The 117,382-nt window shown below is 42.0% G+C and overlaps 1 protein-coding gene, 2 long non-coding RNA genes and 1 other non-coding gene across 18 annotated transcripts; 3 read left to right on the top strand and 1 right to left on the bottom strand.

The window, feature by feature from the left end:
- The first annotated feature begins 3,418 nt into the window (after nt 1–3,418).
- On the top strand, nt 3,419–12,302 carry LOC117312626 (uncharacterized). Its single transcript, XR_004527040.2, has 3 exons — nt 3,419–3,593; nt 4,368–4,467; nt 12,054–12,302. It is a non-coding gene; the product is annotated as an uncharacterized lncRNA (long non-coding RNA).
- A 1,922-nt stretch (nt 12,303–14,224) lies between these two features.
- LOC101327843 (monocarboxylate transporter 1-like) lies at nt 14,225–53,179 on the bottom strand. Of its 2 annotated transcripts, XM_033861735.2 has the most exons (6): nt 53,045–53,160; nt 42,747–42,922; nt 26,071–26,331; nt 24,903–25,046; nt 20,959–21,825; nt 14,225–17,422 (listed from the first exon to the last, which is right to left on the bottom strand). In XM_033861735.2, the coding sequence occupies exons 3-6, from the start codon at nt 26,285–26,287 to the stop codon at nt 17,169–17,171; spliced, it is 1,482 nt and encodes a 493-aa protein (XP_033717626.1). In that variant the 5' UTR covers nt 26,288–26,331; nt 42,747–42,922; nt 53,045–53,160; the 3' UTR covers nt 14,225–17,168. The 2 variants fall into 2 exon arrangements, with proteins under 2 accessions (XP_033717626.1, XP_033717620.1); XM_033861729.2 differs by lacking the exon at nt 42,747–42,922 and having other exon boundaries at nt 53,045–53,179.
- LOC117309668 (U6 spliceosomal RNA) lies at nt 44,188–44,294 on the top strand. The gene has a single exon (XR_004523976.1). It is a non-coding gene; the product is annotated as a U6 spliceosomal RNA (small nuclear RNA).
- Nucleotides 53,180–53,240: 61 nt separating the features above from the next.
- On the top strand, nt 53,241–111,019 carry LOC117313342 (uncharacterized). 14 transcript variants are annotated; one of them, XR_012333738.1, is made up of 9 exons: nt 53,241–53,453; nt 58,751–58,909; nt 62,113–62,295; nt 63,220–63,299; nt 78,196–87,810; nt 104,510–104,573; nt 104,792–104,888; nt 107,993–108,116; nt 108,851–111,019. It is a non-coding gene; the product is annotated as an uncharacterized lncRNA (long non-coding RNA). The 14 variants fall into 14 exon arrangements; XR_012333724.1 differs by lacking the exon at nt 78,196–87,810 and adding an exon at nt 65,227–70,521 and having other exon boundaries at nt 53,264–53,453; XR_012333736.1 differs by lacking the exon at nt 78,196–87,810 and adding an exon at nt 102,609–102,749 and having other exon boundaries at nt 53,287–53,453.
- Nucleotides 111,020–117,382: the final 6,363 nt, after the last annotated feature.

Below are 117,382 nucleotides of genomic sequence, written 5' to 3'. Positions count from 1 at the left end.
ATGTGGGGGACTGTGAGTGCATGAGGTGCGTGTGTGGGGTGTCTCCCAACCAACAAGCAATTCTCCGAAGCCACGTGGGTGTCCTACATACAATTGAACTCGATTCTGATGCTATCTACAAAGAGACAGCATCAGATTCCACAGCTTAAGGGCTCCTACAAGACTTCCCCCCACGTCACCCCACTCTCCTGCCCTTCAGACCAGTTGCTAGTCCAAGTTGTTAACTGGACTTCTGACAACAAGCTATAGATTGGAGGTTCCAAAGACATCCTCCTTGTTTTGGATTAATTTGCTAGGTAGGCTCACAGAACTCAGAGAAACATTTTACTCACTAGATTACCAGTTTATTATGAAAGGATATGACTCAGGGACAGCCAGATAGAAGAGATGCGTAGGGCAAGGAAGGTATGGCAGAGGGCACGAAGCTTCCACGCGCTCTCCAAGTGCCACTCTCCTCAGCTCTCTATGTGTTCACCAACCCAGGAGCTCCCTAAACCCTCTCCTTTGTTTTGTTATTTGTTTTGGTTTTTGTTTTTGGCTGCACTGCACAGCATATGGGGATCCTAGTTCCCCGACCAGGGGTCGAACCCACATCCCCTGCATTGGAAGCCAGTATTTTTAACCACTGGACTGCCAGGGAAGTCCCTCCTTTTGGGTTTTTATAGAGCTTCATTGCACATTCATGACTGATCAAATCGTTGGCTGTTGGTAATTGATTCAACCTCCAATCCTTCTTCCCTCCCTGGAGGTCGGTGGGTGGGACTGAAAGTTCCAACCCTTATTCACATGGCAGGCTCCTCTGGAAACCAGCAGCCAACCTTAGGTGCTGTCCAAAAGTCATCTCATTAACATAACAAAAGACACCTTTGTCTGCCCTCCTTAATTAGGAAATTCCAAGGGTTTTAGGAGGTCTGTGCCAGAAACGGGATGGGTATGAAGACCAAATATATATTTCTTATCATAAATCACAATATCACGGGGCCTGAAAGCTCCTCTGGCTGAGTTGGGCTGGGGTCTATGGGCATGTGGGTTCTCCCACTGCCAGTCTCAGTGCCTGGGAGCCTCTCTTCTCTCCCAAGGCCCTGGGTCCACCTCCCCACAGCACATACCTGAGGGAGAACATGTGGATCAATAGGATTTTGTGTAACTTGCAAGTGAGAGTGTAAATTGGTGCAACCATCTTGGAAAATAATTTGACGTTGTCTTGTTTGCATATCCTAGGACCCAGCATCCTATGCTTAGGTGTAAATGTGGAGAAACTTGCACACATGTACCAGAAGACATGGACCCAAGAGACAGCATCATTTTTCAAATAGGAGTGGAAACAACCCAAATGTCCATCCACAGGAGAATGGATAAATAAAGAATGCTGAGGTAACCCAGAAATAAGAATGCCAGGAAGCAGCTACACCTCCAGAGGAGGGGAACAAAAGGGAAAAGAAGAGCTTTATAGAAGCTTGAATCTTTTTTTTTTTTTTTTTTTTTGCGGTACGCGGGCCTCTCACTGTTGTGGCCTCTCCCGTTGTGGAGCACAGGCTCCGGACACGCAGGCTCAGCGGCCATGGCTCACAGGTCCAGCCGCTCCGCGGCATGTGGGATCTTCCCAAACCGGAGAACGAACCCGTGTCCCCTGCATCGGCAGGCGGACTCTCAACCACTGCGCCACCAGGGAAGCCCAGAAGCTTGAATCTTGGAGAAGGGAGCACCACTTACTACTTATAGCCAATCATTTCTATAAAGATCAAAAAAGCAAATGAAACAAACATATTATTTAGACATTTGTGCCTATGTGGCAAAACTTTGTGAAAAGCAAAGGAATGATAGACACAAAATTCAAAATGGGGTTAGCCTCTCACACAGGGAGGCAGAGGGTAGATGACAGGAGACGTGACGTTCTGGTTCTTGTGTGAGTGGTGGGTTCATGGGTGTTGATCATATTTTGTTGTTTTTTAAAATTTTGTTTTTAACATTAAAAAATTTTTTGGGGAAGGGGATTTCCCTGGCGGTCCACTGGTTAGGACTCGGTGCTTTCACTGCCACGGCCCTGGGTTCAATCCCTGGTCGGGGAACTCAGATCCCGAAAATTGCATGGCCAAAGAAAAGAGAGAAAAAAAAATGTTTTGTGATAGCTAGCCTGTAAGAAGGACCCCAGCGATCCCCACTTCCTGGAATTCATATTCCCTCCCACTTTGTTCTGGTGCCACATGGCTTTCAGGATCTTAGCTCCAGGCCCCAGCAGTGAAAGAGGCAAGTCCTAACCACTGGACTGCCAGGGAACTCCTGGTAGGTCACTTCTGAGGTTGGGTTTTAATATTTTGGTTTCTCTTGCTCTCCTTCCCTGGGAACATTTGCTCTGGGGGAAGCCGGCTGACATGTCGCCAGCAGCTTTATGGGGAGGCCCAAAGGCAAGCAACTAAGGGCGTTCGAGGAAGACAGTGTGAGTGAACTTGGAAGTGGAGCCACCCCAGCTTTCAGATGACCACAGTCTCAGCCAGTGTCTTGACAGCACCTGCATGAGAGACCCTGAGTCAGCGCCACCAAGCTAAGCTGCTCCTGGATTTCTGACCATCGGAAACTGTGTAAGGTAATAAATGTTTGCTATTTTAAGCTGCTACATTTTAGGGTAATTGGTTACATAGGGTTAGATAACTAATACATACTCTTTGATATGTATAGAACATTGAATTTTAAAATATAAGTGAGAAAGCATTCAGAGGTAAAAGAAGGACGGAATGTAGCTTGGAGGCGAGCCAGTTGGAGTAGTGGGCGTGGGCGGTGGCACAGCCATGACGTCCGTGGGACAGCGGGGCCCGGGGCTCCGGCAGGAGGGCAGCACGGGTGCAGGAGGAGGAGGAGGAGGGCAGCCTGGGATCCTGGCGGCGGGGCTGCAGGGCCGCTCTCGACCACACGAGGACGCCCCACACCGCCACATCCATCCTGGGGGCGGCAGGAAAGGAGGGAAGTGGGGGTGGGGGAGAGGCCTTTTGGGGAGGTTGGGGTGGGGGGAAAGCATCCTGTGATGCAACGCTGAGACCCTCACATGGGATTTGGAAGGTGGAAGGGAACCAGAGGCCGCCTTCCTACTGCTTTGGCTGCTCCCTTCTGGCAAACGGGGTCATACAGATGTGCATCTTCTACTGCAGTGATGTCCAGTGTGTGGTCCCCATCCCTGGCAGCTGCAGTGGAGGCCCTGCCTGCTCCTTGGATCCCCAGGATACACTTGTATCCTGAATTCAGGAGTGCCAGGGCAACCTCCAGATGCTCACCTTCCTCTCCTGCCCACAGCGAGGGAGCAGATCCTCTGGAGACTCAGCCTTACCTCCTCCCTTCCCCCGTCCAGCCATCCAACCATCCCATTAGCACCTAACCCCCCCGTATCAAGTCACTCTCTGCTCAAAATACCTTGAGTGGTTCCTGTTTCCTGTGCTAAACTCTGGCTGATACGACTGTTGTTATCCTTATTTTACAGATGGGGAAACCGAGGCACAGAGAAGCAAAGTGATCTTCCCAGAGCCACACAGCCAGTGGGTGGTAGGGCCAGGCTCCAAACCCAGGTCTTTCTGAGCCCCGAGCCCACTGCACCATCTTGCCTGGTGAATATGTGTTGGTGTTGCTGGCTGCGGGAGGAGGCCCGGTGAGCTTTTAGGCGGTGGGCTGGGCTGACGCCCATGGCAGGTCCTGAGCAGGTCCCCAAGGTGTCTGTTCCTTCCTGAGAAGCACAAGCGGCTCAGGTTCTGGGGACTGACCCCGAGGCTGGGGCTGTGGGATGTGTGGGGCAGGGAGGCTGCTGAGAGCCACGCCGTCTGGGCACCGCGTCAGTCAGTTCCCAGGGTTGGAGCCCATCAGCAGTGTCTGGAGAAACACTTAAGTGACCAGTGCAAAATCAGATTAGGGGGATGGTGAGGTGGAGGCGTCACCAGGCCCGGAGGCCGTCTTGGGCGGCACCACCTCGGTGAACTTGTAGTGGTTTGATCTTGTCAGTCCCCCAGGGTTGAATGGAGCCTGAGAGCCTGACAGACACATGATCATTCACTCGCCTGCGGCCACACGCCAGGTTGCCTAGTGGGGGGTTCTTGCAGGAGGGTATCTGTCATCTGGACTGGAATGTCCTTCCTGCGTGCTGGGCATTTTTACTCCCTTTGGCTGATAGACCTCTGGGTGGGGAAGGTGAGGCACGTGCTACGGGTGGGGAGAAAAGTAAACCCAAAGGAGTTGGTTGATGCTTCAAGTGTTTAAAAGAACATAGGTCTTTGGCTACATCTGAGAGCACTGAGCAGGGCAGCTTGTGTGCCAGTTCCCACCCGGGGGGAATCCATCTCTTGAGTCTTCATTCACTCATTCATTTATTCATTATTTTATACTTTCAGCACATACTTGAATGCTACCACATACCACATCTTTGACTGCATACCAGAGATGGAATCTTCAGATACTCAAAGTCCCTGCCTCATGGAGCTTACATTCCAGGTGGAACACATTTTACTGTGCTTTCTTGTGCTCTCTTTTGACACATTTCTTTAGGCAGATAATACATTTTCTTCTCAATAATTTTAGATGTACTACCCCAGCCTCTGGTTGCCTCTTCTATAATCAGGCCTAGAGAACTGGGCTCAAGGAATAGGGACATTCACTTCCTACTCAATACTAACCCACGTTCACCCAAAAGGGAGAGAGGGAGGGAGAAGGTTGGGGGATGGAGTGGGCATAGAGCACAGATGTCTCTTCATTCATTTCTCCAAGGCAGCCCATAGGCCTACAGGGATGTCCTCTGCCTTCTGCCCTCATCAGACCTGGGCTTGGGAAACACTCTGCCCTTGATTCACTTTTAAGTCCTTGGAGTTCAGCTGCTGGATTTTTGGGGTTCTCATCACATTGTGTTATAAGTACTGATATCCTTTTATTGCCCCCAACAGACAGAAAGCTTCTTTTTTTTTTTTTTTTTTAAGTAGGCAGGAGTCTTCTTCCTTTTTTTAAAAAATTATTTATTTATTTAGGCCGTATTGGGTCTTCATTGCTGCTCGGGGGCTTTTTCCAGTTGCGGCGAGCGGGGACTACTCTTTGTTGCGGTGCGCGGACTTCTCATTGCAGTGGCTTCTCTTGTTGCAGAGCACGGGCTCTAGGCGTATGGGCTTCAGTAGTGTGGCACGCAGGTGCGGGCTCAGTAGCTGTAGCTCGTGGGCTGTAGAGCTCAGGCTCAGTAGTTGTAGCACACAGGCTTAGTTGCTCCACGGCATGTGGGATCTTCCAAGACCAGAGGTCAAACCCATGTCCCCTGCATTGGCAGGCAAATTCTTAACCACTGTGCCACCAGGGAAGTCCAGACAGAAAGCTTCTTATTCAACGTTCTATCTTCCTAGCCCAGCCCAGGGCCTGATGCAGAGTCTGTTAACACATGTTGCTCAATTAAGATAATTTGTACAATTTCAAAGCCTCGTTGGTTCTACTGCTGGTCTCTACACACCTATCTCTGGTTTTTCCTTTCTAAGAGAGATGCCATCCTTCCCCTATCTACCCACGCCCATCCAACTATTCAGGGCCCAGCTGACATGGAAGCTTCCTCAGCCCTCCAATCAAAAGGGATGTCTCTTTGCTCACTGTCTCAAGAAGTTCACACTCTGATGTGTGTGATGATGGTGGTTCAGAAAAGCAAGTCACAGTGATAAGTGTTATTTATGATAGAGGTAATGATCATAGTGAATATTGAGTGTTTACACTAGGTCAGGAAGGATTTTACTGCCATTGCCTTGTTTAATCCTCATAGCAACCTTCTAATGGAGTTCTGCTGTTATTCCCATTTTACAGATGTAGAAACTGAGGCTTAGAGAAGTTAAATGCTGTGCCTGGGGAGTCAGAGCTGGGGAGGGTCTGAGCTGGAATTTAACATCAAGGTTTATTCTCTTAATAACTATTGCCCTCTAGCCATGAAGAGCCCAAAAAAGGACACTGAGAAAATTTGGGGAGTGTATCAGTCAGGATTGTGCAGAGAACAGAATCACTAAGAATGATATGAAATAAGCAATTTATGATAAGAATTACACCCTACGTAATTGTGGGAACCGGTGAAGGATTCCGTGGAAGCCTGTGGTCCCTGCATCTGGCCTGGGCCTGGAATTGCTGTATACCTGCAGGGACAGGATTTGGGAAGAAAAACTGGAGATGAGGTTGGGGAGAACAAGGTCAACAAGCCCCATAAGAACAAACTAGAACCCTTGTCTCTCCCTCACTGCCTCCAGCCTTGACAAGCCAGGTGACCTGCAGTGGAAGCTGCTGGTGCCATTTGGCCTGGAGCTGCACAGGTAGGTGGCCCAGGACTTGGAGGGAGCTGGAGCAGCTGTGAGCTTGGCTACTGTCCGGGCAGTGCCAACAGGCTGAACCAGCAGTTAAGTGTCAAGGTTGCAACAGTACCTCATTTTGGCAGTGTTACACAAAATCATCTAAAACTTAGAAATAGGGCAAAGGATGATTATGTGTCCTTTCAAAGTCCTCCTTGGATGGATCCTTGCCTAATGCACCTACCTACAGATTATTTAATTCTCTAGGTTCTAGAATCCAGGAGAATAAACCTTTTTTAAAAAAACTTTTTTTTAAGGAAGTATAGTTGATTTACAACACTGTGTTAATTTCTGCTGTACAGCAAAGTGATTCAGTTATACATACATCTTTCTCATACTCTTTTCCATTATGGTTTATCACAGGATAATGAATATAGTTCCCTGTGCTGTACAGTAGGACCTTGTTGTTTGTCCATTCTGTATATAGTAGTTTGCATCTCCTAATCCCAAACTCCTAATCCATCCCTTCCCCACGCCCCTTCCCCTTTGGCAACCACAAGTCTGTTCTCTATGTCTGTTGAGTCTGTTTCTGTTTTGTAGATAAGTTCATTTGTGTCATATTTTAGATTCCACATATAAGTGATATCATATGGTATTTGTCTTTCTCTTTTTGACTTACTTCACTTAGTATGACAATGTCTAGGTCCAGCCATGTTGCTGCAAATAGCATTATTTCACTCTTTTTTATGGCTGAGTAGTATCGGGAGAGGAAACCTTTGCTATCTATTTACTATTGTTTAGGGCCCAGGCTCTGGGATGCTCTGTGTTCACTCATAGTTTTTGCCTTGCAGAGATGCAAATGATCCCTCGTCCAGTAAAAATATATAACCCTGGTAGGAGCTCAGCTGAGACAGGAGCAACAGAGCTGTCAGGTGTCTGAGTAGCCAGTTAAAGCAACCAGCCCTAAATGGAAGAGGTAAACCTGTAACCACTTGCTGTGATGGTGTAAACAAGAAGCTAAAACAGGAAGCAGTGGCTCTCCCTGTTCCATTTTCCTGAGGCCCAGGTGGACCAGCACAGATGTGGGGTCATCTCACTATTGAGGGAGCGCCCAACAAAAGGCTCCAGCAGTTTGATGGACTCTGGGGCTGGGGAAGGGTGAGCTGGGGAAAGACCTGGGCACTGAGCACTGGTTTTCCCCTCCCCCTTCCCCTGCCTGCAAGGAGGCCTGGGCAGAATTGCCTGAAGAGGACCTCAGAGGCCTCAGATAAAGAGACCTGGGAATGAAGGCAGTGGCTGAGGAATGTAAATGTGTGAAAGAGCGAAGGTTAGTTAGTTTTATTGTATCTCTAAGTTTGCAATCATTCCGGCATTCCTTTTTTCATCGACTATATTGTTTCTTGAATTTTCCTTTGAACTGGATTTACTATTCTGCTAGTTCCTTCGTTAAGGAGTTAAACCAATCTTTGCCACATGCTCCTTATATACGTGTATGACGGGCATGTTTTAACCTCGTCATGCTTATACTTTGACAGTAGCAGTGTTGAGGGTGGATTGGAAGTGAGGAGTGAGACCTCAGCCTGTGGGGGTCCTTTGGAGGCTATTTCAGGAATTCTGATGAGTGTGTGAGGGCCTGACCCAAGGCTGTAGCAGGGAAAACAGGTGAGGAAGGGGTGGACAGGGGAGACGCTGAAGTACAACAACTTTTGGGTGTTGGTAAGTGATGAGAAGTAAGCAGGAGGGATTCCTTCCATGTGGGAGGAGGCTAAGAGCACTCCAGAGCTTCCAGCTCAGAAAACTAGCCCAGCAGGTGCAAGTCTTCCTTGGCTTGCGCTTATCCTCAGCATCTGAGAAAGTGGATAATGCTTAGAATTTAGCTGGTTCTAGGACTGAGGCAGTGGTTGTCACTAAACGACTCTACAGCCTCAGGGGATTAATAGGTACAAACCACTATGTAAAAAATAGATGAGCTACAAGGATTTATTGTACAGCATGGGGAATATTTTTAAATAACTATAAATGTAGTATAACCTTTTAAAATTGTGAATCACTATGTTGTACACCTGAAACTAATATATTGTAAATTAACAGTACATCAATTAAAAAAAAAATCATTGACGCTTGGTTCCACCCTAATCTGACTTATCTGGTCTTGGGTGTGTCCAAGTGATCGGAATTTTTATCTCTTTCTGTTTCTTTCTTTCTTTTTTTTTTTTTTTTGCGGTACGCTGGCCTCTCACTGTTGTGGCCTCTCCCGTCGCGGAGCACAGGCTCAGTGGCACGTGGGATCTTCCTGGACCGGGGCACAAATCCGTGTCCCCTGCATCGGAAGGCGGACTCTCAACCACTGCGCCACCTGGGAAGCCCTCTTTTTCTTTTTTTTAATTGAAGTACAGTTGATTTACAATATTGTGTGAGTCTCAAGTATACAATAAAATGATTTGGGTATATTCTTGTTTTGATTCTTTTCCATTATATGTTATAAGATATTGAATATAGTTCCCTGTGCTATACAGTAAATCCTTGGTTTTTATCCACTTTATATATGGTAGTCTCTGTCTGTTAATCTTATACTCGTAATTTATCCCTCCCCCCTTCCCCTTTGGTAACCATAAATATGTTTTCTATGTCTGTGAGTCTATTTCTGTTTTGTAAATAAGTTCATTTGTATCATTATTTTAGATTCCACATATAAGTGATATCATGTATTATTTGTTTTTCTCTCTGTGACTTCACTTAGTATGATAATCTCTAGCTCCATCCACGTTGCTGAAAATGGCATTATTTCATTCTTTTTTTACAGCTGAGTAATCTTCCTTTTTATTATATATATATATATATATATATATATGCCACATTTTCTTTATCCATTCATCTGTTGATGGACACCTAGGTTGCTTCCACGTCTTGGCTATTGTAAATAGTGCTGCTAAGAACATTACGGTGCATGGATCTTTTTGAATTAGAGTTTTCATCTTTTCCAGATATATACCCAGGAGTGGGATTGCTGGATCATGTGGCAGCTCTATTTTTAGTTTTTTAAAGAACCTCCATACTATTTTCCATAGTGGCTGCACCAATTTACACTCCCACCAACAGTGTAGGAGTGTTCCCTTTTCTCCATACCTTCTCCAACACATTATTTGTAGACTTTTTGATGATGGCCATTCCAAGAGCTGTGAGGTGATACCTCATAGTAGTTTTTATTTGCATTTCCCTGATGATTAGAAATGTTGAGTATTTTTTCATGTGCCTATTGGCCATCTGTATATTTTCTTTGGAGAAAGGTGTGTTCAGGGGCTTCCCTGGTGGCACAGTGGTTAAGAATCTACCTGCCAATGCAGGAGACGTGGGTTCGAGCCCTGGTCCGGGAAGATCCCACATGCCGCGGAGCGACTAAGCCTGTGCACCACAACTACTCAGCCTGCGCTCTAGAGCCTGCAAGCCACAATTACTGACGCCTCTGTGCCTAGAGCCCGTGCTCCGCAACAAGAAAAGCCACTGCTATGAGAAGCCAGCGCACCGCAACGAAGAGTAGCCCCTGCTCACCGCAACTAAAGAAAGCCCGCACGCAGCAACAAAGATCCAAGGCAGCCGAAAAAGAAAAAGAAATGTCTATTCAGGTCTTCTGCCCATTTTTAAATTTTTAATTAATTTATTATTTATTTTTGGCTGCCTTGTGTTTTCGTTGCTGCGCGCAGGCTTTCTCTGGTTGCAACGAGCAGGGGCTACTCTATGTTGTGGTGCTTGGGCTTCTCATTGCAGTGGCTTCTCTTGTTGCAAAATCCAGGCTCTAGGAGCATGGCCTTTAGTAGTTGTGGCATGTGGCTCAGTAGTTGTGGCTCACAGGCTCTAGAGAGCAGGCTCAGTAGTTGTGGTGCACGGGCTTAGATGCTCTGCAGCAGGTGGGATCTTCCCGGACCAGGGCTTGAACCTGTGTCCCCTGAATTGGCAGGCGGATTCTTAACCACTGCGCCACCAGGGAAGTCCTTCTGCCCATGTTTTGATTGGGTTGTTTGTTTTTTGGTTATTGAGTTGTATGAGCTGTTTGTATGTTTTGAAAATTAAGCCCTTGTTGGTTGCATTGTTTGCAAATATTTTCTCCCAGTCCATAGAGTGTCTTTTTGTTTTGTTTATGGGCGATCAGGATTTTTAAAAACTACTTTAGGTAAAAACTGTTTTGATAGACTGAAAAGTATTGGAATTTATTGACTTTATCCAGGTGTTTCGCAAAGTGACATAGTAACATCAAATATAGTCATCAGGTGGCAAGAAGCAGCATAGTGTCTAACCCTGCTCTTTCCTTAAATCTAATTACAGATTATGTACTCTGTTTATGTCTTTCTCACCCTCTAGACTATAAGCTCTCCGAGGGAACATCCCCATGTTAGTCACTATTGTATATTCCTAAGGCTCTATACAGTGTTGGGCATGTGGTTGGCCTTCAGATATTACATATAAGATGAATAAAGAAATACTTATAAAATTTTAAAAAATGTCTCTACAGCCTCAGATTTGAAAAGTATTCAGAATTATAGTCAGGAAAGCAGTCAGGTGCTTTTCTTCCTTTTTTTTTTTTTTTTTAAGTGGGGTGGGAGGGTACAGAGAATGAAGCACAGCAGGAAGAGAAAAACACCCCAGGGTGAACATCTCTTGATTACACATTTATAGATTGTCAGCCTACCGAGGGACTTAGTCTCAGCCCACTTCCCCTTCCGGCTTCTTCATGGCTGCTGGCCACCTGCAACCCAGCGGGCAAGAGCTCAGCAATGCAAGCTCTTTTAATTCTTTTTTTTTTTTTTTTTTTTTGGCGGTACGCGGGCCTCTCACCGCTGTGGCCCCTCCCGCTGCGGAGCACAGGCTCCGGACGCGCAGGCTCAGCGGCCACGGCTCATCGGCCCAGCCGCTCCGCGGCATGTGGCATCTTCCTGGACCGGGGCACGAACCCGTGTCCGCTGCATCGGCAGGTGGACTCTCAACCACTGCGCCACCAGGGAAGCCCTCTTTTAATTCTTGAAACGGTAAAGCATGGTAGGAAAGGAAATCCACAAGTGAAGAAATCACATTATGAACTCCAGTGCCAAAGAAAAGGACTGTAAATCAGATTGCGAATTCATTGGGGACCAGGAATCATCTTGCTCTTTTTGGTGCAGGACCTGAGTGATTGCTTTGGCCATTATTTACCCTCCAGGATTACGCAGGACTCGCCTCTTCCATTCTAGTGTTTGTTTCCAGAGTTTCCATCCAGCCCCACCTTCAGCTCTAGCCGCTGAGCTGCCATGCTCTTCTGACAGTAGATGACCTGCTAAGATGGAGGGGTTGTGTTGTGAATTTTTTGTTTTTTTCACTTTTCATTGAAATTTTAAATTTACAGAAAAGTTGGTACAGAGAGTTTCTATATGCTCTTCACCTAGCTTCCTCTGATGTTTTTTTAATTTATTTTTTTAAAAAATGTTTTATTTTATATTGGAGTATAGTTGATTCACAATGTTGTATTAGTTTCAGGTACACAGCAAAGTGATTTAGTTATACATTAGTTATACATATTTAGTTATACATATTTAGTTATACGTATACATATACAAAGTGATTTAGTTATACATACTAATGTTGTATTAGTTTCAGGTACACAGCAAAGTGATTTAGTTATACATATTTTGCTTCCTCTGATGTTAATTTCTTGCATAATCATGGAACATTGGTCATAACTAAGAAGTTAACACTGGACAATCCTATTAACTACAGACCAGTTTTTCCATTAGTGTCTTTTTGTGGTTCCAGGACCCAATCCAGGATATCACATGCATTGTTTTTAACTATAGCTGCCTCCCTGGGGTTTTGTGTGGATTGGATGATAAACTGCACGTAGAAGGGCTACGTAAACCATGAACTATGTAAGTGTTATCAGCAGTTCTTTTTCATTGTTGTTCTGGTTAATGATGAAACATACTGACGCTTCCCTCACTGCACTGCTCGGTGTGAGTAGATTCCAATTTCATTATTAAAATGACTAAAACCATATGCTGGGCACTTTAATCCTCACAACAATTATATTATGCTTCTGTTATGAGGCTCAGAGTTGATATACCTTTAGGCTTTCTAGGCCCTCCCAAGGTAGAGTTAGGTACCCTTTCATGTGCTGTCTCATCACAGCACTTACTGTGCAGTCTTCCCCACTAAACTAGAAGCTGTGGGTTCCAGGAACTGGATTTTGTTCACTGTTATTCCCTCTATCCAGCAAATAGTCAGGCACATAGATGATACTCAAAAAAAAACTGCTTAGATGAATGAATAAATTAAGGCTGATTTTTTTTTTTGCAGTTTTGAGTGTTTTATTTATGCCAAATTGGATAAAATATGTGTATTTCTCAGACAGAAAAGACATGTCGAGGTAGAAATGTACCTTTCAACTATTCAGGGGTACACAAGTACACTGGGGAGATTGTAAAAGTGCAGATTGTGAGTCAGTAGGTCCGGTAAGCCTGAGTTCTATTTTTATTTTTGGGGGGGGGTTTGAGTAATTTTTATTTAAAATTTTTATTTCCTTGTATCTTTTTTTTTTTACTTCTTTATTAGAGTATAATTGCTTTACAATGGTTAGTTTCTGCTTTATAACAAAGTGAATCAGTTATACATATACATATGTTCCCATATCTCTTCCCTCTTGCATCTCCCTCCCTCCCACCCTCCCTATCCCACCCCTCCAGGCGGTCACAAAGCACCAAGCTGATCTCCCTGTGCTATGCGGCTGCTTCCCACTAGCTATCTACCTTACGTTTGGTAGTGTATATATGTCCATGCCTTTCTCTTTGTCACAGCTTACCCTTCCCCCTCCCCATATCCTCAAGTCCATTCTCTAGTAGGTCTGTGTCTTTATTCCTGTCTTACCCCTAGGTTCTTCATGACATTTTTTTCCCTTAAATTCCATATATATGTGTTAGCATACGGTATTTGTCTTTCTCTTTCTGACTTACTTCACTCTGTATGACAGACTCTAGGTCTATCCACCTCATTACAAATAGCTCAATTTCATTTCTTTTTATGGCTGAGTAATATTCCATTGTATACATGTGCCACATCTTCTTTATCCATTCATCCAATGATGGACACTTAGGTTGTTTCCATCTCCGGGCTATTGTAGATAGAGCTGCAATGAACATTTTGGTACATGACTCTTTTTGAATTATGGTTTTCTTAGTGTATATGCCCAGTAGTGGGATTGCTGGGTCATATGGTAGTTCTATTTGTAGTTTTTTAAGGAATCTCCATACTGTTCTCCATAGTGGCTGTACCAATTCACATTCCCACCAGCAGTGCAAGAGTGTTCCCTTTTCTCCACACCCTCTCCAGCATTTACTGTTTCTAGATTATTATTATTATTATTATTTTTTGCTGTAGGTGGGCCTCTCACTGTTGTGGCCTCTCCCGTTGCAGAGTACAGGCTCCGGACGCGCAGGCTCAGCGGCCATGGCTCACGGGCCCAGCCACTCCGCGGCATGTGGGATCTTCCCAGACCGGGGCACAAACCCGTGTCCCCTGCATCGGCAGGTGGACTCTCAACCACTGCACCACCAGGGAAGCCCTGTTTCTAGATTTTTTTGATGATGGCCATTCTGACTGGTGTGAGATGATATCTCATTGTAGTTTTGATTTGCATTTCTCTAACGATTAATGATGTTGAGCATTCTTTCATGAGGGCTGATCTTTTAACCATTGCTCTATTCTGAAAACTGCTGTTTTCCTTACAACTTACTGTTAACTGTCTGCCTTCCCCTACCAGAAAGTGAGATCTGTGGAACACAGAATGAATCTTCAATGCCTAGAACCCTGCTTAGAACTGACACTTAGGGTAAATGTCAATAATATCTGTTGAGTGGATGTATGGAAAGGTAGACTTCCTCCTTTGGTCCACATCACCCTGTCTTTTTGTGACATCATTGTACCCTTTTCTGTAAAAAAAAAAAAAAAAAATTATTTATTTAGGCTGTGCCGGGTCTTAGTTGCGGCATGCGGGATCTTCATTGTGGTGTGCGGACTCAGTTGTGGCATGCATGCGGGATCTAGTTCCCCAACCAGGGATCGAACCCGGGTCCCCTGCATTGGGAGCACAGAGTCTTACCCACTGGACCACCAGGGAAGTCCCTCACTGTACTTTTTTCTGATGCTGCTCTCAGTAGGATAATGTTCAAAAGCATGACGCTGTGACGTGGGTAAGTGCAGAATGCTCTGGCTTCCTGAGTTAGACATGCATTTGCAGCTGAATGATGACTGGAAGGGGAACCACAGGAATGCTGTCCCTGAGAGCACTGTCTCCAGGAGGGAAGCAATGATGGTTGACACAGGCGGCCTGTGGACTCTACCCTCCACAGCTTTATCCAGGACAAGCAAAATCATGCCTTGAGGCTATTCATGCTCTGTGTTCTCAACTTCCATGTCACACTCGCCTCCCTTTCACCAGAATGCAACTCTTAAAGATAAACAAATAGATAATGGTTTATAATGATCATTAGCTTTATTTTCTTAGGAGATAAGTGCCTCTTGTCAGAACTCTTCTATTTCAAATCTATTCATTTTTCCTCTGTTATTAGTGAAAATATAACAATCACATTCACATTAAGGAAAATGAATATAGGGAAAAAGTCACCATTCCAACACAAGTATGGTTGGAATTTTGTGTTTATCTCTTTCCTCTTTTTTTTCCCTGAGAGTATATTATATATACTTATCTAGTTTGTGTTCTGCTTTTTTCACGTAACATTGTATCATGCTTATAACAGAAGGATCTTTCCATGCTATTAGACTTCATAACCATCTATTTAAATACACTGCCACACATTTAAGGGTGTTCAAATAGATTGTTCATTTCACTGTCAGATATGCCAGGAAAAGTCACCTAAAGAGTTTGAAGGACAAAACCTCAGGGCACCTAAATATTTTTAAGACTGTTAAATGTCGGGATTAAAAAATAAACCTTCTCAGGAATTCCCTGGCAGTCCAGTGGTTAGGACTCCACACTTCTACTGCAGGGGACACGGGTTCAATCCCTGGTCAGGGAACTAAGATCCCACATGCCACGCAGCACAGCCCAAAAAAAAAAAAACAAAAAAAAAACCTTCTCTAAAAATACACGGAGGACAGCACATGGAAAAATGGTCAACATCTTTAATGTTCAGGGAAATGTCACACACTACATACCAACTAGAACGGGAAAGTTAAAAAGATCGGCAATGCCAAGTGCTGACAAGGATGTAGAACAGCTAGAATTTTCATACATCGCTAGTGGGATTACCAAATGGTATAGCTACTGAGAAGAGAGTTTGATAGTTTCTTACAAAGTTAAAAATGTACTTGCCATATGACCCAGCAACTCCAATCCTAGGCATTTACCCAAGAGAAATGAAAGCAGGAGTCTGCACAGATCTCTTTACTTAGAACAAAGCTCAAATGTCCAACTGGGGGATGGATATACAAATTATGGTACATCTCTACAAAGAAATACTGCTCAGCAATAAAAAGCAATGAACTACTGAAAAATACAACCACATGGATGAACCATAAAACATTATGCTCTTGTGAAAGAAGCCAGACACAAAAGGCTACTCCCAACTGCTGTTACTCCCAACACTTCTGACACCAAATGTGTGGGTTATTTCCATACCAACAACCATTGCGCCAACTCTCCAGACACCGACTGGGTGTCCTACAGTTCAATTCTATTCTGACATAAAGTACCCGGAGTTAGTGTCAGATTCCACAGATTTAAAGGCTTAGTCTCACAAGACTGCCCTCACTTCAGATTCCAGTCTCAAGTCCCAGGTTGCCACCTGTACTTGTGACCAATCAGCTATAAATTGGGAGTTCCCATGACTCCTTCATCAAGTTTGATAATTTACTAGAATGGATCACAGAACTCAGGAAACACTTTGCTTACGTTCACTGATTTATTATAAAGGATACAATTCAGAACAGCCAGATGGAAGAGAGGCATAGGGTAAAATAGGGTGGGGAGGGGAGGTAGGGAGCTTCCATGCCCTCTCTGGGCACACTACTCTCCCAGTACCTCAAAGTATTCACCAGCCAGGAAGCTCTCTGTAGTTTAGGGGTTTTTATTACATAGGCATGATTGATTATATCATTGGACATTAATAATTGAACCCAACTTCCAGCCCCTCTCCCCTTCTCAGAGGTCAGAGGATGGGGCTGAAAGTTCCAACCCTCCAATCATGCTTTGGCCTTTTTGGAGACTAGCCCCTATCCTGAAGTTAAGAAAGGGGTCTCCAGCCACCAGTCACCTAATTAGCATGCAAAAGAGACTCTTATCACTCCAGAGATTCCAAGGCTTCTAGGAGCTGTATACCAGGAACTGAGGATAAAGACCATATATATACACTATTGTGCCATAGTTACATACTATGTGGTTCCATTTATTCCATTCTGGAAAAGACAAAACTATAGGGGACAGAAATCAGAGCAGTGGCTGCCAGGGGCTATAGTTAAGGGGAGGGGATTAACTGCAAAGGAGCAGAAGGGAATTATTTTGGCTGTTTGAAATATTCTATATTAGTGTGGTAGTTATTTGACAAAATACTTGTGTCAAAATTCATTAAACTTTACTCTTATAAAAGGGATTTGTAAGTATTTAAGGTATACCTTGATAAATATGACTTCAAATAAAAGCTTCTTCCTTCTGTCACCTTTTGCAAATCCCCTGCCCCTAAAGGACGTGACATATTTATTATGACTGTTGTAAAGGAAGGAAATAAAAGTTCTATCAATGAACACCTGGTATGACTTCCACACAAATGTCCACTATCCACTGTTAGCACCAAGAGTAGAACATGATTGAGTAGAATTTTTCAAGTATCTTTGCCCCAAAGCTTCTGTTTATCTCTGACTTCAGCCTGAAAGTGTCTCCTCTTTGGGTCCTGCTTCTGTGCCTTTCAGTTCTGGAGATTCTGCAGCTTTAATAACTTCTTTTGGTTCCATCTCTTTACTTTCCTTATTCTGCTTCGCCTCTGCCTTCTGTTCTTTTGCCTCAAGTTGATAATGGATGCCCATGCCAATGCAGAGATAGATGCCTGAGACAATAAGGATTATGCCGCATGCCCAGTATGTATATTTGTAGTCTCCGTATATGTCACTGAGACGACCTAAGGATGTCCAAAAAAAAAAAAAAAGTTATGTGGGTAAACAGTTATACCCTTTCCCAAATAAAGCTTAAGGATCCACTCAAAGAGCTCGTAAATGACAAATTAGTCTAAATAGAAACTGCTCAAAATTATTTGACCTTTTGTTTATGATGTCAACTGATTTTGGATGACCCTGTGTATTCTATTATCTTTAGCAACTTGAAAATAATTAAATCTTGGCAAATTTGAATTGGGAAAGTCCTAGAGACCACCTAGAGTCAATCCTCTCAATATTCAATGGAAAAATTTGTTGCTCAAAAGAGGTTTAGTAGTCTTGCCCAAGGCCATAGAGCTAATTCCAGTCTCCCAGGCCAACGCACTTTCTCTGACATCAGCATTTCCCAAAGGGCGTTCCTGTGAACACTCGTCCTCTGCTAACATTAACTAACGGCAACACCCTTCCACCATTCTAAGTGCTTAATCCTCACAACAGGAAGATTCTATCATCATCCCCACTGTATAACAGAAAAACTGAAGTACAGAAAACTTAAGTAACTCATCCAAGGTCACAAAGCTTGTAAATGAAACAGGTTGGCTTTCAACCCAGCAAGTCTGACTCTGAGGCCTGCACCATAACTTCTGTGCTACAGGATACTCCCTAGTGTTTGCAAAGTCAAGTAAATTTGGAAATGACACATAGTCTTTTCTATTAAAGGCTTTATGAGGTAAAGAAACTTATTTACTTATTTATGAGGTAAAGAAACTTATTTACTTTGGTGTTTCCAATCTTTTTTTGGCCATGAAATCCTTGTAATAGTAAAATTTATTAGTATCTCAAACTAGTATTAAGAAATAAACTTTGGAGGGACTTCCCTGGTGGTCCAGTGGTTAAGAATCCACCTTCCAATGCAGGAGATGTGGGTTCGATCCCTGGTGAGAGAACTAAGATCCCACATGCCACAGGGCAACTAAGTCTGCGCGCCACAACTACTGAGCCTGCACGCTCTAGAGCCCGCGAGCCACCACTAGAGGGCCCGCGTGCTGCAACCACTGAGCCCACGTGCGCTGGAGCCCATGCCCCACAACCAGGGCGCCCAAGCGCCACAGTGAAGATCCCACATGCTGCAACTAAGACCCAATGCAGCCAAATAAATAAATAAAAGAAATAAACTTTGGAAAATACTACCCATATAAAGGACATAATAAGCAATTCAAATATGACTCCATATGGTTTTCCAATGCAGGGCATCACTCGCTCAGCAATACTTATTGATTCTCTAAACATACACATGGCCCTGGGTCTGCTAGGCCCTGAGTTAAGGGTGAGCAAAGGAGGTAACATCCACAGCTCAGTGGAGAAGAGAAATGTTAATCCAATAACTATACAGACTGTGACAAGTGCTACAAGGAAGGTTTGAAGGCAGAAAATAAGGGTTTTAAGACTAGCAAGTAGGGTCAGGAAGGCTTTTCTTTTTTTTTAATTAAAAAAAAAAATTTTATTTTTGGCTGCGTTGGGTCTTTGTTGCTGTGCGCGGGCTTTCCCTAGCTGCGGCGAGCGGGGGCTACTCTTGGCTGTAGTGCTTGGGCTTCTCATTGCAGTGGCTTCTCTTGTTGCGGAGCACGAGCTCTAGGCGTGTGGGCTTCATTAGTTGTGGCACGCGGGCTCAGTAGTTGTGGCTCGTGGGCTCTGGAGCACAGGATCAGTAGTTGTGGAGCACGAGCTTCGTTGCTCCGTGGCACGTGGGATCTTCCCGGACGAGGGCCCGAACCTGTGCCCCCTGCATTGGAAGGCAGATTCTTAACCACTGAGCCACCAGGGAAGCCCAGGAAGGCTTTTCTTAAAGTGTAAACTTAGCCAAGACTTACAGGAGGATAGGAGTTATCAAGGAGAAGGGAGATGGGAAAAGGCTCAGGGCAGAGAACAGCCAGTGCGAAGGCAGGTGATAGGAGGAAGCACAGGGTGTGAGAGGAGAAGCAGAGAGCAAACTGAGTGGTGGGAAATGAGGCTGGAGACACAGGTGGGCCAGGCCACGCAGGACCTAGTAGGCCACAGCAGGGAATTTGATCTTCACCCTGAGAACGTGGGAAGCAACTGGAGTGTTCTAAGAGATGAAGAACAGCTAGAGTGGATATGGGTAAAGTTAGAAGCCTACTGATAAAAGATAGGAGATTTGGATAAGAGTGGTAGTTGTGATGGAGAGAAAACGGGCAGATTAGAAGGAGATTTAGGAAGCAAAAAACGGACAGGATTTGGAATCTCCTTGGGTATATATAGGGAGGAGAGAGGGTGGACAGGTCAGTAGTGGATCTTCTGTTATGTATCCTTCCTTACTTTATAGTACATAATCTCAAAAGCATGGGTCACATCCAGAAGTCCAAATTATTGTTGTATTTTGTATTAATAATTTTAAAATGTAAACCATTTAGCATTCTTTTTTTTTAACATCTTTATTGGAGTATAATTGCTTTACAGTGTTGTGTTAGTTTCTGCTGTATAAAAAAGCGAATCAGCTATATGCATACGTATATCCCCATATCCCCTCCCTCTTGCATCTCCCTCCCACCGTCCCTATCCCACGCCTCTAGGTGGTCGCAAAGCACCGAGCTGATCTCCCTGTGCTATGCGGCTGCTTCCCACTAGCTATCTATTTTACATTTGATAGTGTATATATGTCAGTGCTACTCTCTCACTTTGTCCCAGCTTACCCTTCCCCCTCCCTGTGTCCTCAAGTCCATTCTCTACGTCTGTGTCTTTATTCCTGTTCTGCCCCTAGGTTCTTCAGAACCTTTTTTTTTTTTTTAGATTCCATATATATGCATTAGCATACAGTATTTGTTTTTCTCTTTCTGACTTACTTCATTCTGTATGACAGACTCTAGGTCCATCCACCTCACGACAAATAACTCAATTTCATTTCTTTTTATGGCTGAGTAATATTCCATTGTATATATGTGCCGCATCTTCTTTATCCATTCACCATTTAGCATTCTTAAGAGAATAATACACCGGGTTTTATTGTCACTTACTAGCTGTGTGATCTTGGACAAGTTATTTCACTTTTAGAAGCCTCTATTTCTTTATTTATAAAGCGGGAACAATAATTGTCCTACATCACAGACTTGTAATATATGACAGAATATAGAAAACGACTAGGATAGTCCCTGGTATACTGTTAGCCCTCACCTGGTACCTACTGTTATTATTTTAAATATTACTGCTGAGATAAACTCCACAATTAAAAAGAAATCACCAACAGTATTTTAAAGGTGGTTATACATACATTTTTCTACAATAAACATGTTAGTTTTTTTATCGGGAAAAATTATTATACATACTTAAGTGTGTAATAGTTTTTTATTCCTCTTTCAGCTTGATGATTCACTTTAATTCAGTTCTATTATTTGAGCAATTACGCTGTACCAAGCATTGTGCCAGCACTGAGGGTACAGAAGCGAAGAAAGACTGTCAAGCAGCTCACTGATTTCTGCCTTCTATCACCTTCCTAATCTTCTGTTTTATGTTAATAGAACCATAGAAATAGGGAGACATACTATACCTAAAATTGGTGGCCCCAGGAGAATAGGACAGCATTCCACAATGGTCACCAATCCCACAGCACTGGAGAACCTCTGGGATCCAACCAGGTCCATCAGCGTTTCAAACAATACGGCGCCAAACCACCCAAAAGCAAATCCAAGGAATCCCGCATAAAGACAGAACCCTATATAGCTAGAGGATAAGGGTACTAGCATATGACACACTCCATTTGCAATAATAGAAGCAGCAAAAAAATACTGAACTCGAGGTCTTATCCACTCTGTGTTGGCTACAAATCCCATAGAAGGTCTGGCTACCATGTCAACAAAAGCCAGAATGGAAAGAAGGAAGGCAGACTTCTCACTAGAGTGATGTTGACTCTTGGCATAATTACTAAGAAAGACTAAAGGTGTAGCCAGCGCAAAAGACATTATCACATTCCCAGAGAGGTACAGCATAAAGCCTCTGTGTTTGAATAGGGATAAGTCCAGAAGTTTGTTAACTGTTTGGAAAACGGATTGTTTCTCCTTTGGGGGGTTTCTGCCATTAACTTCTGTATTTGCATCACCTGCCCCCATATTTGCATCACATTTTCCAGCTTCCTGAAGGGATTCTTTAGACTTCTCTTTCCCTGCAGTTGTTGGCTTGGGCCCTATTGGTCTCATCAGGGCTCCAGCCACACAGCAGTTTAGTAGGATGCCTCCAAGAATTAGGAAGCTTCCTCTCCAGCCAAAGACAGCAAAAAGAGCCTGGTTGAGGGGGGCCAGGGCGGAGAGGAACACAGGGCTGCCTGCCATGGCCAGTCCATTTGCTAATGGTCGCCTCTTGTAGAAATACTTGCCAATCATGGTCAGAGATGGATTCAAGTTGAAGGCAAGCCCAAGACCTGGCGAGAGGGGAAGAAAGAATCACATACTCCAATAAATGTCAGAAACATATTTGGAATTAATTAACTAGGCAAAGAAATGAAGTGGAAAGAGGTCAAAATCATGAGAGGCTGTTATAACTAGTAGGTCATTAAGTGGACTGTTATCAAATAAATACAGACATAAAGTCTCTTTATGCAGCAAATACTAGATTTATAAAATTAAAAAATGTATATATATTTATATATATGTATGTATGTATATATTTTTTGGCTGCACCATGTGGTATGCAGGATCTTAGTTCCCCGACCAGGGATCGAACCCAGGCCCCTTGCAGTGGAAGTACAGAGTCTTAACCCTGGACCACCAGAGAGTCCCTAAAAAATGTATATTTTTAAAAATAATTCTTTATCCTTTAGCAACAAAAAGAACAGTAAATGTAAGATCCTTTGTCTTATTTCATAATTTTAGCTTTCCAGAGGAATAGCTTTCCAGAGGAATTGAAAGCAAAAAGGAGAGAAGATAAATTTTATAAATTCAGAAAGCAAGATAGGAGAAGGGGCAGAAGGAAGGGAAGCAAGAGAGAGGGAGGGGGAGGGAGAGAGAGAGAAAATGTTTTTGGATAGTAAAACACAACATTGTCAAGATGCTAACACTACCTTAGTAAATCCATTAATTTAATGAAATTTCTATGAAAATTTCAATGTGTTTTATTTTTCAAATGAGGTAAAATGACTCTAAAATACACCCGAAGAACAAATGCATTAGAACTATTGGAAAAGGATAAATAATTGGTGGGCCTACCCTAACAGATATATAAATATATTGTACAGCTACGGTAATTAGAATAGTGTGGCACTTATTCAAAATTAGAAAAACTGATTACTAAAAGTGGGCAGAAAGTCCAGAAACAGAACCAAAAGATACATTTAAATTAATAGGGAAATAATGGATTTTTCAGCTAATGGGGCTGGGACAGTAACTATCCCAATAACCTGTTAAATGGTCTCCCAGTCTTGCTTCCCTACTAGGTAAACCAGGTTAGGATGCTTGCACATTTCGATCTCTCTAATGACTGCCCGTCCATAACTTTTCACTCTGGATTAAGAGGTCCCATGATTTGGCCCTAACCTACCTCCCTGCCCTCATCTCAGTCTATTCTTACTTGTGCTAAGTGTAACTGTTCTTCTAGATTTTCTCAAAGCCTTCTCCTAGCTTTCATTCAGATCTCAACTTAAAATCACCACCTCTGAGAAGCCTTCCCTTTAGGGACCATTCAATTCTCCTCTATCAAAATTCTGTTTTAAGTCTTTGCAAAGCAGTTATTACTACCCGATATTTTTCTTATTTATTCATTTATTTGTTGGTCTGCTTATTGTCTGCTTCCCTCCACTAAACAGCAGGAATCTTGCCTGTCATGTTGGCTCTCCCCACAGAGCTTGGACCAGTGCTGGCATATAGTTAGGGACTCAATAAGTATTTGTTGAGTGAATTAATAAATGAAATAATGAACAGGCTGAATAATCACATGGGAACAAATAAAGTTCTATTCCTTCCTTATGTTATTCAAATAATCCAGATGAGTTAAAATAGCTAAATGTTTAAAAATTTAATTAATGTAGTAAAAGTATAGATCCAAAAAGATAATACCCATTACTGGCATTATTTCAGGTCCTGCAGGTGGGACTGTAAATTATTATAACCTTTCCAAAAGAGTATTTGGCCAATGATATCAAAACGCTTTTTTCCCAGTAATTGCTCTTCTAAAAATTTATCCAAAGGAAATTATCATTTTCACAAAGATGCATACAAAAGCACTATCATGCAAATACTGTTTATTAAGAGTGAAAATATAAACAATCTAAATGTCCTTCAATTAGAGAATGGTGAAATAAATTATGGTATATCCATCTATCCCATGAAAAAATAATTGCTGCTAAAGTGTATTTACTGAGATGGAGAAACTATGTATAATACATGATGTATCATTAAGTGAAAAAATTGGTTACAAACATTATACATACATAATCTCATCTCTTTAAAAAATTTTTTTAACTGTATTGGAGTATAGTTGATTTACAGTGCTGTGTTAGTTTCAGGTATAGAGCAAAGTGATTCAGTCATACATACACATACATTCATTCTCCTTTAGATTCTTTTCTCTTATAGGTTATCACAGAATATTGAGCATAGAGTTCCCTGTGCTATAAGTAGGTGCTCGTTGGTTATCTATCTTATATATAGTAGTATGTGTATGTTCATCCCAAGCTCCTGATTTATACCACCTCCACTTTTCCCCTTTGGTAACCATAAGTTTGTTTTCAATATCTATAAGTCTGTTTCTGTTTAGTAAATAAGTTCATTTGTATCATTTAAAAAAATTAGATTCCACATATGAGTGATATCATATGATATTTGTCTTTCTCTGTTTGACTTCACTAATGTCATCCCTCTTTGTTCTAAAAATTCTATGTGTGCATATAAAAATGAGTTGATATGGCGTCAAAATATTAATGGTAGTTTTCTCTGAACTGTAGAGCTATGGGTGTCAATTGTATTTATATTCAGCAATTTTATTTTCTTAAGTTAGCTATTAGAAAGGGGGGTTTCCTCATGAATGCCCTTTAACCCTTGAAAATGTATCTGTCTTTTCTATCAGAAACTGCTTTGTATCTGACATTCTCTCTTTCTCTAATTTGAGCCAATTCCTTCTTGGGTAGAATGGGAAATGAGTGGGAATAGCTAATGACCTCCCTTTCAACAACTTTTTACCTATCACCACTATCTTCTTTCTTAAGACAAAAAAAGAAAGAAAAGGAAAGAAAGAAAGAAAGAGAGGGAGGAAGGGAAGAAAGAAAGGAAGAAAGGAAAGAATCTTTTTCAATTTATTCATTCAATAAAAATAATCACCCATTAAGCGCCAGAACTTTCTTTAAAGACTTGCTTTTTTAAAATTAACATATCAACAGCTCTAAAAAATAGTGACCTAGTAATTTTTCTAACAAAGAACTTTCATTTTTCAAAAGAATTGGCAAATTAATGCTATAAATAGTCCACACAAAAATTAATGCTTGAAAATACATCAGTAGCAACTCACCTGCAATGACTCCGACACACAAGTAAAGTTCCTGCACAGTGGTACAGAAGGAAGCTGTGATCAAGCCACAGCCTGACAAGCAGCCGCCAACAATCATAACTGGACGACTGCCATATTTATTCACCAGGATACTGCTGATAGGACCTAGGAGAGAACAAACAGCTTAGTCATATAGAGGAGAAGCCCAGCCCTCACATCCACACATGCATATGACATTACCAACATGACAGGATGCCACCCCAGAAAATAAACAGATGAAACAGAAGACAGTGGTAAGGAATATTACTTTCTATCTTTATTTCAGAGTCACAGGTCTGTGTAATGGAATACATATAGTATTGATTGTACATTTTCTATATATCTAGGACATATTAGATGGGTTTTAACTAAAGTATGCAAGACAATAATCTAATTATTTTAAGGCAGAATAGGCTGCAAATACCCTGATTATAAGTATTTTTATAGGATTCTTCATGTATCTAGGATATTATCCACATATATGTAGCAAGTTTGCTTGTTTTAAATTTTTAGATGGTCATCTAGAGCAAACACATGAACGATGAGATTTATGAGCAAGTCTGATCAAACTTCTGACTTAAGGGCATGTTTACAAACTAGCTAAAATGTATTATTTCTCACAGAAAACAACAACACAACCAAAACAGAACTACAAAACAAGAATGCCTACCATCACCACTTTTCTTCAACATTATACTGGAGGTCCGAGCCAGCAGTAAGACAGGGGGGAAAAGGTGTAAGGAAATGAAGAAACCGAACTATAAGTATTTGCAGATTTGTCTATCAAAAATTTTTGAAAAAAAATCTACCAATAAACTATTGGAAACAACAAAAGTTTAGCAAGTTTACAGGGTATATGATTAAAATACAAACATCAATAACCTTTCTATACCCAGCAGTCAACACAAAACACATTTTTAAAGGAAGTTATCCTTTATAATGACACCATTTTATAACTGACCTACCAGAGCACACAGCTTCTATGTAGCTTTTATCGTTAAAGACAATGAAAAACACGACTCTAATCATGTAACTCCAAGAACTAACATTTCAAATATCTCACTGATAAGGGCATCAAGAACAAAAAGCACTTACTACAGAGCTTTTGTCTACCCATTGAAAGTTAAAAGAGCAGGTCATGAGTACTTACCTCCACCATACATGACAGCAAACGTGATGGAAGATAACCATGACACTTCGCTGGTGCTGGCTTTAAATATTTCTTCAATTTCTTTGTAAAATACAGTAATAGATTTGCCAAAAGCACAAGAGAAGCCAATGGAAATGAAAGCTCCAACAACCACTGCCCACCCCCAGCCTCCATCTGGGGGCGTGTATCCAACTGGACCTCCGTTTGATGGTGGCATTGTAAGTAAAGATGAATTCTAAAATGCAGTTCAAATCCAAATATCTAAAGGGTATGAAATTAAAATAGTACATAACAAGTAGGTCAATAACAAAGCACTCCCATAAAATCCCTTACATTTATTACATAAATAAATAAAGGCATATAGCAATTTTCTAAATAAAAGGTCATTTCAAGCATTAGATTCTCATTTAACGGGCTGGAAAGTTAGCTCAGTAAAGTTGGGTTTTCATCTAGCTGCTTAGATTTAAGGTATTCTTTTACTAATATGTGACTAGAAAGATTCCTAAACGATGGCTGACCAATACTGTTTAAACCTGCAAAATGAACCCTGAGGGACTTCCCTGGTGGCGCAGTGGTTAAGACTCCATGCTCCCAATGCAGGAGGCCTAGGTTCAATCCCTGGTCAGGGAGCTAGATCCCACATGCATGCTACAACTAAGGAGCCCGCCTGCCGCAACTGACAGGGCGCAACCAAATAAATAAATAAATAAAATATTAAAAAAAAAATGAACCCTGATATCAGAGACTAGTAGTTTTAAACCAAAGATTTCCCCTTTTCTTCTTAAGCCCCAGCATTAGTGAAAAACATAGTTAGAAAAAGAAATACAATGTGATTATGAATTACTAGCAGGTGGGAGAAGTTGAGAGCTAAAAGGTTTACCAGTCTACTTTAGAGAAATTAAGTTCTCCTTTGATTTACTTAAACCAGCTTCTATTTTATGTCAAAATAAACCTTCCAACAATATGTTATCATACTTATTCTGGCCACCCTAACATTACCTGGAATGATGTAGTACAGTATTAATACTGTACAGGTCAACAATGACAATTTCATATTTTACTATTCCTTACTCTTTAATACAAATTCTATCTTCCTATCCATAGAAATCAACTTTTAAATAGCTCACCTTCTAACTAATCTAAACACTTCAAATATAATTTAGAAAGTGATCCTGTAGTGATTTAAAAAGAACAACTCTTAGGAAGAATTCTGCTTAAGAAGCTAAAAGAGTAGATTTTTTAAATAAAACTTTTATAGAAGTAAAGTTTCTAAAAGCTTTATAAAATTATAAAATTCCCAGGGTTTGCACAACTTTTTTTTTTAATTATTTATTTTTATTTATTTATTTATTTATTTACTTTTATGCACAACTTTTGTTAGACTTATTCCAAGGTAGCTTTTATTACTCTTGTAGATGGTAATTTTAAAAAAATCATTTTCTGTTATTTGCTGGTTTATAAAGACACAATTGATATGCTTAAATAATAGCTTTACTGAGATATAATTCACATATCATAAAATTCACCCTTTTAAAGTTTGTATTTCAGTGGTTTTCAGTATATTCACAAAACTGTACAACTATCATCACTAATATCAGAATATTTTCATCACCCCAGAAAGAAACCCTGTACCCATTGGCAATTAGTTTTATTCCTGAATATTATTTTTGATGATATGGTAATTTGAACTGTTTTCTTAATTTTATTTTTGGATTTTTCATTGCTCGTGTCTAGAAATACAATTGATTTTTGTATGTTAATTTTGCAGCCTGCAAATTTGCTGAACTCATTTATCAGTTCTAATAGACTTATGTATATATATGTATATATGAGTGTAGATTCCTTAGGATCTTCTATTTACAAAATCATGTCATCTGTGATAGTTTTACATCTTCCTTTCATTGCCTAATTTCCTTGGATAAAACCTCCAGTGCATGTGGTGAAAGTGGACATCCTTGTCTTATTTCTGACCTTACAGGGAAGTTTTCAGTATTTTACCATTAAGTATGATGTTACCTGTGGGTTTTTATAGATGCCCTTTATTAAGTTTGAGAAGCTTCCTTCTATTCCTAGTTGTTGAGTATTTTTATCGCGAAGGATATTGGATTGTAGCAAATTGTTATGTGTCTATGAAGATGATCTCGTGGTTTGGGGCCTTTATTCTATTAATATGGTATGGTTTGACTGATTTTTATATGTTGAACCATTTATGAATTCCTTCACTCCTGAGGTAAGTCCCAATTTGTCATGATATATAACCCATTTTATGTTGTTGGACTCTGTTTGCTCATATTCTGTTGAGGATTTTTACGTCCATATTTACCAGGGATAATGGTTTGCAGTTTTCTTCTCTTGTGATGTCTGTCTGGTTTTGGGTAATACTGGCTTCAAAGAACAAGCTGGGAAGTGTTCCCTCCTCTTGCTTTTTGGAAGAGCTTGTAAAAGAGTGGTGTTAGTTCTTTAAATATTTCATAGAATTCACCAGTGAAGCCATCTGGGCTTCAGGTTTTCTTTGTGGGTAGTTTTTTGATGATTATGTCAATCTTTTTACTTGCTATAGGTATATTCAGCTTGTCTATATCTTCTTGAGTCATTTGATAGTTTGTGCCTTTCTAGAAATGTGTTCATTTCATTTAGGTTATCTAATTTGTTGGTCTGCAATTGTTCAGAGTATTCCTTTGTAATCCCTTTTTATTTTTACAAGGTTAGTAGTGATACAGAAGAGTTTAACCAACAGTACTATTAGAGGGAACAGGCCCCACAAAATTGACTTCACTTCTAACACCAATTGCAAATTTAGGCACTGGGGGTCAGGGGGTGCGGAGTGGGGTGGTTTCTAAAACAGTTTTGGCAATTCAACAGGACTCACAGAATTCACTGAAAGCTATTATAGTCACGATTTATTACAGGGAAAGGACACAGGTTGAAATCAGCCACAGGAAGAGATGCACAGGGCAGAGTTTAGGAGAGGTTCAAGTGTGGAGCTTTTGATCATACTCTTTCCATGGAGTCATGGATAGCATTACCTTCTCCCACTTACAATGTGTGAAAATATAGAGTACCACCAACCGGGGAAACTCACCTAAGCTTTTGGTGTCTAGAATTTAGTAGGGCTTGATCACATACTGCTCACGTGAGTGCTGGCCTTTAGTCTCCAGCCCTTACTAGAGCCCTTACCAGGGGCTAATACTTTATCTTTCAGAGATTGGAAATAAGACAATATAGCTAAAGGGCCCAGCAAACAAAGACACTCCTATCAGGCAGGACTCTTCAGAGACCTAGAGATCATATTCCAGTAGCCAAGGACAAAGGCCAAACCTCTCTATTGGTAAGGTTAATTCTTCACTATACATAATGTATCCTCTTCCAGTTCTGATTTTAGTAATTTGAGTTCTCTCTTTTCTTGGTTAGTCTAAAGTTTGTCAATTTTACTGATTTTTTCAAAGAACCAAACTTTTGGTTTTATTGATTTTCTTTATTTTTTTGTACTTTCTAGTTCATTTATTTCTGTTCTAATCTTCATTATTTCCTTCCCTGTATTAACTTTGCATTTAATTTACCCTTTTTTTCTTGTTTCTTATGGTAAAAGTTTCAGTTATTTATTTTTTTTAGAGACTTCTTCCCAACAGGATGGAAATTAAATTAAATTAAATTTTATTTTAACTTATTTACTTTTGGTTGTGCTGGGTCTTCGTTGCTGCGCGTGGGCCTTCTCTAGTTGCATCGAGCAGGGGCTACTCTTCATTGTGGTGCATGGGCTTCTCATTGTGGTGGCTCCTCTTGTTGCAGAGCATGGGCTGTAGGCATGCGGGCTTCAGTAGTTGTGGCATGTGTGCTCAGTAGTTGTGGCACGCAGGCTCTAGAGAGCAGGCTCAGTAGTTGTAGCACACAGGCTTAGCTGCTCCGCAGCATGTGGGATCTTCCCGGACCAGGGATCAAACTTGTGTCCCCTGCATTGGCAGGTGGATTCTTAACCACTGTGCTGCCAAAGAAGTCCCAAAAGTTTCAGTTATTGATTTGAGATTTTTTTCTTTTTAAATATAGATGTATACAGCTATAAATTTCCTGCTAGTCACTGTTTCAGCTGTATTACAGAAATTTTGGTATTTTGTAATTTGTTTTCATTCATCTCAATGTGTTTTCTAATTTCCTTTATAATTTATTCTTTGAACCATTGGTTATTTAGGAATGTGTTGTTAATTTCCACATATTTGCTCATTTGCCAAATTTTCTTTTGTTGTTCATTTCTGATTTTATTTCATTATGATCAGAGAACATACTCAGTCCTTTCAAATGTACTGAGACTTGTTTTATGGCCTAATAGATGGTCTATCCTGGAAAATGTTCCATGTGTACTTGAGAAGAATGTGTATTCTGTTGTTGATGGGTAAAATGTTCTACAGATGTTTGTTAGATTTATTTGGTTTATACTTGGTACATACTTGGTTGTTCAAGTCTTCTATTTCCTGGTTGATTTTCTGCCTAATTATTTTATTGAAGTTCTGTCGAAATCTTCAAGTATTGTTATTGAATTGTCTATTTCTCTATTTCCATCAGTTTTGGCTTCATCTATTTTGGGGCTCTGTGGTTAGGTGTATATATGTTTATAATAGTTATGTCTTCATAATGGATTGAACTTTTATCATTATAAAATGTCTTTGTGTCTAAAAACAATTTTGTCTTAAAGTCTATTTTGCCTAGGTTTCTTTGGTTACTGTCTGCATGGCATATTATTTTTTCATCTGTATACTCTAAAACAATTTGTGTCTTTGAATCTATAATGTGCCTCTTGTAGACAGCATAGGGTTGGATCCAATTTGCCAATCACTGCTTTTTGATTGAAGTGCTTAATCTATTTAGATTTAATTTAATTACTGATAAGGTAGGACTTAGGTCTGCTGTTTTACTATTTGTTTTCTCTGTCTTATGTCTTTTTTGTTTTTCTTTTCCTCCATCACTGCCTTCTTTTATGTTAAATAGATATTTTTGGTGTGCCCCTTTAATTACCTCGCTGTTTCTTTTACTATGTTTTTTGTTATTTTCTTAGTGGTTGTCCTGTGGATTACGATTAACATCTTAACTTAAAACAGTCTAGTATAGTTTAATACCAATTTAATTGCAATAGTAAAACTTTGCTCCTGTACAGTTTCCTCCTTCACACTATTGTCTTACAAATTACATCTTTATACACTATAAGCCCATTAAAAATTGTATAATTATTGCTTTTAAATCGGGTAGAAGGGGAAAAAAATGTTTACAAAGAAAAAAATACATTCATACTGTCTTATTGTATATTTACCTATGTAGTTACCTTTACTGGTGTTCTTTATTTTTTTCCATGTGGATTCAAGTTACTGTGTAGTGTCCTTTCAATTCAGCCCGAAGGACACTCTTTGGTATTTCTTGTAGGGAATGCCTGCTGGCAACAAATTCTCTCAGTTTTTATCTGGGAATGTCTTAATTTCCCTTTCATTTTGAAGGATAATTTTGCTGGATATAGAATTCTGGGTTGACAGTCTTTCTTTCAACACTTTGGGTATTTTGTCCCATTGCTTTCTGGCTTCTATGGTCTCTAAAGAAAAATCAGCTGTTACTCTTATTGAGTATACTTCGTTTGTGATGAGTTGCTTCTCTCTTGTTGCTTTCAAGATTCTCTCTTTGTCTTTGTCTCTGAAGTTCTATTTATTTTTCATTCATTTTTCTTTTTTCCCTTAGATTTGATAACCTCAATTGACCTATATTCAGGTTTACTGATTCTTCTGCCAGCTCAAGTCTGCTTTTGAGCCCCTCTTACAAATTTTTCATTCAGTTATTGTACTTTTCAGCTCCAGAATTTCTATTTGGCTCTTCTTTTTTGTAATAACTATCTCTTATAAATATTCTCTATTTGGTGAGGCATTGTTCTCATAATTTCTTTTAGTTCTTTAGACATAGTTTTCTTTAATTCTTTGAAAAAATTTATAATACCTAAATTAAAGCCTCTGTCTAGTAAGTCCAATGTCTAGGCTTCCTTGGGGATAGTTTCATTAAATGACTTTTCTGTGTATAGACCATACTTTCCAGTTTCTTTGTGCATCACATATTTTTTTGTTTTTGTTTTTTTTGTTGTTGTTGAAAACTGGACATTTAAAATAATATGATGTGGCTGCACCCCAATGTTCATTGCAGCACTATTTACAATAGCCAGGACATGGAAGCAACCTAAATGTCCATCAACAGAAGAATGGATAAAGATGTGGTACATATATGCAATGGAATATTACTCAGCCATAAGAAGGAACGAAATTGGGTCATTTGTAGAGACGTGGATGGACCTAGAGACTGTCATACAGAGTAAGTCAGAAGAGAAAAACAAATATCATATATTAACACGTATATGTGGAATATAGAAAAATGGTATAGATGATCTTATTTGCAAAACAGAAATAGAGACACAGAAGCAGAGAACAAATGTATGGACACCAAGGGAGGAAGCAGGGGTGGGATGAATTGGGAGATTGGGATTGACATATGTACCCTATTGAAACTATGTATAAAATAGGTAACTCATGAGAACCTACTGTATAGCTCAGGGAACTCTACTCAGTGCTCCGTGGTGACCTAAAAGGGAAGGAAATCCAAAAAGGAGCGGATATATGTATACGTATAGCTGATTCACTTTGCTGTACAGTAGAAACTAACACAACATTGTAAAGCAACTATACTCCAATAAAAATTAATTTAAAAATATAAAATAATACCATGTGGCAACTGTGGAAATCAGATTCCCTCCCCAGGGCTAGTTGTTATTGCTATTGGTTGTTCATGTTGATACTACTCCTATTGCCTTTTGTTTGTTTAATGAATTTCCTAAATAAATTCTGTGAAGTTTGTATTTTTTGTCATATGTGGCTATTGAAATCTTGCTTGGTTAGCTTAGTGATCAGCCAATGATTAGACAAAAATTTCCTTAAAATGCCTTGAATCAGTATATCTCCCAGGCTTCACCAAAGGGTATTATGTGTATGTTTAGGCATGCTTTCAATTCTCCAGCAGGCAGCTTACACTTCTGCCTTAGCTTTCAATTCCTGCTTGTATAGAGCTTCAAGTTCAGTCAGAGGAGAGAGATTCAGGCCTTCTCAGGTATTTCCTGAGCATGGGCAGAGTGTGCACATGTGCATGACCTTCTAGCATCCTGGGAATATGTCAGAGCTTTTCAAAGCCCTCTATGGACATCTCACTTCCCAGTTTTTGCTTTGAAGTGTTTGGTCAGCTTTTTGTTTGCCCCAATTGTTTTTCCAACTCAGGCAGCTGAGATTTGAAATAATTGCCCCTGATTGTTTTCAACAAATGTCCTGGGGAGAAAGCTGTTTGCACTGAGCAAGCTCTGAATCAGGTCAAAGAAAGACAAGCCCTGTGAGTGGGGGTTTCGAGGAAACTGTCAGACATGTTGAATAATGATAATTCTCTAAGAATGAGGTTTTTTGAAGATTCCAAACAATTCTGCCCCCACCAGTGGTTACTACACTGCTGATTTTCATGGCTACTATTATTGTAAGGTTTTTTGTTTCAATTCTACTAGATTTGGGGAGATGAGAACTGGAATAGATCATGTTAAAACACCACAAATCAGACTTCCCTGGTGACACAGTGGTTAAGAATCCACCTGCCAATGCAGCGGACATGGGTTCGAGCCCTGGTCCAGGAAGATCCCACATGCTATGGGGCAACTAAGACCGTGCACCACAACTACTGAGCCTGCGCTCTATAGAGTCCTTGAGCCACAACTACTGAGCCCACATGCCTAGAGCCCATGCTCTGCAACAAAAAGTAGCCCCCGCTCACCGCAACTAGAGAAAGCCCGTGTGCAGCAACAAAGACCCAATGCAGCCAAAAATAAAATATAAATTAATTAATTAAAAAAAAAACCACCACAAATCTTCCTGTTCTGAGATTCAGCTGTTTCTTGAATATATTCTCTTTGGATTATTGCAAGCCTCTGGTTAATTTTGAGTTTTGAAAAGTTGATTTTTTTTTTTTTTGCCAATGTTCTTATTGCTCTTATGAAAGAGCAGAATTTCAGAGGACCTTACCCCACCATCCCAGAAGTACCACTACAATTGATTTTTGTATACAGTAGTCCCCCTTTTTCTGCAGTTTTGCTTTCTGCAGTTTCAGTTACCCATGGTCAACTGTGGTCTGAAAATATTAAGTGGAAAATTCCAGAAATAAACAATTGATAAGTTTTAAATTGCATGCTGTGCTGAGAAGCATGATAAATCTCACACCATCCCACTCCTGCCTGCCTGGGACGTGCATCATTCCTGTGCCAGCGTATCCACGTTGTATATGCTACCAGCTCATTAGTCACTTAGTAGTTGTCTCAGTTTTCAGATAGATTTTCATGGTATCGCAGTGCTTGTGCTGAAATAACCCTCATCTTACTTAATAAGTAAAATAATGTATATAGTGTTTCATCATCAAGAAAAGTATTTACTCCAGAGTTTGGCAGATACATTATCAGATTTAGAAAGTTTTATTCCTAGTTCATTAAGAATTTATTTTAAATTCATTGACCATTGAATTCAGGTTTTGTTTTTTGTTTTTTTTTTCATAATACCTTCACAAGGCATTTCTTCTTTCATCTGTACAAGTAGTGAGTAACATTTATAGATCTTTTAAATATTAAACCACCCTTGAATTCCTACGAATTCAAGGATGAATTCATCCTTGAAGAATATGCCCAACTTTGTCACAATATACATCTTTTTAATACATTTCTAAGTTAAATTTGTTAATATTTTGTTTGGATTTTTTGAAATGTGTCCATAAAGTATTTGGAAATATAATTTTCCCTTCTCATATTGTCCTTCTCTGATTTCAATATCAGTTTTTTAAAATTAATTAATTAATTTATTTAATTTTTTTGGCTGTGTTGGGTCTTCGTTGCTGCATGCAGGCTTTCTCTAGATGCGGTGAGCGAGGGCTGCTCTTCGCTGTGGTGCACGGGTTTCTCACGCGGTGGCTTCTCTTGTTGCGGAGCATGTGCTCTAGGCGCACGGGCTTCAATAGCTGTGGCACACAGGCTCAGTAGTTGTGGCTCGAGAGCTCTAGAGTGCAGGCTCAGTAGTTGTGGCACATGGACTTAGCTGCTACGCGGCATGTGGGATCTTCCCACACCAGGGCTTGAACCCATGTCCCCTGCATTGGCAGGCAGATTCTTAACCACTGCGCCACCAGGGAAGTCCCTCAATATCAGTTTTACATTAGAGTCATAAAGTGAGTTAGGAGATGTTCTCTTTTTTCCTCCTCTCAAGGAGAGATTATATAAGACTAGAATGATCTAGTCTTTGTAAGTTTGGTAGAATTTACTGGTAATACTATTTGGGCACTTTATTTTCTTTTTGGAAGATTTCATATCACCTCCTTCAATTTTCTTAACAATTATAGGTTTATCCATTCCTTCTATTGCATTTTGAGTCTGTCTTTTTAGGGTATTTTTCTATAGCTTTTTCCATTTTGTCAAAGTTTTCAAATTACTGGCATAGAATTTTTATATTTTAATCTCTTTATGAGTATAGGTATATCCTCTTTATCATTGATATTTGTGCCTTCTTTTTCCCCCTTTAATCTCAGGAATTTATCTATCTTATAAGTTTTCTTCAAAGAACATTTTCACAAGAACCTCTCTGTCCTGAACAGATTTTTCCTCCAATTGCAGGGCTTGGCCCTATACTTGTGCTAGTATTTTTAGTTATATCACCCCCTAGATGTTTCTTAATTGTTGAATATATTGTTCAGTGTTTAATATATTGGACCCTTAAAGCTGTCCATTTATCTTTATTTCAAAAATCTGAACATATGGCCAGCATATACTTGATTGATGGTAAAATTTAAATGTTAATAGCATACCCATAAAAAAGAACATTCTCAGTTTTATCTATATTTTATTATACTTTCCCCTTATTTCATTGATTTCTGTTACTATTTTTTATCATCATTTTATTCCTACATATTTGGAATTTATTCTATTCCTTTTCAAACATAAGATGGCTACTTAGCTGATTAATTTTTAGCCCTAATTTTTTTCTAATATGAGCATTTAAGACTACAAATTTCCCTCTATTTATCACCTTTACTGCATTCTATGTAGTTTTATATACAGTATTTTTACTATTGTTTGCTCCAAGTGTTTTAAAAATTTCCACTGTGCCTTCCATTTTGACCCAGAGTTATTCAGGGGTTTTTAGCTCTCCAAAGGAAATCTTTTGTTTAACTTTAGTGACTTATACTTAACAACACTGTGGTAAGATGACAAGGTTGGTACAATTCAATTTTTTGATATTTTATAAGACTGGCATTTATGGGCTGGTATATTAATTTTTGAAAATATTTCATGTATGCTTGAAAAGAATATACATTTTCTAGTTGTTGGGTTGAATTATTTATTTGTTCAATCAAACTTTTGTTTTTTCAAATCTTCTAAATCTTTACTAGTTTTCTATTTTCTCCTTCATCTATCAATAATTGAAGAGAAGTATGTTGAAATCTCCTAATGACGATGTGTTTCTCAATTTTTCCATGTCGTTCTTTTGGTAATGCTTATGAACTTAGGTGGTTGATCTTAATCTCTGAGAAACTTGAAGGCCTAAACTGAGGGCACTTTCTTCCAGAAAAAAAAATTGCATCTCCCAGAAGCTAGGAATGCTATGGACCTGGATGATTTTAGCCAGGATTCCTGGCTTAATGTGGGAGCTAAGGTTAGTTTTCCTTTGCTGCTGATCCCAGGCTTACCTCCCAATTACTAGCCCAAGTATGCAAGGCACAGCACAAAGTAAATTCAATTCAAATATCTGAGTGACAACTTTAGTTTACTAAAAGCAATAAAAACTGAAATATGTTTCCTGCTCCCAAAGAATTTATAATTTAGTGGCAGATAATGGAAGCTATTACCATTATAGATACTATTTTTTAATTATCTATTTTGTGCTAGATACTTTCACCAGGCTTATATGACAAGCTTCTTGTGTCCTTGCCTGGACATTAATTTCTTCATTCATTGTTCAAATTGTTGAAAGTGCACTCTCAAGTTATTTCTTTTGTATCTTCTCTCTGGATTGTCTTCCTTTCTTGCAGGCCATTCACTCCTTTTCAGTTTGATTCAGTTATTCCATTTCTTCTGCCTATTTTATGTTAATCAGGTTGGCAAGTGACCAAAAACTTAACTCAATCTGACTTGACCAAAAAGAAAATGTTTTTGGCTCATGTAACCAAGAAATCTAAGGCAGTGATTCTGGCTTTAGGCACAGCCTGATCCAAGGACCAAATGATCTGGTCAGGGATATTTCCCTATTTATGGTTCTACTTTCTTCTGTGTTGATTTCACTTTCAAGCAGGTCCTCAACTCATTGAGGCAAGAAGATTGCCAGTAACTCCAAGCCTACATACTTTCCATAAGATCCCAGCTTCGTTCCAGGCAACAGAATTCCTAGAATGTTCACTTTGGCAACATAATTAGCTTTAAGTAAATACTTGGTCTGGTCAGGTCTAATCACTGTGTGAGCCTTGACTGGCTGGATCTATTTCATATGCCTAATTCTGAAGCCTGGGGTCCAGTCACAGAACAGATAGAATGGAAAGCCAGAGTTTTTAAATGCTACAAAGGCCTATATAATTTATCCTAACTTCACCTCCTACCTTTGTCCCTCCTGGCTTATACCACTCCAGCTATACTGGCCTTCTTACTATCTTTAAGGACGTCAATCACAGTTGCCCTTCAGGGTTTCTGAATTTACGTTTATCACTGCCTAGAATTTTGTTAACCCAGATATCACTTCAATGAAATCTTTGTTCAAATGTTCCCATATCAGGGAGCCTTTTCTGGACCATCCTAGATCAATCCTAGATCAACCTCCCACTTCCCACTCCTTACCTTGCTTTGTTTTTCTCCATGGTACCTATCTAAAAGAATATATAAAATAACAGTAAATACTCATATGGTGCTTTCTATGCAGCAGGCATTAGATTAAGCACTTTACTTGATTAATTTAATGCTCTAACAACCCTATGAAGTAAGTACTATTACTATTCCCAATTTAGAGTTGAGCAAACTGAGAACGGAAAGGTTAAGTAACTTATTCAGGACATGGCAGAGCTGGGATTCAAACGTAATCAGAATGGCTCCCAAGTTTGTGCTTTTAACTACTAGACCACATTACCTTTTATTGTTGTCAGTCTCTCCACACCAAAAAATAAGCTGCATGAAAACAGGGACTTTTTATAGTGATATATCTCTAGCCCTTTGGCATGTAATAATAGATACTCAACAAATATTTGATGAACAAATAAAAGGGGATGCCGATATAGCCAGAAGGGAAAATGGATCCTTAAACATGTACTACACACAAGCTGCCCTAAATTAACAATGCAAACTGAGAGCTTATCTGTTCCAGTGGTTTCCTTATCATCTATGTGATGACTCAATCGCATAGTTCCAGCTAGCCAGTCCAGAATCTGGGGGTCAACCTTCTCTCATTTGCCCTCATGTCCCATATCTAATCAATCTGAATAGCTCTGTATTTGTCCTCCTCTCCACCCTCACAGCCACTGTACCTTAGATCAGGTCACCAATCTCCCATGGGTTAATGCAATAGCCTCCTAACTGGTTTCCCTACTTTCCACCTTTTGGTCTCCCTTTTTCATTCTCCACACTGTAGTCCAAGTGATCTTCTGAAAGTAAAGCCTGGTCATTTTGCTCTTTTTCTTAAAATTCTTCTATGGCTCCAGATATATCACCCTCAGAATAATTTATCAAAGCATTCAAAACCTGTTCTAATCTCACCATTTTTGCCTCTTCAACTTTATCTCCTCCTGATTTCCATCATACACTACGCCCCAGGCTTAACGGAGTACTTGAACTTCTTCAAAGTGCCATCCTCTCTCATCCTCTGCCTTTTGCACGTTTCTGTTCCTTGTGCCTAGGTCTGGCTCTCCCATCACTTGGTTAACTGCTATTTGTCTTTCAGATCTCATTTCTCCTGAACTGCCAGGGGCAGGCTTGTCATCTCTGCTATGTGGACCCATAGAACCCCAGTCTTACTTCTATCATAACACCTACATTGTAGTATAATTTGTTTGCCCGGCTCTCCCATTAAACTGTGTATGCTCTTGTGAACAGACACCATATCTATTGTGTTCAATGATATACTTCCATTATCTAGAATAGGTTCTGGCAGATACCAGGCAAATATATTATTTGGAAAATTAAATGAAGCCCCATTTAATTGGTGAAGATGTGCCTAAAGTTGTTAAACAATACAGCCCATATCCAAATTCAAGTGAGTCTAGTTCCAAAACACATGTACTTTAATGTACAGACCCTCTTTAAAAGAGGAAAGATAAAAATTCTTCTGGATCGCTGGGTTGATAAAATTATTTTATTTGTAATGTTACTTACATATGTACATATTAGATATAGTAATACTAAACAAAAGCACTACAAACATTAATTTATAATTATATAATTGTAATTTATAATTAATTATAAATTAATGCTGTGATCAGATTAGTGCTGTCATAGTGAATATGCTTATCCTATTATATACTTTTTCTCTATTTAAACTAATATTGAATTTGTTTTTACATAGTTTAGAGTATGCCATAAAATCATCTGGTCTACATTTGTATAAACCTATCATTTAAATATTAAGTATTCATCCATATTCTTCACTAGCCTGCATCATTAAATCCATACTATTTGGTACCTGTATTAATTTTAATCAAATACAAATGCAAAGTACTTTCCTTTTAAAACAATGGTCATCCATAATATCCAGAAAATACTTTATCTATTTTAGATTGTCATTTTAAAACAAATACAAGATATAAAAAATTCTCCTACAGAACTAGTTATCCCTAACAATATATGCACATGAACACAAATATCTAAGACATATTTTATAATCTCATTTAAACAAATACACACACACATACACACACACACACACACACACACACACACACACACACACACACACACACACACCCCAAGGCAATGCCACCACAAAAAGCAGGAGCCTGGGCAAACTTTTCAGACTCCTCCTTTTCCTCCAGAAGGATCTGAGACTTCTTCAACAATGTTCCTTAAGAGACTCTGGCCTTGTTCCAAACTTCCCCAGGGTCTCCTGGTCAGATAAACAGGACTGGGATATGACCAGGGCCAGCAAGTTCCACTAGGATAGTTCTGTTTACCGGAGCTCAGACACAATCAGATTGTTTCAAGTCCTTTAAAGTGATTTGGCATAAATAGCCCAGATAACTCCTCCTAACATTTACAACTTTCTAAGTAGCTGCTTAAGCCCAGAAATTGATGGAATCAAATCAGAACATGAAAGCACCATTATTCTATGGCCTGGTAGCAATTACAGATTCATCTCCTTCAGAGATTTCCATTTATTTTGACTATTCATCAGAATGGGTAAGATTATACCATGAAATTATTAGAAATACAATTTTCCACCCATTCCCATTCACCGACGGAGACAAACAAGGATAAGTGAAAGTCCTCAAGTGAGTATAGGACATATAGTACATTTCACCTGCAGAAGAGATATGATTGATGTAAGAGCCATTTCAAAGTTTCCCCAATGCCACCGGGCCCTCATCTCCCAAAGCATGATTCATCCTTGGTAAAGGTCTCTGTTGGTCCTGGTTGGTTCTGACGCAGGAATTTGGTCCCTAGCGTAGTTTCTGCTTTTGCTCTGGAAAATACTGTCACATCCCATAGTGTCCTTTGCCTGGGGTCTTTTAGATAGAGCTACCAAATTAATTCTCTTCCACAACTACAGGCTTTTTATAAGAATCACACTTGGTGTAAGAAAGAAAAAAAAATCAAGCAAAATTCTTTGCTGATATAACGTCCTGAATTATACCATTATACCCTCTCTTAATCTCTTAGATTTACTTTGAAAGGAACTAAGTGTGTGTACAAGTGACTCCCAAACCTGTGATCTTCAACAATTTTGCCCCAAAATGAACTCTGGAAACTGTACTTCCTTACACATTGACTATTAAACTGTATAAGTTTGATAGTTGCAAATATGTGATTTCTGGCATATTATATATTGTGTTATATGTGCATTAAATATATCGTTGTCAAAACCTTGGCACTTCGGCTCATTCAGTTTACGGAAAATGGCCACTATATAACTGGCCAGTCCTCACTATCAGAAAAGGTGTGACCTCACTTGAATTTGAAAGGGAATAGAATATGCCACCCCAAAATATGCCATTTGGCATATTGTTTATTTTGAATTAAAGTAACTTAAGAAACAGCCAGTACAAGATGGACACCCTGACCTCCTTTGTCCCCGATAGCAGGAAATAAATCTCCCATTCGAAAGTTACTCTCCCAGTATCAGGAGAATAGCAGGCATCCTTATTATCAGAGATAGTGAGTTTAGGGCCGAGAAGGCTATATAAACAAACCTTGTTACTTCTTCACTAATATGCCACCCAAGCCCAAATGCTTTGTCTTGTCAATTCTTCACAAATGTATTGTTTCCTTGTCTAAAAGGTATAAAAGTTTCCTGCTTAGGTTACTTCTTTGAGTGTCATATTTTTTTTCAATAAATTTATTTATTTAGCTTTTTTATTTTTGACTGCATTGGGTCTTTGTTGCTGCACACAGGCTTTCTCTAGTTGCTCCAAGTGGGAGCTACTCTTCGTTGTGGTGGATTCTCTTGTTGTGGAGCACAGGCTCTAGGCACGCAGGCTTCATTAGTTGTGGCACGTGGGCTCAGTAGCTGTGGCTCGCAGGATCTAGAGCACAGGCTCAGTAGTTGTGGTGCACGGGCTTAGCTGCTCCACGGCATGTGGGATCTTCCTGGACCAGGGGTCGAACCCATGTCCCCTGCATTGGGAGGCAGATTCTTAACCACTGCGCCACCAGGGAAGTCTCAAGTGTTATATTTTTATGGGCTCGCATATGTACGAAATTAAATGTTTTTCTGCTGTTAATCTGCCTTATGTCAATTTAATTATTATTTAATTATTAGACCAACCACAGAGCTTAGAAGGTAAGAAGGGAAAAGTTTTTCTTCCCTACAAATTCAAAGCAGTGAGTTGAAAAACATTCCTATTACCACCTATTCCTGTCTCCTTCAAAATTCTCTCTCTGGAGCTATGCATTCTGGGTTTTTCCCTTTGTTTGGATTGTTCCCCAAAGATTTTTATAGTATGGAACAGCACACCAGAGTAAGAACAGGGATGAGTGAGGTAGTCTTTCTTTTGTAAAGAAGAAGGGAATAGATAAACAAGGACTTACTGTATAGCATAGGGAACTAAATTCAGTATCTTGTAATAAGCTATAATGGAAAAGAATCTGAAAAAGTATATATATATATATATATATATATATATACACACACACACACACACACACACACACACACACACACATACACACAGTATATGAATCACTTTGCTATAGACCTGAAACACAATATTGAAAATCAACTATACTTCAATAAGAAATTTTTTTTAAATGATGGAGAAGGGGATTTGCATGAAATGAGTCAGTTAAAGAAGTCCTGAGGCATCCAGTCTCATCTTAGGAGAGTTCATTCTAAATTCAGGGTACATATGAAGCTGAGGATTTGCAAAATAATTCCATACCACCACTTGAAAATGAAGATTACCTGTCCCAGAGCATTTCACCTACGTATGCTGAAGGTAGGATAATAAAAATATCTCCAAGATTTCTAAAATTTCCATTTGAGTTAATAGAAGCTGCAACATCTCAGTTCAAAGGAAACAATCTGGGTTCTGAGGTTAAATAGAAATGCTCCATGGCATGAATTTCACAAATTTTTTTCTGAATTAAGAGTAAAAAAAACATTAAAGGTTAATTAATCTCAGAATATTTACACTTAAATTTACATACATACTCTGTGATAGTAGAGCTGTTTGATGCAGTAAGGTTCAGTTGGAACAGCTAATATAATACTTATTGAATGTGATTAAACTTTGAGCTTAGTTGCCGGTTATGGTTTCTCACAATTTCTTTTATTTATTTATTTGTTTGTTTATTTATATATTTTTGGACATGCCTCTTGGCTTATGGGATCTCAGTTCCCCAACCAGGGATTGAACCTGGGCCACAGCAGTGAAAGCACCGAGTCCTAACCACTAGACCACCAGGGAACTCCCACAATTTGCTTTTTAAGGTCACAATTTTTGGTCACCAAGAACTGTTTCATCAGTTTTAATAATAACAGTCTTATATTAAAAACTTTATTCCACAGTATCAAAATTAAATTTAAAACTGCAGTGTCTTCAGGAAGAAAAAGATTCAGAGAGAAGAAGAAAGGAAATAAAATACGAGCATTCAAAAGAAAAATTATGGATAAAAAAATTCAAAACCCATCGGTGGACTCAACACAATTCTGCCAAATTACCAAATTCCTGTCTTTGTTATTTGAAATTTTTTATTTTGGCATGATTTCTAAATACCAATTTTCTTCACATTTTAGAAAGGACATAAAAATCTGAGGTAATAGTGAAGAAAGGGAAGTTAGAGACTGTGTCCTTTGAAGTCCTTTACACTATACAGGAGAGTTTTGCTCAGTAGAATTCCAGATTATAATCTAGACTATAAGCTATAAACATTGTTTTCTGCAATCCAAAGTAGACTCTCCAAAACCTAAATACACTATTTTTATTTATTAATATATGACTGATTTTATCCCAGGGTTTGAAGCACAAATGTTACTGACTACTTTAAAATAATAAATAAACAGGTATGGAGTTAGGGTTATGGTCATCTACATTACTCCTTTTGAATAGAAATGCTAGTATACCACTGCTGGTATCTACTTCACACCTAGTTCTTTGAGGCCAAGTTGGGAAAATAAGTAGTCACAAGGAGGAAGACAGCAGAGAAAGTTGTTCCTCCTTTTCTTGAAAAAAAAAAAAAGTATGACTTGAACTGCTCACTGAAATATTTAACACTATAATCAGCTTCATAATTTTTAATAGTTTTATAGTTGGTTTTATGTAAAAGTATCTCTAGGTTTTTATGAATAAAGACTAGAATTTTACCTCTATGCTTTACTCATCATTCTTAAAGTTTTCATCCCAATGCTTGCTTCAGCAGCATACATACTAACATTGGAATGATACAGAGAAGATTAGCATGGCCCCGGCACAAGGATGACACACAAATTCATGAAACGTTCCATATTTTTGTGGGATAGGAGGGTGGGAGGGAGAAGCAAGAGGGAGGCGATATGGGGGTATATGTATACGTATAGCTGATTCACTTTGTTATAAAGCAGAAACTAACACACCATTGTAAAGTAATTATACTCCAATAAAGATGTTAAAAAAATTTTTTTTCATCCCAAATTCAAGACAATTACATTTGTCTCCTTTTAGTTCTTTCCTGTATACATAATTGTGTAATGTCCATCATGAGTCTGAACATCATTATTACTACTACATCTGAGCCCACTACTTCAAAGAAGTAACAAAGTTGTTTTTGTAAAGTACCTGATAATCCACAAAAGACTAATAAATTAAGTATTGTTTGTCTAACATAAGCATTACTTACACTAAGCACAGATAAATAGTTATTTGCAAAGTTGTTTTTGTTTTGCGGTACTCAGGCCTCTCACTGTTGCGGCCTCTCCCGTTGCGGAGCACAGGCTCCGGATGCGCAGGCCTAGCGGCCATGGCTCACGGGCCTATCTGCTCCGCGGCATGTGGGGTTTTCCTGGGCCAGGGCACGAACCCGTGTCCCCTGCATCGGCAGGTGTACTCTCAACCACTGTGCCACCAGGGAAGCCCTGCAAAGTTGTTTTAAAGGGCATTTCTGGACACTAAAAAATTATCAAAAATGAAATTTTGTTATCTCAAAATACAATTATAGGTTAAACTTAAGTCTTTAAATGCTGACGATGTAAGTCCTAGAATATACTGTCAGTAAAACAAAAATCACTTTATAATACACTTAAAATAATTTCAACAATCTACTTCACTTTCCTAAAAAAATACAGTCAATTGTTAATCTGCTCCCCTTAGGGGGCTGTTTTCTATATGAAAAATGACAAACATCAGCAAGGTGCAATCACAACAGAGTGAGGTAAAATTGTGCATTTCTAATTTGCATCTTAAATCTGAATCATCAACCTCTAGAGGGGTTACTGGCAATTGGCATGACAAAGGCCTACACCTTAGAGGGAATTACTGAAGACAAGGTTTGGGGCTAATTTAAATAATGTAACTGATATTACTGGATCCACAAGAAGAGAGAATTCCATGGGTCACAGTAATTAGCCAAAAAGTTGCTCAAGACACACTGTTCCATTTAACTATGCATATGGGAACTTCAAAGACAGCTACTACCTTAGAAACTTACAATAGAGGAGAGAAAGTAAGCAAAAATAATACAAGTGTAAAGATTCACATAATACAAAAATTACAGTGGAGGGCTTCCCTGGTGGCGCAGTGGTTGAGAGTCTGCCTGCAGATGCAGGGGACACGGGTTCGTGCCCCGATCCAGGAAGATCCCACATGCCGCGGAGCGGCTAGGCCCGTGAGCCATGGCCGCTGAGCCTGCGCATCCGGAGCCTGTGCTCCACAACGGGAGAGGCCACAATAGTGAGAGGCCCGCGTACCGCAAAATAAAAAAAATACAGTGGAGGGACTTCCCTGGTGGTCCAGTGGGTAAGACTCCATGCTCCCAATGCAGGGGCCCCGGGTTTGATCCCTGGCTGGGGAACTAGATCCCACATCCACGCCGCAAGTAAGAAGTCTGCATGCCACAACTAAGAGTCCACATGCTGCAACTAAAAGATTCCATGTGCCACAACTAAGACCTGGCACAGCCTAAATAAATAAATATTTTTAAAAAATACAATGGAGACAAGGGATAGGTAGGATTTCAGGAGAAAATGGAATTTCTGTGGACAAAGTCACGGAGAATCAAGAATGGGGTAGAACTCAGGATGAGTCAAAGGAAGAGGTAAAAAAGTTTAAAAGAGTTTAAAGATTAGAAGGTTACAGGTGGCCCTGTGCCCAACTTTTCATAGGCTGGGAAGCAAAGCTTGAGAAACTTGATGTTGTCTTGGGCAGAGTGCGTATAGCAACAGATCAAAGAAAAAGAGGAAGAAAACGTGCTCTCAGCTGCCGGGGGATCTCGCTGAGTTGCTTTTGTCTTGTGGGCTTCTGTTGGGATTGGTGTTTCCTCCCGGAGGACGGCTGCGTGTGCTTTGAGGAGGCTCACTCCCTGCCAGATGGGTGATGGAAGTCTAAACATGAGGAAGGATCTTGGTGCTCTGGTCGGGTGTCAGGCCTGAACCTCTGAGATGGGAGAGCCAAGTTCAGGACATTGGACCACCAGAGACCTCCCGGCCCCACATAATATCAACTGGCGAGAGCTCTCAGAGATCTCCATCTCAACACTAAGACCCAGCTCCACTCAACAACCAGCAACCTCCAGTGCTGGACACCCCATGACAAACAAATAGCAAGACAGGAACACAACCCTACCCATTAGCAGAGAGGCTGCCTAAAATCATAATAAGGTCACAGACACCCCAAAACACACCACCAGACGCAGCCCTGCCCAAATGAAAGAAAAGATTCTGCCTCATCCACCAGAACACAGGCACCAGTCCCCTCCACCAGGAAGCCTACACAACCCACTGAACCAACCTTACCCACTGGGAGCAGACACCAAAAACAACAGGGAACTGTGAACCTGCAGCCTGCAAAAAGGAGACCCCAAACACAGTAAGTTAAGCAAAATGAGAAGACAGAAAAACACACAGCAGATGAAGGAGCAAGGTAAAACCCACCCGACCAAACAAATGAAGAGGAAATACACAGTCTATCTGAAAAAGAATTCAGTTATGATAGTAAAGATGACCCAAAATTTTGGAGACAGAATGGAGAAAATACAAGAAACGTTTAACAAGAACCTAGAAGAACTAAAGAGCAAACAAACAATGAAGAATAACACAATAAATGAAATTTAAAATTCTCTAGAAGGAATCAATAGCAGAATAACTGAGGCAGAAGAACAGATAAGTGACCTGCAAGATAAAATAGTGGAAATAATTACTGCAGAGCAGAATAAAGAAAAAAGAATGAAAAGAATTGAGGACAGTCTCAGAGACCTCTGGGACAACATTAAACGCACCAACATTTGAATTATAGGGGTCCCAGAAGAAGAGAAAAAGAAAGGGACTGAGAAAATATTTGAAGAGATTATAGTTGAAAACTTCCCTAATATGGGAAAGGAAATAATCAAGTCCAGGAAGCACAGAGAGTCCCATACAGGATAAATCCAAGGAGAAATACGCCAAGACACATATTAATCAAACTCTCAAAAATTAAATACAAAGAAAAAATATTAAAAGCAGCAAGGGAAAAGCAACAAATAACATACAAGGGAATCCCCATAATGTTAACAGCTGATCTTTCAGCAGAAACTCTGCAAGCCAGAAGGGAGTGGCAGGACATATTTAAAGTGCTGAAAGGGTAAAACCTACAACCAAGATTACTCTACCCAGCAAGGGTCTCATTAAGAGTCGATGGAGAAATTAAAACCTTTACAGACAAGCAAAAACTAAGAGAATTCAGCACCACCAAACCAGATTTACAACGAATGCTAAAGGTACTTCTCTAAGTGAGAAACACAAGAGAAGGAAAAGACCTACAATAACAAGCCCAAAACAATTAAGAAAATGGTAATAGGAACATACATATCGATAACTACCTTGAATGTAAATGGATTAAATGCTCCAACCAAAAGACATAGACTGGCTGAATGGATACAAAAACAGGATCCATATATATGCTGTCTACAAGAGACCCACTTCAGACCTAGGGACACATACAGACTGAAAGTGAGGGGATGGAAAAAGATATTCCATGCAAATGGAAATCAAAAGAAAGCTGGAGTAGCAATTCTCATATCAGACAAAATAGACTTTAAAATAAAGACTATTACAAGAGACAAAGAAGGACACTACATAATGATCAAGGGATCAATCCAAGAAGAAAATACAACAATTGTAAATATTTATGCACCCAACATAGGAGCACCTCAATACATAAAGCAAATGCTAACAGCCATAAAAGGGGAAATTGACAGTAACACAGTAATAGTAGGGGACTTTAACACCCCACTTTCACCAATGGACAGATCATCCAAAATGAAAATAAATAAGAAAACACAAGCTTTAAATGACACATTAAACGATATGGACTTAATTGATATTTATAGGACATTTCATCCAAAAACAACAGAACTCAAGTGCTCATGGAACATTCTCCAGGATACATCATATCTTGGGTCACAAATCAAGCCTTGGTAAACTTAAGAAAACTGAAATCGTATCAAGTATCTTTTCCGACTACTACTACTAGCTATAAGACTAGATATCAATTACAGGAATAAAAACTGTAAGAAATACAACACAAGGAGGCTAAACAATACACTACTAAATAACCAAGAGATCACTGAAGAAATCAAAAAGGCAATCAAAAAATACCTAGAAACAAATGACAATGAAAACACGATGACCCAAAACCTATGGGATGCGGCAAAAGCAGTTCTAAGAGGGAAGTTTATAGCAATACAGTCCTAGCTCAAGAAACCAGAAAAATCTCAAATAAACAACCTAAACTTACACCTACACCTAAAGCAATTAGAGGAAGAAGAACAAAAAAAAACCAAAGTTAGCAGAAGGAAAGAAATCATAAAGATCAGATCAGAAATAAATGAAAAAGAAATGAAGGAAACGATAGCAAAGATCAGTAAAGCTAAAAGTTGGTTCTTTGAAAAGATAAACAAAATTGATAAACCATTAGCCAGACTCATCAAGAAAAAAAGGGAGAAAACTCAAATCAACAGAAGTAGAAATGAAAAAGGAGAAGTAACAACTGACACTGCAGAAATACAAGGGATGATGAGAGATTACTACAAGCAACTATATGCCTATAAAATGGACAACCTGGAGGAAATGGACAAATTCTTAGAAAAGCACAACCTTCCAAGACTGAACCAGGAAGAAATAGAAAATATAAACAGACCAATCAAAAGCACTGAAATTGAGACTGTGATTAAAAATCTTCCAACAAACAAAAGCCCAGGACCAGGTGGCTTCACAAGCAAATTCTATCAAACATTTAGAGAAGAGCTAACACCTATCATTCTCAAACTCTTCCAAAATATAGCAGAGGGAGGAACACTCCCAAACTCATTCTACAAGGCCACCATCACCCTGACACCAAAACCAGACAAGGATGTCACAAAAAAGAAAACTACAGGGCCAATATCACTGATGAACATAGATGCAAAACTCTTCAACAACATACTAGCAAACAGGGCTTCCCTGGTGGCGCAGTGGTTGGGAGTCTGCCTGCCGATGCAGGGGACGCGGGTTTGCGCACCGGTCTGGGAGGATTCCGCATGCTGCGGAGCGGCTGGGTCCGTGGGCCATGGCCGCTGGGTCTGCATGTCCGGAGCCTGTGCTCTGCGATGGGAGGGGCCACAGTGGTGAGAGGCCCGTGTACCGCAAAAAAAAAAAAAAAATACTAGCAAACAGAATCCAGCAGCACATTAAAAGGATCATACATCATGACGAAGTGGGTTTTGTCCCAGGAATGCAAGGATTCTTCAACATATGTAAATCAATCAATGTGATACACCATATTAACAAATTGAAGGAGAAAAACCATATAAGCATCTCAATAGATGCAGAAAAAGCTTTTGACAAAATTCAACACCGACTTATGATAAAAAAAAAACCTCCAGGGCTTCCCTGGTGGCGCAGTGGTTGAGAGTCCGCCTGCCGATGCAGGGGACACGGGTTCGTGCCCCGGTCCGGGAGGATCCCACATGCCGTGGAGCGGCTGGGCCCGTGAGCCATGGCCGCTGAGCCTGCACATCCTGAGCCTGTGCTCCGCAACGGGAGAGGCCACAGCAGTGAAAGGCCCGCATACCGCAAAAAAAAAAAAAAAAAAACCTCCAGAAAGTAGGCATAAAGGGAACTTACCTCAACATAATAAAGGCCATATATGACAAACACACAGCCAACATCATTCTCAATGGTGAAAAACTGAAACCATTTCCACTAAGATCAGGAACAAGACAAGGTTGCCTACTCTCATCAATATTATTCAACATAGTTTTGGAAGTTTTAGCCACAGCAATCAGAGATGAAAAAGAAATAATAGGAATCCAAATCAGAAAAGAAGAAGTATAATTGTCACTGTTTGCAGATGATACGATACTATACACAGAGAATCCTAAAGATGCTACCAGAAAAATAGTAGAGCTAATCAATGAATTTGGAAAAGTAGCAGGATACAAAATTAATGCACAGAAATCTCTTGCATTCTTATACACTAATGATGAAAAATCTGAAAGAGAAATTAAGGAAACACTCCCATTTACCACTGCAACAAAAAGAATAAAATACCTAGGGATAATCCTACCTAAGGAGACAAAAGACCTGTAGGCAGAAGACTATAAGACAGTGATGAATTAAAGACGATACAAACAGATGGAGAGATATACTATGTTCTTGGATTGGAAGAATCAACATTGTGAAAATGACTATATTACCCAAAGCAATCTACAGATTCAGTGCAATCCCTATCAAACTACCAATGGCATTTTTCACAGAACTAGAACAAAAGATTTCACAATTTGTATGGAAACACAAAAGACAAAATAGCCAAAGCAATCTTGAGAAAGAAAAACAGAGCTGAAGGAATCAGGATCCCTGACTTCAGACTATCCTACAAAGCTACAGTAATCAAGACAGTATGGTACTGGCACAAAAACAGAAATATAGACCAATGGAACAGGATAGAAAGCCCAGAGATAAACCCACACACATATGGTCACCTTATCTTTGATAAAGGAGGCAAGGATATACAATGGAGAAAAGACAGCCTCTTCAATAAGTGGTGCTGGGAAAACTGGACAGCTACATATAAAAGAATGAAATTAGAATACTCCCTAACACCATACACAAAAATAAACTCAAAATAGATTAAAGACCTAAATATAAAGCCAGACACTATCAAACTCTTAGAGGAAAACATAGGCAGAACACTCTATGACAAAAATCACAGCAAGATCCTTTTTGACCCACCTCCTAGAGAAATGGAAATAAAAACAAAAATAAACAAATGGGACCTAATGAAACTTCAAAGCTTTTGCATAGCAAAGGAAACCATAAACAAGACGAAGGGACAACCCTCAGAATGGGAGAAAATATTTGCAAACGAATCAATGGACAAAGGAATAATCTCCAAAATTTACAGGCAGCTCATGCAGCTCAATATCAAAAAAACAAACAACCCAATCCAAAAATAAGCAGAAGACCTAAATACACATTTCTCCAAAGAAGATATACAGATGGCCAACAAACACGTGAAAGGATGCTCAACATCACTAATTATTAGAGAAATGCAAATCAAAACTACAATGAGGTATCACCTCACACAGGTCAGAATGGCCATCATCAAAAAAATCTACAAACAATAAATGCTGGAGAGGGTGTGGAGAAAAGGGAACCCTCTTGCACTGTTGGTAGGAATGTAAATTGATACAGCCACTCTGGAAAACACCTTAAAGAACTAAAAATAGAATTACCATATGACCCAGCAATCCCAATACTGGGCATATACCCTGAGAAAACCGTAATTCAAAAAGACTCATGTAGGGCTTCCCTGGTGGCGCAGTGGTTGAGAGTCCGCCTGCCAATGCAGGGGACAAGGGTTCGTGCCCCGGTTCGGGAAGATCCCACATGCCGCAGAGCGGCTGGGCCCGTGAGCCGTGGCCGCTGAGCCTGCGCGTCCGGAGCCTGTGCTCCGCAACGGGAGAGGCCCCAACAGTGAGAGGCCCGCGTACCGCAAAAAAAAAAAAAAAGACTCATGTACCACAATGTTCACTGCAGCATTATTTACAATAGCCAGGACATGGAAGCAACCTAAGTGTCCACTGACAGATGACTGGATAAAGAAGATGTGACACATATATACAATGGAATATTACCCAGCCATAAAAGAAACAAAATTGAGTTATTTGTAGTGAGGTGGATGGACCTAGAGTCTGTCATATAGAGTGAAGTAAGTCAGAAAGAGAAAAACAAATGCCGTATGCTAACATATATATACGGAATCTAAAAAAAAAAAATTCTTAAGAACCTAGGGGCAGGACAGGAATAAAGACGCAGATGCAGAGAATGGACTTGAAAACACCGGGAGGAGGAAGGGTAAGCTGGGACGATGTAAGAGTGGCATGGACATATATACACTACCAAATGTAAAATAGATAGCTAGTGGGAAGCAGTCGCATGGCACAGGGAGATCAGCTTGGTGCTTTGTGCCCACCTAGAGGGGTGGGATAGGGAGGGAAGGAGGGAGACACAAGAGGAAGGAGATATGGGGATATATGTATATGTATAGCTGATTCACTTTGTTATTCAGCAGAAACTGACACAACAATGCAAAGCAATTATACTCCAATAAAGATGTTAAAAAAAAAAGGTTACAGGTGGCATGCCACAACGCCAAAACAACCTCCCACCCCATATCACCCCCCCACCCCTCGCTCAGGCACAACCTGGCCAAGAGATCCTGGAGGGAAGAGGTTAATCAGCGCTATCAGATTTTATAGCCTCAGGTCATTACTCTTCCAGATGGAAAGCATCCCCAGTGGGGATGAAGAGATTTCCCCCAGGCCACCACGATCTCACTCATCTCCCCGCGCTGGCGGCCGGGAGACTTGGCTGGGACACCTGTCCTCGCCTCCTTCACCAACCGCTCCCTGCTCCGCGGAGCTGCAGCCACGAAGCCCTCGAGGGCCGCCCCCCGTCCCCAGGAAACCAAGCTCTCCGTCCCCCGAGGCTCCCTCCCACCCCGCCCAAGCAGCCAGGACTCCCAGCGCGCCACCCGCCGTTACCCAGCTAACCGTTGTGCGCGGGTCGCGGCGCCGCGTGAGCGTGACGTGACGGGGCGGCTCGGGGCGGAGCTCCTCTCCGCGCCTGGCGCCCCTCACGCCCCGGGAGTTCGCCAGACACTGTGGGGAGGGGTGGGCGCCGCCGCCTTATACCACGCCGCGGGGGCCGGAGCATGCACGCAGGGGGCGGAGTTGGCCCTACGGGCCCCGCCCCCTCCGCCCGCCCTCACAGCGCTGACTTCGGTGTGGTTCCGCCTCGGCCGCCGTCGTCGGCTCCCGGTCCCGCTGGGTGTTCCCCCGCAACGGCGCGGCCACCACCACGCGTGCGGGACGCCAATGTCGGCCTCACCCTCAGTCTCTGGCAGAGAAAAGGGGAAACCGCTAAGGACGGATGGGGCGTGTTCCCCGGCTCCTGACTCAGGTGTGGGGGGAGATGGGCGCGCGGAAGAGCGGGGAAGTGGCTGGAAGTGGGAGACTGGGCGGGGTTTGAGTGGACGCGGGTGCACCTCCGACGCGGGAAGAGGCCGAGGGCTAGAGGTTAAGAGCGTGGGCTGTGGGCTCGCTGCTTGAGTTCTGTGACCTCGGGGAAGTCACTCAAACCCTCAGGGCCTGTTTCCTGCTCCCTAAAATGGCAACAGTAGTAGAAGCGACCTCATTTAGGAGATTTCCATGGTCTTTGAGGTACACAGAAGTCGGGAAAGAAGAGCGTGTAAGAGGATGGAAAGATTGGTCCAAGAGGGGGAGGGTGTGTGTGCGTGTGTGTGTGCGTGTGCGTGTGTGTGTGTGTGTGTGTGAAAGATGGAGAAATGAAGATTGCAGGTAGGCCAAATTTTTGTGGACACAATGTTTGGGACAGGGTGTAATTATGGCTGGCAGTTTTGGGGGGATTGATTATATACTAAACACTTCACCTGAATCCTCATGAGCCTGTGGAGTAGGTACTATTGACAGTTTACAAATAAAGGACCTGAGGTTCAGAGGGGTTGGGTAACTTTACAGAGGCCACTGACCTAGTAGTGGCCAACATTTGAAGTCAGACTTCAGAGCCTGGTTTTTGTCATAAGAGCCATGGTTCTTGAGCAAGTCCAGATACCAAAGTGTATCTGTTAAAGTGATTAAATAATCTTGATTTGAGAAATACCAAAAAAGTATGTCAAGGCCCTTGCCTTCAAAGAATTTACAAGTTCTTTGGGGGCAACTGAGATACAAATCAGCCCACATTTCTTGAGCATTTGCCATGCCAGGACCTGTCCTACCACTCCACCTTTTGTCTCACACACACACTTAATTCCCACAACACTTAAGAGTAGGCCTTATAGTTTCTGTTTTGCAAATGAATAACCTGAGGTTGAGGAGGAGTGGGGTTTGTGGGGTCAGGCCTTGCGCCCTCCTCTCAACCACTCTGCTTGTTTCACAGCAAAGTTTTCAGTAGCAGTTCAATATGTTAGTAGAAGACATTGCAGAATCTATGGTCAAGTACTGCTTGTGAGCAGTAATTGTTTTTTACCTTTGTAAATGCAGAGAAGAAAGGCACTTAAGGTCACTGGAGTGGCCAGAACTTAGATCAGCAGTGCTTCAGGATTGTTAGTGGCAGCAGCATTCAGAGTAGATGGTAGATAGTTGAGTTAGGGAGACAGTGGGACACTGTGGCTCGGGTGTAAATTTATAAGGACCTGTACTATGGAATGGCAGTGCGAAGAGGTAGATAAGAGATTCCCAGGAAACTTCTCAAAGAAGGCACGTAAAGCAGCAGTATAGTGGGTCTGCCCAGTTTCCAACAAAGTACCTAATTAAGGTTGCTAGGGGAATAAAGTTAGTGTTTGTGAAGCACTTGGAACAGAGCCTAGCATATAGCAAGTATTCATTTTTAAAAATATAAGTATTTTTAAAAATGAATAAATAGGAAATTAAGGAAATAATTTCATTTACAATAGCATCCAAAAGAATAAAAACACCTAGGGATAGGTTTAACTAAGGAGGTTGCAAAGATTTTAGGCAACTCTACTTTCTGAAGAAACACTGCCCACAAAACTGCCCTTACTTCAGACACCGTCTGCAAGATTGGGGGTCTCCAGGGTCACCCTCACTTCACACCATCTGGCCACAAATTTGGAGGTTCTCATAACCTTGCTTAGGATCAGTAATTTGCTAGAAAGACTCACAGAACACCCTTAAAGCTATTATATTCACAGTCACATTTATTACAGAAAAAAAGGATACATTGAAATCAAGCAAGGGAAGAGTAGCATAGGGCAGAATCTGGGAGGGGTCCAAACTCACAGTTCTGGTTGTCCTCTCCAGGTGAGGTCCTGAGTGGAGTTATCTCCTCTCAGCTATGATGTGTGACAGTGCTCTAAGAGTATTGCCAACCTGGGATATCACTCAAGCCCTGGTATCCATTGCTTTGTGAGGCTTCATTACTTGGCATGAATCATAGTCCATGTGATCAAACTAAAATCTCCAGTCACCTGCCTCCTTGAAGTTTGGCCTGTTACCATGTGACACAAAGCCCTAACTCTCCAATCACATTGTTGGTCTTTCTGACATTGCTGGCCCTACCCTGAGTCACTTCATTAGCCTGAACTGAGAAGGGGCCCACCCTTAGACACCTCATTAGCATAAACTGTCAGAGTTGGTCTGAGGGACCCACTATGAATTACAGAGACACTCCTATCACTTGGGAAATTGCAAGGATGTGGCGGTCATCTCCCAGGAGCTGGGACAAAGGCCAGACCACTCTTTAGACAAGGCCAGATTCCTTACTACACAAAAGTGGAAGACACACTGAAAACTGTAAAACGTTGCTGAAAGATACTAAAGAAGACCTAAATAAGTGGAAAGACATCCATGTTCACGTATTGGAAGACTTAATATTGTTAAGATGGCAATACTACCCAGCGTGATCTACAGATTCAATGTAATACCTATTAAAATTGCAATAGCCCTTTTGGCAAAAGTGGTAAACTCATATGGAATTGTGCAGGATGCTGAATACTTAAAACAATATTGAAGAAGAACAAAGTTGGAGGACTCACATTTCCTTATTACAAAACTTATTACAAAGCTACAGTGATCAAAACAGTGTGGTACTAGCATAGGGATAGCTGTATAGACCAAGAGAATAGAAAATCCAGAAACAAACTTACAAATCTAGGGCCAACTGATTTTTGAAAAGAATGCCAAGACCATTCAATGGGAAAAGAAATGTCTCTTCAACAAGTGGTGCTGGGACACGTGAATATCCATATGCAAAAGAATGAAGTTGCACCCCTACCTTATGCCATATATAAACATAAACTCAAAATGGATTAACCAATAACCTAAATGTAAGAACTAAACTATAAAACTCTTAGAAGAGAAGATGAGGGGTAAATCTTAACGACCTTGGATTTGGCAATGGATTTTTAGATACAATACCAAAAGAAGAGCAACAAAAGGAAAAGATAAATTGGGTTTCATCAAAATGAGAAGCTTTTGTGCATCAAAGGATGTTATCAAGAAAGTGAAAAGACAACCTATACAATGGGAGAAAATATTTGCAAATCAGGGTCTAATGTCCAGAATATGTAAAGAACTCTTACAACTCAACAACAAAAAGACAACCCAATTAAAAAATGAGCAAAGGATTTGAATAGGTGTTTTCCAAAAACGATGTATAAGTGACCAACAAGCACATGACAAGGTACTCAACGTTATTAGTCATTAGAGAAATGCAAATCAGAAACACGAGATACCACTCTATACCCACTAGGATGGCTATAATAATAATTTTTTAAGGAAAGTATGTATTGGCAAGAATGTGGAGAAATTTGAAAACTTGCACATTGCTCATGGGGGTATAAAATGGTATAGCCACTGTGGAACAGTTTGGCAGTTCCTCAAAAGTTAAACATAATATTACAAGACCCAGCAATTCTAAGTATATACCCCCAAAATTGAAAACAGGTATTCAAACAAATAGTTGTACAGGAGTTTCATAGCACTATTCACAATAGCCAAAAGTTGGAAACAACCCAATGTGCATCATTAAATGTATGGATAAACAAATGTGATATAGCCGTACAATGGAATATTATTTGGTCACAGAAGGATTGGAGTACTGGTACATGCTACAACATGGATGGGCCTCGAAAAGATGTTAAGTGAGAGTAGCCAGTCACAAAGGGTCTCAAATTGTGAATATCCAGACACAAAAGGTCAGAAATTGTATGATTCCATTTTATTAAATATCCAGAATTGGTAAATCTAGAGAGACAGCAGATTAATGTTGCCAGGGGCTGGGAGAATGACTTTTTAATGGATACGGAGTTTTCTTTTAGGGTAATGAAAATGATTTGGAACTTGATATAGGTGTTGGTTGGTGGTTGTACAACATTGTGAATGTACTAAATACCACTGAAATGTATACTTTAAAATGGTTAACTTTATGTTATATGAATTTACCTCAATAAATAAACCAAATAAATAAATGGAGAAAAAGATTTTCCATGTATTAAATGAAGTTTCTTCTTTGTGTTAAGAGAATCATGTCTAAGTTTATAATTTAAACTTTATATATCTTAAAGAGGGCCAATGTGATAGTCAGAAGCCACCCTCCTTCCCCAAGATGTCCATGTCCTAATCCTTGGAATCTGTGAATACGTTATTTACATGACAAAGGGGACTTAGGGTTGCAGATGGAACTAAATTTGCTAGTCAGCTGACCTTAAAATAGGGAGATCATCCTGGATTGTCTGGGCCCAATATAATTAAGAGTCCGTAAAAGTGGGAGAGAGTAGGCAGACAGGTCAGAGTGACGCAGTGTGAGGACTTGACCTGCTGTTGCTGGCTTTTAAGATGGAGGAAGCGGGGCACCAGCCAAGGAATGCAGGTGGCCTCTAGAGTCTGGGAAGGGCAAAGAAACAGACTCTCCTCTAGAGCCTCCAGAAGGCTTGACACCTTGATTTTAGCCCAGTGAGGCCTGTGTTGGACTTCTGACCTGTAAAACTGTAAGATAATAAATCTAGGTTGCTGTTGTTGTTTCTAAAATATTTATTTATTTGGTTGCGTTGGGTCTTAGTTGCAGCAGGTGGGCTCCTTAGTTGTGGCATGTGAACTCCTAGTTGCAGCATGGATGTGGGATCTAGTTCCCCGACGAGGGATTGGACCAACATCCCTGCATTGGGAGTGTGGAGTCTTAACCACTGCACCTCCAGGGAAGTCCCCTAAATCTATGTTGTTTTAAGCCACTAACTTTGTGATAATTTGTTACAGCCATGATGGAAAACTAATACAGACAGCATAAATGTGTATACTTCAGGCCTCACAAAACTTGTATCTTCCTACTGACAGTGAATATTTTTATGAAGAGTACAGGCTTTGGAGTTGGAAGGCCAGGTGCTATAACTTGCTAGCTGTGTTTCTGTGGGCAATTCACTGAACTCTTCTAGGCTTCAGTTTCCTCACCAGGAACATTGGAGATAATACCTACAAACCCGATGTGTCATGAGAATCAAAAGAGAAAATTATTGGTGAAACTGGGAAAGTGCTCTGAGAGTGGTTTTTTGTTTTGTTTTTTTTTAATATAAATTATCAGTAAAGGGTGCTTAAGGGGGAAAGGTCCAGAGTTACTCTAATATTTTAGCTGGAAATAGAGAAATAGACAAGGTGGGAAGAAGAAACAGTTTGAGTGAACTGGAGGAAATGATAAAGCGGGTACAATTCTTACTATTTTTCCAGATGTCATCCTTGTTTTAAGCCAGTATAAGAGGAATTTTAGAGTTGGCAGAAGCCTGGAAATCATGTAACCAACGCCCAACCTTATGCAGATGTGGAAGCTGAAATCCAGAAGCTGGAAGACTTTCTTCAAACCACTCAGCTAATGAATGGTTTGACCAGGTGAATAGACAAGTTTTCTGGACTTTACTGTCTAAAGCATAACCTTTAAGATAAAGTGTTTCTTTACTGCAAACCAGAGGGGATACAGTGCCCTCTAGTGGCTTTTTATTTTATTATACAAATCCCCATTACTTCACATTTCTGTTTTAAAGGTTGAGAAGGAGATGATGCAAGCTAGGCTGCCTTAGAGAAGGACCTTACAGTTATTTGCAAACTCAGATTTCAAGGTTTCAAGCAAGTTCTAACTTGAGAAATTAGGGACTAGGATGAGAAACACCATTAAAGGAAAAGGGGTGGGGAATTTGTAAATGCAAATTTGGACATTTGTGCTGAATACACTGCTCAAATATTTTATCTGGAAAATAAGAAAAATACGTTTTTGTTGTGTTTCCACTGACAAACTCAGTGAAATCAAAAAGGTTCACTTTTCGTTTTATGGAGATACAGTCCTCATAACATAAAATCCACCATTTAAAAGTGTAAGCTTAAGTAGTTTTCAGTATATTCACCATGTTGTGCAACCATCATCACTATCTAATTGCAGAATATTTCCATCTCCCCCCACACCCCAAAAAAACCCAAACAATTAGAAGTTGATTCCAATCCCCCCCCCCATCCCCTGACAATTGCTAATGTACTTTCTGTCTCTATGTATTTGTCTATTCTGGATATTTTATATAAATGGAATGTGAACTTTCATCTCTGGCTTCTTTCATTTAGCATAGTGTTTTCAAGGTTCACCCATATTGTAGCATGTATCAGTACTTAGTTCCTTTTTATGGCTGAATAATATTCTGTTGTACGGATATATCACATTGTATTTATTTGTTCATCAATTGATGGATATTGAGTTGTTTACACTTTTTTAAAAAATTTGTTTATTTATTTTTGGCTGTGTTAGGTCTTCGTTGCTGTGCGCGGGCTTTCTCTAGTTGTGGCGAGTGCGGGCTACTCTTGTGGTGCGCCGTCTTCTCATTGCAGTGGCTTGTTGCGGAGCATGAGCTCTAGGCACACTGGCTTCAGTAGTTGTGGCACTCGGGCTCAGTAGTTGTGGCTCACGGGCTCTAGAGCGCAGGCTTAGTAGTTGTGGCGCATGGGCTTAGTTGCTCCACGGCATGTGGGATCTTCCTGGACCAGGGATTGAACCCGTGTCCCCTGTGTTGGCAGGCAGATTCTTAACCACTGCGCCACCAGGGTAGTCCCTCTATGTTTAACTTTTTGAAGAACTACCAAACAATGTATGTTCCAACTGTCTCATATTTTCCAATACTTGTTTTTTCCATTTTATTATTAATATTAATATTGCCATTCTAATGGGTATAAAGTAGTATCTCATGTGGTTTGTTTTAAATTTTGAAATCAATTTTTTCTCTTTTTTTATTTTTGTTTTTATTTGTGGTAAAATACACAAAACATAGAATTTACCTTCATAACTATTTTAGGTATATAGTTCATTAATGTTAAGTATATTCACATTGTGGTGCAACCAATTTCCAAAACTCCACCTTGTAAAACTGAAACTATGCCCGTTAAGCAACTCCCCATTCTCCTCTCCCCTCAACCACCATCCTACTTTCTGTCTCTATGAATTTGATGACTCTAGGGTATCTCATATTAATGGAATAGTATTTGTCTTTTTGGGACTGGCTTATTTCACTTAGCATAATGTCCTCAAAAGTTCATCCATGTTGTAGCATGTGTCAGAATTTCCTTTCTTTTTTTTTTTGTGGTACGCGGGCCTCTCACTGCTGTGGCCTCTCCCGTTGCGGAGCACAGGCTCCGGACACGCAGGCTCAGTGGCCATGGCTCACGGGCCCAGCCTCTCCGCGGCATGTGGGATCTTCCCGGACCGGGGCACGAACCCGTGTCCCCTGCATCGGCAGGCGGACTCTCAACCACTGCGCCACCAGGGAAGCCCGTCACCTAACTTCTTATACCATTTGTACCCTCATCAAATTCCCACACTTAAAAGTTCGTTCAGGTTTTTTGTTTTGGATCTTTTCTATTTGTCACTTTCTCTCTAATTCTTTTCCTTCCCTATTTTCTCCCTCTTCTACTTTCCCTTTCTCCTCATACCTTGTCCTTCTCCTCCTTCTGCCTCTTTCCTTCCTTATTACTCCCCCTTGCTTCTTTCTCTTCTTCTTTTCCTCCTCTTCTCCCCTCTTCCCCTCATCCTCCTCATCTTCCTCTTTTTCTGGTAAAGTTGACAAATTCCTTATTATTATTTAATAAAGATAAATGAATTCAATGAAATTCTTTTCTTGCACGCCCTTTCATACAATTCAAATTAACGAAGTTTTCTGTATACAATTTAATCTATTAGAATACTACCAGAATTTTTGTCAAGCACTGAAATGTTACACATTAGTCATGACTATAAATTCCATCAATGTAGTCTAAAATACGTAAGTGTGTTAACTGGAACTTAGTTAATTACAGAGACTTCTTACCTTTCCTTTCTTTTTTTTTTTTTTTGGCAGATACATTGCTCATTTATTTGCTCCATGTTTGAAAAGAATTTCAAAATAAAATAACTTTATACACCATACAATTCAGAGCAGAGTTGGGCTCAGGGGACCACTTCATGGTTCACAGGGTGGGCAGAACCCTCTGTCTCCAAACATTTTTTGCACTAGTTTGACTTTCTGCTGTGAGTCCTGGTCCCAGTCTTGCTTGAAACCCCATGAGGTTAAGTTCACCACCCAAGGGGGCTGGAATTTTCCCAGCCATAGGGATGAGCTGCTAGTTCAGAGGTGAAAGAGGGCTTCCTGGAAGGGACCAATAAAGCCTCTGCAGCAGAAACAGGACGAGACAAGGGCAGAAGGCACGGGGCTGAACCAGAGAGCCTCTGGGGGATGGTGGAGCTCTCAGGATCCAGCATTTCCCTGGGCCCCTGTGCTCAACCGTGGCTTTCCATTCAGTAGAACAGGGTCTACCTTAGAAAGCAGCAGAAACTTTCTTCTAGTAGCTTCCAAAACCTGAAGACAGGGCCCAGCAGGAATTTCGACTGGACCCAGGAGATCCCAGGATGCCAGGGAGCTACAAGCCCTTGATTACTGAGGTGGCCCAGCCAATGGGCCCAGCTCCTGGAAGGCACAGTAAGGTAGTTTTGCAAGGACAGCCCACGACTAGGACAGACAGACCCATGCAAACACACTGGAGTTGGTAAAAGGGACTCCATATTGCTCATTCCCTAACTCCAGGTTTGACACCCATTGTTCAAAAGACACAAAGTGAACACCGTTCTTGAGGTTGGAGGACACATGGCTGGCCTCAAAGGGGACTCTCCTCCACCGCCGGATGCAAAAAGGATTCGAAGAGAAATGACGCAGGACAGCCTGGTTGACGTCTAGAGTTTGGACAATTAGCCGATATATACATATACGGTTAGTGCCTCTTCGTTCCATCCAGCAGTCAGAGACACAAATCCCAATCTTTCCATTATCCAGGAGTTCTGGCCAGAAACCCTCCTTCTCCAGGTCCAAAACTTCCTTTCTTCGAAACCACCTGTAACCAGGTAGGTGGTAGGCAGGTAGGAAGTGGACATCACAAGGAGCTGCAGGCATGCCCTTACATTTTCTCTCCTTTGTCCAGCCGTCCCCACCACTCAGCATAGGCTGTTCTGGGAAGCCATCTAGGCCCCTGGGGTTCAGGAGGAGGTTGCGCCCTATGGGTCTGCGCTCGCAGAAGCGGCCCAGGACGCAGGGCCTGAGGTCGGCGGCGGCGGCAGGCAGGGGCTGACGATGGGCCGCAGGGCGGCGTGTTTCCGGGGCAGGATGCTCAACAGGGCCTGGCAGTCCACTAGGTCGCGCCAGCGCCTGCACACCTGGTGGCGGTGCCTGAGCAGCATGTGTTGGGGCACGTGGCTCAGCACCATTAGGAGCAGCTCGGCTGGCAGTTGGTTCGGGCCCAGCGCCTCCTCGGATTCCTGCTCTAGTGCCTCCTCGGATTCCTGCTCCAGCAAGGGGATCCCGACAGGCTGGCCCCTGGAGGAGGGCTTCTCACCAGGCTCAGCTGTGACCTGCATCTCAGCCAGCGCCCCTCCTGGTGGGCCATCACCTTGCTTCACGTCTCTTTCCTTTCCAAGACAAGTTAGAGCACTTTATCATTTTGCTGTTTTGGGTAAATAATCTGAAAATGCACTGCTTATGGCTAGGCTTAACAAGTTGTGATATATGATGGAAAATAGGAATAATACAGGGCCAAAAAGATAACCTTTAAGTATTTTATACTCTTTTGACTTAGGGGGCATGCAAGTTAAATGAAAATTTTGAGGTTTATATGGTTGTTTTTCGTTGTTGTTGTTGCAGGTGTTACCATCTGAAGAGGATAGAATGAAAAAAGAAATGAGAAATCAGCTTGTTGTGAAGCTTGTGAGAAAAAAAATAAGGTAATTTGGATGTTATATGAAAGAATATCTTCAAACCTATGCTTACTTTGGCAAAATTTTAATGGCGAAATATAGCTGGAAGAAACAGGATAATGAATCTAACTTACATTCCCATCTTACTTTAAAAGAGGAAAATATTTTACTAATAGAAGTCATGTAGACTAGCTAATGAAGTGAAATGTGTGAAATGAAATGAAATGAAACTTAATATTATCATTATCTGGGTGCTCTTGAGAAGCAGTGATTATTTCATCAAAAGAAAAAGTGTTGATTTGAAGATATTGTCACATTGTATAAGAAATTAGAAAATCACATTTATCATGTAGCTACATTTTTCATATTAAAACTCTAAGGATAGTTCTAAACATTCTTATGCTATTCCAACTCTGAAAATTGCTTGGAAAAACTTTTAGAGAATTAAAATTTGTTTTCCTGGGACAAGATTGCATTAGCCCTACCCTTACAACCAAATTCCTCCAAACACTCATTTGCAGGTGTCAGTAATACACACCATTTTAAACAATGCTTCCACAGAAATCATCAGTCACATAAACATGTACTGCTCCCATAGCCACACTCCACATCCAATAAAAACACATGCATTTGTTCTTCTTTCCCCTCTACCCCCAAATAAAAAATAAACAAACAAATCCCCTAACTAGGGAGCTACCAGAGAGAAGGTGGAGGTGAGGCTGAGGTAGGAGCTGCTAGAGCACAATAATCACATTTCCTCTCCTCCAGCCCCCCTCCCCTCTCCATTTTAAATTGAGGTAATAAAGGTAAAATTACACGTGTAGATCTTAAGCGATCAATTTAATGAGTTTTGACAATCTTATATTCCTCTCTAACCACCAGCTGAAAAAAAAAGATACAGAACATTTTGTCACCCCAGGAGGTTTCTTCATGCCCTTTCCAGTCTGTTCCCCCTCTTTCCAAGGAAACACACATCTGATTTCTGTCCCCATAGCCTTGTTTAGCATTGTCCTGGACTTCATATATGGAATCATACAGTAATGTACTATTTTATACCTGGACACTTTCACTCAGCATATTTCTAAGATTATCCATGTTGCTGCTAATTTCAGTAGCATGTTCCTTTTAGTTTCTGAGTAGTATTTCATTATCCGAATATACCACATTTTTTAAGACTTTATTTTTTAGAACAGTTTTAGGTTTACAATAAAATTGAGAGGAAGGTGAAAAGATTTTCCATATACCTGCTGCCCCCATACATGCACAGCCTTCCCCATTATCAACATCACTCACCAAAATGGTACATTTTCCTACCAAGGATGACCCGACATTGATACATCATAATCCCCAAAGTTCATAGTTTACCTAAGGGTTTATTCCTGGTGTTGTACATTCTATGATTTTGGACAAATGTATAATGACATGTGTCTATCTTTATATAATATCATACACAATATTTTCACTGCCCTAAAAATTCGTTGTCCTCTGTCTATTCATCTTCTCCACCCCCCCAACTCCCCCTTCAAATCCCTGGCAACCATTGATCTTTTCACTGTCTCTATAGTTTTACCTTTTCCAATGATTCATATAGTTGGAATCACATAGTATGTAGTCTTTTCAGATTGGCTTCTTTCACTTAGGAATATGCATGTCTTTGCATGTCTTGATAGTTCATTTCTTTTTAGTGCTAAATAATATTTCACTTTCTGGGTTATGTTAATGTATCCATTCATCTACTGTAGGACATCTTGGTTGCTTCCAAATTTTAGCGATTATGAAGAAAGCTGCTCTGAACCTCCTTCTGCAGGTTTTTAGGTGGATATAAGTTTTCAATTCTATTGGGTAAATACCAAAGAACACGATTGCTTGATTGTTTGGTACAAGTATATTTTGTCTTGTAAAGAACCACCAAACTGTCTTCCAAAGTGGCTGTACCATTTTGCATTCCCACCAGCAATGAATAAAGGTTCCGAGACTTCCTGGTGGCCCAGTGGTTAAGAATCCGCCTGCCAATGCAGGGGATACATGTTCGAGCCCTGGTCTGGGAAGATCCCACATGCCACGGAGCAACTAAGCCATGTGCCACAACTACTGAGCCTGCGTTCAAGAGCCCACGAGCCACGACTACTGAGCCTGCATGCCACAACTACTGAAACCCACGTGCCTAGAGCCCATGCCCTGCAACAAGAGAAGCCACCACAATGGGAAGCAGGCGCACCACAACATAGAGTAGCCCACACTCGCCGCAACTAGAGAAAGCCCGCACACAGCAACGAAGGCCCAATGCAGCCAAAAATAAATAATTTTTTAAAGTTCCTGTTGCTTCACCTCCTCACCAGTGTTTGGGGTTGTCAGTGTTCTGGATTTTGGCTAGTCTAATAGGTGTGCAGTAGTATCTTATGGTTTTAATTTGCATTTCCCTGATGATATATGATGTGGATCATCTTTTCATTTGATTATTTGCCATTTGTATATCTTCTTTGGTGTTAAGGTTTTTGCCCCATTTTAAAATCTGGTTTTCTTATTGTTCAGTTTTCAGAGTTCTTTGTGTATTTTGATTAATAGTCCTTTGTCAGATGTGTCTTTTGCAAATATTTTCTCCCAGTCTGTGGCTTCTCTTCTAATTCTCTTGGTAACTGTGTTTCTCAGAGCCAAGTTTTTTAATTTTAATGAAGTAAAGCTTATCAATTATTTCCTTCATGGATTACACCAGAATTTTTTAAACCCATTCTTCTGTTTATATACTTATAGTTTGTTTCCAGTTTGGGAACTTTATAACAAGCACTGCTGTGACTATTTGTATAGACACATGCTTTTCTCTCTCTTTGGTAGATACCTAAAAGTAGAATTATTAGGTCATAGGGTAAAGGTATATTTAAGTTCATTAGAGGGGACTTCCCTGGCAGTCCAGTGATTAGGACTCCATGCTTCCACCGCAGGGGGCGTGGGTTCCATCCCTGGTCAGGGAACTAGAACGCCACATGCCGTGCAGCATGGCCAAAAAAAAAAGTTCATTAGAAACCACTAAGTCCTCCAAACTGTTTGTACTATTTTACCAGCAACGTATTACAGGTCAAGTTGCTCCATATTCTTGTTAACATTTAACATTGTTCGAGTTTTTTTTTTACTGTGGCCATTCTGATGCATAGGAAATGGTACCTTATTGTGGTTTTAATTTGCATTTTCTTGATGACTGGTGATGTTTAGTACCTTTTCATGTGCTTATTTGACATCATATGCATTCTTTTTGTGTGTGTGTGTGTGTGTGTGTGTTACGCGGGTCTCTCACTGCTGTGGCCTCTCCTGTTGCGGAGCCCAGGCTACGGACGCGCAGGCCCAGCGGCCATGGCTCACGGGCCCAGCCACTCCGCGGCATGTGGGATCCTCCCGGACCGGGGCACGAACCTGCGTCCCCCGCATCGGCAGGCGGACTCTCAACCACTGCGCCACCAGGGAAGCCCTGTATTCTTTTTTAAAGTTGAAATGTAGCTGAGGTACAATAGTATTTTAGTTTCAGGTATATGATACTGTGGTTCAATATTTTTATAGATTATACTCCATTTAAGGTTATTATAAAATATTGGCTATATTCCCTGTGCTGTACAATATATCCTTGTAGATTATTCACTTTATACATAGTAGTTTGTACCTCTTAATCCCGTACCCCTATAACTCCCCACCCCCTTCACTCTCCCCAGTGGTAACAACTAGTTTGATCTCTGTACCTGTGAGTCTGTTTCTCTTTTGTTATATTCATTCACTTGTTTTAATTTTTAGATTTCACATATAAGTGACAACATACAGTATTTGTCTTTGTCTGTCTGTCTGACTTATTTCACATAGTGTAATACCCTCTGTATCCATCCATGTTGTTGCAAGTGGCAAGATTTCTTTTTTTTTTTCTGGCTGAGTAATATTCGTGTGTGTGTGTGTGTGTGTGTGTGTGTGTCTTCTTGTTAATTCATCTGTTGATGGACATTTTGGTTGCTTCCATATCTCGGCTATTGTAAATAGTACTGCAGTGAATATCAGTGTGCATGTGTCTTTCAAAGGAAATTGCAAACATTAATAAACTTCCCTTTCAATAGTTCAGCATACATAGCACTAACTAGAGTTCAGTATTTGTTGACAGTATTTTTTCCTTTCAGGAAAATTTGAATGACTATATTTTATAGTTGTAATTTGTAATATTAACTTATTAAGGTCAGTGACTTTACCAGAGCAAATTTTTGATCATTATAAATAGAAAATTTTGAAACTGGAATATTACATAATAATTTATTTCTCCATTTTATTTTGTTTGCACAGTACTGAAATGATTGATGACTGATCAAAATAATAGTCACAAATGATAGCAGATTTTTAAAATAGCTCATGGAATTTTAGGAAATTAGGTCTAAATTTTATAATATAGGTCACACTTCAATGACATTAATTCTAAAGCTGGAAGGAAGTATATTAGACATTTTTCTTTTTAAATTGTAATCAGAATAGTATCTAATAAGAGTTCAGGTGTTTTTTTCATATATGTAATAGTTGGGCATAACTTACCCCAACTAACAATAAATGCTAGAAGTGTCTATAAGTGTTCACTGGTTACCGTACAACTTATCATTGCAATGTGAAGAAAATTTGTTCCAAAAAGATGAACCTTATACATTTATTGAGTGTGCTATGTTATCTACTCATGTGTATGATTTTACAACCTGGATTTTTAAAAAGGAGCTACAATCTACCTAGTCAACCACACATTAAGAAAAAGTTCATATTAAGTGCACAGCAATGGGAGATGAATCTCTATTCAAAGAGCTAAGTTTCTGCCAAGGGAGGAATTAGGAACATGCACTCGTACCCCCGCCCTAGAATGCCACACTTAGGAATCAAAGGAGGTCTCTGGCAGCCAGGCCCAGCAGGCTTGACAGGTTAGTTTTTCTAATTCCTCCCTGGGAACACGCTGCTCAATACTGTCTGCAGTGGTGGCAGGAAGCTAATTCTGCTTCTCTGTGAATAATGGAGGGTACCACCACCCTGAGGATTGTCAGAAGCCAGGGGAGCCAGTGCTTGGGTAGACTTTTTTTTTGCTTCAGGGCACTAGGCTGGTTGGAACCCCTTGGAGAATCCAGCTAGAAAAAGTCACAAAACCCATGCAAGGCATCCTAAATAACCATGCTTAAATTAAGGTAGAGGATTGCCTCTTGAAGAGGCTCAGGACCTTCAGTCCAGGAGTGATTGGCACTTCATTCACTTCTACATGGAGGAAAAAAAAGTTTCTGGAATATTCAAAAACTGCCCCGGTGACCTGATTTCATTGGCATGGACCCAGTCTGTTCTGAGAAGTTGTGCTGCAGTTGTGGTATGGCAAGAAGAATACTATTTTTGGAGTAAGAAAACACTTAGCTTGGAACGTATGGATCACAAGACCTTGAACACGTCAACTAACCTCAGTTTTCCTCATCAGTAAATGGATTGTTGTGGTAAAAACTTCATAAAATAATCCACGTGGAAGCACCTGACACTAATGCTCAGAATACATTACTTAATCTGAATACAGTCTCCTAAGTAAAACAGATATTCCTTAACACACCAACAGATGCTCTGAGTGAGGGAGGGAAGAAAGAAGGAGGAAGTTTTTAATTGAACTGTTATTAAATAAGTTGGAGGTGCTCATGTAATTGTAGCTATTATTACTTTACCTTTTAGAATCGAAAGGAAAGTGATACATCACCTAAGATAATGCTGAGGTAAATACATGTAACTTTTGCTTTCTTATATCTGGTGATAGATACTGTGCACTTCTGAGGAGGCCAGGTCACAAGTTGGCCTTAAACATATGTAATGGACAGCTTTTATTCTTGCCTGACTAGCATCCAATCCTCCTTTTATATTATAGCACCTAGTTTTCCTCTATCATGCTCAGTTCATTGTTCCTGGGGGGAGAAGAGTCCACACCAGCTCCAGAAGTGGACTTCTAAGCCAGGCCTTTCCAATCAGAGCATTACATTTATGGCAGATCGCATTGATTGGCTAACCTAATCCCCATTCTCAACCCCCTTCTTCCCAGCCTAACTCAACTGGAGAGTCTGGTAGAGCAAAATACTTGGCTCTCCTGCCTTGCTTGAGGGTAAGGGTATCCTTGTGACCCAGTTATGATCAGTGAGTCATGAGCAGAAATCTGCTGGGTGATTTTGGGAAAACTTTCGCTTTCTTCAATGAGGGACGTTTGCTGCCCGTAGCATCCTTTTTCCTGCCTAGAACCTGGATGTGAATTTTTGGAGCTGCAGCTGCCATCTTGCAATAATGAAGAAAAAGCCAAAGAATTTGCAGACCATGGGGTCTAGGCAAGCGGGCTCAGTAGCTGTGGCACATGGGCTTAGTTGCTCCACGGCATGTGGGATCTTCCCGGACCAGGGCTTGAACCCGTGTCCCCTGCATTGGCAGACGGATTCTTAACCACTGCGCCACCAGGGAAGTCCCACATCTTTTAATATAAGGAACATGAACTTCATTTTGTTTTATCAAGTACTCTGTTGTCTGCAACTGAAGGCATCTCTAACTGATAAAATATCTCCTTGGCTGTACTGATTGATTCAAGGTTGGCCATGTGCTCAAGTTAGACCAATCAGAACCAATGAGACTCAGTTTTAGGACTTTCAGTGGACTATTAGAATAAGAAGTTCTCTATCTGTAGACCTGAAAGTAAAAAGATATAAGCCTAGAACTGCTGGTAGCCAACTTGCTCCAACTTGGGATCAGCCAGTATGAGAATGAAGCCAGTACAGAGAAGACACAGATGAGATAGGGAGAGAGAGTGAGTTATGATGATATCCTTTGAGTCCCTGATCCAGATTTGCCTAAAGGGAGGGTGCCTTTGGACTTTTTAAATACAGGAACCAATAAATCCCTTTTTGGCTCAAGCTTGTCTGAGATATGAGGATTCTGTCACGTATCAAAACCTGACTAATACTTGGCAACATACTACCGGTGCTGCTCCTAGTCCATATGTTCTCCTGCCTGCACTGCCTCAAGTACCTAAGAGCAGGGCTTAATATTTATCCGTTTTCAGTGAGTCCCTTCCTCCCTCAGCTTCTCTGTTGATACTTTTGTGGGTCCACCCACAAGGAGAGGCCTCTGCTCTGGGTGAGAGGAGATGAAAGATCCCACACATTTTAGGAGAGACTTTCCAGCACAGGGAAGCACAGTACACGTGTTTCCTCTCTGACTGAAATTCATGAAGAGGCTCTTCAGTGAGGTAGGAAAGGGGAGACTAGAGGGAGTTGCTGGGTGGAAGGATAATTTGGTTTATTACAATTAAATTGTTTCAACTTTTTTTCCCCTTACTATCAAAGTCATACAGTAAATATAAAAAGAGGGAATTCCCTGGTGGTCCAGTGATTAAGACTCTACACTTCCATTGCAGGGGGCCCGGGTTGCCATGTGGCGTGGCCAAAAAAAGTAGAGATCACTATGTTTCTCAAGCGATTTTTCTTTTCTTCTCATAGTCTTCCGTATTATGTCTGCTGGAAAGCATTGTCTTTGATAATCAAAATAAAATGACGGTTGAATCCATTTGATAGCAACAAACCAGTTTTCAAGGCCAAGGGATAGCAATAGTCTGGTCCATTGTCAGGGGAGTCCTAACCACTGGACCACCAGGGAACTCCCAATAAGTACTGTGTTTGAATTTACTCTCTTCAGGCTTTCACTGCCATATTCCACCAAAACTGCCTTTGCTGATAAGTTCACATTGCCAAATTTGATGGTTAATGCTTGGTCTTTGTACTTCACCTGTTGGCAGCATTTTACACAGTTCTTTGGAGTCCAGGTGGTGAGGCAGTCAGGAGTGTAGACTCTTGAGCCAGCAAAAGTTCAAAATTAGAGTTTCACCACCACGAGCTGTGTAACCTTGAGAGAGACCTTTAAACTCTGTGCCTCAAGTTTGTCACCTATGACATGGGAATGATAATAATATCATCTAATTCATAGTGTTGCGAAGATTAAGTTGTACTAAGAATAGTAGTAGTAATAGTTGGTGGTAGTTGGTAGTAGTTGGTAGTAGTAGTAATATGCTTTCTTGAGTTGGCTTCCAGGATCCCACACTCACTCATTTTTTTTCTTATTTCACTAGCTACTCCTAATCTCTTTTGCTGCTTCCTTCTTAGTCCCCGGATCCCTAAAGCTGCCCCAGATCCCTGTCACTGTACCTCTTTAACTACATCACTCTCTTAGTGAGCTCATCCAGTCTTACGATTTTAAATACTCTCAGCAGCGGACACTGTTATGTACGATCCACATACCCCTTCAAGGAAGGATTTGTGCCCCAGCTGCTAAGGCTACCATCAGTGGACAGCCTTCATCTGTCAGCTCTTTCAGGGATAACCTCAGCTGCACAGAGCCTCCCTGCCTGAGGCCATGTCTTTCTGGAGGTGGTCGACATTCGATAACTGGTTGAGGCAAGAGTATAAAGGCTTACTAGTTCAGCCTCACATAGGACAACTCTGCCAGGCCATTTCAGCTCCAGAACTTCTCGGGGAATCAACTTGGGTTGTCAGGCCTGCATCATAGCTCAACTCCCTCTGCCCAATCCTGCTTCTTCCACCTGCCTTCCGGAGATGTTGATTCCAAGGACGTTCTCTGGGAAACATCCTAAACACTGAAGTCTGCCTCAGAATCTGCTTCCCAAAAAACCCAAATTGTGATGCTATTTATGTGTTGATGTCTCTCAAATTTTATATCAACAGTGTAATCTTCTCTGAACTCCAAATTGTATAGTCAACTGCCTGCTTGGAAATTTAACAGACATCACGAATTTAATGTACCTAAAACTGGGCTCTTTTTTTTCTTTTTTTTTTTTTTTGTCGAAGTGTAGTTGTTTCACAATGTTTCAGGTGTACAGCAAAGTGATTCTGTTTTACTCATATATATAAATACATGTATTTATATATATATAAAAATATACATGTTCTTTTTCAGATTTTTTTCCATTATAGGTTATTACAAGATATTGAATATAGTTCCCTGTGTTATACAGAAGGTCCTTATTATTTTATAGATAGTAGTGTGTATGCGTTAATCCCGAATTCCTAATTTATCCCTCCCCCCCTTCCCCTTTGGTAACCACAAGTTTGTTTACTATGTCTGTGAGTCTATTTCTGTTTTGTAAATAAGTTCATTTGTATCATTGTTTTTAGATTCCACAGATAAGTGATATCATATTTGTCTTTCTCTGACTTACTTCACTTAGTGTGATAATCTCTAGGTCCACCCATGTTGCTGCAAATGGAATTATTTTGCTCTCTTTTATGGCTGAGTAATATTCCATTGTGTGTATATATATATATATACACCACATCTTCTTTATCCATTTTTCTGTTGATGGACATTTAGGTTGTTTCCATGTCTTGGCTATTGTAAATAGTGCTGCTGTGAATATTGGGGTACATGTATCTTTTCGAATTAGAGTTTTCATCTTTTCTGGATATATGCCCAGGAGTGGGATTGCTGGATCATATAGCAACTCTATTTTCAGTTTTTTAAGGAACCTCCATACCATTCTCTATAGTGGCTGGACCAGTTTACATTCCCACCAACAATGTAGGAAAGTTCCCTTTTCTCCACACCCTCTCCAGCATTTATTATTTGTAGACATTTAAAAAATTTAGTTAATTAATTAATTTAGTTTTGGCTGTGTTGGGTCTTTGTTGTTGCACGTTGGCTTTCTCTAGTTGCGGTGAGCGGGGGCTACTCTTCATTGCGGTGCACAGGCTTCTCATTGCAGTGGCTTATTTTATTGCAGAGCACAGGCTCTAGGTGTGTAGGCTTCCATAGTTCTGGCATGCAGGCTCAGTAGTTGTGGCTCACGGGCTCTAGAGAGCAGGCTCAATAGTTGTGGCACTTGGGTTTAGTTGCTCCACGGCATGTGGGATCTTCCTGGACCAGGGCTTGAACCCATGTCCCCTGCATTGGCAGGCGGATTCTTAACCACTGAGCCACCAGGGAAGTCCCTGTAGACTTTCTGATGGTGGCCATTCTGACTGGTGTCAGGTTTTGATTTGCATTTCTCTAATAATTAGCAACGTTGAACATCTTTTCATGTGCCTGTTGGCCCTCTGTGTGTCTTCTTCGGAGAAATGTCTGTTTAGGTCTTCTGCCCATTTTTTTTTTATTGAATTGTAAAACTGTGCTCTTAACCTTTCCATTTCCAAAATCTTTCTTCTTCTCCTCTCAGTAAACGACAATTCTTTCAGTTGTTCAGGCCAAAAACCTGGAGCAATACTTGATTCTTCTCTTTACTTCATACCTTAATTCCCACTATCAGCAAATCCTATCTATCCTAGTATCAAAATATATCAAAAACCACTTATCCAGACTTCCCTGGTGGCACAGAGGTTAAGAATCTGCCTGCCAATGCAGGGGACATGGGTTCGAGCCCTGGTCCACGGAGCAACTAAGCCTGTGCACCACAACTATTGAACCTGTGCTCTAGAGCCCACAAGCCACAACTACTGAGCCCACTTGCCTAGAGCCCGTGGTCCACAACAAGAGAAGCCACTGCAATGAGAAGCCCACGCAGTGCAACAAAGAGTAGCCCCTGCTCACCGCAACTAGAGAAAGCCCGTGTGCAGCAACAGAGACCCAACACAGCCAAAAATAAATAAATAAATAAATAAATAATTTTTTAAAAACCCACTTATCATTTCCACTACTAACAGCCCGACCTACACCACCATTATCTCTTCTTTGGATTATTTTAATGCCTTTCTAATTGAACTCCCTGCTTTTCTCTTCCTCTTTTACATTCTATTTAATTTATTTTTTATTGTTTGTATGTCAAAATACAGATTATTTTTTCTTGAAGAATAGTTGATTTACAATATTGTATTAGTTTCAAGTGTACAGCATAGTAATTCAGTATTTTTGCAGATTATATTCCATTTTAGGTTATTGTAAGATAATGGGTATAATTCCCTGTGCTATACAGTAAATTCTTGTTGCTTATCTATTTTATATATAGTAGTTTGTATCTGTTAATCCCATACCCCTAATTTGCCCATCCCCACTTCCCTCTCCCCTTTGATAACCACAAGTTTGTTTTCTATGTCTGTGAGTCTGTTTCTGTTTCGTGTATATGTTAATTTGTATTATTTTTTAGATTCCATATATAAGTGATATCATATAGCATTCGTTTTTCTGTATGACTTATTTCACTAAGCATAATACTCTTTAAGTCCATCCACATTGCTGCAAATGGCAGTATTTCATTCTTTTTATGGCTGAGTAATATTTCATTGTATATATATACCACATCTTCTTAATTCAACTGTTTATTGATGGGCACTTGGGTTGCTTCCATGTCTTGGCTATTGTAAATAGTGTAAACATTGGAGTGTGTGTATCTTTTCAAATTAGTATTTTCATTCTTTCTGGATATATACCCAGGAGTGGAATTGCTGGATCATATGGTAGTTCTATCTTTAGCTTTTTGAGGAACCTCCATACTGTTTTCCATAGTGGCTGCACCAATTTACATTCCCACCAACAGTGTACAAGGGTTCCCTTTCCTCCAAATCTTCTCCAGCATTTGTTATTTGTAGACTTTTTGGTGACAGTCATTCTGACAAGTATTAGGCGATACCCCATTGTGGTTTTGATTTGCATTTCTCTAATAATTAGCAATATTGAGCATATTTTCATGTGTCTGTTAGCCATCTGTATGTCTTCTTTGGAAAAATGTCTATTCAATTCTTCTGCCCAATATTTTTTAAATAAATTTATTTATTTTATTTTTGACTGCGTTGTGTGTTCGTTGCTGCATGTGGGCTTTCTCTAGTTGCGGCAAGCGGGGGCAACTCTTCATTGAGGTGTGTGGGCTTCTCTTTGCAGTGGCTTCTCTTGTTGTGGAGCACGGGGTCTAACCACGTGGGCTTCAGTAGTTGTGGCGTGTGGGCTAAGTAGTTGTGGTTCACGGGCTCTAGAGCACAGGCTCAGTAGTTGTGGTACACGGGCTTATTTGCTCCATGGCATGTGGGATCTTCCCAAACCAGGGCTCAAACCCGTGTCCCCTGCATTGGCAGGCAGATTCTTAACCACTGTGCCAAAAGGGAAGCCTTTCTGCCCGTTTTTTGATTGTATTGTTTATCTCTTTGGTATTGAGTTGTATGAGCTGTTTGTATAGTTTGGATATTAACGTCTTGTTGGTCTCATCATTTGCAAATATTTTCTCCCACTCAGTAGGTTGTCTTTTCATTTTGTTGATGGTTTCCTTTGCTGTGCAAAAGCTTTTAAGTTTAATTAGGTCCCATTTCTTTACTTTTGCTTTTATTTCTTTTGCCTTGGGAGACCAATCCAAGAAAATATTGCTATGATTTATGTCAGAGTGTTATGCCTATGTTCTCTTCTAGGAGTTTTATGGCCTCATGTCTTACATTTAAGTCTTTAAAGCGTTTTGAGTTTATTTTTTCATGTGGTGTGAGGGAATGTTCTAATTTCATTGTTTTACATGTGGCTATCCAGTTTTTCCAGCACCACTGTTGAGGAGACTGTCTTTTCTCCATTTTGTGTTCTTGCCTCCTTTGTCATAGATTAATTGACAATAGGTACGTGGGCTTATTTCTGGGCGCTCTGTTCTGTTCCACTGATTTGTGTCTGTTTCTGTGCCGATACCGTGCAGTTTTTCTGCATTCTATTTTAGATCAAGTAGTACTAAATGTAAATCATATCATGTCACTCCTCTGTTCAACACCCTGCAATGTGAGAAGATAAATAAAATTGGTAAATCTCTCTCCAGACTGATCAGATAAAAAGAGATGTCATAAATTACCAATATCAGTAATGAGAGAGGACATCATTACAGATCCTATACATATAAAAAGAATAATAAGAGAATATTATGAACAATTTTATGCCAATGCATTTGACAACTTAGATAAAATAGATATATCTCTTGAATGACAAAAGTATCAAAGCTTGTGTGACTGGAAATGATGATCAAGTGTTGAATATATGTGATAACAGCAAAAATCTAGTCAGAAGAAAAGCGTGATTTCAGAGGAAAATCCTTCAGCTCGTGATGTTTGTTGTAGTATTTGTTTTGCTCCTGTCACTATTGTTACTTATCCTTTATTACATTAAGGAAGTTCTCACCTATTCCTGCTTTGCTAATTTTTTATTATAAAAACTGCCAACTTCTATTAATTTATGTTCCTGCATCTATAAGATACTCCTATGATTTTTTGCTATTATTTGTTAAGTGGTAAATTATCTTGACCACTGTCTAATATAAAAGCAATTTTACATTCTTTCAAAAAAATAAAGTATCAAAGCTCACTCAAAACTAAATAGGTAGTAGGGCTTCCCTGGTGGCGCAGTGGTTGAGAGTCCGCCTGCCGATGCAGGGGACACAGGTTCGTGCCCCGGTCCGGGAGGATCCCGCGTGCCGCGGAGCAGCTGGGCCCGTGAGCCATGGCTGCTGAGCCTGCGCGTCCGGAGCCTGTGCTCTGCAACGGGAGAGGCCACAACAGTGAGAGGCCCGCGTACCGCAAAATAAATAAATAAGTAGACCTTCAAGATGGCAGAGGAGTAAGATGTGGAGATCACCTTCCTCCCCACAAATACATCAGAAATACTTCTACAAGTGGAACTCCTACAGAACACCTACTGAATGCTGGCAGAAGACCTCAGACTTCCTCAAAGGCAAGAAAATCCCCACATACCTGGGTAGGGCAAAAGAGAAAAGAAAAAACAGAGACAAAAGAATAGGGATGGGACCTGCACCTCTGGGAGGGAGCTGTGAAGGAGGAAAAGTTTCCACACACTAGGAAGCCCCTTCACTGGTGCGCAGCAACAGGGGTGCAGAGGGCAAAGTGGAGAGATTCCTGCACAGAGGATTGGTGCTGACCGGCACTCACCAGCCTGAGAGGCTTGTCTGCTCACCCGCCGGGGGCAGGTGGTGGCTGCAAGCTGAGACTAGGATTTGGAGGTCAGATGCCAGTGAGAGGACTGGAGTTGGCTGCGTGAACACAGCCTGAGGGGACTAGTGCACCACAGCTAGGCGGGAGAGACTCCAGGAAGTCTGGACCTGCCGAAGAGGCAAGAGACAATTATTTTGGGGTGCGTGAGGAGAGAGGATTCAGAGCACCGCCTAAACGAGTTCCAGAGATGGGCGTGAGCTGCGGCTATCAGCTTGGACCCCAGAGACGGGCATGAAATGCTAAGGCTGCTGCCGCTGCCACCAAGAATCCTGTGCTCAAGCACAGGTCACTATCCACACGCCGAGCCCTGCAGGAGCCTGTATAGCCCGCCACTGCCAGGGTCCCGTGATCCAGGGATAACTTCTCCAGGAGAACAAACAGCGAGCCTCAGACTGTTGCAATGTCATGCCGGCCTCTGCTGCTACAGGCTCCCACCGCATTCCAGTTATGACTACCGTACCCCTCCCTCCCCACCAGCATGAGTGAGCCAAGCCCCTTAATCAGCCGCTGCTTAAAACCCCTCCTGTCTGGGCAGGGAACAGATGCCTGCGGGCGACCTACACGCAGAGGTGGGGCCAAAATCAAAGCTGAACCCCAGGAGCTGTGCGAACAAAGAAGAGAAAGGGAAATTTCTCGGTGCAGCCTCAAGAGCAGCAGATTAAATCCCCACAATCAACTTGATGTACCAGGCATTTGTGGAATACCTCAATAGACAACGAATTGTCCCAAAATTGAGGCGGTGGACTTTAGGAGCAACTATAAACTTGGGGTTTGCTGTCTGCAATTGATTTCTTCCTGATATTTATGATAATCTTAGTTTAGTTTTTACCACTTGTTATCATTGGTGGATTTGTTTTTTGGTTTCGTTGCTCTCTTCTTTTTTTTTAATTATTATTTTTTTATGTTAATAATTTTATTTTTAATTTTCTTTCTTTTTATCTCCCTTTTCTTCTGAGCCGGGTGGCTGACAGAGTCTTGGTGCTCCTGCCTGGTGTCAGGCCTGAGACTCTGAGGTGGGAGAGCCAAGTTCAGGACATTGGATCACCAGACACCTCCCGGCCCCACATAATATCAATCGGTGAGAGGTCTCCCAGAGATCTCCATCTCAACACTAAGACCCAGGTCCATCCAATGCCCAGAAAACTCCAGTGCTGGATGCCCCATGCCAAACAACTAGTAAGACAAGAACACAACCCCACCCATTAGCAGAGAGGCTGCCTAAAATCATACTGAGTTCACAGACACCCCAAAACACACAACCAGACACGGCCCTGCCCACCAGAAAGACAAGATCCAGCCTCATCCGCCAGAACACAGGCACCAGCCCCCTCCACCAAGAAGGCTACACAAGCCACTGAACCATCCTCACCCACTGAGGGCAGACACCAAAAACAACAGGAATTACGAACCTGCAGTCTGTGAAAAAGGAGACCCCAAACACAGTAAGTTAAGCAAACTGAGAAGACAGAAAAATATGCAGCAAGGTAATATTGAGGGAGCAAGGTAAAAACCCACGGGACTAAACAAATGAAGAGGAAATAAGCAGTCTACCCGAAAAAGAATTCAGAGTAATGATAGTAAAGATGATCCAAAATATTGGACATAGAATGGAGAAAATACAAGAAACGTTTAACAAGAACCTAGAAGAACTAAAGAGCAAACAAACAATGATGAGCAACACAATAAATGAAATTAAAAATTTTCTAGAAGGAATCAATAGCAGAATAACTGAGGCAGAAGAACAGAAAAGTGCCCTGGAAGATAAAATAGTGGAAATAATTACTGCAGAGCAGAACAAAGAAGAAAGAATGAAAAGAATTGAGGACAATCTCAGAGACCCCTGGGACAATATTAAACACACCAACATTCGAATTATAGGGGTCCCAGAAGAAGACGAGAAAAAGAAAGGGTCTGAGAAAATATTTGAAGAGATTATAGTTGAAAACTTCCCTAATATGGGAAAGGAAATAGGTGATCAACTCCAGGAAGTGCAGAGAGTCCCATACAGGATAAATCCAAGGAGAAACACGCCAAGACACATATTAATCAAACTATCAAAAATTAAATACTAAAAAGAAATATTAAAAGCAGCAAGGGAAAAGCAACAAATAATGTACAAGGAAATCCCCATAAGGTTAACAGCTGATCTTTCAGCAGAAACTCTGCAAGCCAGAAGGGAGTGGCAGGACATATTTAAAGGGATGAAAAGGAAAAACCTACAACCAAGATTACTCTCCCCAGAAAGGATCTCATTCAGAGTCAACGGAGAAATTAAAACCTTTACAGACAAACAAAAGTTAAGAGAATTCAGCACCACCAAAGCAGCTTTACAACAAATGCTAAAGGGACTTCTCTAGGCAGGAAACACAAGAGAAGGAAAAGACCTACAAAAACAACCCAAAACAATTAAGAAAATGGTAATAAGAACATACATATCAATAATTACCATAAATGTAAATGGATTAAATGCTCCAACCAAAAGACATAGACTGGGCTTCCCTGGTGGCGCAGTGGTTGAGAGTCCGCCTGCCGATGAAGGGGACACGGGTTCGTGCCCCGGTCTGGGAAGATCCCACATGCCGCGGAGCAGCTAGGCCCGTATGGCTGCTGAGCCTGCGCGTCTGGAGCCTGTGCTCCGCAACGGGAGAGGCCACAGCAGTGAGAGCCCCGCGTACCACCAAAAAAAAAAAAAAAAAAAAAAAAAAAAGACATAGACTGGCTGAATGGATACAAAAACAAGACCCATACATATGCTGTCTACAAGAGACCCACTTCCGACCTAGGGACACATACAGACTGAAAATGAGGGTATAGAAAAAGATATTCCATGCAAATGGAAATCAAAAGAAAGCTGGAATAGCAATTCTAATATCAGACAAAACAGACTTTAAAATAAAGACTATTACAAGAGACAAAGAAGGACACTACATAATGATCAAGCGATCAATCCAAGGAGAAGATATAACAATTGTAAATATTTATGCACCCAACATAGGAGCACCTCAATACATAAGGCAAATGCTAACAGCCATAAAAGGGGAAATTGACAGCAACACAATAATAGTAAGAGACTTTAACACCCCACTTTCACCAAGGGACAGATCAACCAAAATGAAAATAAGTAAGAAAACACAAGCTTTAAATGACACATTAGACAAGATGGACTTATTCGATATTTATAGGACATTCCATCCAAAAACAACAGAATACATTTTCTTCTCAAGTGCTTATGGAACATTCTCCAGGATAGATCATATCTTGGGTCACAAATCAAGCCTTGGAAAATTTAAGAAAATTGAAATCGTATCAAGTATCTTTTCCGACCACAATGCTGAGACTAGATGTCAATTACAGGAAAAAAACCTAAAAAATACAAACACATGGAGGCAAAACAGTACGCTACTAAACAACCAAGAGACCACTGAAGAAATCAAAGAGGAAATCAAAAAATACCTAGAAACAAATGACAATGAAAACACGACGACCCAAAACCTATGGGATGCAGCAAAAGCAGTTCTAAGAGGGAAGTTTACAGCAATTCAATCCTATCTCAAAAAACAAGAAAAATCTCAAACAACCTAACCTTACACCTAAAGCAATTAGAGAAAGAAGAACAAAAAACATCTAAGGTTAGCAGAAGGAAAGAAATCATAAAGATCAGATCAGAAATAAATGAAAAAGAAATGAAGGAAACAGTAGCAAAGATCAATAAAACTAAAAGCTGGTTCTTTAAGAAGATAAACAGAATTGATAAGCCATTAGCTGGACTCATCAAGAAAAAAAGGGAGAAGACTCAAATCAACAGAAGTAGAAATGAAAAAGGAGAAGTAACAACTGACACTGCAGAAATACAAAGGATCATGAGCCATTACTGCAAGCAACTATATGCCAGTAAAATGGACAACCTGGAAGAAATGGACAAATTCTTAGAAAGGCACAACCTTCCAAGACTGAACCAGGAAGAAATAGAAAATATAAACAGACCAATCACAAGCACTGAAATTGAGACTGTGATTAAAAATCTTCCAACAAACAAAAGCCCAGGAGCAGACGGCTTCACAGGCAAATTCTATCAAACATTTAGAGAAGAGCTAACACCCACCCTTCTTAACTCTTCCAAAATACAGCAGAGGGAGGAACACTCCCAACCTCATTCTATGAGGCCACCATCACCCTGATACCAAAACCAGACAAAGATGTCACAAAAAAAGAAAACTACAGGGCCAATATCACCGATGAACATAGATGCAAAAGTCCTCAACAAAATACTAGCAAACAGAATTCAGCAGCATATTGAAAGGATCATATACCATGATCAAGTGGGGTTTATCCCAGGAATGCAAGGATTCTATAATATATGCAAATCAATCAATGTAATACACCATATTAACAAACTGAAGACGAAAAACCATATGATCATCTCAATAGATGCAGAAAAAGCTTTAGACAAAATTCAACACCCATTTTGATAAAAGCTCTCCAGAAAGTCGGCACAGAGGGAACTTACCTCAACATAATAAAGGCCATATATGACAAACACACAGCCCACATTGTTCTCAATGGTGAAAAACTGAAACCATTTCCTCTAAGGTCAGGAACAAGACAAGGCTGCCCACTCTAACAGCTATTATTCAACGTAGTTTTGGAAGTTTTAGCCACAGCAATCAGAGACGAAAAATAAATAAAAGGAATCCAAATTGGAAAAGAAGAAGTAAAACTGTCACTATTTGCAGATGACATGATACTATACATAGAGAATCATAAAGATGCTACCAGAAAAATAGTAGAGCTAATCAATGAATTTGGTAAAGTAGCAGGATACAAAATTAATGCACAGAAATCTCTTGCATTCCTATACACTAATGATGAAAAATCTGAAAGAGAAATTAAGGAAACACTCCCATTTACCATTGCAAGAAAAAGAAAAAAATACCTAGGGATAAACCTACCTAAGGAGACAAAAGACCTGTAGGCAGAAAACTATAAGACAGTGATGAAATAAATTAAAGATGATAAAAACAGATGGAGAGATATACCATGTTCTTGGATTGGAAGAATCAACATTGTGAAAAATGACTATACTATCCAAAGCAATCTACAGATTCAATGCATTCCCTATCAAACTACCAATGTCATTTTTCACAGAACTAGAACAAAAAATTTCACAATTTGTATATAAACACAAAAGACCCCAAATAGCCAAAGCAATATTGAGAAAGAAAAACAGAGCTGAAGGAATCAGGCTCCCTGACTTCAGACTATACTACAAAGCTACAGTAATCAAGACAGTATGGTACTGGCACAAAAACAGAAATATAGACCAATGGAACAGGATAGAAAGCCCAGAGATAAACCCACCCACATATGGTCACCTTATTTTTCATAAAGGAGGCAAGAATATACAATGGAGAAAAGACAGCCTGTTCAATAAGTGGTGCTGGGGAAAACTGGACAGCTACATGTAAAAGAATGAAATTAGAATACTCCCTAACACCATACACAAAAATAAACTCAAAATGGATTAAAAACCTAAATATAAGGCCAGACACTATGAAACTCTTAGAGGAAAACATAGGCAGAACACTCTATGACATAAATCACAGTAAGATCCTTTTTGACCCACCTCCTAGAGAAATGGAAATAAAATCAAAATAAACAAATGGGACCTAATGAAACTTAAAAGCTTTTGCACAGCAAAGGAAACAATAAACAAGATGAAAAGACAACCTCAGAATGGGAGAAAATATTTGCAAATGAAACAACTGACAAAGGATTAATCTCCAAAATATACAAGCAGTACAGCTCAATATCAAAAAAACAAACAACTGAATCCAAAAATAGGCAGAAGACCTAAATAGACATTTCTCCAAAGAAGATATACAGATTGCCAACAAACACATGAAAGGATGCTCAATATCACTAATCATTAGAGAAATGCAAATCAAAACTACAATAAGGGGGGCTTCTCTGGTGGTGCAGTGGTTAAGAATCCACCGGCCAGTGCAGGGGACACAGGTTCGAGCCCTGGTCCAGGAAGATCCCACATGCCGCAGAGCAACTAAGCCCATGTGCCACAACTGCTGAGCCTGCGTGCCACAACTACTGAAGCCCACATGCCTAGAGCCTGTGCTCCGCAACAAGAAGCCACCACAATGAGAAGCCTGGGCACCACAACGAAAGAGCAGCCCCCACTCGCTACAACTAGAGAAAGCCCACGCACAGCAACAAAGACCCAACACAACCAAAAATAAAAATAAATAAATGTATAAAAAAAAAAAAAGATGTGTGTAGGATCCCTCCTAGTTATAAGAGGCTGTGTCTCTGGATACCACCTATCCCAGAACCATGCTAAGTGCTGTTATGGTGATGGGGTGGGGAGCGGGTGGGGAGGGGGCAAGTGGAGATCAAAACCATAGTCTATATGCCAGCTGAAAAGTCAGGACAGGCACAAACAGAACTACTTGATAACAACAGAGACAGTCCCCAAAAGGGGGCAGCTATCTGAAGACTTCAACTTGCAGATAGAGTTTAGAGAAGGCAAAAGTGAGTAGGAATTCTCTCCCATGGAATTGGAAAAGATATTCAAAAATCATATATGTGAAAAAGGATTACTATAAAGTACTCCTACAACTCAACAACAAAAAACAAACAACCCAATTCAAAAATGAGCAAAAGGTAAAGCAATTATACTCTAATAAAAGTGTTAAAAAAAAATGAGCAAAAGGGAATTCCCTGGAGGTCCAGTGGTTAGGACTCTGCACTTCCACTGCAGTGGGCCCCGGTTCAATCCCTGGTCAGGGAACTAAGGTCCCACAAGCCACACATGTGGCCAAAAACAAAGCAAAGAAAACAAAACAAGACAAAAATGAGCAAAAGACTTCACAGTTCTCCAAAGAAGATATATAAATGGCCAATAAGCTCATGAAAAGATGCTCAGTGTCACTATGGCACTAGCCACTTGAGAAAATGCAAATCAAAACCACAGTGAGATACCATTTCACATGGCCCATCCATTAGGATGTCTATATCAAACAAAAAAAAAAGAAAGAGAGAAAGAAAAGAACAAGCTGTGACAAGGATGTAGAAGGATTGGAACCTGGTGCATTGCTGGTGGGAATTAAAAATAGTTTGGCATTTGAAACATGTGATCCAGCAATTCCACTGCTGGTTATATACACAAAATAACTGAAAGCAGGGACTCAGATATTTGTATACTCATGTTCATAGCAGCATTATTTACAATACCCAAAAGGTGGAAACAACCCAAATGTTCATCAACAGATGAATAAGCAAAATGTGATATATACATACAATGGAATATTATTCAGCCTTAAAAAATAATGAAATTCTGATACATGCCACAACATGGGTGAACTTTGAAAGCATTTTGCTAAGTGAAATAAGCCAGTCACAAAAGGAAAAATTATGTATGATTCCACCTATATGAGATACCTAGAGCAGTCAAATTTAGAAAGACGAAAAGTAGAATGGTGGCTGCCAGGGACTGGGGAGAGGAGGGAGTAGGAAGTTGTTGTTTAATAGGTATAGAGTTTCAGTTTTGCAAGGTGAAAAGAGTCTCGCAGATTGGTTGCACAATGTGAATGTACTTAACACTATTGAACTGTACACTTAAAAATGACTAAGATGGTAAATTTAATGTTATGTGCATTTTACTGCAATATAAAAATTTAAAAAGAGAAAAAGAAGTAGTGGAGCTAGGATTCAAATCCAGGACATCTGATAACAATATGTGCTCTTAACACTAGGTTACACTAGTCTTGCAGGTAATCACTAGTCCATGAGCATTAGAAGGTAGTTTATGTGTCACCCTGTCTTGCCAGAGCATGTCCCTTGGGTTCCACCTATATGAGGTATCCAGTATAGGCAAATTCATAGGCAGAGAGAATAGAATAGAGGTTACCAGGGGCTGGAAGGAGGAAGGAATGGGGAGTTATTTTTTAATGGATACAGATTTTTTCTGTTCGGGATAATAAAAAAGTAGACCTGACACCATAAACCATAAGTTAGTGGATCATGTCTCTTGTGACATGATCCACTAACTTAATAGTGCAAATGGCATTGCCAGGATAAACACTCTTCTGATCACTACATCCTTGAAATTCATGAGGATTCTTCAGTTCATAATGACGTTATAGTTCATTTGGACCCAGACTTACCTATATTCTTGTGTCCTAATAAAGCCCAAACGGAAGATCTCCACAGAGGTCCCTCAGGGGTTTACTTAAGCACCCACCTACTTTTCACGAATTCTTACTAGGACTTTAAAGACCTTAGATTACCTTGTTATTTTATGTTCATCCAATACATAGTTAACATTTTGCTTCATTCTAAAGATGAAGTGAGCTCTAGGACTGGTATCAATCCATTTAATTTTTTAGCTAGAATATCATAAGTTTCCAAAGAAAAGTTTTTGTCAAACCAAAGTTCATTGCCTAGGGCATGATTTATACCAAGAAGGCAAAGCTCTCACTTGCAGACTATCTGCAAACCATTCATTTTCCAGGCTCACTATCAAACAAGAGGATTCTTGACTAGGACTCCTAGTTACTGCCAGCAATGGATTCCCAACTTTTCTGAAATTGCTATTTAATGAAGTTCTCAGTAACTCACCCTCTTCTATGAAAACCTAAACATGACCAGGCATTGTGTGATATAAATTTAGCTCTCCAACCACCTCCTTCAATCTGGAACTAATTATTATAAACCTTTTTTTTGTTTGTACATGAGCAACCTGGACAGGCCCTTGGTGTTCTGACTCAATTTTATAGGAATCTGATTCAGTTCTGACTCAAAAGCATGGAGACCAATTGCTTACCACAGCCTCCTCTAATTATAGCTTTATAATAACTTTTTTAATGTTGATTTTTTAAATTGGCTGCCATTCAAACCCTGGTGGATTGCAAAATGCCCCTTCTTGTCCTCCCATTCACCCTGGCCGGGCCTCCCTTTCATTGGGGACGTGTCTTAGTTCTTTCAAGCTGCTATAACAAAATACACAGACTGGATAGCTTATAAACAACAGAAATTTATTTCTCACAGTACTAGAAGTTTGATGTCCAAGATCAGGATGCTAGCACGATCGGGTGAGGGCTTTTTTCTGGGTCAGAGATGTCTCATTGTGTCCTCACATGGCTAGGGATCTCCTGGATCCTCTTTTATAAGGCACTAATACCATTTATGAGGATCCCCACCACAGCTGAAGCACCTCCCAAAGCCACCACCTACTAATACCACCACCTTTGGGGTTAAGATTTCAACATGAATGTGTGGGGTTCACAGACATTCAGACCATGGCAGAGCCTGTTCTCATTGGCTGTCGGCTAATTCTCTCTTAAATGAGTCAGCCAGTCTCTCTCTAGTTGCCCGGCCAGTCTTCAGGTGGTGCTGCCACAAGAAGCCTAAGAAGTCAACCTGGAAGTTTAATTTAGACCTTACTCGTCCAGTAGAAGATAGAATTTTTATTTATTTATTTATCTATCTATCCATTTATTTATTTATTCATTTATTATTTATTTATTTAGCGGTACGCGGGACTCTCACTGTTATGGCCTCTCCCGCTGCGGAGCACAGGCTCCGGACGCACAGGCTCAGCGGCCATGGCTCACGGGCCCAGCCGCTCTGCGGCATGTGGGATCCTCCTGGACTGGGGCACGAACCTGTGTCCCCTGAATCGGCAGGCGGACTCTCAACCACTGCGCCACCAGGGAAGCCCATGGCAGGCGGATTCTTAACCGCTGCGCCACCAGGGAAGCCCATGAGTGCTTTTTGAATTCACAGCAAACAGTACTTCTGTCTCCCAAGCAACTCGTCTGTAAAATGTTTCACGTCAACTACATTTGGGTATGACGAGCATGGAAACGATAAAAGGCACACAAATCGAAATTATACTGTTTCCTAAGCATGCTATAGTATCAATTTTATATTTAATTACATTGAGTTTTGACGTGTACAGAATTCCATCAAAATGTCTCTGTGTAATTTCATGGGAAGTACATTTAACCTAAGCTCTATTTGGCTTATCTTGAAGGAACCATTCTCCGAGCTTGTTTGCCCAGCTGCTGCCTGGAATGCGGTGTGGGGCTGGGATGAAATCAGTGATGGGGTTGGTGGGTGATCAGCCAGCCTCGGACAGAATATTTCAAATAACCACCTGTATATTACTTTATAAGCTTCTGCAGTTTTGACTTTAATAGATTTTTAATATTTTAACACGTTTAAAGTTCATATGCTTTTAGTTTTTGCACAAAGGCCCAGACTGACTGGATCCAAGTATTTTTTTGTCCTGCTATTGCAATGAGAAACTATAGGATTTGTTTGTAGTTCCATCGTCATCACTGAACAGTGGTGCCTGTGGCCAGTCTTCCTGGGCCCCGCTAAGATGGACACTGCAGCACGACTCAGAGGTTGGCCACATCTGGTTATTTGACTGTGTCAGCTCTACATACTCCACTGACATGGCTAATTTCAGAGCCATCCCCAGAGACCTGGCTCCTTGCTTCTCCTAGGCAGCTGTGAAGACTGGACATCATAAAGGAGCTAGTCAAGGCCATGTAAGTACCTCTAGAATTCAAATTCCGAGCTCTTTTCTATTAATAGACAAACAGCACTGACACTTGAAACATGCCACTAATTAAGTGCCCAGATGTATAGAAAAAATAAGTAAATAAAGTTATGCTTAAAATAGGTCCTTGGGCTTCCCTGATGGCACAGTGGTTAAGACTCCACCTGCCAATGCAGGGGACACGGGTTCGAGTTCTGGTCCGGGAAGATCCCACATGCCATGGAGCAACTAAGCCTGTGAGCCACAACTACTGAGGCTACGCTCTAGAGCCCGCGAGCCACAACTACTGAGCCCACATGCTGCAACTACTGAAGCCCGCACGCCTAAAGCCCGTGCTCTGCAACAAGAGAAGCCACTGCAATGAGAAGCCCGCGCACTGCAACAGAGAGTAACCCTGCTGGCCGCAACCAGAGAAAGCCCACGTGCAGCGACGAAGACCCAACACAGCCAAAAATAAATAAATAATAATAATAATAGGCCCTCAGTAGATAGGCAATGAATAAGAAGAGATAACTCACAAACAGAAAATAAAAAGAGTAGACTACTACACACAAGTGGAAAGGAAAATGTTAATCTTTAAGAAATTTCTTCAAGTGTGACAGCATTTAATTAATGAAAAAAAATTACATTTCCCACCCCGGTCTGTGCTCCTGGGACCCACCATTCTGTTGGGATTTTCTTGGGCAGGGTGTCATCTAAGATGATCTAAGAATAATTTTTTATATAAAAATGTCTCAATTCTTAAAAACTTAGAAAAATGTTTAATGAAAATGCCCAATTCTGATGAAGCTGGGGTGAAATACGCATACTCATCTAGGGCTGCAGCAGCTCAAGTTGATACAAAATAGGCTTGAAAAGCCAGAAGTTCATGAAAAAAATAATGCAGAACAGAGTAGGGTTTGTATTATATTACTTTCAGAATATGTTGGATTGGTCAAAAAGTTTATTCGGGTTTTTCCGTAAGATGTATGGAAAGACCCAAACAAAGTTTTTGGCCAATCCAATATGTTTAATAGTTTAATTTCCTTAATAGTAAATTAACATGTACATGATAACCAACTACAGAAAGGTCCAGGTTGGGCTTACAGTCTTTTTGAGGTAGTCAGTTCTGTGGAATCCAGGGAGTTATCTTACTGCTCCAGCTTTTCCAACCAATTTGAGTGTCCTGTAATAAATCCCTTTCTACTTAAAGCACCTTGAACACCCAGAGGGGTTTCAGTTCCTTGTGCAGAACACTAAGCACTGAATGGGTTTGACAACATTGCCCAAAGGAGCAGTGTTAAGAGACTCAACAGGATGAAAACAGCATTCTAACATGAGAGACTAGGACAGCTTATTACTGTGAGCTTCTCTCATGGCAACCTAAATCCCTCCTAATGCTAAAAAGCCTATTTACTTCTTGTCAGTCCCTTGATGAATAGCTACAATGTTGAGCTCCCATTCAGGTGTCAGAAGTTAACATTTCTGCTAGAGAAAGGTGCATCTGAGCCCAGACTGACCGTGCCTGGGACATGACCATGGCCCTCCCTACCCCACGGAATGGTGATTGACAGGCCCTCATGATGAGTCCCTGGGATAAGTTTTCTGCAGTTGGATAATACACTTGGCCACATTAGACTTGTCCCTTGATGCTAATGTCCATCTAGTTGACACTGTGCTGCAAAATATACTAATACACACGACGGGCGATCAGCCACCAATAAATCATGCTGTTGTTCTACTCTGATCACCTGTCATAAAATATTCAGAGCTAAAAATGCCTTTCAGTTTAAATGGTCACTAGGGCTTTAGTCCAGTTCAATGGTAAGTTCAGGTTTTATTATATTTTTGCACAGGCTAGATGTGGAGCACAAACTGAAGAGTTCCAGGAGAAGCACCAAATGGCCCACCCCACACGGAAGGTGGGGACCTATGCGGTGCAGGAACATATGATGGGAGGAAAGGCCAGAGCCCTCCTTTTGGCTATTCCTATCCCTAGCCTGACACTGGCTCTGCTGAGAGGCTCATCTGGTCATGGGAAGCCAGCCACATGGGGGCATTTTAGGATGTGTTCCCTAGTTTTTTACTGTAAGCATTCAAAATGTTTCCAGTCTTTTGTGGTCATATAAGGAGACGATAGAGTGGAGGAAATCTATATGAACATAGCTGGGATTGGAGCTCAAATAACCAAGCATGCCATCCTGCGTAGGAAACCCTGGATGACTGGAGATTTGGGAAGGCTCAGTTCAGATATCCTGTCACTAATAGAGATGGTGAGCACGTTCGTAAGTCATGTCTGAGGAGCTGTGGTCCTGACTGGCTGGTGGTGAATGTGGGAAGTACGAAGGGTGAATTGACAGGAAGGAGTGAATCTGGGACTCTGTGTCTGGAATGTGGAGAGTGGTCTGTGTCCTGCACAGAGCCCAATGATGAATGGGTTTGAGAGCACAAACCAAAGACAGCAGTGTCAGAGACTCAACATGATGAAAACAGCAGTCCAGCAAGAGCAATTAGACCTTTCAGGTTTTCTCTAACTTTTGTTCATTTTTAGAACATGGTTAGAGCCAAAGAAGAATTGGTAAAGGAATCAGGGTTGGGACTAGGGTGATGCAAATGAGGCCCCTAGGGCACAAAACTTAAGGAGGTACTCACCCTCTGGGACCAGCTCTACATCTGTATGACCTTGAGAGTGAGTATCTCCTTAAATTTATGCCTCCTTGCCTCGAGGTTATCCTGGCCCTGGTAGGGAAATCTTCAGACCACTAAATAGCCTAGGCTCCCCCATCACTTGTGTCCCCACGTCCTTTTCTCCTATTTCCCAGGTCTCTGAATTTTCCCTCACTGCCCACCCCAGGGACAGTACCATAAGAATCTAATCTTAAATTAGATTTGAAACGAAGGGCAGTGCCAGTTAGGTCCATTAAACCTCCCTGTATGCTCCCCTGCCTGGACCAAAGATGGATACGGGGAAAGTGATTTCTGAGATGGAGATATCTTCCTCATCTCCACTCCCTGAATCCAAGCCCAGCTGAACACCGAAATGCTTTCTCATTCTAATTTTTTTTTGGCTGCAGCACACAGCTTGCAGGATCTTAGTTTCCCGACCAGGGGACCAGGGATCGAAACTTCGCCCTAGACAGTGAAAGCCCGGAATCCCAACCACTGGACGACCAGGGAATTCCCTCTCATTCTAATTCTGACCTCCCCTCACTCTTGCGTCTCGTCCCATCCTTGCATCAGTTTAGTTTAGGCCACTCAAGTGCTTTCACTAAGGGTTCCCTTCACTGTCAGTAGGGCTGCTCCATTCTGGTCTCAGAGCTAATAAATTGATCCGCTTTCTCCAACATGACAGCTACCTTCTTCCCTTAATCTTTGCTTTACTCAGCCACCTCTTGGCTCTAGGACAACTCTCAGGTGCCTCCTAGGGTGAGAGAAAAAGCTTTACCACTCAGAGTGATCTTAGGCAGTTGGCAAACAGCCAAGTGTGGGATCTCAAGAAATCTTCCCACCTCCTATCAAATAATTCCTATTTTACTTCTCAGATGTATACTTCTTGATAAGAAGGCAAATACCCCTGGGAAGGCAAGTACTTTAATCTGTCCTCAAGCAAGCCTTATATGAATAAAGGAGATGAGAATAGATTTTGGTAGAGAGTTTGAGGCCTTGGGTACCTTGAGTTAAAGAGGCTTCTGAAGGACAACCTGGGTGTTCCAAATGTGACAGTCACAATTTCACAGAGAGCCTTCCTCAAAGCTCCCCGCTCATCACTCCCCTACTTTCCACCTACTTCCCTTATCTTGTCACCTCCTCTCCTGGCAAGTCAGTGCGGGTTGTTGGCAGGAAACCCCTGCCCCTTGCTATAAGACCTCTCCAGAGCGCTGCTTGAATGTGCTCATGATGTGGCAGCTGACTTCTGTGGAGAAAAGGATGCCAGAGAGAGAGCAAGAAGGAGCCCCCTTTTCCTTTGATGTCCTAATCTCTCACACACCATCATTTCTGCCACATTCTGTTCAACGGAAGTGAGTTGTGAGATTTAGCCCACAACCTAAAGGGAGAAGAATTAGGCTCCACCTTTGAAGAAAAGCAGATCAAAAAATCTGTGGACGTATTGTACTTAAGTCGTGGGATGAGTCACTGTTATGGCCCATCATAGTTCAAACCATCAGCAGGTCCTGTTGCTCTACATTCAAAATGTATCTCAAATCTGACTGTTACCGAGTCCAAGCTCGCTCTGCTCGCCGCACCACAGGCCAGTGAATTGGAGACGAGGTGCTGAGGCAAGGAATACGACTTCACTGGGAAAGCCGGCAGACCGAGATGGCAGACACGTGTCTCTGATGAACCATCTTATCTGGGTCTGTATGCCAATTTCTTTTATAGAATTAGAGAGTGAGAGGCAGTGAGAAGTCAAGTAAAAGGGCCATCAGTCTTGCAAAACATCTCCCGGAATGACCAGCCTGGGAGAGGGGATGCGTTAGTTTCTTTTTTCTTGCATCCATTCAGAGGTGGGCAGGGTTCCCTGAGGCAGGCCATTTTGTATGATTATAATAACAAAAGCAATGAAAAGCAAAGGTTAAAGTCAGAGAAACAGATCCAACGTGGAGTCCGATTTAGCTCTTCCCTGTTACATGACCGTATTTTTTCATTTTCTTTATTAAGTTATGATTCATACACAGGAAAATTTACCCTTTTGTGGGTATAGTACTGCAAGTTTTGGCAAACATATAAAGTCATGTAACTAACGTCACAGTAAAGATAAGAGAACAGTCCTATTAATCCAAAAACTTCCCCCATGACCCTCAATGGGAAAGTAGGGAAAGTTCTACTGGGCTTTCTGATGCTAATGGAAATAGGCAGTGGTAGCTGAATTTGCAGGAAACTCCCTGGGAAGAGGGGGTATTGGTATTTTCAGGAGGCTCTCCTTTACTCAGATAAGTGAAGTTCAGATAAGATTTCTTTCTGTATCTTAAAATTTTAACTTTACCAATTCTGGGAGTTCCAGTGAGTCGCCACACCTCTCACCCTCCAGGAGGCTAGACTGGCTTTCTTATTTGGCACTCCGCAGGCTGTGTTCTGAAAGAAAACAGAAGCTGCAAATGTCTTGAGACCCAGGCTCTGGAACACATGCTGAGACAGGAGCGAAGGGGGCGGGGCACAACCCTTAAAGAATGACACAGCTGTTGAGAAAAACTGGATAGGACAAAAGCTGGTTAGAACTGATTAGTCCCAAGACGGCAGAAGATTCGACTTCCAGTGGTCACTAAGCCTTATTATATGCTCACTGTAACACATTAGCACATGCTACATGACACAGCCGCTCGTGCCATGACAGTTCCGAGGCCCACCATAAAAGACCAAAAAGTGGGCGGTGGCCCAATTCCTAGAAATCCCTGCCCTTCCCCTCCCCCCCCCTGCAAATAGTTGGAATAATCCTCTCACTCATTAGCCTATGAAACTACGCACCCCATATTTCAGGGCCGCTCTCTCCTTCTGAGATGGACCGCATTCTGCCTATGGAATGTGCATCTCTCTCAGTAAACCTGCTTTCGCTTTGCTGTGGCTCGCTCTTGATTCTCTCCTGTGCGAAGCCAAGGACTCTCATTAGGTGGCCCATCCCAGCAACTCGCTCGAGACATAGGACATGACCATCCAATTGCGCCCCGTTTTCCTGTAACATCTTTACAAAGGAAGAGGAAGAAGGTGGTCTTCTCCCCTCCTCACTTTTCCTTTGACTATAAAAATGTAGCCAACTTAATTCTCGGGGCAGAGCCCTTTTGCCTGCCCGCTTCTATCTTTTACAGGCATCCTATAGTAATAAATCTACTTCTTACCTATCACTTTGCCTCTCACCAAATTCCTTCTGCACCGAGACATAAAGAACCTGAGCTTCATTAAGTCCTGAGACGTGTTGTGCGGTTTCAATACAGTATCCATTCCACTACATTCTACTGGTCAAAGCAAGACACAAGAACAGGCCAGACTCAAAGACTGCAGAACCAGACTCTACCTCTGAGGGAGGAAGAGCAAAGAATCTGTGGCCATAATCTTCCACAAAGCGTTTGACTGGAATATGGGGTAGGTGAAGGCAAATCACCCCGTGTCTTACTGAGCTGGCGTCTTGAAGGAGCCATAAACCTCCCTCCCTCCCTACCGCTCTGCCCCCTTTAGCAGGAGATCTGCAAAAGCCTCCGATTTTCACCCTAAGCTCCCAGCATCTCTCCGCTCTCCACCTTCTCGCAAGCTCTCTCTGCTCTGTAGCTGAGCTACAGCCAAGATCTATGATCTTGGGCATATCACTTTTCCTCTCTGGCCCCCCCAACTCAGATACCCATTCTTCTCCCCACCTCATGCCCTATAGGCCTCCTCACCTTCCTTTCACAGAGAAGTCAGCTCAGAGTGAGTTGAGTGGAGAATTAGGAAAGCTCTTTGAGGCTTCTTGGAATTCCCAGTCACAAAAGAAAATTTGGGATAACAAAACTGTTGGGGTGAAATTTGAACAATAGAATGGAGGGGTTTGGTAGGGTCACTCACAAGAAGCGGCATGGGAGGGAACTAAAACCAGAAAGTTGCCTTTAACTTCTCTGCCTCAGAGGGACCACATGCTGCCCTAGGCCTTAACATTTGGGACTAGTTGTCTTGCTAGGATGATAGCAACTAATAGCCCATAATTACCCATAATGACTTCACAGGGCTCAGCTCAGGTAGGAGCCCAGGCATTTCCAGGTAATGGTTTTTCTTCCTTTTTAATTTTGAGTGTGTTAGCTCCCTGTATGGATCGAAAGGCACTTATTAACACAAGTACCTTTGATAATTATGTTGGTTTTGACTCATGTGCTATTTATTAACTACTTCAGTCAGTATGGGTAAGAGCCCTGCTTCTGGGTCAAGACAAGAGAAGGAGACAGAAAACTCAAGTTTTCTCAAAAGGAGTCCTTGGTGTCCAGAGAAGACAGAGGGGCTTTGTCATTGTGCTCCTGGGGGAAGGGGAAAAGCAGGAGGCAGACCCTTGAGGGGACAACTGGAAGGGACAACACCCACAGGCTGAGCCTTCCTTTTCTTATCTGCTAATGAGGCTTACAACCAGGGAATGCATCAGGGATTAATGCCCACACTTTTATCCATGTAAGGAAAAACAGTAAGACTTTGAAATTAAGTGGGAGTCCTGACCTGGATGGCTCATAGATCCAGGTAATCTCTGCCTGGTTTGTCTTTTTTTAATTTATTTATTTTTTTATACAGCTGGTTCTTATTAGTTATCTATGTTACACATATTAGTATATACATGTCAATCCCAATCTCCCAGTTCATCCCACCACCACCGCCCCCGCTTTCCCTCCTTGGTGTCCATACGTTTGTTCTCTACATCTGTGTCTATTTCTGCCTTGCAAACTGGTTCATCTGTTGCCTGGCTTGTCTTTGACTGGGCTATTCTACACCTTGTAGAGGTAAAAGTCTAAATACTCATAGTAGGGCAATTAATTCCTTCCTAAGAAATGCAACCTGTGGCCATTTCACAAATGATGCAACTGATTCCTATGGCTATTGACCAATGTTGCCAGTTCTTCCAGTTTGCAACTGTTCATTAATTCATTTCCACATTCCTTATCTGGCTATAAACCTGTGGTTCTTTGAGATTTTTTAGACTTGGTCGTAATATCCCAGCGTTTCCTCATTAATTAATGAGTTAAGTTTTTGGCACAGGTGCATTTTATATCTGAGGAAGTCGTCGCACATTAATCCTTTAACATCTTACAGAGAAGGATAAGGAGGTCCAGAGAGGAGATGGGACTTTCCTAAGATCCCACAGCTTGTTTGTGCCAAAGCCATGACCAAAACCCAGGTTCTTTTTTTTTTTTTTTTTTTTTTGCGGTTCGCGGGCCTCTCACTGTTGTGGCTCCCTCTCCCATTGCGGAGCACAGGTTCTGGACGCGCAGGCCCAGCGGCCATGGCTCACGGGCCCAGCCGCTCCGCGGCATGTGGGATCTTCCCGGACCGGGGCACGAACGCGCGTCCCCTGCATCGGCAGGCGGACTCTCAACCACTGCGCCACCAGGGAAACCCCCAGGTTCTTTTGACTGTTGTATGTTTAGTAATCCCTGACGTGCATCACAGGGTTGTCACGAGGACCGGAAGGTAGAAGAGAGAAAATGGTGTAAAAAGTGAGAGGTGAGGGGTTCTTGTGTCGGGGGTTGGGGCGTGGGGAGAGGAGGCTCACTGGGTCCTGGGTTCCAGCCCCACATACTAGGCGTGTGAGCACAGTCAGGTCACTTGTCTTCCCTCGGTCTCATGACCTGCCCTGCTTACCTCACAGGGCCCTGGGGAAGGGGAAGCGAGGTGAGGGAGGATACTTGAGAAAGAGCTCTGGTGATTTTTACAATGTACTTTCATATTCTTTGATACTCCTCTCTTCAAGAGGTGGAGCCTCAAAAAAAAAAAAAAAGAGGTGGAGCCTCATTCCCCTTGCTCGCATATGGGCTGGATTTTGTTAGAAGTGACTCACTTCTAACAGAATAAAGCAGAAGTAAGTGTGTGTTTTGTGTGTGACTAAGGTCATGAAACAGCATGGTGGCTTCCACTTGGCTACACTCTCTCTCTCAGACTTCTCTGGCGGAAAGCCAGCCGCCCTGTCTTGAGAATACTCAGACAGCCCCGTGGAGAGGCCCTTGTGAGGAATGGAGCCCTCCAGCCAAGAGCCACCTGTAGTGAGTTTGAGAGATTTCAGGGCTTCTTTCAAGGAAAAAGATGACCAGGAGGTTGGCGATAGCAAACAGGGAGCTTTATTTGGGCTTTCACAGGCGTGCACGCAGGGGAAGCCCTTTACAGCGTGAGACCATCCGCAGGCGATCGCTTGGGCCCACCACCCAGAAGAGGAGGAGGGCAAGGAGAGGCAGATGGAGAGGGTCCTTCATACCTAGATGATGTTGTCCAGCAACATGATGGGGAGTCTTGAGGTGAGAGAGCTCCAAGGGGCAGTGGTGGCTTGGTCTGTTCAGTGGCACCAGAGTTTATTGTGCTAATGGCTAGCAGATTTGGCACGCGGTATCCTGGGGAATGCAAAACAGGCAGGGTCCAAATGGCTAAAGGTGTATTTAAAACAACTGGGTGTGTCAAATAAATAGTTAATATTTTTATTTTATTTATTTATTTGGCTGTGTTGGGTCCCAGCTGTGGCACGCAGGATCTTTGTTGCGGCATGTGGGATCCTCCACCGCGGCTTGCGGGCTCTTTGTCGCGGCATGCAGGCTTCTCTCTAGTTGTGGCACACGGGCTCAGTAGTTGCAGCATGTGGGCTCCAGAGCACATGGGCTCAGTAATTGCAGCACGTGGACTTAGTTGCCCCCCGCCCCCCCGCTCCACCTGGCCTGTGGGATCTCAGTTCCCTGACCAGGGATCGATCCCGCGTCCCCTGCCTTGGAAGGCAGATTCCTAACCACTGGACCGCCAGGGAAGTCCCTGGGTGTCTAAACATTTGAGTTTGCACCAGCATGCTTTTGAGCCAACGGTCCCAGTTGGCTGTGAGGGGCCATCTTTGCCTCATTATGTAACTGTGTCAGTCTTAGAAGCAGATTCTTTAATCCCAATCAAGCCTCAGGCGACTGTAGTCCCAAAAGAACTTTGAAACTTCACGAGAGACTCTGAGCCACAACAACGCAGAGACTTGGCTCCCAAATTCCCGACCCTCGGACACTATGCGAGATGTAAACGCTTGTCGTTTTAAGCTGCTAAGCTTTAGGATCTTTGCTCTGCAGCAGTAGATAGCTAATACAAATGCCTTGAGAAGCAAAGCCCATTGCGTTGCAGGAAAGGCTGGCTTTGTGCTTACTCCCTCTTTCTCCCAGGAGGCCGAGGGTGCTGCTTTGAAACAGACAAGGCACAAATCCATCAGAATCAGCCACTTTTCACTTGCTTCTAGATTATTTAGGCCTCCTTTGCCTTCATCCCAACGCCAGACCTTTTAAAATGTTAAGCCTTTAAATAGGCCTGGGCTTCAGCTTGGGAAATGACATTTCTCTTTCATCCCTGCCACACTCTCCTCTGCCCAAAGCCAGGAAGGTCTCGGAGGAAGCTCGTCTCTGCCCTGATTGATTTTCCCCCTCAGCTGTGGCTCCATGTCATTGGCTCTGACTGGGTCCTAATTAGGGAATTGGCTTCCCCATTTCTTGTCCTGGGAGCTGGAGATGGCACTGCACTGCCAAGGTGGGAGACACCTCCGTGCCCTTCCATTCTCACCCCCCTCAGCCAGGATGTTCTTTCAGAAGTCTGGCCTGAATCTCTCCTGGTGCAGCTTAAATCTGCACCCTTCTCTCTTTCTCCACGAAGGAGTTTCTTCCCAGCAAATACAGCCTCCTATTTGCTTGGTCACAGCTGGCGATCTGAGCCGAGCCTCCTCTCACTCCCAGCACAGCCTGCTGACCCCCTCCCAGAAGAGGACAGAGCCCACGCTGTGTGAGGCATGTCCTGCTCTCCCAGATGCCTCATCATCGTCCATCTCTTGTTTCCCTTGCTGCCCCAGGGAAGCCGGTGAAGCCTCTGGGGATCCCTGTGCCCTATGGGGCTGAGACCAGGAGAGGAGTCCTGAGCTCAGTTCTCAGCTCTGTCCTCTGCTCTCCCGGAGTGGCTCCCCTGGACCTCCGTGTGCTCACTTGCAAGTCCATCTCTCAGGGCTGCGGAAGCTTGAGTCTCCATCTGACCCGTAGGAAGGCCAAGACATGCAGGTTATGGTCCAGCTCAGCCGGGTCCCCAGGACTGGAGTTCCTGCTCAGGGCTCAATCCCCAAGACAGCTGGGCCTGCCAGAGTCCTCGTGGGATTGGTCTGTTTCCTCTACCCCTTCTTCTCTGCCCTCCTCTGAGAGGCCTGTAGAAGGGGTGAGTAAGGGAGGGGAATCCTGAGTCAGATACTCTATCTTCTATTATCATCCAAAAGTTCCAGGAGAAACCAGCTCATTCCAATTCTCACCATGCACAGGCCTTAAGTAAAACTTAAAATCCTATTTCCTTTTTTTTGTGGGTGAGCAATTAGTGAATGGTCTGTTAATAATGATGGAGATCAGAATTGTGATTTGTTTGGGAGTTTGTTGTTTTAATTTTTTTCCACTTTCTCTGAGAAGTGGCTTCAGTGCAGGAGAGGAACAAGAAAAAAGGAAACTAATGTTTAGTGAGTATCTGTTAAATGCAGCAGGATTCCTTGTCAAGGGTTCTCATGAAGTTGTTACCAGTTGAACAGTGCCTGTTGCCCCATCTTACATATAGGGAGAACATATGATGTGCTTTTGACCAACACAAGACCTCAGTGCAACTGTAGGTATCTCCATTCAGAGCACCAGTAAGCCTTCCTCAGGTGAGGCTGGCCTCATGCTTCCCCAGGGACACAAAAATTTATCTGGCTGGGCTGGGATCCACGGACATGTGGGTTTTCCCACTGCCTAGCTCTGTGCCCTAAGCCTCTTTCACCTCCCAGGCCCTGGGCCCCTCCACACACATGCCTCAGGGAGGCATATGTGGAATTCGGAGATGTGAATGAACAGGATATTGTATACAATGCAGGTAAGAATATAAACTGGAAACAAGTTGACAGTCTCTTGCTAAATGGAACATTTGTGTACCCTAATACCTAGTATCTTATTTCTTACACATACATAGAGAAATTTTAGAACTGTATACCAGGACACATGCACAAAACGTATTCAATGCTTGGTATCATTGTTCAAATGGCAAAGGAGTAGAAACAGTCTCAGCATCTATCAAAAGGAGAATGGGTAAATAAGTTATGGCATATTCACACTGTATCAGTTGAGATCCAGTCTGGAAAGCAGAAGCCACACTTTCTCTCTTTTTTTTTTTTTAATTTTTATTTATTTTATTTATTTATTTTTGGCTGCGTTGTGTCCTCGTTGCTGCACATGGCATTTCTCTAGTTGTGGCAAGCGGGGGCTACTCTTCATTGCCGTGTGCGGGCTTCTCTTGTTGCAGAGCACGGGCTCTAGGCGTGCGGGCTTCAGTAGTTGTGACATGTGGGCTTAGCTGTGGCTCGCAGGCTCTAGAGCGCAGGCTCAGTAGTTGTGGCGCATGGGCTTCGTTGCTCCATGGCATGTGGGATCTTCCCGGACCAGGGATCAAACCCGTGTCCCCTGCATTGGCGGGCAGATTCTTAACCACTGTACCACCAGGGAAACCCAGAAGCCATACTTTCAATCAGAAAGGATTTAATACAGGATGTTGTTAGCAGAGGCACTGGAGGGCTGAAAGAAGACAGAGGGAGTGCTGAGCTAATCCCTGAATAAAAAGTCAGGAAGGAGCTACCCACTCCAGGGTGGAGAAACAAAAAGGAAGGGAGGGTTTTACAGACCTCCCAGAAGCTTGGAGGAGGGGCTTTAAGGAATCTGGGCTCTGACCTCTGAGGACGGGACAAAACCCACCACTGCCTCTGAGAGGAAGCAAGAGGTTTTGGGGGACTGAAGAAAGGGCTGGAGCCTGGGGCTAAGTGCCACCACTAGAGAATCACTGGAAGGAACCAGGGATATACAGAGATAAAAAGAAGGTAGTCCCTTCTCCCCTCTTCCACCCTCCAATTTCTCTTCAGCACCCCCTATTAGCAGAACCTAACAGGATGCCAGCTGAAAATGGATCAAGGACCTAAATGCAAGAACTAAAACAATGAATCATGTCGAAGAAGACGTAGGACAAAATCTTCACAATGTTGGATTTGGCAATAATTTCTTGCATATGACACCAAAGGCACAGGTAACAAAAGAAAAACTAGACAAACTGGACTTCAAGAAAATTTAAAAATTGTGTGCACCAAAAGACTATCAATAGAGAAAAAGGCAACCCACAGAATGGGAGAAAATACTTGCAAATCATATTTGCAAAGGGATTACTATCCAGAATATATAGAAAACTGAAACTCAACATCAACAACAAAAAAACAACCTGAATAAAAAGTGGGCAAAGGACTTGAGTAGACATTTTTCTAAAGAAGATATACAAATATTCAATAAGCACATGAAAAGATGCTCAAAATCACGAATCACTGGGGAAATGTAAATCAAAACTGCAATGAAATACCACCTCACATCAATTAGGAGGGCTATTATCAAAAAAAAAAAAGGAGGGGGGGGCTTCCCTGGTGGCGCAGTGGTTGAGAGTCCGCCTGCCGATGCAGGGGACACGGGTTCGTGCCTCGGTCCGGGAAGATCCCACATGCCGCGGAGCGGCTGGGCCCGTGAGCCATGGCCGCTGAGCCTGCGTGTCCGGAGCCTGTGCTCCGCAACAGGAGAGGCCACAACAGTGAGAGGCCCGCGTACCACAAAAAAAAAAAAAAAAAAAAAAAAACAGAAAACAAGTGTTGGCAAGGAGAAAAATTGGAATCTTTGTGCACTATTTGTAAGATTGTAAAATGGTACGGCCACTGTGGAAAACAGTACAGCGGTGCTTCAAAAACTTAAAAATAGAACGATCATATGATCCAGCAATTCCACTTCTTGGTACATACCCAAAAGAATTGGTAACAGGGTCTCAAAGAGATACTTGTACACCCATGTTGATAGCAGCATTATTCACAGTAGCCTAAAACGCTGCAGCAACCCAAGTGTCCATTGATGGACGAATGGCTAAGCAAATGTGGTGTATACACACAATGGAATGTTATTCAACCTTAAAAAGGAAGTAAATCCTGACACATGCTACAACATGGATGAACCTCGTGGGCATTACGCTAAGTGAAATAAGCCGGTCCCAAAAGGATAAAAACTGCATGATTCTGCTTATGTAAGATACGTAGTAATTTAAGACAAAAAGTAGAATGGCAGTTGCCTGGGGCTAGGGGAAGTGTGGAATGGAGAGTTATTGTTAAGGGGTACAGAGTTTCAGTTTTACAAGATGAAAGAGTTGTGGAGACTGGTGGTGATGATGGTTGTACAACATTATGAATGTATTTAATACCACCGAACTGTACACTTTAAAATGGCTAACCTGGTAAGTTTTATGTGTATTTTACCACAGTAAGAAAAGTTGGGGGAAAAAAAGACGAGAAAACATGAACTTTAGGACAGTTTGCTTCTTGTTGGGGGAGACAGGAGGGAGCGGGGTGAAGAGCAACACAAAGGAAGATGCAAGTTATTACTGATGTTTCAGCTCTATTGTCGGGTGGCAGGCTCATGGGTGTTAACCATATTATGTTTTACAGATAATATTTTGTTAAATATGCCTTTTTAAAATGCACAGAACATTGAATTTTAAAATATAAGTGAGAAAGCATTCAGAGGTAAAAGAAGGAGGGAATGTAGCTTGGAGGCGGGCCAGTTGGAGTAGTGGGCGTGGGCGGTGGCACAGCTATGACGTCCGTGGGACAGCGGGGCCCGGGGCTCCGGCAGGAGGGCAGCACGGGTGCAGGAGGAGGAGGAGGAGGAGGGCAGCCTGGGATCCTGGCGGCGGGGATGCAGTGCCGCCCTCGACCACACGAGGGCGCCCCACACCGCCACATCCAGGCGGCGGCAGGGGAACGGGGTGGGCGGCAGGAAAGGAGGGAAGCCGGGGAGAGGCCTTTTGGGGAGGATGGGGTGGAGGGGAGAGCCTCCTGTGTTCAGGTTTACCGTGTGGTCAAGCCTTGAAGAAGGTCAGTGTGAGGTTCAACTGGAAACAGAGCCGGCTTTCAGGCCCTGAGGAATCCACGCGAAGGTCCATCAGGGCTGCCTGCGGGGCTGGGGTGGGTATTTGTTATTTATTGAGGCGTGGGTGGTGTGCCTGTGCTGTGTCGGGAGTGACTCTATAGGTTAGCGGGTGTGTGTGTGTGTGTGTGTGTTTCTCCAGGAATATAGTGGAGAGTGGGAGCAGGGCGAAGAGAGGGGCAGTTGCTGCTTCCCCCCGGCCTGGGGCTGGTACTAACAAGGAGAGCCTGCAGCAAGATCCAGCCCGTGAGGACTCAGAACTTCCGCCTCAGAGGAGCCGCAGGTCTGAAAGAGGAGGGATGAGCCTGGCTGCCGGCGGTGGAGGGCACCGCCCTCAGTCTGGCCCAGCAGGACTGTATATCGGGGGCTTCCTCTGGGGCCTGCAGGCAACGCGCCCCCCGCCCCAAGCCTTCCAGTGGTGGTTCGGCACCCAGCAAAGTCTAGGATGCCACAGCGGCTGCCAGGCCCTGGATCCTGCTAGGGGCTGCTGCTCAGGGACCTGGTGTTGCTAACTGGTGCCCAAGGGCATAGCCCAGCAGAGGTCTGTGACCTGAAAAACACCGCTGATCTCACTTTAGACCAGAACATTTTTTTTTTCTCCTAAAAGCAGTGGCAGGGAGCCCAGGTTTGAGGAGGGTATGAAGGGTGGGAGAATATGCCACCTCAAAATACGCCTCTAGAGCAGAAGGATTATTCTGAGCTGATTATTTTGAGAAACTACAGACAAAGGAGGAGTTCTGAAAAACAGAGTAGAAATTACTTTTTTGAAAGAGAAATTTACATTTATAAAGAAAATCTCCGTTTGTAAGGGTATCTCCCTCACTGGGTGGAGAAGTTGACTTTGGATCCCAGAGAATCTTAAAAATCCCTGAAGAAGGCAGTAACTTAAATCTGCATAACAAACCCTACCCTTGTTTACTCTGCTTCTCCTGGTAACCCTTCAGAACTGACTTCCTCCCCACACTCACCTTTGTTTCTTCTGTTTTTGGCTGAAGGTGGTATTTAAACCTCTGATTTAGGCCACCTGGGAGAGTTAACCCCTCTTCCGTAGGTATGTCCCTGGTGTACAAGTATATGAGAATAAACTTCTGTTTTCTTCTTTTTAATCTGTCTTCTGTTTACAGAGGTCTCAGTTGAGACTCAGAAGGGTAGGGGAGAGTTACTTTTCCTCTCCTACAGCTGGGACAGCTTCGAGGACCTAGAGGCTTCTCCCCTTCCTACCAGTCTCTGGTCGGCGATCGCACGTGAATGCGCTTTGCGGGCTATATCCTGGTCTGGCGTCTCAGCCCAGAATTTGAGAGCATTAGGGTTGGTAGAAATCAAACCCAGGGTGGGAGCCTCTGGCCAGTAGGCTGAGGCCCTGTACAGTGTCCCAGAGCAGGGGGAAGAGAAAGTCCTGCAGCTTCTCAGGGGAAGAGGAGGAATAGCAAGCCACAGGCGTCCTGGGGATGAGAGCAGGACATTGCAGTGCCCAGGACATGCCCTGCGGGGGAGGGAGAACAAGAGCAAGCCTCAGAGCGCTCTGGCTGATCACTCTGTCCTTGTCCAGCCTTCTCCCCAGTGGCCTGGCCTTGGCTCTGTACACCCCATCTTTCCAGGAGCTGCATTCCTAGGTCTAGCCAAACAACCACGAGGAAGATGTGAGAGAACAACTTCCTTCTGGGATGGGACCCCTCTGGGGAGTAGCAGGACCTGGTGGGGAGCGGGGGTCCGGGGAGCAAGGCTTAATGACCATGTAGTCTTTAAGAAGAAGGCATCAGCACCAGTCCTGGGTTGGTTAAATTTCCAGTTCCGCCACCTGGTAGCCATGTGAACGTAAATGAGCAAATTACTTAACTTCAGTTTCATCATCTGCAAAACATGGGAACGATAATTACCTTGCAAAATTATGAAGATTTAGAAATTAGGAATGTAGAATGCTCAGTCAATAGTAAATGCTGTTACTGTTGAAACCGACTTCACCTAAAACCTCTGCTGAGTTTATGATTAACCTCTCTGTGCAAAATTTTATTGCCTTTTTTGTTGCATATCTGTTCCCCACAGGATTGAGGATTATCAAAGAAAAAGGGGCATTGAAACCTAGCAGGACCCTGCAGAGATCTCCCAGGTACAAAAAGCCTTTCCATTTCCCCGTTTTTCGTTTGTAGGAAAAGGCTTTAGTCTCCTAGGCCTGAGTTCCAAAGAGCAGATTCAAGCAGTTACTAATTAGGGAAGTGAGGAAATGCAGAAATAAAGGGAAAGCAGCCAAGAAACAATAGTTCAGTGATAAAACAGAGTCCTAAGGATATACATAACCATTTGACAGGTATCTTTTTTTTTTGACAGGTATCTTTGAATTGTTGTGCAGGAAGTAAGACCCTTATCCAGGTGGAGGGCAAGCTGAGCACAAGCAGGTACATCCCAGACTGGCTGGAACCAGAAGGTTGGTGATTAAGATTCCTGAAATATCACCCTGTTACCTCACCACCAACCAATCAGAAGAAAGTCATGCCCCCTGCAGCCCTCACCCCAAATGTTGCCTTTAAAAATCCCTTCCCTGGGGGCTTCCCCGGTGGCGCAGTGGTTGAGAGTCCGCCTGCCGATGCAGGGGACACGGGTTCGTGACCTGGTCCGGGAAGATCCCACATGCTGCGGAGTGGCTAGGCCCGTGAGCCATGGCTGCTGAGCCTGTGCGTCCGGAGCCTGTGCTTCACAACGGGAGGGGCCACAACAGTGAGAGGCCCGCGTACCGCAAAAAAAAAAAACAAAAAAAACACCCCAAAACCCTTCCCTGGGGACTTCCCTTGTGGCACAGTGGTTAAGAATCCACATGCCAATGCAGGGGACACAGGTTCGAGCCTGGTCCCGGAAGATCCCACATGCCATAGAGTGACTAAGGCTGTGCACTGCAACTACTGAGCCTGTGCTCTAGAGCCCATGAGCCACAACTACTGAGCCCATACACTGCAACTGCTGAAGCCCATGTGCTTAGAGCCCGTGCTCCAAAAAAGAGAAGCCACTGCAATGAGAAGCCTGCGCACCACAATGAAGAATAGCCCCTGCTCGCCGCAGCTAGAGAAAGCCCGCCTGCAGCAACAAAGACCCAACACAGCCAAAAATAAATAAATCAATACATTTATTAAAAAAACAAAAACCCTTCCTTGAGAGCCATCTGGGAGTTTGGGTCCTTTGAGCACAAGCCACCTGTACTCCTTGCTGGGCCCTGCAGTAGATGCTGTACGTGCCTTCACCACGACCTGGTGTCAGTAAGTTGTCTTTGCTGTGCCATGAGCAAGCAGACCCAAGTGTGGTTTGGTAACACTATCATTATTTTCCAATGCCCAGACCCGTGTAAGATGGCTCCAGGCCTCTCTTCCAGGCTCTGACAAAGCAATCCTATAATTTGCCTGTACTACTGTACTGTGATAGTGAATCACTAAGAAGTTATTATGTTACCCAGACAGGAATGGGTTAATGTCTCTCTGTTGATGGGAGCCACTGGGAAAATGCCTTGATTCCAAAGACTTTGTTGGTTGGTGAGCCTCTCCTTTCATCAGGGCTCTCACAGCAGAAGTCATACAGAACTTTCAGAGCAGAAAGAGACCAGGGGTGGTGCCTGTCTCTATGGCCTACCCTGATAGAAGCTGGGGCCCAGGAGCTCAGTATAAGGCTGTGCTGATGTCCCTTGTAACTTTCGTATCATGGGGGTGAGAGCTCAGGGGTCAACTGCCTCCAGCACTGGGGGAAGAGAAAGGGCCTGAACTTAAACTATGTGTGTACAGCTTTTCCCTTCTCCTTGCTCTGGAGCCTCTCAGGCAACCCGTTAAAACTCCCTTAGGTGAGGCAGGGAGAAGCCTCCCTGGTTCATGGCACATAATAGCTGCTTAATAAATGTTGCTGGAATTGAATTACATGCAGACAAGATTTTGGGGAGCGAAGGGACTTTATGTGAATTCAGTCCAGAGGCAGGAGCCTGTAGGTGGGCACCACCCAGGATCAAGTGCCAGGAGTTGATAGGGGCCGCACCCTTCTGGGTGTGCCTGATGTTGAAACCTGGCAGCCACCCTAGGTTTCTCCCTGCTCCCACTCCCACCCTGCTCAGTTCACTCTGCCTCTTCCTAAACTCGCTTGAATCTGCTCTGCTGTTTCCCTTGCCCTCCTCTCAGCAACCGTATTTCTAGCCCAGACCACTGCCGTATCATACCCGGAATCCTCGCTTCCAACCTATTGCACAAACCGCATCCAAGCGATATTGAGACCAGAACGGTGATCCCTGTCCCTGCTTAAACACGGCTATGAGTCCCCATTGCCTACAGGATAAAGCTCACATTCTTCAAAAAATGACATGTAAAGCCCCATGCGCCTGCTCTCCTCTCCAGTTTCCCTTCTTACCCACTACCCCCACTGCCACGCTGGGCACGGGTCAGACTGAACTGTCCACTCGTGGAGAATGCCAAGCACCCTTTATCTTCCAGGGTTTTGTGTATGTAATGCTTCTTCAAGGTGGAGATTAGCATTGTCACACACACACACACACACACACACACACACACACACACACACCTTGTTTCCTCCTGCTTAGTCTGATTAATTTCTAGTTCTCCTTCAAGCCCCATATTAGACTCCGCTACGACTGGGAAGCTGTCACTTACCCCCTTCCCTCCGCACCCTGTCAGTGCTGGCCTGGGTGCCCCTCTCTGCTCTCCCAGCTTCCGGTGCCCCCCAGGCCTTTACTTTTGCATTGACCTTTGTGATCCCAGTTTTTGCTCCCCCCGGAGGAGGAGTGAGTCTCCTCCCTTCTTCAGGGTGTGGCCCTGCCTGGTTCACTGCTTTATCTCCAGGGCCTGGCCCAGTGCTGACACTTGGCAGGCGTGTAGCTGTGACCACTGTAACTTCGCCAGAGCCCACCTTCATTCAGCACACGCTGCGTGCCAGGCCCCGGGAGGGTGCCTTCAGGCATAAATGTGGTTAATCCTCACAGGGCTGAATAGCACACAGGGTCCATTCCCACCTGTTTCCTGTCCTTTAGAGGTGGAAAGCTAAAGCCTCATCATCTCGCAGACCTACTCCTTCGGGAGTGGTGGGCGCACATTGTGATCCAACGCTGAGATCCCTCATGTGGGATTTGGAAGGTGGAAGGGAGCTAGAGGCCACCTTCCTACCGCTTTGGCTATTCCCTTCTGGCAAACAGGGTCATACAGATGTGCGTCTTTTCCTGCAGCGGTGTCCAGTGTGTGGTCCCCACCCCCGGCAGCAGCAGTAGAGGCCCTGCCTGCTCCCTGGGTCACAGCCACGACAGTGTATCTTGAACTCAGGTTGCCAGTGATAACGTCCAGATGCTCACCTTCCTCTCCTGCCGAGGACGAGGGAGCAGATCCTCTGGAGACTCAGCCTTACCTCCTCCCCTCCCCCATCCAGCCATCCAACCATCCCATTAGCACCTAACCCCCCCATATCAAGTCACTCTCTGCTCAAAATACCTTGAGTGCTTCCTGTTTCCTGTGCTAAACTCTGGCTGATACGACTGTTGTTATCCTTATTTTACAGATGGGGAAACCGAGGCACAGAGAAGCAAAGTGATCTTCCCAGAGCCACACAGCCAGTGGGTGGTAGGGCCAGTCTCCAAACCCAGGTCTTTCTGAGCCCCAAGCCCACTGCACCATCTTGCCTGGTGAATATGTGTTGGTGTTGCTGGCTGCGGGAGGAGGCCCGATGAGCATTTAGGCGGTGGGCTGGGCTGACACCCATGGCAGGTCCTGAGCAGGTCCCCAAGGTGTCTGTTCCTTCCTGAGAAGCACAAGTGGCTCAGGTTCCTGGGAACTGACCCCGAGGCTGGGGCTGTGGGATGTGTGGGGCAGGGAGGCTGCTGAGAGCCACGCCGTCTGGGCACCACGTCAGTCAGTTCCCAGGGTTGGAGCCCATCAGCAGTGTCTGGAGAAACACTTAAGTGACCAGTGCAAAATCAGATTAGGGGGATGGTGAGGTGGAGGCGTCACCAGGCCCGGAGGCCGTCTTGGGCGGCACCACCTCGGTGAACTTGTAGTGGTTTGATCTTGTCAGTCCCCCAGGGTTGAATGGAGCCTGAGAGTCTGACAGACATTTGAGGCTCATGTATGTACCAGAATTCAGAGGGAGAACATGGTGGACACTCAGACTGAATGTTCCTGCCAGCATGCTCTCTCCTATTAGACAGCTAAAAGTATAGGGGAGGCCAAAAGGTTGTCCAGTGAGGAGAAAAGTAAATCAAAGGAGTTGGTTGATGCTTCAGGTATTTAGAGGACACCAGTCTTTGGCTGACTACATCTGAAGGCAGGGAGCAAGGCAGCCAGTGGGCCAGCCCCTCTCCCTGGACAGATCTTCCTCTGGTGTCTTCACTCATGTATCCGTTCTTTCTTTCTTAAACAGACTCAGTGAGTGCTATCACATAACAAGCATCAACAGATCCTCCTGGCCTCACAGAGACGTTCCAAGGGAAAACATGTCTTCTAAGTTTCCTTGTTGATTAGTGCCTTTCAACATCCTGCCTTTGCACAGGTGCAAACCATTTTCTTGTCAATGACTCTAAGTTGCGCTAGTTGCCTGTGAGACGTGCAGGGTTGCCCGGCCCTGTAATGAGGACTTAACATTCCTAGACATCTGAGGTACCTGGGACATTAATTCTCCACCACCACAGGTCTGCCGGCAGAAGTTCAGCCAAAAGGTAGGAAGGGAGGGGAGGGAGTCTGACAAAGGGTATAGAACGCAGACACATTTTCATTCATTTCTCCGAGGCTGCCCATAGGTTCACAGGGATCTCCTGTGTTTGTTCCTTTATCAGACCTGGGCTTGGGAAACACTGCTGCTAATTCAGTCGAGTTCCTGAAGTTCACCTTCTGGATTTTAGGGTCCTTATCACACTGTATTGTAAGCACTGATTTTCTTTTATTGCCCCCACTGGACAGAGCTTCTTGCAAACAGAGACTGGCCCTCATTCACTTTGCTGTCTTCCTAGCCTAAGCCAGGGCCTGGCACATGGTCTGTGTTTAACACATGCTTGCTGGTCCCCTCTGCCATGCCTCCACACAGCTCTCTCTGGATGCTCTTCTCTGGGAGAAATGTAGCCTTCCCTTTCTCCACCCAGCTCAGATGGCACCTCCTGCAGAAGCTTCCCCAAGTCTCTCAAATCAAAAGGGCTCAACAACTTTGCATGTTGTCCCCTCTCCTCTCAAGAAGCTCAGTCTGGTAGGGGTTTAGAAAAGCAAGCTAATGTGTACAGTGTACTGTGATGCTTGACAGACTTTAAATGGGCAAAGGATCACTGCGTGTTCATTCAGTGGAGTGCTCCGAGTTGTCTAGGATTCCAAGCTGTCTGATTCTCTAGGGAACTAACTGCACATTTGATTATCTTTCGCTGGGCTGTTTTATAACTTTGCTGTGATGGAAGTTAACTTGTACAGAGCTGATGATGGCGCAGATGTTTCCTGCCTGATGTGTGATGCAAATTGTTCCTGTTCGTGGCAATGCAAATGAGTTTTGTCCAGTAGAGAATAAGTCTCCATAAGTCCAATTCTCATTTTAAAGTTGTAAAATCTTACTGGTTCTTTCTTTTTTTTTTTTTCCAATTCAATTACTTATTTTAGTAAATGAGTAAGAAATAGAAAATTTTAAATATAGATATTTGTGTCTTTTTACATTTTATTTTATTTAATTTTAATTTTTATTGGAGTATAGTTGCTTTCCAATGTTGTCTTAGTTTCTACTGTACAGCAAAATGAATCAGCCACACACATACCTACATCCCCTCCTTTTTGGATTTCCCTCCCATTTAGGTCACCACAGTGCATTAAGTAGAGTTCCCTGTGCTATACAGTATGTTCTCATTAGTTGTCTATACTGGTTCTTTCCTTAATTAATGAGTTATATAAACATGTTAATTTTATTTCTGTATGAGAGTCATGATTTTACCGTTTTGCAAATTATGTTTCAGTGGTAAAAACTATGACAGAGGTAGTGATAATATGTACTGAGCATTTATTCTGTGTCAGGAAGTATGCTAAAGATTTTATAGTTGTCATATTTAATCCTCACAGCAACCCTACAAGGTAAGTTCTATTTATTAGTCCCATTTTACAGATATAGGAACTGAGGCCTAGAGGTTAAGTAACTTGCTTAAGGACCCAGAGTTAATAAGTGGTCTATCTGGACTTTGTACCCAGAGACCTGGGATTTGACACTGAGATTCATATTCTAACTGCACTGTCGCCATAAAGGCACTCAGAAATAAATTGGGGCAGCCACTGTGGAAAACAGTATGGAGATTTCTCAAAAAACTAAAAATAGAACTACCATATGACCCAGAAATTCCACTCCTAGGTAAATATCCAAAAAACAAAACAAAAAACAACACTAATTTGAAAAGATACGTGCACCTCAATGTTCATAGCAGCATTATTTACAATTGTCAAGATATGGGGACTTCCCTGGCAGTCCAGTGGTTGAGACTCTGTGCTTCCACTGCAGGGGACTTGGGTTTGATCCCTGGTCAGGGAACTAAGATCCCCCATGCTGTGTGGTGTGGCCAATAAATAAATAAAATATGGAAGCAACCAAAGTGTCCATCAACAGATGAATGAGGAAAGAAGTGGGTGTATATATATGCAATGGAACACTACTCAGCCGTTAAAAAGAATGAAATTTTGCTATTTGCAGCAACACGGATGGAATTGGAGGGCATTATACTAAGTGAAATGTCAGACAAAGACATACTATATGTTATCACTTGTATGTGGAATGTAAAAATTACAACAAACTGGTGAATAAAACAAAAAGAAGCAGACTCAGAGATATAGAGAACAACCTAGTGGCTACCAGTGGGGAGAGGGGCAATATAGGTGTAGGAGGAAGAAAAAGGGTTGCTATGGGATTATATGAGATCATGTGTGTGAAACTTTTGAAAACTGTAAAGCACTATAGAATTTAAAGAATCATTCATTCAATTAAAAGAACAAAACAGATCAGTGGGAAAAAAAAAACAAATTGGGGAATCAGAGAAGTCCTCCTGGTAAAAGGAGACATGAAGCAAGTTTCAAACGGTGGATAGGAGCTGGTGCAGAGGAGAAAGGAGGGAGGGGTTTCCTGGCAGAAGTCAGCATGTAGGAAGGCAGGGAAGTCTGAAATAAGGTCCTGCACTTAAGGAACTAAGAAATTCACCTGGGGCTTCCCTGGTGGTGCAGTGGTTGAGAATCCACCCGCCAATTTGGGGGGCACGGGTTCGAGCCCTGGTCCGGGAGGATCCCACGTGCTGCGGAGCAACTAAGCCCATGCGCCACAACTGCTGAGCCTGCATGCTACAACTACTGAAGCCTGCACACCTAGAGCCCGTGCTCTGCAACGAGAAGTCACTGCAATGAGAAGCCCGTGCACCACAACAAAGAGTAGCTCCTGCTTGCCGCAACCAGAGAAAGCCCACGCGCAGCAACAAAGACCGAACACAGCCAAAAATAAATAAATAAAATAAATTTATTAAGAAGAAAAAGAAACTCACCTGGGCTGGAGAGCGGGGTGTGGAGTGAGTATTGGCAGAAGAAGACTGCAGAGGTATGTGGGAGCTCATCAAGAAGGGCCCTATGGGTCAGGCTAAGAAGTTGGGACTTTATCCTCAAACTACAGGATTTAAAGCAGAGTGAGTGATTAGATGAGTTTTATTATTTTTATCTTTATTGCCTTTATTTGAAGTTATAAAAGCAGCTGAAAATCTGGCCGTTTTAGAAAAATCATTTTAGAAGCAGTGTTGAGGCTGCATTGGAGGTGGTGAGAAAAGACAGGGAGGATGTTAAAAACCAAGTCTATGGCAGGGAAAAAGAAAAAGCATTGCAAGGAGAAACAGTATGTACAGCAGTTCAATCTATACATTCGGGCAACCGATGAGGTACGTGGAGGTGGGAATGGGGAGAGGCTGGGACACAGGTAGTTTACAGCCCTCCAAAGCTCAGAACTCCATCTACTGCAGGCCTGTTTATGCTCATTCTTAGCATTTGAGAAACAAGATAGCACTTAGGATTTAAAAGGAAAAGGGTTCTTCCCATTCTGAAAAGCATATGTAAATAGGGCCTGACACAAAAGTACCCAGGCACTTTTCTTTTAGCCTCAAGGGAAAAAAAATGAGTTAGGAAAATAAAGATAAAACACAATGACAAGAATTATTATAAACCTTCTCTTAATAATTACAGACATACAGATTGTCAGCACACCAGGTGATTTTTAATCCCAGCCCAGTTCCCCTCCTGGCTTCTTAATGGCTGCTGGCCACTTCCTCTTGGGACCTGGCCAGAGTAAGCTCAGGAAATGCAAACTTTTAATTCTGGAATCAGTAAAGCATATTAGGAAAGGAAATCCCACAACTGAAGAAATCACATTATGAATTCCAAAGCCAAGGAAAAGGATTGTAAATCAGATTGCGAATTCATTGGAGACAGGACCATTTGACTTATTTTGGTGCAGGATCCAAGTGATTGGTTTGGTCTCTATTCACCCTTCAAGGTTATCCAGGATTCAACCTCTTTCATTCTCGTGTTTCCAAACTTCCACCCAGTACAACATTTAGCTCTAGCAGCTGAGCTGTCTGCAGTCTTGCTTTGCACCCTTCTGACAGCAGGGGTGGGGGAGGGGTGGTGCCAGCTAAAGGGTCAGTGTTTTTCATTTATACCCATGTCCCTAGGATTGTGCGTGAATGAGAACGTACTTGAAAGGCCTTTGTACACTCTGATGAGCTATACAAATATTACCGCATGTTCTTTATTGTTCTGGTTGATGACAACTGACACTATTTAATTTTAAAACTACTATGAGCTCAATACTGCTATGCACTCAACTGTATGCAGTGTACATTCACAATCCGCACAATAATTTCATTATGTTTCACTTACCGAAGAGGCTCAGAGAAATTAACTTGCTAGAGTATATACTTTTTGTCCTTTTTAGGCCCTCCTGAGATTGGATTAGAGACTTCTCCGTGTGCTGGCCCATCACAGCCCTTACTATGCAGTCTCCCCCACTAGACTAGGAGCTGGGGGTGCCAGGAACTGCATTCTGATCACTGTTATCCCTTCTATCTAGGAAATAGGCACATAGATGCTGCTCCAAAAAACACTATTTAGGTGAATTAATGACGGCTGATCTTATGTCCACTGCTCTTTTCTGAATATTGCTGCTTTCCTTATAACTTACTGTTCACTGTCTGCTTTCCCCTACTAGAAGGTAAGATGCATAGAAAGACATTTTGTTCATGACTGGATTCTCAAAGCCTAGAGCAATGCTTGGGGACCTAGTAAGGGTCCAGTAAATACCTGTTAGTAAATAAACTAAAATAGCTGCTCGGGCAAGCAAATTCTACTTTTTGTGACATCATAGTATTGTTTTCTGATGCTGATCTCAGTAAGATAATGTTCGACAACCGTTAACACTGTAACGTGGGTAAGTGCGGAACGCTCTGGCTTCCTGAGTTAAACATCCACTTGCAGCTGAATGATGACTGCAAGGGGAACCGCAGGAATGCTGTCCCCAAGAGCACCGTCTCAGGAAGGAGACACTGGTGGTTGACACAGGCAGCCCGTGGACTCTACACTCTACAGCTTTGGTCCAGCACCAGCGAAATCACGGCTGGAGACCACTGTGCTCTTGACTTCCATCTCATTCACCTTCCTTTCACCAGATGCAATTCTTGAAGCAGAAAAATAAAACCTGTTTGTAATAATTATCAGCTGCATTTTCTTAGGAGTCATGTGTCTCTTGCCAGAACTCTTCTAGATCAAAGGTACTGTTTTTTCCTCTCTGTAAACCAGTATTATGTGCTCCATTAAATATTTTCTTTTAGTATAAAAGTAACCATGACATCAAGAAACTTTAGAATGTGGAAAAAATATAGAAAAAAGTTACCTCTAAATTTACGAGGCTCACGAAATTAGTATTTGTTTATGTCCTTTATCCCCTGTGCACATGTATAATGTATTATGCACACACACACACACCATGGTAGTTTGTGTTCTGCTTTTTTCATTTAACATTGTGCTGTGAATATATCATAAGGACTTCATAACCATCTGTTTAAATAGTTATTGATACAAGAAATTGATAATTTCAAAGGAACAATTTTCTTATATAAATTCCAAGTCTGGAATGCTTAGGGAAAAGATGTGAACTCATGGTATTTGACACATATTATGAAATTGCTTTGCCAATATTGTTGTACCAATTTATTGAGCCACCAACTGATGGTAATTTATAATTTAAGTCATGTTATTGATATAGTAGAGAAAAATAAAAATCTCATCAATCTTTCAGTTTACCTTTAAGAACATTGCTAGGGACAAAGGACTTTAATCATGATTGGTTACTAGTTACATTTCTGCTCTTTAAGAATCATCACAAATATTGAGGGGAAAAGATTATCAGTTACTAATCAGGTGTCTTCCTTGTGGAGGCAGTGTACAAAGAGCAAGGGCTTTGGGATTCAAATCCACCTTACTTAAAGAGCCGGGACATATACGCAACAACCTCATGAGGTGTTAGTTTCCATTCATTTCCAAACAAAGACCATTACATTTGTAAGACTAAACGGAGGATCTGATCCAACAGGACAGTTTTTGATCATTTAGCTAATAGTCTTATCTTTAAGAGTCACTCCCTTAGAGCTATCCTCTGCATGTAAGGCTCCACCCACCTTGGAAATTAGAGGAGCTCAATTTTTTCCCAGGTACCACTTTTCTTTGATTTTTTTTTAATAGTCAGGTGCCTACCCTTATTAAGCCCTTACTTAACACAAGCTGTCACATATCAACTAACCTTCATGACAACCCTAGTGGGGGATGGTACTAATTATTAATACCTTACAAAAGAAAACATCTGATGCTTAACCCTAGCAGTCTATATCGTTAAGCAACCGGTAGGCTGTAGCTATTCCAGTCTCCTCTAGCAAGTCAAGGTAAAAGTCAGCAAAAAGTAAGTAAATCAGTGCTGTTCAGCTGAGGAGAAAGATACTCTGCCAATCACTCTCAACTGAATGATTGTCACTATGGCCCCGACTAAATGGGGGAAAGGATACAAAGCTAGAACACGTTTCAGGAACGATGTACTTGAAACCTCCTTAGATGCTTCAGATTAGAAGCATCTAAGGAGGTTTGGCTTAATTTCTCACATTTGGGCAAGCCAGGCAAGCTTAGGCCATCACTTCCTTATCAAGTTTTCACAGTGACAGAAGTCTATCACTAACCTCTTTCTTCAAGTGCCTGAGCTGATTAAAACAAGCCATGTTGTTGCAAAGGTGGAAATTTACTGTTAACCTTTCCTCCTCTTTCCAACCATACGGAGCGGGGAGGGGGCAGGGGGCACACGCCTGATAATTAAGTTTATTACACTGTGAACCATTTGCTAGGGAAGGTGTAAAACCCAGACACTGAGGTTTTTCATATAAACCAATACCCAATTTATCAATCTGAAATTCAATATAATAAAACATTGGCTCATATACTAAATGGCTTTTAACAATTTTTTTCCTTTTTAAAATACAGGATTAATATTGACATATATCATCTATGGCACAAACTACTAAATTCACACAACCCAAGAATAAGAGGATTATTCATCAATGTGATTAAATCGGGGATAAAAATACCTCCCTGAATTTTCCATAATTTGTTTTAGCATCATCCTTTCCTGAATATTTTTTGTAGAAATTATTTATTTTGAATAGTTGATAATTTCAGTTCTCAACAGAGGACTATAACGTGATAATATAGTCTTGTTATCATGATCATCTACAACTGTCCAACCTATCAGTTTCTTAAATAATTTTCCAGATTTGAATTGGGAGGCTATTTCAGAGTATACTCTTGAACAGTCCCAAGCCTCTTTGGGCACAACTACTTAGAGAGCTGTATGTTCTCTGTGACTTACAGAGTGTGGAACCACGCAAAGATAGGCAGGGACTCTATTCTCCCAAAGCAGCCACTGAAGCTGTGTCAACTGAAATAAAATTAAGTCTAGTCAATCCTCACATGGAGCAAGGGACAACGGACTGCCCAGTCAGAAAGCCCAGATGCATCATCCAGTGTTGAACACAACACTGCAACACAGAGAGGATTAGTTGATTGTTAACAAGGAATAGATGGCAGAGTAGGCCTATATCGGGTTTTAGTGTTGGCTCTGTTACCAAACTTGATCTTGAATAAATCCCTTAAGCTTGCATCTTCAGTGGGAAAAAGTCAGAGTTGGACTGGGTAATAAAAGGTTTGTTTAAGTCCAGCTTTGAGCCAGTTTTTAAACTTTGCTTCAGAATACAGCAACTTCAGAACACTTCCTTCTAATACATGGTCAGTCTGCACCAAAACCCCCTCACTTCACTAACAAGATTCAACTAATGGAAAAAGACTAAGTAGGGTCTTATGTGTGGATGTAGCTTAACAACTGGGATGGGGAAAAATCATCTCATACACCAGGTTTACTCCCCCCACCTCACATTTTTTACTTGTATTACTTTACTCAAGGGTGATCCTCATTTTTATAGAAGGGGAAACAGGTACACAGAGGTTAAGTCCATGCAAAATGGCAGAGTCCAAACTGGAGCCAAGCCTGCCGACAATCACAGTAGGCTTCTCCACTAAAATTTCTCCTCCATCTGTCATGATACTTGGGCACAGAAGGGGAGCTTTCATTGTATCCTTAAGATTAACTGCTCTGGTTTCAAAATGCTTTCAGAGAGGTCGTTTCAAAAAATTCCCCTCCTGGTTGCCTTAAAGAAGAGGTAAGGAGAAAAATCAAAATAAGCCATATACACAAATCCCAACACACATAAGCTGAATAATTTACATTAGGAAGGGCCAAATTGAATTTTTTTTTTTTTTTTTTTTTTGCGGTAGGCGGGCCTCTCACTGTTGTGGCCTCTCCCGTTGCGGAGCGCAGGCT

This window comes from Tursiops truncatus, chromosome 1 (genome assembly GCF_011762595.2).
Source record: "Tursiops truncatus isolate mTurTru1 chromosome 1, mTurTru1.mat.Y, whole genome shotgun sequence".
NCBI classification, from domain to species: domain Eukaryota; kingdom Metazoa; phylum Chordata; class Mammalia; order Artiodactyla; family Delphinidae; genus Tursiops; species Tursiops truncatus.
Note: the sequence above shows the minus strand (reverse complement) of the source record. Positions and strands in the feature narration are given on the sequence as shown.

Excerpts from the sequence above, each read along its gene's own strand:
- LOC101327843 (XM_033861729.2), bottom strand. The coding sequence starts at position 26,287 with ATGCCACCATCAAACGGAGGTCCAGTTGGATACACGCCCCCAGATGGA. Across the intron at positions 25,047-26,070 it reads TGCTGTCATGTATGGTGGAG|GTCCTATCAGCAGTATCCTG; the intron begins GTAAGTACTCAT and ends GTTCTCTCCTAG. Across the intron at positions 17,423-20,958 it reads CCTGGGGCCACCAATTTTAG|GTCGTCTCAGTGACATATAC; the intron begins GTATAGTATGTC and ends GGACATCCTTAG.